This window comes from Erpetoichthys calabaricus, chromosome 1, assembly GCF_900747795.2.
Source record: "Erpetoichthys calabaricus chromosome 1, fErpCal1.3, whole genome shotgun sequence".
In the NCBI taxonomy this organism is placed as follows: domain Eukaryota; kingdom Metazoa; phylum Chordata; class Cladistia; order Polypteriformes; family Polypteridae; genus Erpetoichthys; species Erpetoichthys calabaricus.
The window spans coordinates 72504806-72624059 of record NC_041394.2 but is presented as its reverse complement, the minus strand read 5'-3'; the positions used below and the strand labels follow the sequence as shown (position 1 = coordinate 72624059).

The 119254-nt window shown below is 38.9% G+C and overlaps 2 protein-coding genes and 2 non-coding genes across 5 annotated transcripts; 2 read left to right on the top strand and 2 right to left on the bottom strand.

Annotated features, from left to right (window-relative positions):
• Positions 1 to 15839: 15839 nt before the first annotated feature.
• On the top strand, positions 15840 to 82608 carry LOC114645807 (alpha-N-acetylgalactosamine-specific lectin-like). Of its 2 annotated transcripts, XM_028793663.1 has the most exons (6): positions 60956 to 61020; positions 65847 to 65915; positions 67904 to 68028; positions 70686 to 70823; positions 75706 to 75817; positions 82432 to 82608. In XM_028793663.1, exons 2-6 carry the CDS (start codon positions 65867 to 65869, stop codon positions 82491 to 82493), a joined length of 486 nt encoding a protein of 161 aa, XP_028649496.1. In that variant the 5' UTR covers positions 60956 to 61020; positions 65847 to 65866; the 3' UTR covers positions 82494 to 82608. The 2 variants fall into 2 exon arrangements, with proteins under 2 accessions (XP_051785373.1, XP_028649496.1); XM_051929413.1 differs by lacking the exons at positions 60956 to 61020; positions 65847 to 65915 and adding an exon at positions 15840 to 15889.
• On the top strand, positions 35777 to 35859 carry trnal-uaa (transfer RNA leucine (anticodon UAA)). The gene has a single exon. It is a non-coding gene; the product is annotated as a tRNA-Leu (tRNA).
• trnal-uaa (transfer RNA leucine (anticodon UAA)) lies at positions 76903 to 76985 on the bottom strand. The gene has a single exon. It is a non-coding gene; the product is annotated as a tRNA-Leu (tRNA).
• A 9880-nt stretch (positions 82609 to 92488) lies between the features above and the next one.
• On the bottom strand, positions 92489 to 114340 carry LOC127526545 (immunoglobulin superfamily member 11-like). Its single transcript, XM_051922279.1, has 6 exons — positions 114326 to 114340; positions 112590 to 112788; positions 108160 to 108315; positions 103738 to 103860; positions 103279 to 103447; positions 92489 to 92789 (listed from the first exon to the last, which is right to left on the bottom strand). The coding sequence occupies exons 1-6, from the start codon at positions 114338 to 114340 to the stop codon at positions 92729 to 92731; spliced, it is 723 nt and encodes a 240-aa protein (XP_051778239.1). The 3' UTR covers positions 92489 to 92728.
• Positions 114341 to 119254: the final 4914 nt, after the last annotated feature.

The following is a 119254-nucleotide window of genomic DNA, read 5'->3' as shown; positions in this document are numbered from 1 at the left end:
GTTGTAGATAGTTGTAGATGAAAAAGGTTTAATTCAAACTTAAAACTGAAAAAAAGATCATGAGTGAAAGCCAAAAAAACAAAATCAACAATATTTCTTTTCACGTTGAGTGATATCCAAGCAAACAGGAATTTAAAACAAAATTAAAACCCTTTCTACTCATAAATTTTTAACTATAAGGGAAGGTACTTTGTCATACTGCAACGCCTGCCTGTAACATGCCTCGTGATATATAATTATTATTTTGCTGTAAATAATATTAATATATATGAAATCAAGCTAATGATTATGGTACAATCAAGAATGTTCTGTTTGTTTCTGTTTTATTCATTATGCTGTCATTTGTTTAATAGCTTCACAGGGTCATTATGGGTACAGAGTACAGTGAGTAGTTTCATGTGCTAATCGTGCAGCACAGTGCTATGATTATGGAGTAGAACAGCCTTACCTCGAACTTACAATTATAATTAGAGAAGACCCAACAAATCCAAAACCTGCTATACTTCCACTCATTACAAGGTTGCTTTTAAGAGAGTATTAAGAGAGATTACAATAAATACACTTTATAGTGGAGATGCTGAACTACTGTCTAGAGAAACTGGTCAAAGTAAATACTTAAATTACTTTTAATATTTCCGCATCATAACAGACTTGCTAAACGCTGAGGTTGATGCACTTACCGTATGTTTTCTTTTTTAGAAGTAGTTTATACTGAAAAAAGTATCAACAGACATGACATGTTTAAAGTAATAAATGGCCAAACCAAGCCTTGCAAAATTAGGCATTCCTCCATAATTGTATGGAAAAATTCTTATTTAGAATATGGATGCAAAATCCTTATACGTACAGTGATAAGTGAAATTAATATTTATACACTGTAAAGTTGTTTGTCTAAAAGGCAGATAGGCTACCAAATATGCTGGACAGCCTTTTTGTGTAGTCAGAAGAAGCCATGATCATCTACTGCTAATTCAGAAAGCAGTGACCTTTGGGGAACAGAATAGCAAATCACACAATAGAGGGTCCACTAAACTAGAGCAGCCTCATATAACAGACACACACCAGGGAGAGTGAACATCTGATAAAAAGAAAGTTTGACGAACTGTAATAGTAAACAACGAAAATCGGTTTGGTTAGACTAACACAAATTGTTAAAAATGTTTGAGCAAACATGAAACAGTCAAGGAAAAAATACACACCATAGTCTTGGTAAATGTATACAAAGCTGTTAAAACTAACAAGACTGAGTAGGGCAGAATAAAGACAGGCAGTCCATAAGTCTGCAGCAACAAATGCAGTCAATACACTTCAAAGAGAGGAAGCTGGGGTGGGAAGTAAAGGATTGGAGGCATGGCTGTTGTCAAATGAGAGAGTTTAGAGGCAGTGGAATTGCAAATCACTTATGTGTATTGTTGAGCTGAAAGTAAAATAAAAACAAAAAGAGAAAAATTAGTCAAGTTAATTCAACCATATTACTTATTTCAGTAGTTTTTGTCTTCCTTATTACAAGAACAAGTTTCAGAAGAGGCTGAGGGTACTGATTCCAAGTACCACTGCCTGCCTAATCAATAAGAGAACAAAAATGCATGAGAATAACTCATAGTTGTAGTTATTAGATCTTTCAGAAAGTTCAGAGAGCATTAGGTATAATAATGTTTGAACTTTTTAAAAGTGCCAGCAACCTAAAATGCTTAAGTCTAACCTACGTAATTGTCACTGCTACAAAATGTGAAAGAGATGCCACATGTCAAGGCTAGGACCATCGACAAACTAGCAGGCAAACCCATTTAAGTCTAACTGATGCTGTTTTTCAATAGCCTTCGTCCATAAATGTTCCAGGTAAGGGGCCAGGGTGCAAAGTGTGCAAAGCTCCTTTGGATACTGAGATTGCTTCTTCTTTTTTCACTGAGAAAACATGGGCCACAAAGACACTACACTTAACCTTCTACATTTCTTTCACAACTTCTTTATCTTTTTTTGGTCATGTTTCTCAAGTCCGTGAAGTATTGCTTTTTAAATATTTTCGTGATGCAAAGATCCCAGAGATAAGGCACTCCTTCAATTTACAATAGAACATCCCTAGGAATATTAATGGGGTCTGGACCTCACCTAAGATTAATGTTAACTTCCAAAAGAATTCTGATTCAATTTTAACTTCATACTGTCAAGCTGATTTTTGTCTTACTAGATAATTCTAAAGAGTTGCAACCTATATTAAAGAAAAAATATATCTATTTTTTTAAATTATTTTTGTAAAATAAAAACCAAATTGATACCTAGTGGCAAAATATGCAAGTTCACAATTCAAAGCCACTACACTAGTTCATTCTAAAACTGAGGCAGAAAGTTTGCAAAATGAAGTACTCCATCAGTTATTTAGATTTTTTCTCTGTTAAATTATTTTTCATTAGGTGCTTCACCTGTTTTTCAGTTGATGATGACTGACAGCTTTCCAACTGTTTCGGAAACTGTTCCCTGTGACACTCCTTTTTAGGAAAACAGCACAGGAGAAGGAACAGTAAGTCCTTATCTACATTATGTGCTATTGCACAAAAAGAACACTGGAAAAGTTCGTTTTTAATCAAAATTGTAACATTGCTAGCAAAAACAGCATGTTTTCAAACAGTTTGTAACAATAAAATTTCTTTAAATAAAATGTTAAATGATCTCTATATCAGTACTAGTTCTTAGAATGTCCCTTTCCTGATTCTTTTCAATTAAAATGCTGATGCTGACACCATTGACAATACAATTCTTATGTAAGATACAAAAATCTACATTGACCTTCCTGGATTAGTGTTGAATTGGATTTATTCTTATGCAATTACTAGTCTTTTTCGATATTTTACATTTGTATCACTTTGAAGCATCTTTTTACATTACAGAGTTGTGGAAAACAGGAGCCATATCTGGCATTAATAAGTGTAATGCCTTATTGATCTCACATTCACCCAGAATAATTTACACTCACAGCCTAGCAATTTGATGTAACCTGCAAACTCTGGATAGTGCGACCAGTGGTGCACTTATTCGGTGTGTTGTGCTTGGGACTGTGTACTGCCTGTGGGATACGGGGAAGACATGCACCCTCAGGCGAAGAAAAATAAAAGAGTTTATCTATTTTACGTGTGCCTCTGTGTCCAGTCTGTGTCGGGTCGGGTGCATATATAGCGCCTTTTCACACATACTTAAAGGCTTCCCCTGTAAACAGGTGCCCCTTTATAGTGGGAAAAGTCCTAATTGTTCCAGAAACAGGCCCAATATCCCATAAACCTATCCACCTCTATTTTACACCAAGGACTGTGCCAAATGTTGAGCCTTCTGATCTTCTCAGACTTACTTGGACTGACATGTGGCACAGGCAGAACTTCTGAGAAGACCACCTTGTCAGTTCTGCTTGATATTTTAGCACTGAACTCTTTATATTTAAACTGTAAAACTGAAAGATTGCCCTTATGTATGTCATTTGTCCTAAAATGGACAATAACATTTGAATCCACCCTACTTTGGCCAAAAGCCTATACCACCCTTCCAAGGGAGGTCTCCTACTTCTAGACCTGGAATTCAACACACCGCACAAGACTCTATTTTTCTGGAGCAAACTTGCACTTCAATCCCCCTAATCACTGAATCCCACCACTGTCACTGCCTCTCTCTTCAATAGATACATCCATCCATCCATTTTCCAACCCGCTGAATCCGAACACAGGGTCACGGGGATCTGCTGGAGCCAATCCCAGCCAACACAGGGCACAAGGCAGGAAACAATCCCAGGCAGGTTACCAGCCCACCACAGGACACACACAAACACACCCACACGCCAAGCACACATTAGGGCCAATTTAGAATCGCTAATCCACCTAACCTGCATGTCAATAAATACAAATATGTTTAAGACACCCACCAATTATCAGAAACTGGTTTTAGAGTCATTTGAAGCCTATGCTGGGAGAATCAGAGACAAGTCAAGCAGTGACCCTAAAAGGGGCACCTAAATATTTTTCTATGTAAATTAGGTGCTGCCATGCTGGTGATTCTGAGCCCATTCCCAATGTGTAGTTTACAGGTTCTTTCCTTTTGTATTCTCTTGTATATTCTTTCTTACCAAATAAAAAAGTGTGTCTCACCCAGGGCTAGTTCTCTGTCTGTGACTGATGCTAGGAAGATGATCTTCATGTAATGCCAAGGATGAGACTGGAGAACATTCAGCTAAAAGGAGACACTTCAATGTGCAAATACAGCACCATTTCATGATTTTGAATTAAACAAAGATAAATACACTTGGCGTGATCTCACATCTCCTGCAGTGTACACACCCATGACACAGTTGACCTTTATCTTTTTATGAGTATTTAAGATAGAGGCGATCCTTTAGTTTGTTTGAAGTCCATGGTACCATATGTTTGCTGAATGTTTACTTGTTAGGAGGTCCCAACTTTTCAAAAAGAAAGACGTTTTAATATCCAACACAGTATAAATATGATGAAATTCCTGCTTCTGAACTTCCAGCTCCCACTGGTAAGTAGGAACGTTTTATTTTAGTAACTAATTTCTCTTTAAAGATGTAATTACTGAAATATCAAATTCTACTAACTAGAAAGTGCAATGGTTTAGCTTGATTTAGAAAAGGGTTTAAACATCCAATTGAATTACAGAAATCTCCACTCTGCTATAGTTTTAACTTATTCATCAAAGATGCTGTAAATATTTGGTGGCTTTTTATTAATATAGTAGCTGTAAGTGATTTCGAACTTTGAATTTGCCAAATTAAAAGTGGATATGTGTAATAGATACACTAAAAAAATCAAATTACACACAAAACTTTGACAAAGTTTACTCAGTGTTGTTACAGTTTGAGAGTGTGCAATATTAACATTTCATTTTGGATTAACATGTAGCATGGTGGTCCAGAGGGTGCCACTGCTGCTTCAACTATCCTGGACTCTTTGTTTGATGCCATACTTGGCCAGTATCCATGTGGACTTTGCATTTTTTCCATATGCCTGTCGTTTCCAGTACCTCTGGCTTTCTTATGTATATTTTAGAATAATTGGTAGCTCAAAAGTAACTGAGTGTGTTTGAATTTGCACTGAAGCTTTGTCTTGCATTTAATATGGTCTGGGATAGGCTCCGGTCCCATAACCCTGATGGAATAAGCAGATTTGGCAAATAAATATTAGGTAGACATAATAAAGCTGAATTCAACAAACTTTCATTTTATAAAATGTGTATTTTCTGTATCTCAATTTGACATACTTTGTATTATCTAAAACAATCGGAGTACAGATTACAATTTTGAATCAATGACGCGTAAGACACGGTTATCTGGAATACTCCATTCTTTTAAATCTTGAAAATACTTGGTTTTGGTATGAGGGAAAAAATAAAATAGCAGCGGCCATAGAAAGCTGCAGATTTTGTACGATGGGATACATATCTAGCACCATCTGGTGGCCAAAAACTAAAATATTAGGTGCTAATGTACAGAACAGAATAACAGAGAGTTACTACTACTGACATCATTTACTCTTTTTCTTTAATCCGCCGTGGCCTAACAATGTATATTGTCAATTTATTGAATATTTAGTATTTGCTGTTAAAATGTGTCAAGCTCTGCGGTGGGTTGGCACCCTGCCCGGGACTGGTTCCCTGCCTTGTGCCCTGTGTTGGCTGGGATTGGCTCCAGCAGACCCCCGTGACCCTGTGTTCGGATTCAGCGGGTTGGAAAATGGATGGATGGATGGATGTGTCAAGCTCCCCCAACAGTGTTGCATTTTTGTTTGCTGTCTATTGTCCCCTCCTTTAACCGCCACCTTATCGTGGTGGAGGGGTTTGCGTGTCCCAATGATCCTAGGAGCTCTGTTGTCCGGGGCTTTATGCCCCTGGTAGGGCCACCCAAGGCAAACTGGTCCTAGGTGAGGGATGAGACAAAGAGCGGTTAAACAAACCTCCTATGATGAAAAACAATTTTGGACGGCGTTTTCCCTTGCCCAGAAGCGGGTCACCGGGGCCCCACTCTGGAGCCAGGCCTGGAGGTGGGGCTCGATGGCGAGCGCCTGGTGGCCGGGCCTGCACCCATGGGGCTCGGCCGGGCATAGCCCGAAGAGGCAACGTGGGTCCCCCTTCCCATGGGCTCACCACCTATGGGAGGGGCCAAGGAGGTCGGGTGCAGTGTGAGTTGGGTGGTGGCCGAAGGCGGGGACCTTGGCGGTCCAATCTTCGGCTACAGAAGCTGGCTCTTGGGACATGGAATGTCACCTCTCTGAAGGGGAAGGAGCCTGAGCTTGTGCGCGAAGTTGAGAGGTTCTGGCTAGATATAGTCGGACTCACCTCAACGCACAGCTTGGACTCTGGAACCAATCTCCTTGAGAGGGGCTGGACTCTGTACCACTCTGGAGTTGCCCCCGGTGAGAGGCGCCGAGCGGGTGTGGGTATACTTATTGCCCCCCAACTTGGAGCCTGTACATTGGGGCTTACCCCGGTGGACGAGAGGGTAGCCTCCCTTCGCCTTCGGGTGGGGGGATGGGTCCTAACTGTTGTTTGTGCGTATGCACCGAACAGCAGTTCGGAGTACCCACCCTTTTTGGAGTCCCTGGAGGGGGTGCTAGACGGCATACCTTCTGGGGACTCCCTCGTACTGCTGGGGGACTTCAATGCTCACGTGGGCAATGACAGTGAGACCTGGAAGGGCGTGATTGGGAGGAATGGCCCCCCCGATCAGAACCCGAGTGATGTTTTGTTATTGGACTTCTGTGCTCGTCACGGATTGTCCATAACGAACACCATGTTCAAGCATAGGGGTGTTCATATGTGCACTTGGCACCAGGACACCCTAGGCCTCAGTTTGATGATCGACTTTGTGGTCGTGTTGTCGGACTTGCGGCCACATGTCTTGGACACTCGGGTGAAGAGAGGGGCAGAGCTATCAACTGATCACCACCTGGTGGTGAATTGGCTTCGATGGTGGGGGAGGATGCCGGTCAGGCGTGGTAGGCCCAAACGTGTTGTGAGGGTCTGCTGGGAATGTCTGGCAGAGCCCCCTGTCAGAAGTAGCTTCAACTCCCACCTCCGGCAGAACTTCGACCACATTCCGAGGGAGGTGGGGGACATTGAGTCCGAATGGGCCATGTTCCGTGCCTCTATTGTTGAGGCAGCTGACCAGAGCTGTGGCCGTAAGGTGGTGGGTGCCTGTCGTGGCGGCAATCCCCGAACCCGTTGGTGGACACTGGTGGTGAAAGATGCCATCAAGCTGAAGAAGGAGTCCTACAGGACCCTTTTGTCCTGTGGGACCCTGGAGGCAGCTGATAGGTACCGGCAGGCCAAGCGGAGTGCGGCTTTGGTGGTTGCTGAGGCAAAAACTCGGGCGTGGGAGGAGTTTGGGGAGGCCATGGAGAACGACTTTCGGATGGCTTCGAGGAGATTCTGGTCCACCATCCGGCGTCTCAGGAAGGGGAAACAGTGCAGTGTCAACACCGTATATGGTGGGGATGGTGCGCTGCTGATCTCGACTCGGGACATTGTGGGTCGGTGGGGGGAGTACTTCGAAGACCTCCTCAATCCCATTAACATGCCTTCCAATGAGGAAGCAGAGCCTGGGGACTCAGAGGTGGGCTCCCCCATCTCTGGGACTGAGGTCATCGAGGTGGTCAAAAAACTCCTTGGTGGCAGGGCCCCGGGGGTGGATGAGATACGCCCGGAGTTCCTCAAGGCTCTGGATGTTGTAGGACTGTCTTGGTTGACACGCCTCTGCAACATCGCATGGACATCAGGGACAGTGCTTCTGGATTGGCAGACCGGGGTGGTGGTCCCCCTCTTTAAGAAGGGGGATCGGAGGGTGTGTTCCAACTACAGAGGGATTACACTCCTTAGCCTCCCTGGAAAAGTCTATTCAGGGGTCCTGGAGAGGAGGGTCCGTTGGATAGTCGAGCCTCGGATTCAGGAGGAACAGTGTGGTATTGTGTCCTGATCGCGGAACAGTGGACCAGCTCTACACCCTTGGCAGGGTCCTGGAGGGTGTGTGGGAGTTTGCCCAACCAGTCTACATGTGTTTTGTGGACTTGGAAAAGGCATTTGACCGTGTCCCTCAGGGAATCCTGTGGGGGGTACTCCGACAGTATGGGGTACCGGCCCCCCTGATAAGGGCTGTTCGGTCCCTGTACGATCGGTGCCAGAGCTTGGTCCGCATTGCCGGCAGTAAGTCGAACCCATTTCCAGTGAGAGTTGGACTCCGCCAGGGCTGCCCTTTGTCACCGATTCTGTTCATAACTTTTATGGACAGAATTTCTAGGCGCAGCCAGGGCGTTGAGGGGGTCCGGTTTGGTGGGCTCAGGATTGGGTCACTGCTTTTTGCAGATGATGTTGTCCTGTTTGCTTCATCAGGCTGTGATCTTCAGCTCTCTCTGGATCGGTTCGCAGCCGAGTGTGAAGCGGCTGGGATGAGAATCAGCACCTCCAAATCCGAGACCATGGCCCTCAGCCGGAAAAGGGTGGAGTGCCCTCTCAGGGTTGGTAGCAAGATCCTGCCCCAAGTGGAGGAGTTCAAGTATCTCGGGGTCTTGTTCACAAGTGAGGGAAGAATGGAGCGTGAGATCAACAGGCGGATCGGTGCGGCATCCGCAGTAATGCGGGCGCTGCATCGGTCTGTCGTGGTGAAAAAGGAGCTGAGCCGCAAGGCGAAGCTCTCAATTTACCAGTCGATCTGTGACCGAAAGAATGAGATCGCGAATACAAGTGGCTGAAATGAGTTTCCTCCGCAGGGTGTCTGGGCTTTCCCTTAAAGATAGGGTGAGAAGCTCAGTCATCCGGGAGGGGCTCAGAGTAGAGCCGCTGCTCCTCCGCATCGAGAGGAGTCAGATGAGGTGGCTCGGGCATCTGATCAGGATGCCTCCTGGACCCCTTCCTGGTGAGGAGGCCCCGGGGAAGACCCAGGACACGCTGGAGGGACTATGTCTCTCGACTGGCCTGGGAATGCCTTGGGATTCTCCCGGAAGAGCTAGAAGAAGTGGCCGGAGAGAGGGAAGTCTGGGCATCTCTGCTCAAGCTGCTGCCCCCGCGACCCGACCTCGGATAAGCGGAAGACAATGGATGGATGGATGGTTATCTATTGTTGCTGTGTTGATTTCAATGTAATAATTTATCAATCTACTGAATTTCACCCCAGATATTAATCTTCGTAGTGTTTCATGACTGTGAATGGTGTCAATGGCGCTATAAAATATAAACTGTGATCTTAATGTCAAGGTGATAAGATGGAAGTATTTTTCAGCATAACATTCTTCTGCCGTGGCCTTTCTCACATCTTTCCAGGACTCTTCTTAGCAGGGTTGATAGCTGAAGAGATGAACTAACGAAATGAAACATAAAATAAGATTGTGGGATTGATAAATATGGATGGCTGGCCCAAATAGCAGCACATGGTCTGTGAATAAGGTGGGTGGTGTAGCTTATACGTAAATCCTGCACTGGTGGTGTCTCTTTAAGAAGCTAATTTATCCACCTGTATAAATTGGCCTAGAAAAGGCTTCAAGGTAGATGTGTGTGAGACAACCAACTGCTAACTGGGTGTCGCAGTGAGGAAGTAAAAACTGTGCGCGCGCGCCTCAAATAGTCACGTTAACGTGAAACAATGGGGCTTGTCACAATACAGTATTGTTATATTGATTTGATCTGCGTTATTGTTGCTCCGTTTGTGTATAGATTTTTCGTTTTATTACCATTTCAGGAGTTATTGGGAGGTTTGTGGGGTATTATTTGCGAAGTTCATTTGTATTCCCCTTTTAATGGAAGCCTTGACGAGTTGTATTATATTTATTTGTATGACTCCATAAAGGCATGAACATACATTATATTGAATGCCGGACTTGTGCTACAATTGGTTTTAAAGTTAATTTAAAAAAAAAAAAGGTATTTGAGAAGCTTAATCTTCCGGCATGAGTCTCTCAGGAAGCCTAAGCCTAAAAAAAGTAGGGGATGGAATTCTCACTGAGAGTTCAAAGCTATTTGATACAAACATGTTATACTGGTGCATATGAAAGATTTTATTCAAAAGTTCACAAAAAGTCTCCATACGCTTTTCTGATAGAACAGTTGTGGGCTTGATCGCTAAACCTTGTTTTAGATATTCGTTGCCAAGTGAAAGTCTGAAAATAAAAACCGACTTGCTGTGTGTGTCTGGTCTGATAACAGAACAAACTGAATTCTTCTTCGCCTTCCTCCTATCATTATCCTCCTATCGTTGTAAAGTCCGCTGTCTGCTGCAGCGCTCCCTTCTCTACCCTGTACTGTCAACTCCGTGCCGCCGCGCTTGCGCGTTCCGCCTGTCCGGCCCATCCCACTTTCTGTTGAAGTTGACGGACGTCTTTTTATTGCATTAGCGGCGCGTTAACTTAGTGCTCACGTTCAACGTGAAGTGGATAGAGAGAACTATAGAAAAGGGCGGTTCTTTTTTGCAAGTTGTTCCCAAACTGTTGGAAAAAAGAAACTGAATTAAACAAAATTACAAGTCAGAAGATATAAGTTCAGGTCCACACGATGAAACTGCTGCGGCTTGTGCCGATGGCGCCTTCCCTCTGGAAGGACTCGTGAAAACAATTGGAAGTGTTTGTGTGTAAATCACGCACAATCTGTCGGTGGTGCGTTTCCCAAAAAAGAATAATGGTGACGATCGAATAACGAGCAACTTTGCAATGCACGCAGGTAACATGCAAGACTTTTCCGTCCACTTCCCTAAACTCTTAGTTGCCTCCCTATTGTTATCATTTTTCTCAAAAAGACATCCTCTTTACGAGCAAACGGAAAGTCCTACCCAGCTAAACCCCGATAATGAAGCCGCCTACAAAAACACCGATTGAAAAGTAGTCGATTGGCAAAACGTTAATTATTAAGGTGACGCTTTAATCCTCTTGTAGATAGAAAAAGGTTGTGAAAAGTAATATGATGTAAGCATAAAGTTTAATAACAATGCACTGAAAATCAACCTTTATTGTTTTGAAACAAACGTAGCTTTAAAAAAAAAAAGGCCGTTATATTTGAAAACAGCAGAGTATTGTGGTTTACTAAGACATGCAGTACCCTTTTCAATAGTGGGAAAGGAAAAAAACAGCGAGACGATACAAGGAGACGGGCTCAACCAGCCCAGAGACATGCTGGTTAGGTGAATTGAGGTTGGTAAATTGGCCCAAATGTGTACTTGTGAGGGTGAATGTGCAGCCTGTGGTAGACTGACACCCTGGCCATGTGTTGTCCTTGCCTTTCACTGGATGTTTGCTGGGATAGGCTCTGGTTTCCCATGATCTTGCTCAGGTTAAGAATCTGGATGGATGAATAGATGGAAATGATACAATTACCCTGCATATCACAACCTAATTTTCTCTCTTTTGGATGCATAGTAACCAATTGGACAGCCAAGTGTAACTTTGTATCATTATGTATTACACTATTTCACACTATTTCAGACAGAACCCTGGATGATTATTTTTCAAATATATGTAAGGCAACATGTGTATAATGCAATGCAAAACAAAAATACTATTTATGAAGACAGCAGCAGCACATTTTCCATACAGTAGTTACACCTTTACCTTGAGTTGCATTACTCTTCAAGTTTGCTGATGTGTTGTTTGGCATTTACTTGTTCTTCGGTCACTACCTGAGAGTTGTTAACATGGAGGAGATCCACCAATAACACCCAGCAGGAGTCCAACAACAAACTGTACATTACTTCATTGTTTCATACTGTTGAATTAGCTCAGTAAACATACCTTCTAGGGCACTTAAAACATGTAAAAAGTCCTACATGACAGCAAAATCAGCTGTATGTTCAATGCAGAGAACCTTTATGGCAGGTGGAATGAGGGTCCAAGAGGCTGGGTGTAGGATGGATGTCAGCTACAGTTTACAGGTTTAGTTTTAGTAATGTTTTGTTTAAGTGCAGGGTTTGTGAGGTGGTGGTCAAAGACACAGACATAGAATTCAATGGATGTTAATCTAGATGGGCTTTGTATATTTCAGTCTTAGTCTCTTTAAAAATATATCAAACCCAGAGTTCCTGTACTAACTTTTTCTTTCTTCCTGTTTCTCTACACATAAAACATCTCTTTGAAAGTAAAGTAAAAGTAGGGTGCAATCTTAGAACACAGTCTTCAAAACGTTTAAAGAACATAGAAATATCATCAACTTATAATTTTGTAACTATTAACATTAAAATTTATTTTTAAAAATGTTACAATTTATCTGTAAAATGAAACACAATAAATGCTTTAATGCATTTCATTATGAAAATGATATAACTACATCAGAAATTGTAATATTCTACATGTTCAGAGGGCTGCCATAATTTCAATTTCATCCATTGTGTTTGGCAATCGCTTCTTATGGCTACAGTCGGGGCAAAAGGAAGCCAGTTTAAGAAGCATGTAGCGATTAATGAGTGAGCCAGGGTTTACCTTCAAGAAACCCTCTTAAATTAATGGTCGATCATACAATGGAGTTTACAATATTCTTAGAATTAGGATGCTTTTGGGAAACACAACCCAGAAATGGATGGAGCACGTAGAATGTACAGTATCAAGGTTTGTGGATTGTTTACATTACACTTAAATAAAACATCTTGTCTTGTTCCAGTCTGCAACATTTCAGCCCCATGGAGTTTCAGTATATGGAAGATTATTTCTTTATGAAGTTTGCCTATAGCCACTAGACTGGCAGTGCACATAGTATGTAATTAGGTAACAAGAACTGAACAGGCATATATTCATCCATTCATCCATCTTTCCATCCCGGAGGTACAACACCCATGCAGGGTGCCAGTTCATCACAGAGTGAATACACACATACTCACACACACACACGGGCCACTTTAATAATGCCAATCCAACAAATCTGCATGTGTTTAGACTGTCGGAAAAAACTGAAACATCTGGGGAGAACATGCAAAATGATATGGTGTCAAGAAACCAGATCACCTTGGCCCACTAGCTAAAATTTGGCCTAAAAATCAAGAGAAGGACTGGAGAGACTCTGGTATCACAATGCTGAAATTCTCTTGTGATTACGTGGCTGTCAATAAGGGGGAACTTGAGAATTGAGCAATTATCTGAGCTTGACTGTTAAATTGTCACTTAAAGACTACACCCTGCGAAGTGCAGTGCAATGACCTGAATATTTGAATTGTTTTTTTTTTCTTTTTTTAATCATCTAAGCCAGTTTAAGAAGCACGTGACGATTAATGAGTGAGCCAGGGTGCACCTTCAAGAAACCCTCTTAAACTAACGGTCGATCATACAATGGAGTTTACAATATTCTTAGAATTAGGATGCTTTCGGGAAACACAACCCAGAAATGGATGGGGCACGTAGAATGTACAGTATCAAGGTGTGGATTGTTTACATTACACTTAAATAAAACATCTTTACTTGTTCCAGTCTGCAACATTTCAGCCCCATGGAGACTCCTGAACAGGATATACCTGGCCCCAAGGATATGAAAACACCTCAAAGGTTATTTTGTAGCTCCCGTTATTGGCATTATTGAATGCTGATGTACAGATGGGAATTGCTGTCTCTGTTCAGTTGACAATCTTGGCATGTAATGAAAAATGTCATTTATTTATTTCATGTTACCATTGCTTGTTTTCTTTCAGTATATGGAAGATTATTTCTTTATGAAGTTTGCCTATAGCCACTAGACTGGCAGTGCACATAGTATGTAATTAGGTAACAAGAACTGAACAGGCATATATTCATCCAGTCATCCATCTTTCCATCCCGCAGGAACAACACCCATGCAGGGTGCCAGTCCATCACAGAGCGGATACACACATACTCATACACACTGGCCACATTAATAATGCCAATCCACCAAATCTGCATGTGTTTAGACTGTGGGAGAAAACTGGAACATCTGGGGAGAACATGCAGTCTCCACAAACACATGAATGTCAATCTCCTTTACTGTGCCACCAAATTATACTATTGTTATTAATTCCTCTCTCAATATCTTCTATCCATTACTTTAATTCAAATAGAACAGTGCACCTCAAATGATATGGTGTCAAGAAACCAGACCATCTTGGCCCACTAGGTAAAACTTGGCCTAAAAAACAGATTGGACAAGAGATGGACTGGAGAGACTCTGATATCAAAATACTGAAATTCTCTTGTGATTATGTGGCTGTCAATAAGGGGGAGCTTGAGAATTGAGCAATTATCTGAGCTTGACCGTTAAATTGTCAGTTAAAGACTACACCCTGCGAAGTGCAGTGCAATGACCTGAATATTTGAATTGTTTTTTTTTCTTTTTTTAATCATCTAACAAATGCAGCATAGGAAGCTCAATAATTACTTACAATAATATGTTTAAATAGTATCAAATATTATTTGGTAGGAACACCTTGAGGAGATCCTGGACCTGACAGAATCCCCCTAAGTGAAGGAGCAGAACCAGAAGTTAATGTGGGATCAATGCCCGTTTCCCAGAGGGAGGTCACTAAAGTGGTTATGCAACTCTGTAGTGGCAAGGAGTGTGGATGAGATACGCCCAGAAATGCCCTAGGCTGTGGACACTGTTGGGCTGTTCTGGCTGACATGCCTTTTCGATGTTACATGGCTATTTGGCTGGTCCCTTTGGACTGGCATACCAGGCATACCATTTTTAAAAAATGGAGACTGGAGGGTGTTTTCTAACTACTGAGGGATCACACTCCTCAGCCTCCCTGTGAGAGTTTATGCCAGGATACAGTCGTGGAACCTCAGATCCAGGAGGAGCAATGGGGATTTTGTCTAGGCTGTGAAACAGTAGACTAGCTCTTTTCCCTCATAAGGATTTTGGAGGGGTCATGGGAGTACACCCAATCGGTCTACATGTGTTTCATGGACTTAGAAACAGTATATGGCCGTGTTCCTCAAGGGATTTTGTGGGAATTGCTGGGAGAGTATGGGGTTCTGGAGCCCCTAGTAAGAACTGTTTGGTTCTTGTATAATCATAATGAGAGCTGTGTTCTCATACTTGGAAAAACATCAGCACCATTCCCAGTGAGTGTGGGATTCTGTCAGGGCTGGGACAGGATATCAAGGTGTAGCTGAAAGGGGATGGTGTCCAGTTCATTGGACTTAGAATTGTGTCTCTGCTTTTGGAAGACAATGGGGTCTTGATGGCTTCATTGGGCTGTGAATTCCAGCATGCATTAGGAAGGTTTGTGACCGAGTGTGAAGCATCACCTCCAAATCTGAGGATGTGGTTCTCAGTAGGAAAAGGATGGATTGTCCTCTCCTAGTGGGGGTGGGTTGGGGGGCATTAGTGCCTCAGGTCAGGGTGTTTATATAACTTGGGAACTTGTTCATGATTGAGGAATAAAGAGATGTTGAGATCAACAGACAGATCGGGGCAGCAGTCACTATTACAATCCGTAGTGGTGAGGAAGGCACTGAGCCAGAAGATACTTTGTCCATATTAAGTTTTACCCCTTGAATTATAGGTCTTTGCTCTTAATCAAGCTCATATCATGCCTTCTAACTCAAAATGTCTGCAGAGGTTCATCTGGAGAGATGTCAATGCCTCCGATTTGCACCTTTGTTATCAGATCAAGCCCAATCAGATTCTGGTACAACCTGGAGTTCATTTGCTTAGTTTTTAATGCAAGCTAGAGTTTAGCATAGCTGGATGCGTGCATCCAAGGTTAAATCTGCTTTCTTAAGAGGCCTGGTGTTCCACAAAATCCTAGCAGAATGGGCAATACCCATTATGTCTTACACTGAATACTTTCGGAATCTGCTGTATATTATCATTGGAATGATTTTTAAAATTTTCTATGTTTTTTTTTCAGTAGGTACTTTAAGCTCAAAAATGAGGATTCCAGTCACCACCCTGCTGCTGATTATGATGGCCTTTCACGGTAAATTATGTTCAGGATCTAATGCTTCATGACATAAGCCAATATTTATAGACAGTACAGATTTTAAAATAAAGTGATACAAGTTCTAATATTGTACAAGTATGAAGAACCCAGATTTAGTGGGTTCAGAGAAACGATGCATAGATGGATTGAATCTCACATTTCTTGTTTCGTGCTTCTCTTTACAACTGCAAAAGGTAGAATGAAAAGTTGAAATCAACTCACTCATCACCATTACTGCCTCAGTAATAATAATAAAACTTGGACATTTTCAAGTATGTCTGCCTGGAAACCGTTCAGTGCAATGTTACTTGAACCATTAACATTTATAAATATGAGTAAAAATAAAAAGTGTTCCTATTGCAGTTTCCTTTAGTTGCTGACATGGGTGGCACAGTGGTGAATTTCTTACTGCTGCTGCCACACATCTTCAGAGTCACATTTGCATGTTTTTCCCAGGTTTATATATTTCTTTGCCTTGTTAGTCTTCCCAGTGATGTACATGTTGGGTCAACTAGCCATTCCAAATTGGAGGGGGCACAGATGTAGCCTGTTGGTGTTTGTTTACTGCCTTGCACTCCAACCTCTGCAACGTCTAACTGAATTAAGATGCTTGGTTAATGTGCTGGGTTGCTTTCCTTCTGTCATCTCAGAACATCTGAAGGCATGCCCTCAAGCTCCGCAGTCTCATTGTCTTCCCAGAAGCAACACGGTCTAACTGTCTTAAGGATGCTCCAAGAGATATCACTTTTAGCACTCGTGGATCATCTGGTCCCCTACTGAACTGTTCCACTTAGATATTCTCAACATGTTTATCTCGTTTTTCTTCCTAGTTGTATGTTTTGACCCCAAGAAGGTTTTGTTTTTGTATTTTTTGGCCAGTATGAGTGAATGTGTGTCTAGTGTTATTCTTACCTGTGCCTAATGCAACAATGCCAGGATGGAAACTAAAAACAGTTGTGAATTTATCATGAACATATTATTCAGCATTTTCTAAAAGCCATTCTTGCTAAAACTATTAATGTAGAATGTAAGACTAATTTAAAAATGCTGCATCTCCAGCTGTATTTTACACTGTCTGAAACGCCAGCCTTGGCTTTGTGAGTGCTGAGCCCAAATGGTGTTTTCACTTTTCTACTTCGAGCTGAGCTCAGCTGGGCTACATGGGTCTTTGGTGGGCATAACGGGTCACTGTTATTCCTTGTTTGTGTGGAGATTTGCTTTTCTAGAATTATAGCCAGCATGGAGGGGCAAATTTTGGATTGCTTTTTGTCTGGTAGTTCTCTTTAGATCAGTCTTTTAAGATTCACTCAAAGGATCACTAGGATGTATAAGTCACTTGCCCACTCAAGCCATTTAATGTGGTTTCAGCGTTAATGAGTGACACCTCTAAGGCACAGCCCACTGGGAGAAGGCAGTCCCAGGACGTACAGGAGAATTTCTATGTCTTACATCTGATGCTAAGCATTGAATGGCCTTGTCTCTCCAAATCTGTCCATTACCACCACAACCCTTACCAGAGCAATCGATTGTGAAAGTCATCAAAACCAAAGGCTGTCTGCATAAGTCACAGAAGGTAAAGTAAAAGGGCCCACACCTGGCCAGAATGAAGAAAGCTTTGACCACTAACCCCAGCACTCAGATGCCACTGCTACAAGTAACTGATGGGATTCCTCAAGGCAAATAGCTACCCTGGAAGAGAAATACACCATGACGGCCATCAGCAGTTTGTAAAAGATTCATTCATGCAGCAGAATGTTTGAGCCTTTCAAACAACAGCAAAGCTCGATATTGCAAAGTGGGTTGGCCTGGGAAGAACTGAGTGGGTAAGCCATAAGCCGTTCCGTGGGGTTCGGGGGAGTCCTTTGAGGTGAGTGAGGGGGCTAAAATGATTAATAAATAATGATTAACATAAATGAAACAGAAGCATTTGGGGGACCTGGCATTTAAATGGGGGGACCTGGCTTCGTCACGGCTTTCAAAGAGAGAACTCCCTGAGGAAGTGTTTCTTGTCCATGTAATTCTAGTAAATCTAATATTTACAAGTGTGTAACTGTACTTAGTAAGTGAGAAATGCAAACATTATTCTAAAATATGTATATTTTATTTATACTTTAGAATCTAGTAGTGGAATACCCATTAAGAAGCGTAATTGTGATGAAATTTGCCCAGAGAACTTTGTTGATTTTCTGGGTCTATGTTATCAATATTTTGGAACGGAGACAACTTGGAGTGAAGCAGAGGTTAGTAAACATTTTTTTAAGTTTAATACTACTCTTAAAGATGTGGTGCTCACTAAACTAGTATATTCAATTATTTAATGATTAAACCCTACTACTAAACTCATGAACAGTTTGATCCAAGTCCACATTTGCACATTCAGTGACAATTGTTACAAGATTTTCAGGTTCCTAATCTTGATCTACCTGCACAGTGTTCATATTAGTATCATTTACCATTATGTAATTTTAAGAAATATAACAAACTTTCCTTGTTGTGTAGAGTGTAAACTGTTCATCCATTTTATGAGCTCATATTTTACATATCAGGATTGTGAAGAGGCAGAGGCTATACCAGCATCAAGTTCTGGACAGCAGGGAGCCCTGGATGAGTCTCAGTCATGCATAGAACTGGCAATTAACTTCACATTCATTAAGTTGTGATGTGAGAGAAATTTGAAAAATCAAGTTACATCCAACACAAACATTTGCACTTCGCATAGATTGTAGTCAAGCTGGAAACCACAGTCATTGTCTCTGCATTACTGAGGCAGGCACTGTCTCACCTTGCTATGTGTTTACAATGCTTACTCTTTTTAATCAGAAAATTAAATATTACGCATTTCTTTTTTTGTATGCATTAAGTATACAACTCTGTATTTATGTCAAGTGAATACAGAGGTTAAATCTAAAAAGCTAGACAAGAAATTTACTTCCCGCAAACAAAGCCAAACTTTACCATCAAAAATCTTAAAGCTAGGTTGAAACATGATAGCTTGTGTACCTGGGTTGCCTGTCGACAACACTTCTGTTTTTATTTCCAGATCCTTGCCTACTACAAAATAGCCAAGTAATTAAAATAAATTAAATCCACTTGGGAAGAAATGGTGGTAATGGGCCTGAGCGTAACAGTAGAGCTCAAAGGCTTATACATAACTACTAAAACAAGCCTTGAATTGCAACTGAATACGATGAACAGAGCTGGAGACAGGTCCTAAACAAAACCAGACATAGTGAAGGCTAAAAAATAAAAAAGAGAACCGCCATGGACACATCACAGCAGTCCATGACAGCAATGACTGGCATTCTATCCTGCCTTGTTTTCTCTAGTGAAGAATAAGGTCAGAAAGTGAACAAATGGACGGATGAATTGAAGTATTTTGATTGTTACTTAGAGCTTACTTGTGTGGCTACCAGAATGAGCCTCTGATATGAACAAAATTGGTTAATCAATCACTCAGCTTTAAATACAAGGTTTTTTATAATGTTATTGTGTCCATCATGTCTTTATAAGCTGAATTAAAGCCTTAATGGCTGGTGTCATGGAAACACTGGATAAACGGACTCTTTCATAGTTAATTAAATTATAAATTTTTGATAGCTCCCTGAAATCTGCTTTATACATCTCAGCTGGCGTTATACCCCCATTTCTACCATCCATGAGCTGCCATGACACATTACTTTCAAACTAGGATGGGACTAAGACAGGTTGAATTCTAAGTAATTAATGCAGTGTTACCTTGGTGTTAACGTTTGCAGTGCACTGTCTATTTGTGTTTATATGGAATGTACTTTGCAATGCATGTAGTAATAAAATGCATTACATTTATCATTCCAACAGATAGCACATCACTAACATTTGTAGCATTGAAAGGCAGTACATCAAATGTTTGTTGTGTTGGAATGACAAATGCAATTATATGGCATTTGAAAAGGGTCTCATAAAAGCAGTGTTAATGTTTGAGATGCACCATCTGTTGAAATGACAGAGATACAGCAACCAGACAGTCACTTATCCTTTTATTTAGATAATTGCTCATCTTAGGTACAGACGTTCTTTTAAATATTTTGTAAAATAAGTAGAATTTATAAATGATAGTGTGCACAGCTATCTTCTACTGCTAGATTTTGATGTTGTCAGCCTCACATATAAAGAAAGCACCATAATCTAACACTCCATTGTTTCCATTGTTCAAGGTAATGTTCATGATGCTTTTCGTTTTTACAAATGTGTGACAGCGGAGATTCTCCGTCTAAAGTCATGGCTGATTCGTGCTCATGTTACACTTGGATCTCCATGGATCTCTGCTCTAAGAATCTGCCGGCCTTGTTATATTTCTCTCTTCTGCTGAAAACTGACCTTCTTACCTTTCATCTGGGATTTTTACTTGATCCCTGCTTAAATATATCTTTGTTCATTTGAATTTTACTGTGGCCCTGATTTGTTTTTTCATATTCAATTTGTTGTTGCCTTTTTTCATTTGCTTTTGTGTTTTCTCATTTGCTTTTGCGTATTCAGCAACTCTGATTTTTCTGATTTGTTTTGTGTTTCCAATTTGTTTTTGCACATTCAAATTGTTGTTGTAGTTTCTGATTTGCTTTTACGTTTTCTCATTTGTTTTTGCATTTCCAATTTGTCTTTGCACATTCTGACTGCTTTTTTGTATTCGGTTTGTTTTTGTGTTTTCTGATTTGTTTTTGCATGACTCAATAAATGCACATGTGAAGGCTAGCTTCATTGTTTGGTTTTATTTAATAATAATCCTATTTGCCTTGTAAAACACTTTGTACTAGTTGTTTCAGTAATCTGACAAATTTTTAAATAAGTGTTATAATTTTGCTTCATTATCAAAGTAAATAATTTGCTAATAACATTTTAGGAAAGCTGCAAACACTATGAAGGCCATCTTGCCTCAGTTCCCAGTGCTGAAGTCAACAATTTTATCATTTCGCTAATTAAAAAGAGCAATGGCAACACATTAGCATCAACATGGCTCGGAGGACATGACACAGTCAAGGTAAGCAAATAATTCTCTAATACATTTTCATTTAACTCATTTTTTCTGGTACATTAACTGCATTTTTTCTTCAAACAGTTTCCTTCCATTGCTTAAACCTGTTGTGTCCTGGTTAGCTGGAATGAGCACAGGGCATGGTTCCAGTTCACTGCAGGACAAACAAATACCCACACACACTCACAGAAGTGCAAGGACAGGGTGAGGAAAGTGGTGTCTGTTAAGGACACCACTGGAAACAAGAGGAGTTCCACACAGAAACGCCACTGTCTGGGAATCACTCGAAGGTCCGGTGCTAGTGTCTGTATCCCTGTGCTTAAGTTTTTCTTCAGATTGCTGGAAGTCCTCAGACTACACGCAGGGCCCCCCAACTGGTGACTCGTGGGCAACAATCAGCTTGTAAAAAAATGACCTGGTCCGTTAAAATGCATTTCTCATCACAGATAAACTTGTTTCTGAGCGTGAATGTACTGATTTCAAATTCCTCAAAAAGAAAACGACTTGCTGTCACGTTACATTTAGAGTTCTCGGAAGTGCACACTTAGAAGCTTTGCTAGGTGGCGAGATTGCACTACTCCTCTTTTTCAACTAGCAAATATCTGCAAACATGTCTTAATCAAACTTAAAAAAAGTGAAGAATTGACAATGAAAATCCATCCATCCATCCAGCTTCCAACCCGCTGAATCCGAACACAGGGTCATGGGGGTCTGCTGGAGCCAATCCCAGCCAATACAGGGCACATGGCAGGAACCAATCCTGGGCAGGGTGCCAACCCACCGCAGGACACACACAAACACACCCACACACCAAGCACACACTAGGGCCAATTTAGAATCGCTAATCCACCTAACCTGCATGTCTTTGGACTGTGGGAGGAAACCCACGCAGACACGGGGAGAACATGCAAACTCCACGCAGGGAGGACCCGGGAAGCGAACCCAGGTCCCCGGGTCTCCCAACTGCGAGGCAGCAGCGCTACCCACTGTGCCACCATGCCGCCCCGATAATGAAAATAGATAACTTAATAATAATTGGTGTAAGAAATATCTCTTTGTACCTGTTTTAACAAAACCCATGTGTCTGCTCTGTAACAAGTCTGTTGCTGTCACAAAAGAATACAACCTGAGAAGGCACTTTAATACAAAGCACACAAACTTTGAGACAAATTTTCCAGCAGGCTCAGATGTTTGTAGGTGTAAAGTGCAAAGCCTTCTAATGAGCTATGAAAGCAGACGAGATATTGTGGTTCAACCATGTTCTGAGCAGGAAAAGACTGCAGAAGCCTCCCTCTGTGTAGCATGGAATTTCAAAATAAAGAAAAGAAACGTTCACTGACCTCTTAGGCACAGCCATCAGCAGTGTGTCTCTCTGCGGAGAGAGCGTTGACCTTGTTGAGAGGTTTACTTACCTTATCAGTGACATTCATGTCTCTGGTGACTCTTCCTAAGAAGTCAGTAGACAGATTGGAAGAGCATAGCGGGTCATGAGGTCACTGGAAAGGGGGGTTTTGCACTCCCAATATCTATGCAAAAGGAAGAAGGTCCAAGTCTTTAGAGTCCTGGTGCTTCCTGTCTTGCTATATGGTTGCAAGACATGAATGCTATCCAGTGACATGAAACAAAGACTGAACTTCTTCTGTACTGTGTCTCTTCGGAGAATCCTTGGGTACCGTTGATTTGATTTTGTGCCAAATGAGCGGTTGCTCATGGAGTCCCAAATGAGACACATTACCTGCATTGTGAGGGAGCGACAGTTATGGCACTACGGCCATGTGACGCGATTCCCCAAGGGTGATCCAGCTCAGAGGATCCTCATTGTTGAGGACACGAGTGGCTGAACCAGGCCAAGGAGACACCCATGTAATACCTGGCTGCAGTAGATAGATGGTCATTTCTGGAGGGTGGGACTGGACTGCATGTCTGCCTGGGGGGTTGCCAACCAGGATCCTGAGCTGTTGTGTAGTGTGATGGGTGCAGCAACATGCTGTACCAGTGCATGCTCCCCATCCTGATCTGACCTGACCTGATCTCAAATTTTATAAAAGTACTTCATTAATCATTCTGATAAAAATTCAGTCAGAAGGACTTAATTTTAGACATTTTTAGATTTTATGGTCTATAACAGGGGTAGGCAACGTCGGTCCTGGAGTGCCACAGTATGTGCAGGTTTTTGTTCCAACCCAGTTCCTTAACGAGAACTCAATTATTGCTGATGAAGCACATATTGCTTAAGTGACATTTTAATGCTTCATTTTAGTGGTCTCGCTTGTTAAGGTTCTCCAACCTTAATTGCTTATTTCAATCTTAAACTGCTGCATTCAGTGTTTTAATTGCTCCTTATTAGCAATAAGATGTAAAACAGGGGTAGGCAATGTCGGTCCTGGTGAGCCGCAGTGGCTACAGGTTTTCATTCCAACCCAATTGCTTAATTAGAAACCAATCATTGCCAATTTCAGACCTTATTTAATTTTATGGCTTGTTAGTCTGTGCAATGTAAGGCTTTTATATCGTAGATTTTTTTCCTTTCCAAGGTATATCATCCAAATGATTTGAAGCCTAAAACAGATCATTTTCAGTCTGTCACATTTTTCTATTAAGTGTTTTATTAAATCAAGCCGTGCATGATGAACACACACAGATGTAATTGGAAAAAAGCTAGCTGGAGAACTGCTGGCTGCTTTGTCTTTTACATCTTATTGCTAATAAGGAGCAAGTAAAACACTGAATGCAGCAGTTTAAGATTGAAATAAGCAATTAAGGTTGGAGAACCTTAACAAGCGAGACCACTAAAATCAAGCATTAAAATGTCACTTAAGCAATATGTGCTTCATCAGCAATAATTGAGTTCTTGTTAAGGAACTGGGTTGGAACAAAAACCTGCACATACTGTGGCACTCCAGGACCGACGTTGCCTACCCCTGGTCTATAACATGATATATAGTATATTGTTACCATCCAAAATTTTGTAAATACTATGATTTATAATTTTGCTAATGTCAACCACCTCTAACAAACAGCAATATTTCTGCTGGAAAGCAATGGCTTCCTCTGAAGTGTTCTCCCATGAACACAAGTCTTGTTCAGTGTTTTTCATTATAGTGCACACATGGCCATAGACTTTGACAACTTCAAGATATTTCTGCAGGTCCTTTGTTGTTACATTAGGGTTCTTTCTCATCTTCCTCAGCACCGCACACTGCACCCTGATTGTGATCTTTGTAGGACACTCACTTCTAATTAACTTCCTCAGATTGCAGACAGTTTGTTTAACTGTTAACTGATGAACACCTTGGTCACTACAAATGCATTTCTACCCTTTTCTAGCTTTATGCATCTCTATAATTCTCCAAGGACCTCTGATATTTGTTGTTTTATACTATTGTCTTTTCATTTTGAACATTAAAACATTTGTTTTTCCCTTCAGTTTTTTGGAGTATCATAGTTGTGATTATTTCTAATTATATGTATAAAGCTGCTGGTTCTGCTTAGGACTTTCTTTTCTTTTTTCTCAATTTTTTGTCGTAATAAGCAGTGACTAATTCCTTTAGTGATGGTTATTCCATCTTTTATTGACCTCACTAGCCTAGATATTTATATACTTTTTCCAGCCTGGACTGTGAATGTTTAAATGATGTGTCCAGTGTAGACAAGGGGAAACCAAATGTTTGTGTATTAAATGTTTAAATTGATTGTTTGCCTATTATTGTAACTTAGTTGAAGATTTATCCACATTAGTATGAGTAATTAATGGAGAAATCCAGGTACTTCCAAAGGGTCCAGAAGTTTTTTCTTGCAGTGTTTAGCATATATCTAACGTTTTGTAGTTCTTCTGTTTGTTGTGATGTTTTGGTTGAATTGCCCAATATATTATTGCCTCATTTTATTCCTATTTGACTTCATAATTTTTAACATATCTGCTTCAACTAACTAAGCTTTTGGGGGTCAAGCAACACATTCAATGCACACCATGAAAGTCTTGTCTGAGCATCTTAAACACAACAATGAAAACTGAGGTTGATTCTTTTTGGATTATTCCTGAATGAAAACATTCCTCCAAAAGTACCTCAAATGACTAGTCAAAAAATAAAAATCCAAAAATCCATCCATCCATTTCTAAACTAGCCTGAGCTGTCAGCATTTGACATGTGGGAGAAACTGGACAGGGCATACTCGTGTACACCACTATGCTTATACCAAGCCACTTTAGCGTCTCATTTTACTTTAGCACAAGCATAGTTGATTAAATCGGAGTACCAGGCACAAGAAGAAAGTGCATATTCCACAAAGACAAACAAATGCAGAAAAATTACACTAAAACAGTAAGGATTTTACACAGTGTTAGGGAAACACCTTATGGGAAAACTGCATTTATGGTATATGTGCAACTCCTCCCATTACATAATAGCTGCATAACTGGCAAGGCCAGGCAGACCAATAGGATGGACAGTTGTAGAAGCAAGTGGCACATGGAAGACAGGACCATCAGCAGGATCCAGACTCATCCCTGACAGCAAAATATGGCATGTGCAATGATGCAATCCACAAAGAAAAATAAAAACCTTCAAGTCAAAATTTATTTGTTTTTCATTTTAGGAAGGTACCTTTATGTGGACAGACGGATCAAAATTTGGCTTCCAGCCTTGGAATGAAGAAGAACCTAACAATCATGGAGGAAATGAGAACTGTGTTCACATCATTGGTGGCAGTAAGGAGCCCATCTATTAAACTGCTATAAATATCTATAAAATAATATAAAGCATGTTGGTGCACTGTGATGTTCACTTAGCTTTGGATTATAAATATGATACATGAAGTCTGATGTGAATTATGAACTTAAATGAAGGGACTGATAATTAGTGGTTAAGGTGCTGGTCCTGAAACCGTAATACTGCCAACTTCTTATATTTGACCTCTGACACATGGTGTGACCCAATGCATGGCAAGAAAATTTGCATGGCTGGTGTTCAACCAGCTGAGGCAGGCATGTGTCACTCCTCTTGTCAGGTTGCTACACTGACTCCCTGGAGATAGCACATATTAAGTTCACATCCTTGGTGTTCGTCAATGGGAAAGTACCTATATATGGAGACACATGTGAGATCCTGTGCTCCTCCTCGAACACTCAGAAGTAGTATTAAGGCAGGGTGTTTCTGTCAAAATGTCAATCAAAGATGATGGCTCCCTACTCTAGCTACAGATTACAATGTTATCCGCAAATATCATAGTCTGTGGGGACTCCTGTGTAATCTCATATCTCAACCTGTGCATCACCGTTGCAAATAAGAAAGGGTTCAGACCCAATCCCTGATGTAATCCCACCTCCACCTTGCATGCATCCGCCACTCCAACTGCAGACCTCACCACTGTCACACTTCCCTTGTGCATATCTTTTACCACTCTTACATACTGCTGTGCCACTCCTGACTTTTATTATTATTTTATACTATTATTTTAATATTATCACGAGATTAAAATATCTATCTATCCTTTGCTTTATAATTTGTAAAAAAGGAAAGCCTTTTCAATCTAAACTGCTTTTAATTGCTCTCTGTAAGTCGCAGTTCGAGCGAAACAGCCTTCACCATCTCACAGAAAGGTAAGCTGACAGGCTTTGTGCGCTCATGGCTCAGTGTGTAGAGAGAGAGAGAGAGAGCAGGCATGTTCCTTTAGCTTGAATCTGGCAGGCCCTGAGCGTGCCTACCCCCCTGCAGTGGGCTCTTTCGCTGAGAAAGCAGACGCTCGTTTTGTGGTTTTTAACTTTTGAAGGTAAAGGATTTTAGGTATTGCATGTAAAGCACGAGATAACTAGTTTGATATAAGCCTTTTAAAAATCACACAGAGGTAAATAGTATACAGCAATACCATTTTAAATCACGTTTGATACGTATAAAAATCTATCTAAAACAAACCCTTTTCTATCAAATACACCACATTTTAAATAATCAAGTACATTTATGTATGTATTTTCAGATGAGCTAAGGATCCACATTGCGGAAGCATTTCGCTTAACTTTCTAAAGGTGAGAGCTGTACCCAGACACACAGAGTGAACGGGCACACTTGAATAACAAGCTTCCAGAAGTGGGGATTGAACCCACGCTAGCATTTGCCCATTGGATCTTAAGTCCAATGCCTTAACCACTCTGACATTCTGGTGGTGCTTAAAAGGTCGCTGGAAGCCGGGGATTTCTGTTGCAATTGAGCCATTTGTTGTTGAGGTACCATGTACATCCTGCTTGTGTATTCCATATTTATACTCTCAAACCTATTAAACTAGTAATGAAAGGAATGGCCACGCTTAATAGGGCTCTGAGAAACCCTCCTTTCTGATTTAAAAGGGTTTATTTCTTTTTAACGGTAATTTTTTTTATCGGCGAGTTTTTTAGCAACGATGCTTCTTCAGCAGAGGGTTCAGTGCGTGTGTTACTGTGGTATGTTTTAAGCTACTTCACCAGGCACAGATTATCTAATATATTAACACGGTACTAGTCAGGGTCTATTGAGTATCAGGATTTCACTTTCTTTTTTAAAATCTAGTACCTCCTTTTCCCATCTTGGGCATTGTTCAATAAACCTTATTTTTTGGTGGATCGGAACATTTTGCTTACACTCCACTTATTATTCTCTTTAGGTTTTTTACTGTTATCCCTACATTTGTAAGTTTCAGCAGTCCTTTGAAAATGTTTCTGTGACAGTAGTAAGTAGTAACTCTATCATATTGTGCAAAAATCCACACTACTCACTTTTAAAAGCTCTGCTCTGAATTTACCAATTCAACCAATATGTCAGCTTTGCTTCCATCTCACCACTGCAATTGGGCCTTCCTCTTTGTAGATTTATGTTGTAGGGGTTTATTTGTAAAGCACTTTGTGGCACTTCAAGTTAAATTAGATTTACTTGGTTATTCAGCTGTCCTTCAGTGTTTTTTTATTTTTGTTATAAATTGTATTTAATCTCTCTCTTTATTTACTAAACATTTCATATGTTGAATAGAAAACAGTTATCTTGTTCAGGCTTTAATTTAAAACAGCATTTTCATCAACATGCTATAACCACTTTGGTACTTAGAAATTCTGTTAATGCTTGGTAATAGCATTCCATTTTACATCAGTTATGATACCCTGAAAAATAAGAATGGTTATAGTAAGTTATATGAGGATATACACTACAGGTCTTATGATTAGGCTTATTTTGGACATGTTAGGCAAATCAGGAAGGAAACTGTTTTAGTGAACAGTTACATAATATCTATTATATGTGTTAGCACAGTGATTAAAAATTTACTAAAAACTGTGTGGGTTATTCTTTCTTTTAGGTAGTCCATGCTACATATGGCAACTATCATTGAAAACTGCTTTGCCCTTGTTTGTGAAAAGTCACCCTTTATTTTAGTAGCATTCAAGGTGAAGGGGGATGTAAGTTTGAGCTGTGATTCCAAGAATCAAGAAGTGTCTGCATTCTTCTTGAATACAAGTCAAAGGACCAGTGTTTGTGCAGTGATAATTGTCAAGGTCAGAGTTAAGCTAAACATTATTATTCCAAAATGAAAAATTTACTTGCCCATATCCATATCGAGCAAGTATCACAAATATAAGACAGTAAAAAACTAAATTTACAAACACTAAGTCACAGAGGAAATTAAAAACATTGTAAAGAGAAGACAGACACTCATAAAGATTTGGGGTTCTTGGCCCCGTATACTGAAATTCTCAAAACAAAAAATAATCAGTAGTTTTCAACAAAACTCAAAAGACCTTGAAGGGTAGGGAGACAGACAGTATATAGGGTTGGACCGGAAATCAGAACGTGGGATGCTGGGTAAACCGTGGTGGTGGATGGGAGTCTGGCCTCATCGATGGGGAAGCAGAGGGAAGAAAGGAACCCAGAAGTGTTGCAGCTGTTTGAGTTGTCCGGGCGGTCTTACAGCGGTGGTGTCTTGGTCTTTCTGAAGAAATAAAGATAGAGAGATTAGTATGCTGCTGTTGTCCCCTGGCATGACTTGTCACGGTACAAATCGGGTCCTTAAGCTGTTCCCCCAGCACTCGTGCGTGACAACATATCAAGACCAGATCAACAAAGGATCACCCCCAAGCTCACAGCACACTGCAACTGAACCTATGTGTTCTGCGGTATATTATTAGCTAAACCAGGGGTGCCCACACTTTTTTGGCTTGCGAGCTACTTTTAAAATGACCGGGTCGAAATGATCTACCTACATTAAAAATGATATATATATTGTGGAACTTGACCCGGACACAGACAGGCAGACATGTTTTAATCACCACCACACGTTTATTTACACAACTAATATTTACAATTATTGTGCCACAAACCCCAATCTTCCCTAAAGTCCAGGCCAACCACTCTGCCTCTTCGAACCGCCTCCTTCTCTCTTTCTTGCACCTTGTCCTGCTTCCACCCGACTCCAGCCTGGAATGAAGGGAGGTGGCCCCTTTTATCCGTACCCGGATGTGTTCCAGGTGTGTACTGGCAATCCCGCGGACACGCCCCAGTGTGGCGGAAGTGCCGGCTGTAGTCCCAGAAGCACTCCGGGTGTTCCCTCTCTTCTTCCCCCCAGCACTTCCTGGTGTGGCGGAAGTACTGGGGTCCAGGGTCCTTCAGACAGGGGGACGCCCCCTGGCGGTGACCACGGGCCCCTACAGGGTTGGGCTTCCAAGCCCTGTACCCGTGGCCCCCAGTACAACCAGGGCGGATGCCCCCCTCGCGGTCAGGAGGAGGAATGAGCCCTCCTCCTGTCTTCCTGAGCGTCCCGGCCGGGCCTGAGCCCCGTCCGGGTGCCACAATATATATATATATATGTATATATATATATATATATATATATATATATATATATATATATATATATATATATATATATATATTATGAGGGATTGCCGGCCATACAGTCCGGCCAATACCCCCATGACGCCAAATGTAGCCCTCCCTGCAACATCAAGGTGCCCCGAATTCCAGCAGGGCCTCATGGACCTTGGAGTTTTAATGCACAGCCCTGCTGAATACCATGGGGGCCGCCAGGAGTAGCTGCAGGGAGGCCCAGGGATTTATGCTTTCCGTATAGCCTGGAAGTATTTCCAAGTCACGGGAACGGAAGAAATGATATACTTCCAGGCTGAAGAAAAGGAGAAGTTTTTACCTGACCCGGAAGTGATAGAAAGTCACATGGACTGAGGGACAGAACCACTTCCGGGTCAAGGACTATAAAAGGATTGTGGGAAATCCCAGACGTTGAGCTGAGCCTGGTGGAAGGGTGGCAATGCGTCTGGGAGTGGAGGATTGTATTGATTGTTTATTTGATTATTGATTTATTGGAGTATAGTGGAGTGGAGGGTGCTTTGTGCACTTATTATTATAATAAATATTCATTTTGGCTTTTATCTGGTGTCTGACATCTGGTCTGAGGGTTCAAGGGGGCACAGGGACCCTTTAAACTGTCACTATATATATATATATATATATATATATATATATATATATATATATATATATATATATATATATATATATATATATATATATATATATATATATATATATATATAATGAGTAGGGTGGCACGGTGGCGCAGTGGGTAGCGCTGCTGCCTCGCAGTTGGGAGACCTGGGGACCTGGGTTTGCTTCCCGGGTCCTCCCTGCGTGGAGTTTGCATGTTCTCCCCGTGTCTGCGTGGGTTTCCTCCCACAGTCCAAAGACATGCAGGTTAGGTGGATTGGCGATTCTAAATTGACCCTGGTGTGTGCTTGGTGTGTGGGTGTGTTTGTGTGTGTCCTGCGGTGGGTTGGCACCCTGCCCAGGATTGGTTCCTGCCTTGTGCCCTGTGTTGGCTGGGATTGGCTCCGGCAGACCCCCGTGACCCTGTGTTCGGATTCAGCGGGTTGGAAAATGGATGGATGTAATGAGTATACTTTATACATAAAATATATATTTTCGTACCTTGCATAACTGAATAACCCTTATGCCGCAATATCAATTCAATACATTTATGGTCTCTACAGTATTTGGATTTAATAATCTTCATGTGGGAAAAGGCTGACTCGCATAAATAAGTACAGCCGAATAATGCAGTCAAGGAGGTAGCACATTTCCTCATGTTTGGGTACTTTTCCTCTGTGAGTAAGTTCCAAAACTGTCCATGAGTCCTGGACTTCAGCTGAATGTCATCCTGTAGTGTCAAAATCTCATCCTCCACTGTAGAGGAGTTTTAGGTGAAACAGTGTTGCAATTTTTGATGCGGGTGAATCACCCTCAACATCTTCCCTAAATGGATAGCACTTAAATGTAGCGATTGGCTCAAGTAAAGCCGAGTCTTGAAACCGTCTGTCAAAGTCTGACAGACAATTTTCGATCTGCTCTGTGTAGCGTATGCTGTCAAGTTGCGCACACGCCTTCCATTGTGTCTCCAGCTCTGACGCGAGGTTTTGGATGTTCCCCAAATCAAGGCGCTGCAGCTTTGAGGACAGATGTTGCATTTTTCGTTTGAAAGCATTAACTGAGCTAATCATATTGACCATGGTTTTGTCTTTTCCTTGCAGCTGTAAATTAAGCTCATTCAACATGTTGGTCAGATAGGAAAAAAAATACCAAATCTAGCAGCCATTTGATCGTCATTAAGTTGCTTGTATTCTGCATGTTTAATGACAAGGAGAAACTCCTTTTTCTCTGGCCAGGGGTCTCGAAATCTCAGCAGGAATTTCTCCCTAGCCATCTGCCTCAACAAAGGCCTCTTTTATCATCTCTCCATCTTGGAAGGACTTCTTATGCTTAATGATCAAGTGACTCACTCGGAAAGATGCTTCGGTGTGTCTGCCTTTGCTTTTGAATTCAGCCGAGTGAAAAATGAAGGCTGTTCGATTAACTGCGATTTTAGTTCCCTCTCCTTTCATTTCTCAGATCACTTTTCGGAAGGAAGTCAGTTTCGTAGTTTTTATGAACAGTTCGAAAGTGTCTTTCCACATTTTCCTTCTTTGGAATAACAATGATAGATTGACAGAGCAGAAAAACGCACTTTGATTGTGACTTTGTGAGAAAAAAAAATCCTCTTCCAATTCCATATCCAGCCCATAACCCCCCCAAAACAACACATTTTTTTTTAAATCCCTTCTTTAGTCGATATAAATTGGAAGGCTAACTAGATCACTAGCCGGAGTTTTGCAGTAGCTCGCGCGTTTGATCGTGCATGCGGGATGACCAGTGTGTTAGAAGAAAAGAGATCTCAGACTGGCCGCCCTGTATATCAATCAAGTGGCAAATACCATAGGGAGTAGATATGAAAGAGTAACATTTAAAAAAAAAGTTTTTTGAATGCAGCGCTATCTACCTGCACTACCTTTCCGATCTACCGGTCGATTCAATGTATTGGGCACCCCTGAGCTAAACTGTCCTCTGTTTAGCCAGTTTCATGGGGTTGCAAAGAGTTAGGGAAACCATTATTTAACATCTGCTAGTATTATGCTAATTAACATTAGCTTGCTATTGTTATGACCTTGTCTGGCACTAAAAGTTGGTTTTGTGTTCCTCCTGATTCAGGAAGAACATTAAATATTGGAGTTAGGAATATTAACTAGACCGGTAGTCTTGATTGTAATGGCATTTGACATTTGTGCCAAAATGAAAAAAATAAAGAAATAAAGGTAATTGGGAAATATACAACATATATTGAAAACGAACAGTGCCAACATGCTAACTAAAAAAAGACGACTCATCTGGATAAGATATTTTAGAATATGTACCTGTTCGCTACCCACATGAGTCTGACAAACTAAATGGTCTCCGCATAATTCTCTAACTTCCTACGGGGTACTATAGATATTGTAATGGAGAGTGAAAAAGATTATGTTATATTTATTCTTTAAAGGACAGTGTTAACCAGTCACAGTACATTATGTTCAAAATTCACCTATTGTTTTTCAGAAGAGATAGGACAAGTGCTGCATGTGTTCTGTTTTCTCTTTTCTGTATTAACTACTGTATTAACAATTACCATACTCCTGATACATTATGCTTTTGTTATGCAGAAGTACATTTCATAAACCCGAATAAATAAATTTTTCCACTTGACAGCTACAACCTTTGCCTTTTGGGCTGTTTTTGAAAACTTTTTTTTCATTCCAAGCTTGAAGCTCGACTGAACACCTGGTAGCTTCTGAATCTGAAAATTGTAGGGATCTCTTCTTGTTACAGACTTTCATTGAATTGATGTCTTTACATTTAGCTTGTATTTTTGCATCATAACTTACCACTTCAGTTCCCAGCTCTGTCACAGAATCAATTCAGAGTAAGTATTTTATAATTGGAAATCTTTCTGTTCAGTTTAGATTATACTGTAAATGTTTTAAAACAGTATAGAGTAACTGACAATATATTCATGCAGTATAAAAATATAAAAACTTAAGAATATAAAAAGAAGTGCAACATAATATGAAGGAGAAAATAATTTCAGAAAAGCATTAAATCATTGCTTTTGTCCTGTCTTGAGAATTCGTGATATTACATGCATGTTGATTTTCAAAGGCTCTACTCCACAGTTATGGTTATGTCACTTACTGTATGTTGGATTTATTTTTTACATCATAAATATTTAAAATGGGTCCTTTGACTTGTATTGAAGAATGCAGACACTTCTTGATTGTTGGAATCACAGCTCAAACTTACATCCCCCTTCACCCTGAATGCTACTAAAACAAAGGGTGACTTTTCACAAACAAGGGCAAAGCAGTTTTCAATGATAGTTGCCATATGTAGCATGGACTACCTAAAAGAAAGAATAATCCACACAGTTTTTAGTAAACTTTTAATCACTGTGCTAACACATATAATAGATATTATGTAACTGTTCACTAAAACATTTTCCTTCCTGATTTGCCTAACATGTCCAAAATAAGCCTAATCATAAGACCTGTAGTGTATATGCTCATATAACTTAGTATAACCATTCTTATTTTTCATGGTATCATAACTGATGTAAAATAGAATGCTATTACCAAGCATTAACAGAATTTCTAAGTACCAAAGTGGTTATAGCATGTTGATGAAAATGCTGTTTTAAATTAAAGCCTGAACAAGATGACTGTTTTCTATTCAACATATAAAATGTTTAGTAAATAAAGAGAGAGACTAAATACAATTTATAACAAAAATAAAAAACACTGAAGGACAGCTGAATAACCAAGTAAATCTAATTTAACTGGAAGTGCCATAAAGTGTTTTACAAATAAACCCCATACAACATAAATCTACAAAGAGGAAGGCCCAATTGCAGTGGTGAGATGGAAGCAAAGCTAACATATTGGATGAATTGGTAAATTCAGAGCAGAGCTTTTAAAAGTGAGTAGTCTGGATTTTTGCACAATATGATAGAGTTACTACTTACTACTGTCACAGAAACATCTTCAAAGGACTGCTGAAACTTACAAATGTAGAGATAACAGTTGAAAACCTAAAGAGAATAATAAGTGGAGTGTAAGCAAAATGTTCTGATCCACCAAAAAATAAGGTTTACTGAACAATGCACAAGATGGAAAAAAGGAGGTACCAGATTTTAAAAAAGAAAGTGAAATCCTGATACTCAATAGACCCTGACTAGTACCGTGTTAATATATTAAATACTCTGTGCCTGGTGAAGTAGCTTAAAACATACCACAGTAACACACGCATTGAACCCTCTGCTGAAGAAGCATCGTTGCGCTGTTAAAAAACTCGGCGATAAAAAAAATTACAGTTATAAAGAAATAAATCCTTTTAAATCAAAAAGGAGGGTTTCTCTGAGCTCTATTAAGCACGGCCATTCCTTTCATTACTAGTTTAATAGGTTCGAGAGTATAAATATGGAAGACACGCGCAAGATCTCCCTGGTACCTCAACAACAAATGGCTCAATTGCAACAGGAAGCCCCGGCTTCCAGCAACCTTTTAAGCACTACAGAAATTGAACTGGATAAACAAATGAAATTCATACTTGAAAGCAGTGACTTGAGCGCAGATGCAAAAGTAAAACTTTATACGACCATCTTGCAAAGATACCTTACCTTTGTGAAAAAAGCGGATAAAGAAGCCGGCACAACAGTGACAGGGAATTCGCTTTTCTTCTCAGAATACGGTCAGAAAAATGTATGGATAAAAACTTTTTAAAGTATAAAGACGTAAATAAAAACAGACAGCCTGGTCGAGACAAAAACTAATTGATTGGAATGTCTGTTTCGGTAACAGAAAAAACTAATATTGCTTGCTTCAGTAATATAAACATTGTATTTGTACATTAATCATCATACGCATAGATAGATAGATAGATAGATAGATAGATAGATAGATAGATAGATAAGAAAGAAAGAAAGAAAGAAAGAAAGAAAGAAAACATTTTTCTAATAAGATAGTGAAGACGCACCATTTTGTCTTTCGGCGATATTCGGAGTCATCTTTCAGTATTATCGGCAAGCTGTGTAATGGACCAGTCTGAACGCTCATTTATATATACCAAAAAGAGCGGTATTTTTTTATAGCAGACTTTATAATAAGGAGAGTGATTTCTTTTAGCAAATGTGTGCCCTTTGACCCGTTTTAAGACCGCTTTACATTTACAACAGGAAGATATGAACTTATGTTAAAGGCCTGTATGTGTGAACCTGTTTCTTGTGTCAGCTGCCCAATTACACATATCAGCAAAAGAAAAGCTAATCTTACATAGAGTATTTCACATAATGTTTGATTAGGGCACACAGCTGTGTGCTGTGAGAGTCGCCCCTTCTGGCCTCCCTCGTTTGGAATAGAAGATGAATCTCCACCTGTTTTGGAAGGAACTGAAAGAATGATCACAGTTTTCATGGAGTGGCGAGGATTTATTAAAATGACTTTTTCTACCATCAGAATGGCCGAGTGGTTAAGGTGTTGGACTTAAGCTCCAATGGGCAAATGCCAGCGTGGGTTCAATCCCCACTTCTGGAAGCTTTTTATTCAAGTGTGCCCGTTCACTCTGTGTGTCTGGGTACAGCTCTCACCTTTAGAAAGTTAAGCGAAATGCTTCCGCAATGTGGATCCTTAGCTCAGCTGAAAATACATACATAAATGTACTTGATTATTTAAAATGTGGTGTATTTGATAGAAAAGGGTTTGTTTTAGATAGATAGATTTTTATACGTATCAAACGTGATTTAAAAGGGAATTGCTGTATACTATTTACCTCAGTGTGATTTTTAAAAGGCTTATATCGAACTAGTTATCTCGTGCTTTACATGCAATACCTAAAATCCTTTACCTTCAAAAGTTAAAAACCACAAAATGAGAGTCTGCTTTCTCAGTGAAAAAGCCCACAGCAGGGGGGTAGGCATGCTCAGGTTCTGCCAGATTCAAGCTACAGGAACATGCCTGCTCTCTCTCTCTCTATATCCATCCATCCATCCATTTACCAACCCGCTGAATCCGAACACAGGGTCACGGGGGTCTGCTGGAGCCAATCCCAGCCAACACAGGGCACAAGGCAGGAACCAATCCTGGGCAGGGTGCCAACCCACCGCAGGACACTCTCTGTATATATATATACATATATATATACACTGAGCCATGAGCACACAGAGGCTGTCAGCTTACCTTTCTGTGAAATGGCTTTCTGTGAAATGGTGAAGGCTGTTTTGCTCGAAGTGCGACTTACAGAGAGCAATCAAAAGCAGTTTAGATTGAAAAGGCTTTCCTTTTTTACAAATTATAAAGCAAAGGTCATATAGATATTTTAATCTTGTGATAATATTAAAATAATAGTATAAAATAATAATAAAAGTCGGGAGTGGCACAGCAGTATGTAACAGTGGTAAAAGATATGCACAAGGGAAGTGTGACAGTAGTGAGGTCTGCAGTTGGAGTGGTGGATGCATGCAAGGTGGAGGTGGGATTACATCAGGGATTGGGTCTGAACCCTTTCTTATTTGCAATGGTGATGCACAGGTTGAGATATGAGATTACACAGGATTCCCCACAGACTTTGATATTTGTGATTAACATTGTGATCTGTAGCTAGAGTAGGGAGCAGGTTGAGGAGACCCTTGAGAGGTGGAGATATGCTCTAGAGAGGAGAGGAATGAAGGTCAGTAGGAACAAAATAGATGTTTGTGAATGTGAGGGAGGTGAGAGGAATGGTGAGGATACAGGTAGTAGAGTTGGTAAGGTGGAGGAGTTTAAATACTTGGGATCAACAGTACAGAATAGCGGGGAGTATGGAAGAGAGGTGAAGAAGAGAGGACAGATAAGGTGGAGTGGGTGGAGAAGAATGTCAGGAGTGATTTGTAACAGATGGGCACCAGCAAGAATGAAAGGGAAGGTTTACAAGATGGTAGTGAGACCAGCTATATAACAAGGGTTGGTCAGAGAGTAAGTCAGAGAGGAAAGATTGCGTTGGTTTGGACATGTACAGAGGAGAGATGCTGAGTATATTGGGGGAAAGATGTTAAAGATGAAGAGCCAGGCAAGAGGAAAAGAGGAAGGCCTAAGAGGAGGGTTATGGATGTGGTAAAAGAGGACATGCCGATGGTGAGTGTAACAAAGCAAGATGCAGAGGACAGGAAAATATGGAAAAAGATGAACCGCTGTGGTGATCCCTAACAGGAGCAGCCAAAAGAAGAAGAAGAAAAAGTGCAGCCTTATGACTGTGTGACAGTTATTTTTGCAGCACAAAAACTTTCAGTTCTAATGTGCAATGTTACTTGTCTATAGACAGCTTCATCTTGCCAATAAAATAGCATTGGAGTTTTTTACTTTTAACAAGAAAGAGGGAGATGGATATGTCATATTTTTCCAAAAGTGTATAAACACATGAAAATCATAAAGAAAACGAATGCACCTACATATTTTATAATTGTAGAGGTGGGAAGTTGAAAGATTCTGTGAGATTATATTATTCTAATATTTGGGTCTCTAATATTTGTATTATTAGGGACAAATTTATAAGGTCCCAATTTAGTACGGTGAAATTCTTACTTGCACATGCTTGTCAACAGCAACATATTCAATATATCATTTCAATTTTGCATGTTTTAAACATTATGCACTGCAGTTTACTCCAACAGTATATGGTAATTTATTATTTCTGTTATATGCAAATCCCTAAATGCCAAAATGTGTTAATATTTTATATCTATTAAGAAAAAAACTTGACACTTCATACTACTTAAATTATTTTTTTAATTGTGGAAATGGTTTTCAAGTGTTTAGAAGTCTCTAAGGTCCTAAAAGATATTTCCTTGATGAAATAAAGAGAAGACAATTACAGAGAACCCAGCTGCTCCTTTCAGGTTACCAGCAAATTCACATGACCACTGCTTGTGACACCACACAGGACATGCCCCCTAGTGACACCTGGAATCACAGCATCAATTGGAAGCCAACATGCTACTAAATAACGAAACACAAAGAAATTAACTTTGTGATGTACCAGTAGTAAGGGAAATCTGATCAGTGCCCATATTTATCAAGTATCTTAGAAATACTAATTGCAATAAAAGTCTGACTAGAATAAGAATTTATCCTACCTCAGAGTCGGGCATGAAAAGTCGGGGGTTGAGGGGTTGGAGTTCACATTTGAGAATGAAAGACAGCAGAATTTTACAGCACCCAAGCCACAAAATGGCACTCATGAAGGTGTTTTTTAATTTCCTTGGAAATCATGATGACAGTTTGTAGTTTTCTAATACTAACACTAAGGCTTCACCACAAAGATAAAAATAATAATAGTAATATTCAAAGTAGAAAGCTGAGCACTGGCTGATGGGTTTGAAAAATGGGTCTTCAGCCATATCTTCTGATGGTATCCTTTATATCCAAGAAGTTGACATCCATGAAGGGCATGATTATGTTCAAATTGAAGGTTTATGCCACTGTCATGGAGTACTCTATGTGTGAGTCATGTACTGAACAGTGTCACTTCACAACAACATCAAGATTAAAACATTTTCCATCAATGACCACTTGTGTTTTGATACTGTGATATCATTTGCAATTCACATATGCATGCCCATCCACGCTTAGGGCAATGATCTTTTTGTGTGTGCCATCAATTATACTAACAACTCCAGTAAAGCAGTGATTTGCATGAATTGCTTTAACATTACCTCACATGGAGATGTGGGGAAATATATACATTTGAATATTACCTCAAACTTTATAAGGGCATGCAAAATTAAAATAAAAATGGCTGGTTTTGACATACTCCAATCATTACTATTGCAAAGCTTCATTTTCCTTTTGGCCACAAAATGTAATGTTGCAAACACTTAAATTCCGGCTGGCAACTTTGCATAGATGGAGCAATCACATGGCTTACAAGATTTGTTATAAATATTATTCTGTCTCTGCCAGATCAACATCTTTCACAAATTCATTGTTATCTAGTGTTTCCAAAACATTCTGCCTTACCCAGGATGTGTGTGCCAATCTTTACCTGAAAGCCATCTTTTGGAAGCTCCTAGCAAATTAGGGTATCTCATGATCTGGTGAAATCAGGAGTAGTTTCCTAATCTGAAGAATTGATAAAATGCTATTACTTGTACTCTTAAGAGCAGGATCAAATGTGCATCACTCATATTTTTGTGCCAGTTAGAACTGTTTGCTTACTAAATACAGACACTCCATTTTTCAGCCCATACCTCAAGAATGAGGTTAGTTTAAACTCCATCAGCTGTACAACAAAATACAGCTTTCTCCGTCTCCACTGGTCTGTCTGTAGCCAGCTGCAATACAAGGCAAAAAATGTAGAGACTGGCGGACTGATGGACATGAGTATGTGAAAAAGCAGTTGATTTTACAGTCTTTAAACTTAGAAGTGATGATTGTCAAAGACACATAGCTTGTCCAACATTGCAAAATTTTTATTCAAGTCTTTTACAGAAAAGAAATAAATTTGTTGACGTGGCATAATGAAAGAGTTGCTGCCTCGCAGGAAAGACACCAGGATTCACGTCCCAGGTCCTCCCTGTGAGGAGTCTGCATGTTCTCCTCATGTCTGTGTGGGTTTCCTCCCACAGACCAAAGACATGCATGTTAGGTGGATTGGTGATGCTAAACTGGCCCAATGGTGTGTTCACCCTGTAATGGACTGTTCCTGCCTTGCACTCTGTGATTACTGGGTTGGACTTCAGCCCCCCACAACCCTGGTCAGGATAAAGCAGGTTAAAATAGGATTGATGGATGGGTGTAAATTTGTAACTTGTATCCATTTTCCTTTCAGGTGCTGGAGTTTGGAATGACTTATCATGCTCTACTGAATTGGCTTATGTTTGTGCCATTTGAGACTGCATCATCAACTGATATTTTTTTTAAAAAGTACTTTTGCTGACTATTTAACATCAAATTAATTCAAGTACTTTTTGTCTTTTATATATTAAAGAATCCTATAATTCATGGATACCTGAAAATGTTTGTTTTACAACATACAATAAAGAGAAAATGTGCAAAAGATTTTTGACTTTTTAAATTTTTCTCTTCACTAAGATCACTAAGTGAAATCACTAAGAAATCACAAAGATTTCTCCGCCGCCTACTTTGTTTAGCCTTTTAGTCCAGTTGAAGGTGTCTTTGGCAAGTACCTACTTGTTTCTCAAATTTAAAAAAGTGCCCAAACAGTTTAAATGTTTAAAAACAAAAACAAAAGTCTCTGCAATCCCACTAGGCCTGCCTAAATACGTAGTTTAAATAGACCCTTCTGTCAGTTTCTCACCTCCCCAGGACATGGTTATAGATGGGTAGTGCTGCCATCTCCTCTAACATGTCATCTGCCCACCCCAACGTAAAATCAGTCAAAATAAAGTTTTAGCTTATTGTTGTATTTAGTTGCCCTCCCTAAATATCGAAATGCCAACTCCAAGATGACATCCTAGTCACACCACTGGACCTTCCAACATCACCCATATTTCCATTTCCTCTTACCTTTGGCCTCCTGCCTATTTGCTCATTAGCTTTTTTCCCAGCTCAGCTGCTGACTTCAATGTTGGTGCATTGGCAAGGTTAAGCCCACCTCAGGCCAAACTTCAACCACCAGTGGAATCAAGGGCAATCCTTGATGCGGTTCACTCCCCAGTCATATCATCCTCTTGATCACTTAACACTGTATACGACATATTTGGAATTATTTGACATTTCTTTAAATGCACCTTGGGGCTGTCACAAAAAGTAATTTCATTATGTTACACAATGACAATAAAGTGCTTGAACTTGAACTTGAACTTGTGGTCTTTGAGGTCCCTCCAGCCATGGTCCACAACCTACTCAGACCTTCAAGGCATCATCCAGGTGGCAGGGTCCCACCAATCCCTAGTGTTGTCTCTCTGAAGAGCTGTCCTCCTTAGGGTCAAGCATGCCTGGGATTTTTAAAACTGTCTCATCTCTCCTCTGTAACATTGGGCCTACATTTAGCGATTTTTAGAAACCACAGTCAAATGACTACTCACACTGCATGACCGTTTCACCAGTCGTATGTGTTCTCAAACTGTTTGAGCATGCTCAGTTTGATTGACACGCCATGACATAGGTGCTCAGGCTATATGTATACATGGCCCTGGCAGACAGTTCTACCCATTCAAGAAAACATGATGGCCACAGGATTCTCAAAATTTCAACAAAGAACTACATTGCTGACAGTTGCTGTACTGTGCTCTGAAAGTACAAAGAAAAGAAAAAGACATGGACATGTGGATAGGTGAGAAGACAAACACAATATAGTGTATCTATTTAAAAGAGAGAATTGGAGGTACGTAATCTATGCAATTTAATGCTGCGTACGTTTATTTCATGTTCTTCCTGGTGATTACATCTTGCCTGAAGAAGGGGCCTGAGTTGCCTCGAAAGCTTGCATATTGTAATCTTTTTAGTTAGCCAATAAAAGGTGTCATTTTGATTGGCTTTTCTCTACATTCATAATGGCTAACACGGTACAACACCCTAGTACTACGTTCTTCCAGTAAACATTTCCTAAGATTCTTTTGTCATTGACCATTTAGTCTTATATGAGTTAGCTTTTTGAAATCAAAAATATAAAAATAAGCCTGACAATGGTAAAATCCATTTTCAGACTAACCATTTAATCGAAAACAATGGTATCCCTTTGATTTTTCTGGTTTGCTTCTTATACCCACTGAAGTTCTTCTTTTTTAACATAAGGTGCTGAGGTTACTTAGTAAACTCTGCATTTCTTCAAGAATCCACTAGATGGTGGTGTGTATCCCTGCACTGATGAATTCAGACATTATAAATTTTAAGGATTTGCCCTCTAAAAGTACATCATTGGCCTGATGTCTGTGAGAATAAATCTCAGGCTTAACTTAAAGACACAAAGAGTAAACTGTTAGAATAAAAAGCACAATGATAAAATGGGATAGTGGCCTGAAACTGATTAATCATGTCACCCAGAGCTTTATGGGTGTCCTCACACCTCACTACTATGGATGGCCTGCCCGACTCAACTGTCCATAAGCTGTAAAATTGACAGACGTTCTTATTTTAAAAGTGACTTGAAGATTTCGTGCTGCTGGGTGTCAACTGAAATGACCAGGGGTTTCTGTTTTTAAAGCATTTACGGACTTGCCTCATTCTAGCCTAGTAAACACCTGAGATCACCTGATTCCCACAGATTTATCTGGATGTTGGTTTGGGACATTCATATTCAAACCTCCTGTAAAACACACCATTTATCTCTCTCTTACATTTTAATTGTCTATTTTCTAATCAGTTCTTTTGTACCTGTTACCCTTCTTCTTCCATCACTTCACCTTTACTTTTGTAGACGCTTCAAACTATGTTACCTTGAAGTGTATCATGCACTACATGCCATCTTGATCTTTTGGATTATTTTCTTTGTAAATCACCTTGTGAAGGTGTGCTTCTCTGTGAGAACCAATAAGTAAAATAAATTCTAATTCAGTAAGATGTAATTCAGACAGTGTCAGTACATATTAAAGTTCTACCAGTCAGGCTGCCATAGTTAAAGACCAGATGAGACAGGCTGACACTGCCAGAGTGGTAAAGAATTCCTCAAAACTAATTAGTTCAGGGTTAAAGAGTTAGGTGAAGGGCTGCGAGGTGTGACAGATCGTGTAGGAAGAGATACAGCAACATGGGGACATGTTACAGTGTGCTTATTTCATGGACAGTGGTACCCAGACAATCTTTAAATAGAAGCAGGGGAGGATAAGATGACATCTAGAAGGGTGGCTTCAGGTGCTGAGAAGGACATCCCTGACCCCAGCCTTGTATTGTATATTTAAAATACAAAACACAGTTCCTTTTTTAAAAATACATCTCACTAATGAAAAATCCACTGATATAGTTAAATTCCAAACCTGCTTTTTTGACCCTATAGTCATGAGCAGTTGGAGCCTGCCCTGGTAAGATCACATATAGTATATAGCAGGAATCAACTGTGTTTGCAGCATTCTACAGCCACACTCAGTAATATCAACCACATGAGACTCAGATATCAATCGAGCATGTAAGACAAAGAGTGCTAAAATTGAGTGCTGTGTGGTGCTGCTGAGGATGTAAGCCATCGCCACACTACTGTTACATGAAACTAGCCAAGCCCATAAAGGGCTTTGTTTCTAAACTTTCTGAACTAAGAAATGCTGTTTCAAAGTCAGAATTGGAAATGCTTATTCATTCTTTCATTTCCTCACGACTTGATTACTGTAATGATCTCTTTACGGGTTTGAACAAGTCCTCTCTTTCACGTCTTCAGTTAGTCCAAAATGCAGCTGCCAGGCTCTTGACTCGCGCTAGCCGGAGTGATCATATCACTCCCATTCTGCACACACTGCACTGGCTCCCTGTGTTTTATAGAATTCATTTTAAAGCTTAGGTACTTACTTTCAGAGTTTTGCATGGACAAGCTCCTGAGTACCTAACCAGCCTGCCCCAATGCTATACAGCTTGCCGGACTGTTAGATCTGGGCAACAGGGCCTTCTAGTTGTCCCACACACTCGGCTAAAGACCTATGGGCCTATGGAATAGCCTGCCTTATAGTCTGCATGCAGCTGAGTCTATTGATTCTTTTAAGAAACAACTGAAAACATTTCTTTTAAACAGGCTTTTAATTAGTGCTGAATTGTTCTTGTTTGTTTATTTATTATTTTTATTGGTTTTGTTTTAACTGTTGTATTTGTACTGTATTTGCTGTTCAGTGCTCTGTGACCTTTTGTCTGTGAAGGGCGCTATATAAATAAACTACTAACTAACTAACTAACTAGAGTCATAAAGTGTAGAGCTAATTAAAAAGAATTACCCAGGACAGCGGGATGTGCACCTGAAAAAGTGGAGGTATTACTTTGGAAAATGGAAATGTTTCAATGCTTATGGGATTCTTTGTTGTGGTGTCATTACTACTGAATACTGACTGACTGTTGTGAGCTGCATTCATTGGCAGCAGCAGCCAAGTCAATTTAAGGCAAAAGAATTTTTTCACATTGGCATTCACTTCAGTACACACACATATAATGTATTCTCTTCTACAGAACACACTCTGCATGAATACATAAATTGAGTTATGATGCAAGAAGCAATATGAATAATGCACACCAAACAGCAGTAATCTAGCACAGAGAAGTATGCAGTACCTGACGATGCAGAGCGTTTAGATATGTATACTTAGCTAATCCAGTAAAACACTTGTGTAAAGGAATAGATTTGCTGTTTACTAATTTTTGTGTTGCAGGCAACTTTTGAGTTTGGCTCAGCAGCACCTTCTAGTGGCCACAACTGATGTGTGTAGTGTCCAATTGATACAGAGCTGCCAGACCTGGGGCCTCATGTATAAACGGTGCGTATGCACAGAAATGTTGCGTACGAATGTTTCCATGCTCAAATTGCGATGTATAAAACCTAAACTTGCCATAAAGCCACGCACATTTCCACTGTACCTCATAACCTGGCGTACGCAAGTTCTCTGCTCGGTTCTGCAGACTTAGATCCACATTCCTTATGCGGCTTTATAAATACACTGAAACTAACTGTATATTGTTTATTAGTGTAATGCATCTGATTGTAATTAACCTGTAGCAATATAATGGTCCAGGGAATAGCCATAGTATTCCAAATACCATAACTGCTTTAGCGTTGTTACTCTCATTGCACCTTCTTTTTCTTCTTTCAGCTGCTCCCATTAAGGGTTGCCACAGCGGATCATCTTTTTCCATATTACTCTCACTGCACCACTTGTAGTATTTATATTACTGTATCTGAGTTTGGAATCACAGCAGCAGCTGATCGGAAAGAGAATTATCTGTATACAGCATCAAGCACACTCTGCTTCAGCCCTGGCAAAATGCTTCAGAGCCTTTCCTGTACGGACCTCGCTGTTCAGAAACAGTTTCATCCCAAGAACTTCAAACGCACTCAATCAAGTGCTCCTTGTAGAACTGTTAGTACTTATAAGTACAATCACCTCACTGTAAACTTGCATTACAGTTATAATATTGCACAACCTGCGCCACTTTATTACATATGATAACGGTATCATTTTTAAGATGAAATGCAGCAAAATATATTGATTATATTATACAGATTATATTAAACAGATAAAACTTTAACTTCATTTAAATAATCTATATTGTTAATAATCAAACATGTGAGGACACGGTGCCGCAGCGCTGGCTAGTTCACGGATTATTCTATACCTTGTGCTTTATTCTTGCTGGTGCTGGCACGACAGTGGTAGGAGAGATAGATAGAATAATTAAACACGTACTACGAAGATATTTCAATGTTCCTTAAACATTTTGAAGAAACGTCGTTCCAAGCTTACAGATGGCTTAACATCTATTACAGAGCTGATTGTGTGGCGATTGGGTATTTGGAGAAAGAAAAGTAAGGACAAGAATCGGAGATTAGTATATTTGAAAGAGACAGTACTGCTGCGATAAATTATTTCATTGAAGGTTGTGCATGGCGCAGCAAGCATCTTGCGTGAGACATGAACAAGCACTGTGCCACCATGTTCCTATGTTTATTAACATGCTTTCATTCCTATCATCATGAAAAAGATATCCCGTATACATCTCATTATTTTAATTATTCAGAGAGCTGTAATATCACAAATGTAATGGATTCTGTGTCCTGTCGGAGAAAGAGAAAGCCCGTTTAAGAAGCAGGTAGTGATTCACACACACAGAGCACATAGAAGATCAAATACAGAACAAAGCATTTAACGTGCTACTTTAGTTACGATGGGATTTGAGAAATTAGTAAATTAAATGATTTTAAGATGAAGTTTATGATGTTCTACTTTAATGGCAAAATAAACTACGTGATTAAAGTGGAAATTTTGAGATTAAAGTTGACATTTCGTGCTTTTTTCCCTCTGTGTGCGTATTTTTTTTGTCTGTACCCTAATAAGCTTTCATATGACACTCTGATGGTGGGCTACAGCTTGCCTTTTCACGGCGAATTTGATGTGTGACTTCTTTTTTATTTCGGGCACTGTGCGACTTTGTGAACTTGAGCTTTCAAGTTTCTCCGACACTCTGTCACTCAATCAACTTCCTTTTGTTGTTTATACCACTGTTTAAACCAACAAATAGCACGTTTTTCTTTGCATCCACTTGGTATTCGCTGAAATTCATATATTTTCCCCCGTGCTTTTCCCATTGTCTTTTCACAGAAGGCTGAGCTTAAGGGCTATTTATATTGATTTGCATATTCAAAGAGGTGTAATTCTGGGAGGAGTTGGGGCGGGACAGCAGGCGCGTGCACGTGCGTTACTTTTCACGCTGATCGGGATTTATGTAGTGGAAGAACGTGGAAGTTTGCGTACACACAGATTCCTGCATCTGGATTTTTCTGTGCGTACGCACATTCCCGCTTTTGTGCTTACGTCATGTTATAGTGTGAGTTCTACGCACAGCGTTATACATGAGGCCCCTGGTTACTTACTGTACCTACCCAGTAAAACTGTCTCATAAAGGAATAGCCTGCATATCAGCTCAGTCTGTGTGGCAAAGTCTGAACACTCAGATGTTGTTTAGTGAGGTTGAAAGAAAAGTGTGGCATAACATGTCAGCTAAGAGAAAAACATTCATTTGAGAGCAGCAAAACAATACAAGCTTTTATTGTATTAAAACTATTTAAAAACAAAGGTTTTTAACTAGTGAATATCATTCTGTTAAACATCCAAATTAATTCTGTTTTGTGCCTTCTACATGGGTAAGAGCACAAAGTCTTTTTCTGTAATACTCAAGAGGGTTGGAGAACACATTTAGAGGAAGTGGGTTCTGTAAGCAGATTGTTTCCATATCCTTCAAGCCCCCCAGTCTAGATTACCAGACTGCCTTTTTCAACTCAGGTCATAGATTTTCAGTTGGTTTGAGGCCAAATGCTGAGATGGCCATTGTGAAACATAGCTTTTCCTTTCTGCCTATTATCTTTGTTAATTCTAAAGTGTGTTTAGGGTCATTTCCACAGTGTAACTTCATTATGTGACCAAAGTTGTGGGCTTGATACTTTGTTACTTGATACCTTGATACTTAGAGTCAATGATGACATTGATCTTACTAAGGACTCCAATGCCAGTAGCAAGAAATCAACTCCAAAAATTCAGTGATACATGTCCACATTTTATAGTTTGAATGAGATTATTTTCTTTGTATGTGTCCATCATCTGATTCGAGACCTACGGATGTTGTGTGGTATTTGGCACACTTCTGACATGTCTGTTGTTATCAATATGTTCTTTCTTATTCTATATATATTCTATACTAGCTGTGTAAGCCCGTGCTGTAAAAAGCCCAGGGTCCTAGAAACTATTGAAATCGTCAGAAAAAAACCCCTGAAATGTAGAGATGTCAGGTAATTGAAAGGAACTACTCAGGGCATCTCTCTCCTAGGAGGATTCATTTTGCCGACGTGCTCACATCGCTTGTGCATTAGCGGCAAGAGGAAAAGTAAAAGGGATACCATTTTGCCAATGTTAAAGGCTAAGTGACTCTGTCTTTCTTCTGAAGTTTCATTTTGCTGACATGCTGGCCTCGCTTGTGTTATTAGCGGCTAAGCAAGTTTTCTGTTTCCTCAGAGGCGGAGCCCTTACCCCTAGTCCACCTCTCACTTCTGGGCTGGAAAGACACACACACTTCCATGCATAGACGTTTATATATAAGATAGCCTTTTGATGTTGATGTGTCATTTCTTATACTCCATGATGTCATGACACTTTGATGCAACCAGACACTGCTGTTCTCCACCTCGCCTCCACCATCATTTTACTCACTGTGAGTGGGAAACAAAGACAGACCCCTAGCTGTCAGGGAAGGTAATTGGATACTTTTGAATTTCTTCATAATTATCTTAATAATATTAGGTAGTGTATAAAATACATTATTTTATTAGAGCTAATCTAGTGAAGGTCACTAGTTATTTGTATTTTGTGATTTTGCTGTATGACCATATTTTCTGAAGTGTTTTGCTTCTTTTTATATAGTTTTCTTTTTCTTAAGTACAACTCACGAGTTATTCACTGAAAACTAATTTTTTTTTCGTTGTTTATTGTTTTTTTTTTTTGTTCAGCTTTACTAAAGGTGCTCATAAATCTTTAATGCGTATTTTGTGCAGAAAATATATGGTTAAAATGTTTTAATTTATTTCCACATATTAAATCAATTGCATTGTACAGTATATTTAAAATATTTTGCAATTTTGAACTATGTAATTTTGTTGAGGTAAATTTGTGTGAAACATTGTTTTAATTTATTTGATGTACATTATTAAGCAGTAATTTTAGTCTTGCACATAATCATGCAAATGGTCTGATAAAATTAATGAATGTGTTCTCAGGTCTGAATAACGGTGAGCACACAAATGTCCCTCCAGCCTGCTTGTCCAGTTTGGTGTCACGAGGAGCCAGTCCTATCATAATAGCATTAGGCACAAGGTGAGAACAAATCCTTGACAGAGTGCCAGTTCATCACATGGCACACTCATGGACACACTCATGACCACTCATGGTGGGCTAAGTTAAAGCTGCCCGTCAACCTAACTTGCACTTATTTGGAATGTTAGATGAAAACCAGAAGAACCAGGGAATAATAAATGAGGACAAAGTGAGAACGTAAAAACTCCATCTTAGACGGTGACTGGGCCTGAATTCAAACCCAGGACTGTACCACTGGGCAACACATTATATTTGCTCTCAGTTTTTATAAACATCTATATTTCATGTAGGCTCCTGCTCCCTAAAATGCAAATTAGGAAACACTAAAATAAGAAAATGGACAAATGGATGGGAGATATGGACAAAATTAAACATCACTAGTGAAACACATGGACTTATGGTCCTAAAGTAAAATGAATAAAACAAACCAGATTAAAGTTAAGAAGCTGTTGATACTTCTTAAGTTTTCTAAACAGTTGTTTCTTTCCGTTTCTCTGGAAGTTACATGTTACTACTTGTGTTGGCTCATCTAGAACAAGCTTAACTTTTCTATTTTGGCAACACACACTTATTTTCAAGACAAAACAAATCCAGCTTGACATTGATCTCATCATTGATGTAACTTCGCTAATTAGTGGTTTTCAAATAAACATCAGTTTGAAGATTTAAAAGCAATGCTTTAATGTGGTGGAAAGTTTTGACTATTTAACAATCTTTTTGATTGCCGCCGTGTATTTCTGTCTCTGGGACGTTTTTGCATTCTGTATCCTGGACTTTGTCTTGCATGCCTGTGAACCATTGCGTTTGTCTGCAGCTCAGTTGATCTATATTTAGGATTACTTTTGCTTGTCTGTTTGGTTCACTGTCGTGTCATTTTATTCTTTGTCGTTCTTCATCACTTAATTAACTTAATTAAAGCTAAACAGATGTTGCTGCTCTTCTTTTTCTTTCTGCCATTATAGAGGTTTTAACTTGGCTTCTCTATCACTTTTCCATAAACACACGACCATAGGTCATGGCCACAAGGTTGCCAATACCTAATTTTTTTTTATTTTCCAGAATGTGCTCATAATCTTTTGATCAAGACAAAGATCAAGGTTCTAGCCCCAGTAGTTTGTGAGTATCCCCATGACAGATGGACAGACCTTAGTGTTTTATATACTGTATATTAAAAGGAAGTTGATACTTTGAAAGCTCAGCCAATGATAAACACAAATTCAAAGAATTAAGAGGGGTTCCCAAACTTTTTCATATGACTGTATATAGTTAATTACATATTTATATATTATTTATTTAATGTGTCTTTTATAAAATATTATACAGTATATAAATATAAATGAATTAACAATGATATCCTGCATACATTTACATAGAGACACACATCCTTTTTAATGCTAAAAGCAGGAAATCATCAGCAGAGACACAGAACGTGGTTTATAGCATACCATGTGACTCATGCCCAGTGGTGTACGTGGGACAAACGTCAAAAACACTCACAACACGTAAAAAGGAACAACGCAATGCTGTCAGAAGGAAGGACCCATGGTTTCTAATTTTCCTACATACAAATTCGACTGGACACACATTTAAATGGGACTCAGTACAAGTAAAATTCAAAACTAATACTAAAAGTGTCAGAGAACTGGCTGAAATGTGGCTATCCAGTTAAAAACACCATTAACAGACATCTGGACATGAACCAAGCATTTGCAGGCTTGAAAAGAAGAACATGTATATAATGAAAAAGACTTTATAATCAACACCCTCCAAACCCCATCTCATTAAACCCTCCCTCCCCACATCCACCTACCCTCCCCTCCTTGTTTGCTATATATTGCCTTGAACTCCTGTATGTGTAATTCATTTTTCTCTGATGATGATTCCTGATAGGAGTCAAAAGCTTAGGAATAAAAAACTAAATTTAAGATACATGATTCATTTCCTCCGTTTGTGGGTTTCCAGCTACATATATGCAAACCATATCACAGACCTTTAGTTCCATACACACATACATATATATTTATCAAAATAATGTATAAATTATTAAATTATATATTTGTGATACAATATGACCTCCAGACTTCACATACACACCAAACACTAAAGAAACCAAATTAATCAAAAGAATCGATTGACTTAAGCTGATTGTTTGAAAGAATCAAATCATTGAAGTGAGTCAAAAAGCCCACCACACTAATATCAGAACACTGAACAGATTAAGTACTTCTGGGTCAAGTGGAAGCCCCACAAAGTAGGGACAGCCATTCCCTGCAGCGGCACTCACTGATCCCAGCAATGCTGCCTAATGGGACTACATCTCCCAGTACGCCCCATGTGTGTGTTTGTGTGTGTATACTGACTCAGGAATGCTGTCACCCAGCGCACTGGGGAAGCATACAGTCTTGGAAGGCTGTTTCCCCATGTCCATCCACCACACTGGTCCCCCAGAAGGGCATGAGTTTTCTGTCCAAACCTGCTGGGATACCAGTCCATCAGTTCATTCTTCCATTTTACCATGACAGGCCAGCATCCAGGCAGAGACAGGGAATGCCTTGCCTCTGACTGCCCATTATGCTGGCCTCCCAGCCAAGAAAGGGTACAGGGGTCCATCCCAGGCAGGATACCAATTCATCCCAGCTGCCCGTCACATTAGACAGTGATTAGGTGGGGGATATGGCCCACTTCCCAGCACTACTGTGCATCCCATGAAAATGTTAATGCTATTTTTTAAGGTTTTTGTGATATTCCAGAAGAGAAAATGAAAATCTGCAATATGATGGACTGCTTTACCATAGCATATTCTGACTGAAGCCCAATGCTGCTTGGATTTGATTTTAGATATGTTTGGATTGAATGGAAATTCTCTTCATAATTTTAAATACATCAACCACATCACCTTTTAATCTCCATTTGCATAAATAAAAAGGCTCAACTCCTTCAGTCTCTCCTCATACTTTACACCTCTTTGTCCTGATATCAGCCTAGTCACTCTTCTCTGGACTTTCCTTAGCGTGGCCACATCTGAAGGCTCCACTACAATTCCTAGGTCTTCTAATCAAGTGTATATTCTAGTTTCATTGTGTATTTAAATCTGTATGATAATACATACTGTATAGTCTGCATTGGCGTCTGTAACAAACAACTTACTTAATGCTTTTAGATGAGATCTGTCTCATCTTCCACTGAAAGAAGACGTCCATTCAAATTCTTTTTACATGAATGGCCATTTCCCACCTGTTCTGTTTTGCCTGTCTTTCCTAAATAATGTGTAACTATCTACAATATGTTACACTCATCCCCATCTTTGTTATTTAGCTCTGTTTCTGTTATCTCTATGATATCATAATTAAGTGCAGCTACAAACAACTCCCATTCACATGATTTATTCTTGATATGCCTAGCATTAAGCAATTTAATTAATTTTACTTTATCTTTTAAATCTTATACATTTCTATGTATGCTACTGCCCATCCCTGCATGTGAGGTTATAAACTTAACTTGTGATAATCTTCCTGAAAACCACCCCATTCGCTAGTGTAAACAGACCTTGACTAACATATGTGGCGGGCAGCCAGGGTTCATGACCTGCCGGGACACCCCTTCGTTATATGCCCCTGGACGCTAGATGGCTGCCCCCCTGGGTTGGAGCGGTGCCTCAGTTTCCCACAGGGCTCCATGGGAATTGGAGTTGGGGGCAGCCCTGTTGGGTCCCGCAGGTGCTGCCAGGGGGGGCTGCAGCTGGAACTCCTGAGCCCTTCGGGTCAGTGTTTTCACCACACATGGAAGTGCAGCTGGAACTCAGCAATTAAGCACCTGGAGCACTTCCGGGTGAAGTATAAAAGGGGCCAGCAGCCACCACTCGAGGAGCCAGAATTGGGAGGAGGAGGACGAGGTTGCCTGGGAGGAGTGGTGGAGGAAGAAAAAGAGTGCTTGCTGTGTGTTTTATTTGGTGTGTTGTGCTTGGGACTGTGTACTGCATGTGGGATATGGGGAAGACATGCACCCTCAGGTGAAGAAAAATAAAAGAGTTTATCTATTTTACGTGTGCCTCCGTGTCCGGTCTGTGTCGGGTCGGGTGCATATATAGCGCCTTTTCACACATACTTAAAGGCTTCCCCTGTAAATGGGTGCCCTTTTATGGTGGGAAAGGTCCTAATTGTTCCAGAAACAGGCCCAATATCCCATAAACCTATCCACCTCTATTTTACACCAAGGACTGTGCCACACATTAAGCCTTCTGATCTTCTCAGACTTACTTGGACTGACATGTGGCACAGGCAGAACTTCTGAGAAGACCACCTTGTCAGTTCTGCTTGATATTTTAGCACTGAACTCTTTATATTTAAACTGTAAAACTGAAAGACTATCCTTATGTATGTGATTTTTCCCAAAATGGACAATAACATTTGAATCCACCCTACTTTGGCCAAAAGCCTATCCACCCTTCCAGGGAGGTCTCCTACTTCTAGACCTGGAATTCAACACACCACACAAGATTCTATTTTTCTGGAGCAAACTTGCACTTCAATCCCCCTAATCACTGAATCCCACCACTGTCACTGCCTCTCTCTTCAATAGATACAATAAATACGAATATGTTTAAGACACCCACCAATTATCAGAAACTGCTTTTAGAGTCATTTGAAGCCTATGCTGGGAGAATCAGACACAAGTCAAGCAGTGACCCCAAAAGGGGCAACTAAATATTTTTCTATGTAAATCAGCAGTCAGGGTGTCATGGCTGTACACTATTCTGAGGTGCTGCCATGCTGGTGATTCTAGCCCATTCCCAACGTGTAGTTTACAGGTTCTTTCCTCTTGTATTGTGCTTTCTTATCAAATAAAAAAAGTGTGTCTCACCCGGGGCTAGTTCTCTGTCTGTGACTGATGCTAGGAAGATGATCTTCATGTAATGCCAAGGATGAGATTGGAGAAAATTCAGCTAAAACGAAACACTTCAACATGCAAATACAGCACCATTTCATGATTTTGAATTAAACAAAGATAGATACACTTGGTGTGATCTCACATCTCCTGTGGTGTACACACCCATGACACAGTTGACCTTTATCTTTTTATGAGTATTTAAGATAGAGGTGATCCTTTAGTTTGTTTGAAGGCCATGGTACCATATGTTTGCTGAATGTTTACTTGTTAGGAGGTCCCAACTTTTCAAAAAGAAAGACGTTTTAATATTCAGCACAGTATAAATATGATGAAATTCCTGCTTCTGAACTTCCAGCTCCCATTGGTAAGTAGGAACGTATTGTTTTAGTAACTAATTTCTCTTTAAAGGTGTAATTACTGCAATATCAAATTCTACAAACTAGAAAGAGCAATGGTTTAGCTTGATTTGGAAAAAGGTTTAAACATCCAACTGAATTACAAAAAGCTCCACTCTGCTATATTTTTAACTTATTCATCAAAGATGCTGTAAATATTTGGTGGCTTTTTATTAATGTAGTAGCTGTAAGTGATTTTGAACTCTGAATCTGCCAAATTAAAATTGGATATGTGTAATAGATACACTAAAAAAATTCAAATTACACACAAAACTTTGACAAAGTTTACTCAGTGTTGTTACAGTACGAGAGTGTGCAAAATTAATAATTCATTTTGGATTAACGTGTAGCATGGTGGTCCAGAGGGTGCCACTGCTGCTTCAACTATCCTGGGCTCTTTTTCTATGTTAACTAATGTTGTCTTATTTTAATTTCTTATTTTGTCATTTATTTTTCTTTTCTTCATTATGTAAAGCACTTTGAGCTACTTTTTTGTATTAAAATGTGCTATATAAATAAATGTTGTTGTTGTACTTGGCCAGTGTCCATGTGGACTTTGCATTTTCTCCATATGACTGTTGTTTCCAGTACCTCTGGCTTTCTCAGTTATGTATATTTTAGAATAACTGGTAGCTCAAAAGTAACTGAGTGTGTTTGAATTTGCACTGAAGCTTTGTCTTGCATTTAATACGGTCTGGGATAGGCTTCGGTCCCATAACCCTGATGGAATAAGCAGATTTGGCAAATAAATATTAGGATGGGGTGGCACGGTGGCGCAGTGGTAGCGCTGCTGCCTCGCAGTTAGGAGACCTGGGTTCGCTTCCTGGGTACTCCCTGCGTGGAGTTTGCATGTTCTCCCCATGTCTCCATGGGTTTCCTCCGGGCGCTCCGGTTTCCTCTCACAGTCCAAAGACATGCAGGTTAGGTGGATTGCAGATTCTAAATTGTCCCTAGTGTGTGCTTGGTGTGTGGGTGTGTTTGTGTGTATCCTGCGGTGGGTTGGCACCCTGCCCGGGACTGGTTCCTGCCTTGTGCCCTGTGTTGGCTGGGATTGGCTCCAGTAGACCCCAGTGACCCTGTGTTCGGATTCAGCGGGTTGGAAAATGGATGGATGGATATTAGGATAGACATAATAAAGTTGAATTCAACAACCTTTCATTTTATAAAATGTGCATTTTCTGTATCTCAGTTTGACATACTGTGTATGATATAAAACAATCGGAGTACAGAGTACAATTTTGAATCAATGACGCGTAAAACACGGGTATCTGGAATACTCCATTCTTTTAAATCTTGAAAATACTTATAATGGTATGAGGGAAAAAATAAAATAGCAGCGGCCATAGAAAGCTGCAGATATTGTATGATGGGATACATATCTAACACCATCTGGTGGCCAAAAACTAAAATACCAGGTGCTTAAAAACTAAAACATGTACAGAACAGAATGATGGAGAGTTACTACTTCCGACATCTTTTACTCTTTTTGTTTTATTTTTTGAACATTTAGTATTTGCCTAATGAGAGCAGCCGAAAGAAGAAGTATTTGCTGTTAAAATGTGTTAAGCTCCCCCAACAGTGTTGCATTTTTGTTTGCTGTTATCTATTGTTGCTGCGTTGATTTCAATGTAATAATTTATCAATCTACTGGATTTCACCCCAGATATTAATCTTCGTAGTGTTTCATGACTGTGAATGGTGTCAATGGCGCTATAAAATATTAACTGCGATCTTAATGTCAAGGTGATAAGATGGAAGTATTTTTCAACATAACATTCTTCTGCCCTGGCCTTTCTCACATCTTTCCAGGACTCTTCTTAGCAGGGTTGTTGGCTGAAGAGATGAACTAACGAAATGAAACATAAAATAAGATTGTAGGATTGATAAATATGGGTGGCTGACCCATATAGCAGCACATGGTCTGTGAATAAGGTGGGTGGTGTCTCTTTAAGAAGCTAATTCACCCACCTGTATAAATTGGCCTAGAAAAGGCTTCAAGGTAGATGTGTGTGAGACGACCAACGGCTAAGTGGGTGTCGCAGTGAGGACGTAAAAACTGTGCGCGCCTCAAATAGTCACGTTAACGTGAAACAATGGGGCTTGTCACAATACAGTATTGTTATATTGATTTGCTCTGCGTTATTGTTGCTCCGTTTGAGTATTTTTTTTTTCGTTTTATTACCATTTCACTAGTTATTGGGAGGTTTGTGGGGTATTATTTGCGAAGTTCATTTGTACAGTATTCCCCTTTTAATGGAAGCCTTGACGAGTTGTATTATATTTATTTGTATGACTCCATAAAGGCATGAACATACATTATATTGAATGCCGGACTTGTGCTACAATTGGTTTTAAAGTTAATTAAAAAAAAAAAAAAAAGTACTTGAGAAGCTTGTGTATCTTCCGGCATGAGTCTCAAGCCCAAGCCTAAAAAAAGTAAGGGATGGAATTCTCACTGAGAGTTCAAAGCTATTTGATATAAACATGTTATACTGGTGCATATGAAAGATTTTATTCAAAAGTTCACAAAAAGTCTCCATACGCTTTTCTGATAGAACAGTTGTGGGCTTGATCGCTAAACCTTATTTTAGATATTCGTTGCCGAGTGAAAGTCTGAAAATAAAAATCGATTTGCTGTGTGTGTCTGGACTGACAACAGAACAAACTGAATTCTTCTTCGTCTTCCTCCTGTCATTATCCACCTACTATCGTTGTAAAGTCCTCTCTCTGCTGCAGCGCTCCCTTCTCTACCCTGCAATGTCAAAAGGGTCTCCGTGCCGCCGCGCTTGCGCGCTCTGCCTGTCCGGCCCATCCCACTTTCTGTTGAAGTTGACGGACGTCTCTTTATTGCATTAGCGGCGCGTTAACTTAGTGCTCACGTTCAACGTGAAGTGGATAGAGAGGAGTATAGAAAAGGGTGTTTCATTGTTGCAAGTTGTTCCCAAACTGTTGGAAACAACAAACTAAAATAAACAAAATTACAAGTCATAAGATACAAGTTCAGGTGCACACGATGAAACTGCTGCGGTTTGTGTCGATGGCGCCTTCCATCTGGAAGGACTCGTGAAAACAATTGGAAGTGTTTGTGAGTAAATCACGCACAATCTTTCGGTGGTGCGTCTCCTGAAAAAGAATAATGGTGACGAATAACGAGCAACTTTGCAATGCACGCACGTAACATGCAAGAGACTATTCCGTCCACTTCCCTAAACTCTTAAATTACTCCCTATCGTTATCATTTTTTCTCAAAAAACATCCTCTTCACGAGCAAACGGAAAGTCCATCCATTATCCATCCTGCTATATCCTAACTACACGGTCACGGGGGTCTGCTGGAGCCAATCCCAGCTAACACAGGGCGCAAGGCAGGAAACAAACCCCGGGCAGGGCGCCAGCCCACCGCAGCAAACGGAAAGTCCTACTCCGCTAAACCCCGATAATGAAGCCGCCTACAAAAAACACCGATTGACAAGTAGTCGATTGGCAAAACGTTAATTATTAAGGCGACGCTTTAATCCTCCTGTAGATAGCAAAAGTTTTGTGAAAAGTAATATGATGTAAGCATAAAGTTTAATAACTTTGTATATTGCAGTCATAGTCTTTTTAAAAATACATCAAACCCAGAATTCCTGTACTAACTTTTTCTTTCTTCCTGTTTTTCTACACATAAAACGCCTCTGTGAAAGTAAAGTAAAAGTAGGGTGCAATCTTAGAACACAGTCTTCAAAACTTTTAAAGAACATAGAAATATCATCAACTTATACTTTTGTAACTATTAACATTAAAAGTTACGTAAAACAATGTTACAATTTATCTATAAAATGAAATACAATAAATGCTTTGATGCATTTTATTATGAAAATGATATAACTACATCAGAAATTGTAATATTCTACATGTTCAGAAGGCTGCCATAATTTCAATTTCATCCATTCTGTTTGGCAATCGCTTCCTATGGCTACGGTCGGTGCAAGAGGAAGCCAGTTTAAGAAGCACGTAACGATTAATGAGTGAGCCAGGGTGCACCTTCAAGAAACCCTCTTAAACTAACGGTCGATCATACAATGGAGTTTACAATATTCTTAGAATTAGGATGCTTTCGGGAAACACAACCCAGAAATGGATGGGGCACATAGAATGTACAGTATCAAGGTGTGGATTGTTTACATTACACTTAAATAAAACATCTTTACTTGTTCCAGTCTGCAACATTTCAGCCCCATGGAGACTCCTGAACAGGATATGCCTGGCCCCAAGGATATGAAAACACCTCAAAGGTTATTTTGTAGCTCCCGTTATTGGCATTATTGAATGCTGATGTGCAGATGGGAATTGCTGTCTCTGTTCAGTTGACAATCTTGGCATGTAATGAAAAATGTCATTTATTTATTTCATGTTACCATTGCTTGTTTTCTTTCAGTATATGGAAGATTATTTCTTTATGAAGTTTGCCTATAGCCACTAGACTGGCAGTGCACATAGTATGTAATTAGGTAACAAGAACTGAACAGGCATATATCCATCCAGTCATCCATCTTTCCATCCCGCAGGAACAACACCCATGCAGGGTGCCAGTCCATCACAGAGCGGATACACACATACTCACACACACTGGCCACATTAATAATGCCAATCCACCAAATCTGCATGTGTTTAGACTGTGGGAGAAAACTGGAACATCTGGGGAGAACATGCAGTCTCCACAGACACATGAATGTCAATCTCCTTTACTGTGCCACCAAATTATACTATTGTTATTAATTCCTCTCTCAATATCTTCTATCCATTACTTTAATTCAAATAGAACAGTGCACCTCAAATGATATGGTGTCAAGAAACCAGACCATCTTGGCCCACTAGGTAAAACTTGGCCTAAAAAACAGATTGGACAAGAGATGGACTGGAGAGACTCTGATATCAAAATACTGAAATTCTCTTGTGATTATGTGGCTGTCAATAAGGGGGAGCTTGAGAATTGAGCAATTATCTGAGCTTGACCGTTAAATTGTCAGTTAAAGACTACACCCTGCGAAGTGCAGTGCAATGACCTGAATATTTGAATTGTTTTTTTTTCTTTTTTTAATCATCTAACAAATGCAGCATAGGAAGCTCAATAATTACTTACAATAATATGTTTAAATAGTATCAAATATTATTTGGTAGGAACACCTTGAGGAGCTCCTGGACCTGACAGACTCCCCCTCAGTGAAGGAGCAGAACCAGAAGTTAATGTGGGATCAATGCCCGTTTCCCAGAGGGAGGTCACTAAGGTGGTTATGCAACTCTGTAGTGGCAAGGAGTGTGGATGAGATACGCCCAGAAATGCCCTAGGCTGTGGACACTGTTGGGCTGTTCTGGCTGACATGCCTTTTCGATGTTACATGGCTATTTGGCTGGTCCCTTTGGACTGGCATACCAGGCATACCATTTTTAAAAAATGGAGACTGGAGGGTGTTTTCTAACTACTGAGGGATCACACTCCTCAGCCTCCCTGTGAGAGTTTATGCCAGGATACAGTCGTGGAACCTCAGATCCAGGAGGAGCAATGGGGATTTTGTCTAGGCTGTGAAACAGTAGACTAGCTCTTTTCCCTCATAAGGATTTTGGAGGGGTCATGGGAGTACACCCAATCGGTCTACATGTGTTTCATGGACTTAGAAACAGTATATGGCCGTGTTCCTCAAGGGATTTTGTGGGAATTGCTGGGAGAGTATGGGGTTCTGGAGCCCCTAGTAAGAACTGTTTGGTTCTTGTATAATCATAATGAGAGCTGTGTTCTCATACTTGGAAAAACATCAGCACCATTCCCAGTGAGTGTGGGATTCTGTCAGGGCTGGGACAGGATATCAAGGTGTAGCTGAAAGGGGATGGTGTCCAGTTCATTGGACTTAGAATTGTGTCTCTGCTTTTGGAAGACAATGGGGTATTGATGGCTTCATCAGGCTGTGAATTCCAGCATGCATTAGGAAGGTTTGCGACCGAATGTGAAGCAGCAGAGATGAGGATTGTCACCTCCAAATCTGAGGATGTGGTGCTCAGTAGGAAAAGGATGGATTTTCCTCTCCTAGTGGGGGTGGGGTGGGGGGCATTAGTGCCTCAAGTCAGGGAGTTTATATAACTTGGGAACTTGTTCATGATTGAGGAATAAAGAGATGGTGAGATCAACAGACGGATCGGGGCAGCAGTCACTATTACAATCTGTAGTGGTGAAGAAGGCACTGAGCCAGAAGGCAAAGCTCTCAGGTTACTAGTCAAACTATATGTCTACCCTCATATATGGTTATGAACTTTGGGTAATAGCCAAAAGAACGGGATCAGGGGTAGAAGCGGTTAAAATGAATTTTCTCTCCAGTGTGGCTGAGCTCTCTGTTAGGGACTGGGTGAGAAGTGCAGGCATCCAGAAGAGGATTGAAGTAAAGTCACTACCACTGTGCATCGAGAGGTGCCAACTGAGATGGTTCATGCAGCTGATACAAATATCTCCTGGAAGATCCAGATGGCCTGGGAATGCCTTGCGATTCCAGAGTATGAGTTGGCAAGTGGGGATGGGAAAAGGGATGTATGGGCCTTACTGCTAAAACTGTTGCCTCAGCCACCCTGTCTGAGAGTTGTGGAAAAATGAATGAATTAATAATATGAAATATGACACATAGAGAAAATATAAATAAGGAAACATTGCTTATGTAAAGAAATTATATTTTAATTATATTTTAAGGAAATAAGAGGAAATTGATCAATTTAAAGAAAAAACGGGAAGTACTACACCCACTCAGAAGGGAAGTGCAGTGTGGTACAAAATTTTAATCATTAAATGGGAGGGTCTGGGTATTAAGAATGAGTACTATATAAATAGAATGAGATTTGTAATAAAAGCAAGGTCATCTTGAAGACAGAGAAAAAGGTCTGAATCAGTGTCAATGCTGCTAAACTGCTGTAAGAATATTATTTCTCTATTACTTATATTTTGCATTTAATCCTTTTAACTTTGTATTTTGTATTTGTGCCTTAACAACATTTTAAACAATTTTAGTATTAATTTGGTTTAGATTGTTAAATTTTTATGGTCTCAGAAGTTTTGATGGGGTGGGTTTCAGCTTAGAGCAGGGGTCTTCATTCTAACCCTTTTCTTTATTAGTGCTGCTAATTAACTTGTTTTCCCTTTATTTTAATTGACTTGACTGAACTGCTTCATTTTTTTCCATAAATGCAGCCAAATAAAAATGAAATGTGAAGCAAGCCATCAGATGACCAGCTAGGTTGTATCCTCAAACTTCAACCAGTTGCTTAATTAGAAGCAAATTCCTGTTGATAATTAAAATCATTATTTTGTAATTAAACCTGTATATTAATTCAGGTGGTTGGTGGTCTCATTCTGCCACAGCAGACATTTCCAAAACTGTTGATTTACATTTTTCAAAGACCACTATTAAAATGTTTTGTGGACCTGAGCAGATCAACATTACTGAGATCCTCGCCTATTTATTTTCAGATATTGTATGGTGGGCACAGGTTGCTGGTCATGTGTTGGCTTGTTTTGTGTCTCATTATGTGTTTGGCTGCTAATTTTGGAAAAAAGGAAACAATTAAGGAGGCTGAGTCTAAATAGCAAGTCAATTAAAAATAAGGCAAAATCAGTTAATTAGCAGCAAAAGCTAGACCCTAATTGTGAAAATGGTTAGAATGAAAACCTGCAGCCACAGTAGCCAGGACTGTATTTGGAGACCCTGCCTTAATGGTTTCATTGAAGGGCTAGGTAGGATTAGGGATGTTAATCCCAGCTCTATGAGACATTGGCCTGCAACAGATAAGCAATTCTGTTAAAGTCTCAACATCAGTTGCTAGGATCAGTATTCTAGAACTGCAGATTGAACCCTAAGGGCTCTAAAGTGACCAATACTTCTATAACTTTCACCCCTTAGCCTGGGAAAGAGAACATTGATTATCTTGGTATCCCTCCAGACCTGGATCTAAATAATGGCCACTTGACTCAAGCAACGACCAGTTAATAACAAAGACAGCCCTGCACCTCAGCCCACAGTGAGGCACCAAAAAAATGATATTTTCATCAGCTGAAGGATGACATGCACAAAGTCAATGCTGCCACTTCAAGATTGTAACAAGTGGAAAGTGACGTGCCAAAAAGTGGATCCTTTGTCAATTCAGGGCAAACACTAGGAAGAAGATTAATCTATTCATATATTTTTCTCCACTCCAGGCACAATGATAAAAATAATCCATCTTCCTTTCCCTGCCTTTCAAACTAGTTATGTATCATCTGCAAACTTAACTAGCTTATTATTTATACTACAAGTGCTTCCCGTCTAAGATGGGTTGAAATCTAATATAGACTTCAGTGTTACTGTTTGCAGTGCACCATGCAATGCATGCATCTATTACAGTATATGCCATTTTACATGGGATTTGTAAAGAAGTGTTAGTTTTGTTATCTGTTAGAATGACGGAGATAGACACGCAGACACCCTTTTATTAAGGTGGATACTTGTTAGGATCATTTGCATGTATTAAAAAAGACCTACGGCTCCAGTTCTGATCTCTGAGAAACAATACTTTTAACATGACTCAATTGTGAAAAATTTCGCCACACCATAACTCTTTGTTGCCAGTGCTTAAGCTAGTTTTGCACCCACATACACACTGCATTTGGAATTCTCACTTCCTTTTGTTTGACTGCCAGACTTTCATGTGGTACTTAATCAAAAGGCTTCTGAATATCTCTCTATTATAAAAAAAATCCTGGGAGAGAAAGACTAGGGAGACGAGATGTGATCTTCACGTGAAGATCACGGAAGACACTTAAAAGACCCGCGAGACGAAAAAGATTGGCCACGGAGCGTCTCATGGGGACCTTAAACATGAGACTTTGTACCAAGATTTTGACCCAGGACCGTCTCGCGGGGACGTAGAACATGAGATTCTTGCAAGACACACCCTACTTACAACCAATATCAAATAAGACCACGGGCAGCAAAACACTCATTCGTGTCAAAGGCTTTGAGCACACACAGATCCAGGGCTCTCAGCACATATAAAGCGAAGAAGAAAGTGCAGTGCGGAGAAAAGAGACTTAAAAGCGTTGGAGAGAAAAAGTGCAAAAAAGAAAAAGAATAATCGAGGTGCAAATTCAGAAAATAAGGAAAGTAATAATCAGCCCGGAACAAGTGGAATTGAAAAAAAAGCACGTCCAATCGGGCTCAGAATTAAAAGACAAAGAGTAAAAGACAAAGTAGAACTTCATAAAGATGTTCAAAAACGTTGGCGCTATACACATACAGAGCAGGTTAGAGATTATGAAGGCAGTGGACTTTGAAAGGGTAAAAAAAAACGATGGCGCGATACACATGCAGAGAAAGGTAAAGAATATGAAAGAAATAAAATTCGAAAGTATTGTAGTGTCCCAGGCAGGCTGAACCCTTTTTTTTTTTTTGAGTGACTGTTAGGTTCGATTGAGGGAGGGCGGAGTACAGCACGGAAGACTGACAGCGGGGTGTTGATTGATGTGGTAAGGGGGGAGTGGGGGTTGGAGAGGGTGCTGGAAAGTTGTGTTTGGAGTTATGAAGTCAGTGTTCTTTTTCTTGATTGTTCAAGTATAACTTCTGTGAGACTTTACTACGTCTGTCTGTTTTTTTTTTTTTTTTACTTCTTCTCTTTTCAAGCCGGACGCGGAGGTCGCTACAGTATCAAAAAAAGATAGTAAAGATCGCATTAGCACAAACAAAAGGAAATTATTACTCGAAAAAAGGGAAAATAATCATCACAGACCAGGTGTAATTGAAAAAATAGCAGGACAAAGCGAGGTCAGAAATAAAAGACAAAGAGTATAAAACAAAGTAAAATGTCATAAAGAGGTTAAAAAACAAAGGGAGCCAAACACATGCAGAGCAGGTTATAGATAATGAAAACAGTGGATTTCAAAAGACTCAAAAAAAAACGTAAGCGCGAAACACATGCAGAGCAAGATGCAGAATATGGAAGCAGAAAAAAAACGAGTGTGTCAAAACAAAGACAGTAAACATCGCATTAGCGCAAACAAAGAGAAATTATTACTCGGAGAAATAACGAAAAGGCGAATAGAGATCAAATATATGGACATAGGTGATATGTCTGAAGTATGTAAATATTGTAAGGCTTTGAAGTTTAAGTCAGAGAATTTCAAAAACGGGGTTTACCTCACATGCATTTATTGGTTATTTTGCAAAAAAAATTATTAACTGCTGATGTTGTAGATTGTTTTGTCTGTGCTGAAATTCCAAACAGAGAAACCTATCCTGAATTATGGTACAAAGTCATTAAACACATGTCTCACTGACCTCATTTAAAAGATTCAGCATGTTGGGACTCTAAAGATTCCAAATATTGTTTTTAAAGAAGTTCTGAAATAAAAGTGAAACTAATGAAATAGCAAAAATTCAAAGAAAAAAAAAATCTTAAAAGTGTGTATCTGGAAAACCAAACACGGGGGTTGGCGAGCGAAGCAAGCAGAGGGTAAAGCCCCCTAGTCAATATAAATAATATCATACTCACCCCTCTGGTTATATGCATTTGGTGCTTAATGAAACCTGATGTCCCTAGTTAAATCTAATCTAACTAGTTGCTAATACATGTACAAGTTCCTTGTACTCTTTCTTAATAAATGCTTCCATTATCTAATCTCTGATGCGTTCAGGTTTGCTAACTATGACCTTTATATACTGGGGTAACATTTTCTATGTCCAAATCTGTAGGAAATTCCCCAGAGTGCAGTGATTTTTTAAGTACACGTCAAAGTTTTATTTATATATTCAATAACCTCCGTAAACAGCTGAGGATCAGTGTTATCTGTTCCTGGTGATTTGTTTGATTTCATCCTTTTTCATCAAAACAGCACTTCTCTCACTACAATTTCCAGATCACTCAGCACCTCATATGTGGTTACCATTGGAAAGTTATTGACTTCTTCACATGTGTAAACCTCAGACAAAAAATTGCCCTAATGAGTATAGATAATGTCTTACAACAGCTGAGGCCTGGGTTAGATAGATAGATAGATAGATAGATAGATAGATAGATAGATAGATAGATAGATAGATAGATAGATAGATAGATAGATAGATAGATACTTTATTTGGCCCCAGGGGGAAATTTAGTTTTTGGAAGAAACTCTTTAAATAAATAAACAGATAGATAAACATATACATTCATACACACTATGGCCTGATCACACACCAGGATGACTAAATAGATAGATAACTAGATAGAATTCAGAAAACATTCACTTACTTTCAACACACAGTACTGCGTTGTAGATTTAATTTTAAATGGATACATTTGCCATGTCACATCCAGTTACAAAATCAGTGTCTTTTAATAGGTGGGTTTGTTCTGTCCATATTAATTGTCACTCCTTGAATTATAGGACTTTGTTCTTACTCAAGCCCATATCATGCCTTCTGACTCAAAATGTCTGCAGAGGTGAGTCTGGAGAAATGTCAATGCCTCTGATTTGCACCTTTGTTATCAGATCAAGCCCAGTCAGATTCTGGTACAACCTGGAGTTCATTTGCTTAGTTTGGAATGCAAGCTGGGGTTTAGCATAGCTGGATGCCTGCATCCAAGGTTAAATCTGCTTTCTTAAGAAGCCTGGTGTTCCACAAAATCCTAGCAGAATGGGCAATACCCACTATGTCTTACCCTGAATACTTTCTGAATCCACGGTATGTTATCATTGGAATGATTTTTAAAATTTTCAATTTTTTTTTCAGTAGGTACTTAAAGCTCAAAAATGAAGATTCCAGTCACCACCCTGCTGCTGATTATGATGGCCTTTCACGGTAACTTATGTTCAGGATCTAATGCTTCATGACATAAGCCAATATTTATAGACAGTACAGATTTTTAAATAAAGTGATACAAGTTCTAATATTGTACAGGTATGAAGCCAGATTTCTGCAGACACACATGGCTGAGTGTCCATGAAGAAGTGGCCTCAAGAAACAAAGCTCTGTGTTTTCATTAGATTTAGTGGGTTCAGAGAAATGATGCATAGATGGATTGAATCTCACATTTCCTGTTTCGTGCTTCTCTTTACAACAGCAAAAGGTAGAATGAAAAGTTGAAATCAACTCACTCATCACCATTACTGCCTCAGTAATAATAATAAAACTTGGACATTTTCAAGTATGTCTGCCTGGAAACCATTCAGTGCAATGTTACTTGAACCTTAACATTTATAAATATGAGTAAAAATAAAAAGTGTTCCTATTGCAGTTTCCTTTAGTTGCTGATATGGGTGGCACAGTGGTGAAGTTCTTACTACTGCTGCCACACATCTTCAGAGTCACATTTGCATGTTTTTCCCAGGTTTATATATTTCTTTGCCTTGTTAGTCTTCCCAGAGATGTACATGTTGGGTCAACTAGCCATTCCAAATTGGAGGGGGCACAGATGTAGCCTGTTGGTGTTTGTTTACTGCCTTGCACTCCAACCTCTGCAACGTCTAACTGAATTAAGATGCTTGGTTAATGTGCTGGGTTGTATGTTTTGACCCCAAGAAGGTTTTGTTTTTGTATTTTTTGGCCAGTATGAGTGAATGTGTGTCTAGTGTTATTCTTACCTGTGCCTGATGCTACAATGACAGGATGGAAACTAAAAACAGTTGTGAATTTATTATGAACATGTTATTCAGCATTTTCTAAAAGCCATTCTTGCTAAAACTATTAATGTAGAATGTAAGACTAAGTTAAGAATGCTGCATCTCCAGCTGTATTTTACACTGTCTGAAACGCCAGCCTTGGCTTTGTGAGTGCTGAGCCCAAATGGTGTTTCCACTTTCCTATTTCAAGCTGAGCTCAGCTGGGCTACATGGGTCTTTGGTGGGCATAATGAGTCACTGTTATTCCTTGTTTGTGTGGAGATTTGCTTTTCTAGAATTATAGCCAGCATGGCGGGGCAAATTTTGGATTGCTTTTTGTCTGGTAGTTCTCTTTAGATCAGTCTTTTAAGATCCACTCAAAGGATCACTAGGATGTATAAGTCACTTGCCCACTCAAGCCATTTAATGTGGTTTCAGTGTTAATGAGTGACACCTCTAAGGCACAGCCCACTGGGAGAAGACTTGGGCAGTCCCAGGATGTACAGGAGAATTTCTATGTCTTACATCTGATGCTAAGCATTGAATGGCCTTGTCTCTCCAAATCTATCCATTGCCACCACAACCCTTACCAGAGCAATCGATTGTGAAAATCATCAAAACCAAAGGCTGTCTGCATAAGTCACAGAAGGTAAAGTAAAAGGGCCAACACCTGGCCAGAATGAAGAAAGCTTTGACCACTAACCCCAGCACTCAGATGCCACTGCTACAAGTAACTGATGGGATTTCTCAAGGCAAATAGCTACTCTGGAAGAGAAATACACCATGACAGCCATCAGCAGTTTGTAAAAGATTCATTCATGCATGTAGTTTAAGCCTTTCAAACAACGGCAAAGCTCGATATTGCAAAGTGGGTGGGCCTGGGAAGAACTGGGTGGGTAAGCCATAAGCCGTTCCGTGGGGTTCGGGGGAGTCCTTTGAGGTGAGTGAGGGGGCTAAAATGATTAATAAATAATGATTAACATAAATGAAACAGAAGCATTTGGGGGACCTGGCATCTAAATGGGGGGACCTGGCTTCGTCACGGCTTTCAAAGAGAGAACTCCCTGAGGAAGTGTTTCTTGTCCATGTAATTCTAGTAAATGTAATATTTAGAAGTGTGTAACTGTACTTAGTAAGTGAGAAATGCAAACATTATTCTAAAATATGTATATTTTATTTATACTTTAGAATCTAGTAGTGGAATACCCATTAAGAAGCGTAATTGTGATGAAATCTGCCCAGAGAACTTTGTTGATTTTCTGGGTCATTGTTATCAATATTTCGGAAAGGAGACAACTTGGAGTGAAGCAGAGGTTAGTAAACATTTTTTTTAAGTCTAATTCTGTTTTGCTTTGTTTTTTCAACTACTCTTAAAGATTTTATGCTCACTAAACTAGCATCTTCAATTATTTAATAATTAAACCCTACTACTAAACTCATGAACAGTTTGATCTAAGTCCACATTTGCACATTCAGTGACAATTGTTACAAGATTTTCAGGTTCCTAATCTTGATCTACCTGCACAGTGTTCATATTAGTATCATTTACCATTAAGTAATTTTAAGAAATATAACAAACTTTCCTTGTTGTGTAGAGTGTAAACTGTTCATCCATTTTATGAGCTCATATTTTACATATCAGGATTGTGAAGAGGCAGAGGCTATACCAGCATCAAGTTCTGGACAGCAGGGAGCCCTGGATGAGTCTCAGTCATGCATAGAACTGGCAATTAACTTGACATTCATTAAGTTGTGATGTGAGAGAAATTTGAAAAATCAAGTTACATCCAACACAAATATTTGCACTTTGCATAGATTGTAGTCAGGCTGGAAACCACAGTCATTGTCTCTGCATTACTGAGGCAGGCACTGTGTCACCTTGCTATGTGTTTACAATTTTTAATCAGAAAATTAAATATTACACATTTCTTTTTTTGTATGCATTAAGTATGCAACTCTGTATTTATGTCAAGCGAATACAGAGGTTAAATCTAAAAAGCTAGACAAGAAATTTACTGCCCGAAAACAAAGCCAAACTTTACCATCAAAAATCTTAAAGCTAGGTTGAAACATGGTAGCTTGTGTACCTGGGTTGCCTGTTCACAACACTTCTGTTTTTATTTCCAGATCCTTGCCTACTACAAAATAGCCAAGTAATTAAAATAAATTAAATCCACTTGGGAAGAAATGGTGGTAAGGGGCCTGAGCGTAACAGTAGAGCTCAAAGGCTTATACATAACTACTAAAAGAAGCCTTGAATTGCAAATGAATACAATGAACAGAGCTGGAGACAGGTCCTAAACAAAACCAGACATAGTGAAGGCTAAAAAATAAAAAGAGAACCGCCATGGACACATCACAGCAGTCCATGACAGCAATGACTGGCATTCTATCCTGCCTTGTTTTCTCTAGTGAAGAAGAAGGTCAGAAAGTGAACAAATGGACAGATGAACTGAAGCATTTTGATTGTTACTTAGAGCTTACTTGTGTGGCTACCAGAATGAGCCTCTGATATGAACAAAATTGGTTAATCAATCACTCGGCTTTAAATACAAGGTTTCTTATAATGTTGTCGTTCCCACCATGTCTTTGTAAGCTAAACTAAAGCCTTAATGGCTGGTATCATTGAAAGAAATGCCCAATAAAGTCATGGAAACACTGGATAAATTGACTCTTTGATAGTATATTAAATTATGATATTCAAAGATTTTTGATAGCTCTCTGAAATCTGCTTACACATCTCAGCTGGAGTTATACCCCCATTTCTACCATCCATGAGCTGCCACGACACATTACTTTCAAACTAGGATGGGACTAAGACAGGTTGAATTCTAAGTAATCAATGCAGTGTTAACTTGGCATTAACGTTTGCAGTGCACTGTCTATTTGTGTTTATATGGAATGTACTTTGCAATGCATGTAGTAATAAAATGCAATACATTTGTCATTCCAACAGATAGCACATCACTAACATTTGTAGCATTGAAAGGCATTACATCAAATGTTTGTTGTGTTGGAATGACAAATGCAATTATATGACATTTGAAAAGGGTCTCATAAAAGCAGTGTTAATGTTTGAGATGCACCATCTGTTGAAATGACAGAGATACAGCAACCAGACAGTCACTTATCCTTTTATTTAGATAATTGCTCATCTTAGGTACAGAAGTTCTTTTAAATATTTTGTAAAATAAGTTGAATTTATAAATGATAGTGTGCACAGCTATCTGCTACTGCTAGATTTTGATGTTGTCAGCCTCACATATAAAGCACCATAATCTAACACTCCATTGTTTCCATTGTTCAAGGTAATGTTCATGATGCTTCTCTTTTTTACAAATTTGTGACAGCAGAGATTCTCCGTCTAAAGTCATGGCTGATTTGTGCTCATGTTACACTTGGATCTCAATGGATCTCTGCTCTAAGAATTTGCTGGCCTTGTTATCTTTCTCTGTTCTGCTGAAAACTGACCTTCTTACCGTTCATCTGGGATTTTTATTTGATCCCGCTTAAATATATCTTTGTTCATCTGAATTTTACTGTGGCCCTGATTTGTTTTTGCATTTTCAATTTGTTGTTGCCTTTTCTCATTAGCTTTTGTTTTCTCATTTGCTTTTGCGTATTCAGCTACTCTGATCTTTCTGATTTGTTTTGTGTTTTCAATTTGTTTTTGTGTTTCCTCATTTGTTTTTGCACATTCAATTTGTTTTTGCATTTCCAATTTGTCTTTGCACATTCTGACTTGCTTTTGTGTATTCAATTTGTTTTTGTGTTTTCTGATTTGTTTTTGCATGATTCAATAAATGCACATGTGAAGGATAGCTTCATCATTTGTTTTTTTTTTAATAATGATCCTATTTGCCTTGTAAAACACTTTGTACTAGTTGTTTCAGTAATCTGACAAATTTTTAAATAAGTTTTATAATTTTGCTTCATTGTCAAAGTAAATAATTTGCTAATACGATTTTAGGAAAACTGCAAACACTATGAAGGCCATCTTGCCTCAGTTCCCAGTGCTGAAGTCAACAATTTTATCATTTCGCTAATTAAAAAGAGCAATGGCAACACATTAGCAGCAACATGGCTCGGAGGATATAACACAGTCAAGGTAAGCAAATAATTCTCTAACACATTTTCATTTAACTCATTTTTTCTGGTACATTAACTGCATTTTTTCTTCAAACAGTTTCCTTCCATTGCTTAAACCTGTTGTGTCCTGGTTAGCTGGAATGAGCACAGGGCATGATTCCAGTTCACTGCAGGGCACACACATACCCACACACACTCACAGAAGTGCAAGGACAGGGTGAGGAAAGTGGTGTCTGGTAAGGACACCACTGGAAACAAGAGGAGTTCCACACAGAAACGCCACTGGCTGGGAATCACTCGAAGGTCCAGTGCTAGTGTCTGTATCACTGTGCTGTGTGAGCTGTCTGGCCTCTTCTGAATATGACAGGATTACATAATATTCTTACTGGACACTACTACTGACATGCTGTATGGATGGAAACATCAATTGCAGCCATGAATATGGTGCCAACAAAGAATGGAAGGTAATGCAAAGTAGAAAGAATAAGTAAAGTCCACTGAAACCTCAGTTGAGAAGTGAGCTGATATAAAAGCTTTGTAGGGCACAAAACGTATGGCTCAGAAATAAAAACTAGTGTCCATACAAATCAGCACACAGGCAGGTCCATGAACAAGATTTACAAGGCACTCTTTCAGAGATCAAAATGTGCTATTTCAGCACTTTGGTGTGTTAAAAAATAAAGTCTGCAATGCCACTCTCTAGCTGTGCAGAAGAAAAAAATATTTCTCTTCTGAAAGAATATACATAGTATTATACATGACGGGCGGCACGGTGGCGCAGTGGTAGCGCTGCTGCCTCGCAGTTAGGAGACCCGGGTTCGCTTCCCAGGTCCTCCCTGCGTGGAGTTTTCCTGTTCTCCCCGTGTCTGCGTGGGTTTCCTCCGGGTGCTCCGGTGTCCTCCCACAGTCCAAAGACATGCAGGTTAGGTGGATTGGTAATTCTAAATTGGCCCTAGTGTGTGCTTGGTGTGTGGGTGTGTTTGTGTGTGTCCTGCGGTGGGTTGGCATCCTGCCCGGGATTGGTTCCTGCCTTGTGCCCTGTGTTGGCTGGGATTGGCTCCAGCAGACCCCCGTGACCCTGTGTTCAGATTCAACAGGTTGGAAAATGGATGGATGGATGGATTATACATGACTGGTTTGATTTTAATTACTAAATCATGTTACCACCTTGCCAATCTATATTTGACCATGCCAGAATAAATATTTCCAGGAAGAAAGAAAAACAGAAAAGCACCAAACCAAGCAATGGAAGAGAACCCTGGTATCTACATCTCTTGTGCATATGTTAAGCATAAGGCACATTCTCTTACCCTTTGCCCCTCGTCCCACCCAACTTGTGTCGCAGTCACATGATTGCTTGGGCAGGACCTTAAAGGGTGCTTGGGATTAACTTGGGATATCCTTTTAAAAAATATCTGACTCTCCTCCAAAAACCCTAATCACTATTATATTTTGTTTAAATGTGTGCGTTTATTATATCTTACAAAAGTGTTGTGTTATAGATCTGGCACCTGACCCCTGCTGACACTTCTGTTCTCACAAATGGCCAAGGTACTTTTCTTCACATGTTTTGAAAGTCCCCTGATCTTTTCCTTCTTGTTCTTTGTCTACCACTCTCATTCCTGGATCCACTCCATTAGTCTTCTCTCACCCAATTCTTTCTCATCTTACACCACTCTGCTCCGCCTCTAACTTCTCTACTACAGAGACTCTTCACTCCACCACCATGGGTGCTTTCACGGTCAGGCTGGCAGTGGCTACATACCCCTTAAGTTTTTCTTCAGATTGCTGGAAGTCCTCATTCTACATGCAGGGCCCTTCAACTGGCGGCCAGTGGGCAACAATCAGCTTGTAAAAAAAATTACCTGGCCCGTTAAAATGCATTTACAGTATAATCACAGATAAACTTGTTTTCTTGGCTCTCCCCTTGCTGTCATGTTACATTTAGAGTTCTCGGAAGTGCGCACTTAGAAGCTTCGCTAAGTGGCGAGATTGCACTTCTCCTCTTTTTCAACTAGCAAATATCTGCAAACATGTCTTAATCAAACTTAAAAAAAGTGAAGAATTGACGATGAAAATAAATAGCTTAATAATAATTGGTGTAAGAAATATCTGTTTGTACCTCTTTTAACAAAACCCATGGGTCTGATCTGTAACAAGTCTGCTGCTTTCACAAAAGAATACAACTTGAGAAGGCATTTTAATACAAAGCACACAAACTTTGACACAAATTTTCCAGCAGGCTCAGATGTTTGTAAGTGTAAAGTGCAAAGCCTACTAATGAGCTATGAAAGCAGACGAGATATTGTGGTTCAACCATGTTCTGAGCAGGAAAAGGCTGCAGAAGCCTCCCTCTGTGTAGCATGGAATTTCAAAATAAAGAAAAAAAATGTTCACTGACCTCTTAGGCACAGCCATCAGCAGTGTGTCTCTCTGGCGGAGAGAGTGTTGACCTTGTTGAGAGGTTTACTTACCTCAGCAGTGACATTCATGTCTCTGGTGACTCTTCCTATGAAGTCAGTAGATGGATTGTGAGAGCATAGGTGGTCATGAGGTCACTGGAAAGGGGGGTTTTGCGCTCCCAATATCTGTGCAAAAGGATGAAGGTCCAAATCTTTAGAGTCCTGGTGCTTCCTGTCTTGCTATATTGTTGCAAGACATGAATGCTATCCAGTGACATGAAACAAAGACTGAACGTCTTCAGTACTGTGTCTCTTCGGAGAATCCTTGGGTACCGTTGATTTGATTTTGTGCCAAATGAGTGGTTGCTCATGGAGTCCCAAATGAGACACATTACCTGCATTGTGAGGGAGCGACAGTTATGGCACTACGGCCATGTGACGCGATTCCCCAAGGGTGATCCAGCTCAGAGGATCCTCATTGTTGAGACCCGAGTGGCTGAACCAGGCTAAGGAGACACCCATGTAATACCTGGCTGCAGTAGATAGATGGTCATTTCCGGAGGGTGGGACTGGACCGTGTGTCTGCCTGGGGGGGTTGCCAACCAGGATCCTGAGCTGTTGTGTAGTGTGATGGGTGCAGCAACATGCTGTACCAGTGCATGCTCCCTATCCTGACCTGACCTGACCTGATCTCAAATTTTATAAAAGTACTTCATTAATCATTCTGATAAAAATTCAGTCAGAAGGACTTCATTTTAGACATTTTTAGATTTTATGGTTTATAACAAGATATATACTATTACCATCCAAAATTTTGTAAATACTATGATTTATAATTTTGCTAATATCAACCACCTCTAACAAACAGCAACATTTCTGCTGGAAAGCAATGGCTTCCTCTGTAGTGTTCTCCCATGAACGCAAGTCTTGTTCAGTGTGTTTCATTATAGTGCACACATGGTCGTAGACTTTGACAACTTCAAGATATTTCTGCAGGTCCTTTGTTGTTACATTAGGGTTCTTTCTCATCTCCCTCAGCACCGCACACTGCACCCTGATTGTGATCTTTGTAGGACACTCACTCCTAATTAACTTCCTCAGATTGCAGACAGTTTGTTTAACTGTTAACTGATGAACACCTTGGTCACTACAAATGCTTTTCTACCCTTTTCTAGCTTTATGCATCTCTACAATTTTCCAAGGACCTCTGATATTTGTTGTTTTATACTATTGTCTTTTCATTTTGAACATTAAAACATTTGTTTTTCCCTTCAGTTTTTTGGAGTATCATAGTTGTGATTATTTCTAATGACATGTATAAAGCTGCTGGTTCTGCTTAGGACTTTCTTTTCTTTTTTCTCAATTTTTTGTCGTAATAAGCAGTGACTAATTCCTTTAGTGATGGTTATTCCATCTTTTATTGACCTCGCTAGCCTAGATATTTATATACTTTTTCCAGCCTGGACTGTGAATGTTTAAATGATGTGTCCAGTATAGACAGGGGGAATCCAAATGTTTGTGTATTAAAAGTTTAAATAGATTATGTTTGCCTACTATTGTAACTTAGTTGAAGATTTATCCACATTAGTATGAGTAATTAATGGAGAAATCCAGGTACTTCCAAAGGGTCCAGAAGTTTTTTCTTGCAATGTTTAGCATATATCTAACGTTTTGTAGTTCTTCTGTTTGTTGTGATGTTTTGGTTGAATTGCCCAATATATTATTGCCTCATTTAATTCCTATTTCACTTCATAATTTTTAACATAGCTGTTTCAACTAACTAAGCTTTTGGGGGTCAAGCAACACATTCAATGCACACCGTGAAAGTCTTGTCTGAGCATCTTAGCACTTGAGTGCTAAACACAACAATGAAAACTGAGGTTGATTCTTTTTGGATTATTTCTGAATGAAAACATTCCTCCAAAAGTACCTCAAATGACTAGTCAAAAAATAAAAATCCAAAAATCCATCCATCCATTTCTAAACTAGCCTGAGCTGTCAGCATTTGACATGTGGGAGAAACTGGACAGGGCATACTCGTGTACACCACTATGCTTATACCAAGCCACTTTAGTGTCTCATTTTACTTTAGCACAAGCAGAGTTGATTAAATCAGAGTACCAGGCACAAGAAGAAAGTGCATATTCCACAAAGACAAACAAATGCAGAAAAATTACACTAAAACAGTAAGGATTTTACACAGTGTTAGGGAAACACCTTATGGGAAAACTGCATTTGTGGTATATGTGCAACTCCTCCCATTACATAATAGCTGCATAACTGGCAAGGCCAGGCAGACCAATAAGATGGACAGTTGTAGAATAGGATGGACAGTTGTAGAAGCAAGTGGCACATGGAAGACAGGACCATCAGCCGGATCCAGACTCATCCCTGACAGCAAAATATGGCATGTGCAATGATGCAATCCACAAAGAAAAATAAAAAAAGATGTCACTTTCATCAACCTTCAAGTCAAAAGTTATTTGTTTTTCATTTTAGGATGGTACCTTTATGTGGACAGATGGATCAAAATTTGGCTTCCAGCATTGGAATGAAAATCAACCTGACAATTATGGAGGATATGAGCACTGTGTTCACATCATTGGTGGCAGTAAGGAGCCCATCTATTAAACTGCTATAAATATCTATAAAATAATAGAAAGCATGTTGGTGCACTGTGATGTTCACTTAGCTTTGGATTATAAATATAGCACATGAAGTCAGATGTGAATTATGAACTTAAATGAAGGGACTGATAATAAGTGGTTAAGGTGCTGGGCCTGAAACCATAATGCTGCCAACTTCTCATATTTGACATCTGACACATGGTGTGACCCAATGCATGGCAAGATGGGGCTGGGCGGTCTCATGGTCTGGAACCCCTGCAGATTTTATTTTTTCTCTCCAGCCGTCTGGAGTTTTTTTTTGTTTTTTCTGTCCTCCCTTACCGTTGGACCTTACTCTTATTCTATGTTAATTAGTGTTGTCTTATTTTAATTCTTACTTTGTCTTTTATTTCTCTTTTCTTCATCATGTAAAGCATGTTGAGCTACATTATTTGTAAGAAAATGTGCTATATAAATAAATGTTGTTGTTGTTGTTCAACCAGCTGAGGCAGGCATATAATTTGTAAAAAAGGAAAGCCTTTTCAAACTAAACCGCTTTTAATTGCTCTCTGTAAGCCGCAGTTCCAGCGAAACAGCCTTCACCATCTCACAGAAAGGTAAGCTGACAGGCTGTGAGCGCTCAAGGCACAGTGTGTAGAGAGAGAGAGAGAGAGAGCAGGCATGTTCCTGTAGCTTGAATCTGGCAGGCCCTGAGCGTGCCTACCTCCCTGCTGTGAGAAAGCAGACACTCGTTTTGTGGTTTTCAACTTTTGAAGGTAAAGGATTTTAGGTATTGCATGTAAAGCACGAGATAACTATTTCGATATAAGCCTTTTAAAAATCACACGGAGGTAAATAGTATACAGCAATTCCCTTTTAAATCACGTTTGATATGTATAAAAATCTAGCCATTTGTCTAAAACAAACCCTTTTCTATCAAATACACCACATTTTAAATAATCAAGTACATTTATGTATGTATTTTCAGCTGAGCTAAGGATCCACATTGCGGAAGCATTTCGCTTAACTTTCTAAAGGTGAGAGCTGTACCCAGACACACAGAGTGAACGGGTACGTTTGAATAACAAGCTACCAGAAGTGGGGATTGAACCCACGCTGGCATTTACCCATTGGATCTTAAGTCCAACGCCTTAACCACTCGGCCATTCTGGTAGTAGAAAAAGCCATTTTAATCAATCCTCGCCACTCCATGAAAACTTTGATCATTCTTTCAGTTCCTTCCAAAACAGGTGGAGATTCATCTTCTATTCCAAAAGAGGGAGGCCAGAAGGGGCGACTCTCACAGCACACAGCTGTGTGCCCTAATCAAACATTATGTGAAATACTCTATGAAAGATTAGCTTTTCTTTTGCTGATATGTGTAATTGGGCAGCTGACACAAGAAACAGGTTCATACATACAGGCCTTTAACATAAGTTCATATCTTCATGTTGTAAATGTAAAGCGGTCTTAAAACGGGTCAAAGGGCACACATTTGCTAAAAGAAATCACTCTCCTTATTATAAAGTCTGCTTTAAAAAACACCACTCTTTTTGGTATATATAAATGAGCGTTCAGACTGGTTCATTACATAACTTGCCGTTAATACTGAAAGATGACTCCGAATATCACTGAAGACAAAACGGTGCATCTTCAATATCTTATTAGAAAAATGTTTTCTATCTATCTATCTATCTATCTATCTATCTATCTATCTATCTATCTATCTATCTATCTATCTATCTATCTATCTATCTATCTATCTATCTATCTATCTATCTATCTATCTATCTATCTATGTGTATGATGATTAATGTACAAATACAATGTTCATATTACTAAAGCAAGCAATATTAGTTTTTTCTGTTACTAAAACGGACATTCCAATCAATTAGTTTTTGTCTCGATCAGGCTGTCTGTTTTTACTTACGTCTTTAGATTTAAAAAAGTTTTTATCCATAAATTTTTCTGACTGTAATCGGAGAAGAAAAGCGAATTCCGTGTCACTGTTGTGCCGATTTCTTTATCCGCATTTTTCACAAAGGTAAGGTATATTTGCAAGATGGTCGTATAAAGTTTTACTTTTGCATCGGCACTCAAGTCACTGCATTCAAGTATGAATTTCATTTGGTTATCCAGTTCACTTTCTGTAGTGCTTAAAAGGTCACTGGAAGCCTTGGCTTTCTGTTACAATTGAGCCGTTTGTTCTTGATGTACCAGGGACATCTTGCGTGTGTATTCCATATTTATACTCTCAAACCTATTAAACTAGTAATGAAAGGAATGGCCATGCTTAATAGGGCTCCAAGAAACCCTCCTTTCTGATTTAAAAATTTACTTGCCCATATCCATATCAAGCAAGTATCACAGATATAACACAGTAAAACATTTACAAACACTAAGTCACAGAGGAAATTAAAAAACATATTAAGACCAGATCAACAAGGTATCAGTCCAAGCTCACAGCACACTGCAACTGAACCTACGTGTTCTGCAATATATTATTAGCTAAACTGTCATTTATTTAGCCAGTTCCATTGGGCTGCAAAGAGTTGGGGAAACCATTATTTAACATCTGCTAGTATTATGCTAATTAACATTAGCCTGTTATTGTTATGACCTTGTCTGGCAATAAAAGTTGGTTTTGTGTTCCTCCTGATTCAGGAAAAACATTAAATATTGGAGTTAGGAATATTAACTAGACTGGTAGTCTTAATTGTAATGGCATTTGACATTTGTGCCAAAATGAAAAAAATAAATAAAGGTAATTATGAAGTAAATAATCACATGAAAAAGTGGAGTTATAAAAGAGTTATTACAATTAGAAAAAAGGCAATGATGTATAAAAAAAGATTGACTGATTGATAGGTGACAAAACCAGCATGAAAAGAATGTAAAATGTAAAAAATAAATCCAACATACAGTAAGTGACATAACCATAACTGTGGAGTAGAGCCATTGAAATTCAACATGCATTTAATATCACTAATTCTCAAGAAAGGACAAAAGCAATGATTTAATGCTTTTCTGAAATTATTTTCTCCTTCATATAAGTTGCACTTCTTTTTAAATTCTTGTTTTTATATTTTTATACTTCATGAATATATTGTCAGCTACTCTATACTGTTTTAAAACATTTACAGTATAATCTAAACTGAGCAGAAAGATTTCCAATTTAAAAAATACTTGCCTCTGAATTTATTCTGTGACAGAGCGGGGAACTGAAGTGGTAAGTTATGATGCAAAAATGCAAGCTAAATGTAAAGACATCAGTTCAATGAAAGTTTGTAACAAGAAGAGATTCCTACAATTTTCAGATTCAGAAGCTACCAGGTGTTCAGTCGAGCTTCAAGCTTGGAATGAAAAACAAGTTTTCAAAAATAGACCAAACGCCAAAGGTTGTAGCTGTCACGTGGAAAATGTATCTTATTCATTTCTGTGAAATGTACTTCTGCATAAAAAAGCCTAATGTATCAGGAGTATGGTAATTGTTAATAGTTAATACAGAAAAGAGAAAACAGAACACACGCAGCACTTGTCCTATCTCTTCTGAAAAACAATAGGTGAATTTTGAACATAATGTACCGTGACTGGTTAACACTGTGGACACATGCACTATATCTCTGTCATATTGACCTTTAAAGAATAAATATTATAGAATCTTTTGCACTCTCCATTACAATATCCATAGTACCCCATAGGAAGCTTGATAATTAAGTGGAGACCATTTAGTTTGTCAGTTATGTGGAGACCATTTAGTTTGTCAGACTCATGCGGGTAGCGAACAGGTACATATTCTAAAACATCTTATCCAGATGAGTCATCTTTTTTTAGTTAGCATGTTGGAACTGGGCGGCACGGTGGCGCAGTGGGTAGCGCTGCTGCCTCGCAGTTGGGAGACCTGGGGACCCGGGTTCGCTTCCCGGGTCCTCCCTGCGTGGAGTTTGCATGTTCTCCCCGTGTCTGCGTGGGTTTCCTCCGGGCGCTCCGGTTTCCTCCCACAGTCCAAAGACTTGCAGGTTAGGTGGATTGGCGATTCTAAATTGGCCCTAGTGTGTGCTTGGTGTGTGGGTGTGTTTGTGTGTGTCCTGCGGTGGGTTGGCACCCTGCCCGGGATTGTTTCCCTGCCTTGTGCCCTGTGTTGGCTGGGATTGGCTCCAGCAGACCCCCGTGACCCTGTGTTCGGATTCAGCGGGTTGGAAAATGGATGGATGGATGGATGTTGGAACTGTTCATTTTCAATATATGTTGTATATTTCCCTGGCCCAAGGGTTTCTTGTCAAAAGGTTAAAATAAACAGAGGTACAAGATAGACCTATTGAAACAGCAACATTTCTTATTAAGTGTATAGGTTTGTCTTGTATTCTAATTCTTAAAGCTGTATCAAACTGTTGTTAATTTCAAAGGAAAATGAAGCCAATAATTTTGTTTATAACTAAATTAAATAAATAAACCTTATAAAATAGAACACAGTGCTTGATAATACTTAACATTTAATGATATCATTAAATGTTACTTCTGTGTTTTATTCAGTTTTAATATTTAATATTTTTAATTGGACTTTTGCAAGTTTTATGTAAAAATTAACTCTTTAAGACATATTTCCTATTCAGACTATTCCAGATTGCACGTGTCAAAAAAGCATATTATTTATTTCAAAAGGTTTCTTTTCACGCTGGTTTTGTCACCTATCAATCAGTCAATCTTTTTTTATACATCATTGCCGTTTTTCAAATTGTAATAATTCCTTTATAACTCCACTTTTTCATGTGATTATTTACTTCATAATTACCTTTATTTATTTATTTTTTCATTTTGGCACAAATGTCAAATGCCATTACAATCAAGACTACCAGTCTAGTTAATATTCCTAACTCCAATATTTAATGTTCTTCCTGAATCAGGAGGAACACAAAAACAACTTTTAGTGCCAGACAAGGTCCTAACAATAACAGGCTAATGTTTAAGTGCTTTGAGCATGGGAAAGGCGCTATATAAATAAAATGTATTATTATTATTATTATTATTATTATTAATAATTAGCATAATACTACCAGATGTTAAATAATCCATCCATCCATTTTCCAACCCGCTGAAGCCAAACACAGGGTCACGGGGGTCTGCTGGAGCCAATCCCAGCCAACACAGGGCACAAGGCAGGAAACAATCCTGGGCAGGGTGCCAACCCACCGCAGATGTTAAATAATGTTTTCCCCAACTCTTTGCAACCCAATGGAACTGGCTAAATAGATGACAGTTTAGCTAATAATATACTGCAGAACACGTAGGTTGAGTTGCAGTGTACTGTGACCTTGGGATGATCCCTTGTTGATCTGGTCTTAATATGTTTTTTAATTTCCTCTGTGACTTAGTGTTTGTAAATTTTGTTTTTTTTTTCTCTCTTATATTTGTGATACTTGCTTGATATGGATATGGGCAAGTACATTTTTCATTTTGGAATAATAATGTTTAGCTTAACTCTGACCTTGACAATCATCACCGCACAAACCCTGGTCCTTTGACTTGTATTCAAGAAGAATGCAGACACTTCTCGATTCTTGGAATCACAGTTCAAACTTACATCCCCTTCACTTTGAATGCTACTAAAACAAAGGGTGATTTTTCACAAACAAGGGCAAAGCAGTTTTCAATGACAGTTGCCGTATGTAGCATGGACTACCTAAAAGAAAGAATAACCCACACAGTTTTTAGTAAAATTTTAATCACTGTGCTAACACATATAATAGATATTATGTAACTATTCACTAAAACATTTTCCTTCCTGATTTGCCTAACATGTCCAAAATAAGCCTAATCATAAGACCTGTAGTGTATATCCTCATATAACTTACTATAACCATTCTTATTTTTTAGGGTATCATAACTGATGTGAAATGGAATGCTATTACCAAGCATTAACAGAATTTCTAAAACTTTGTATTATACAAAGCACCCTGAGTACCAAAGTGGTTATAGCATGTTGATGAAAATGCTGTTTTAAATTAAAGCCTGAACAAGATAACTGTTTTCTATTCAACATATAAAATGTTTAGTAAATAAAGAGAGAGACTAAATACAATTTATAACAAAAATGGAACACCGATGGACAGCTGAATCACCAAGGAAATCTTATTTAACATGAAGTACCACAAAGTGCTTTACAGATAAACCCCTACAACATAAATCTACAAAGAGGAAGGCCCAATTGCAGTGGTGAGATGGAGGCAAAGCTGACAGATGAATTGGTAAATTCAGAGCAGTGCTTTTTAAAAGTGTGTAGTCTGGATTTTTGCACAATATGGTACTTACTACTGTCAAAGAAACATTTTCAAAGGACTGCTGAAACTTACAAATGTAGGGATAACATTTAAAAACCTAAAGAGAATAATGAGTGGAGTGTAAGCAAAATGTTCTGATCCACCAAAAAATAAGGTTTACTGAACAATGCACAAGATGGAAAAAGGAGGTGTGTTCACCCTGTAATGGACTGTTCCTGCCTTGCACCCTGTGATTACTGGGTTGGACTTCAGCCCCCCACAACCCTGGTCAGGATAAAGCAGGTTAAAATAGGATTGATGGATGGGTGTAAATTTGTAATTTGTATCTATTTTCCTTTCAGATACTGGAGTTTGGAATGACTTGTCATGCTCTACTAAATTGGCTTATGTTTGTGCCATTTGAGACTGCGTCATCAGCTGATTTTTTTTTTAAAAAGTAGTTTTGCTGACTATTTAATATCAAATTAATTCAAGTACGTTTTGTCTTTTATATAATGAAGAACTCTGTAATTCATGGATACCTGAAAATGTTTGTTTTACAACATACAATAAAGAGAAAATGAGCAAAAGATATTTATGACTTTTTTCCTTTTTCTCTTCACTAAGATCACTAAGTGAAATCACTAAGAAATCACTAAGATTTCTCCGCCGCCTACTTTGTTTAGCCATTTAGTCCAGTTCAAGGTGTCTTTGGCAAGTACCTACTTGTTTCTCAAATTTAAAAAAGTGCCCAGGCAGTTTAAATGTTTTAAAAAAAAAAAAAAGTCTCTGCTATCCCACTAGGCCTGCCTAAATATGTAGTTTAAATAGACCCTTCTTTCAGTTTCTCACCTGCCCAGGGGCCTCATGTATAACGCCGTGCGTAGAACTCACACTATAACATGGCGTAAGCACAAAAGCGGGATTGTGCGTACGCACAGAAAAATCCAGATGCAGGAATCTGTGCGCACGCATACTTTCACGTTCTTCCACTACATAAATCCCGATTTGCGTGAAAAGTAACGCATGTGCACGCGCCTTCTGTCCCGCCCCAACTCCTCCCAGAATTACGCCTCTTTGAATATGCAAATCAATATAAATATCCTTCTGTGAAAAGACAATGGGAAAAGCACGGGAGAAAATATAAGAATTTCAGCGAATACCAAGTGGAGGCAAAGGAAAAACGTACTATTTGTTGGTTTAAACAGTGGTATAATCAACAAAAGGAAGCTGATCGAGTGACAGAGTGTCGGAGAAACTCGAAGGCTCAACTTAACAAAGTCGCACAGTGCCCGAAATAAAAAAGAAATCACATATCAAAGTCGCCGTGAAAAAGCGAGTCGTAGCCCACCGTCTGAGTGTCATATTAAAGCTTATTAGGGTACAGACAAAAAAAAGGCACACAGTGGGGAAAAAAGCACGAAATGTCAACTTTAATCTCGAAAATTCCACTTTAATCACGTAGTTTATTTTGCCATTAAAGTAGAACATCATAAACTTCATCTTAAAATCGTTTAATTTACTAGTTTCTCAAATCCCATTGTAACTAAAGTGGCATGTTAAATGCTTTGTTCTGTATTTGATCTTCTATGTGCTCTATGTGTATGAATCACTACCTGCTTTTTAAACGGGCTTTCTCTTTCTCCGACAGGACACATAATCCATTACATTCGTGATATTACAGCTCTCTGAATAATTAAAATACTGAGATGTATACGTGATATCTTTTTCATGATGATAGGAATGAAAGCATGTTATTAAACATGGGAACACGGTGGCGCAGTGCTTGTTCATGTCTCACGCAAGAGGCTTGCTGCGCCGTGTGCAACCTTCAATTAAATAATTTATCACAGCAGTACTGTCTCTTTCAAACGTACTAACCTCCAATTCCTGTTCTTACTTTTCTTTCTCCAAAAACTCAATCGCCACACAATAAGCTATGTAATAGACGTGAAGTCATCTGTAAGCTTAGAACTTCGATTCTTCAAAACTTTTAAGGAACATTGAAATATCTTAGTAGTACGTGTTTAATTATTATATCCGTCTATCTTTCCAGTGTCGCGTCAGCACCAGCGAGAATACAGCGCAAGGCAGGAACAATTACTGAACTAGCTAGCGCTGCGGCACTGTGTCCTCACATGTTTAATTATAAACAATACAGATTATTTAAATGAAGTTAAAGTTTTATCTGTATAATATAATCAACATGTTTTGCTGCATTTCGTCTTAGAAATGAATACCGTCATCACATGTAAATACGCGCTTTATAAAGTGACGCAGGTTGTGCAATATTATAACTGTAGTGCAAGTTTACAGTGAGGTAATTGTACTTATAAGTCCAAATATTTCTACAAGGAGCACTTGATGGACTGATTTAGTGTGTTTAGAGTTCTTGGGATGAAACTGTTTCTAAACCGCGAAGTCCCTACAGGGACTAAAGCGTTTGCTGTGGCTCAGGCAGCATCTGCTTCATGCTGTATACCGATAATTCTCTTTCCAATCAGCTGCTGCTGTGATTTCCCACTCAGATACAGTGATATAAATACTCCGAGTGGTGCAGTGAGAGTAATGTGGAAAAAGATGATCTGCTGTGGCAACCCTTAACGGGATCAGCTGAAAGAAGATGCAGTGAGAGTTACAACGCTAAAGCAGTTATGGTATTTGGAATACTATGGCTATTCCCTGGACCATTATATTGCTACAGGTTAATTACAATCAGATGCATTACACTAATAAACAATATGCAGTTAATTTCAGTGTATTTATAAAGCCGCGCCAGGAATGTGGATTTAAGAATGAAAGGGTGATCACACAGGAACAGTAGCACTGCTTTGACACTGGGTGCCGCCAGACTGTAAAACCGGGCGGATAAATTGCGTACGCCAAGGAATGAGTTACCGTGGAAATGTGCGTGGCTTTATGCCAAGTTTAGGTTTTATACATCGCGATTTGAGCGTGGAAAGGTTCGTACGCAACATTTCTGTGCGTACGCACCGTTTATACATGAGGCCCCAGGACATGGTTATAGATGGGCAGTGTTGCCATCTCCTCTAACAGGTCATTTGCCCACCCAATGTAAAATCAGTCAAAATAAAGTTTTAGCTTATTTTTGTATTTAGTTGCCCTCCCTAAATATCTAAATACCAACTTCAAGATGACATCCTAGTCACACCGCTGGACCTTCCAACATAACCCATATTCCATTTCCTCTTACCTTTGGCCTCATGTCTATTTGCTCATTAGCTTTTTCCCCAGCTCAGCTGCTGACTTCAATGTTGATGCATTGGCAAGGTTAAGCCCACCTCAGGCCAAACATCAACCACCAGTGAAGTCAAGGGCAGCTCTTGATAAGGTTCATGCCCCAGTCATATCATCCTCTTGTGATCTTTGAAGTCCCTCCAGCCATGGTCCACAACCTACTCAGACCTTCAAGGCATCATCTAGGTGGCAGGGTCCCACCAATCCCTAGTGTTGTCTCTCTGAAGAGCTGTCCTCCTTAGGGTCAAGCATGCCTGGGATTTTTTAGACTGTCTCGTCTCTCCTCCCTAACATTGGGCCTAAATTTAGTGATTTTTAGAAACCACAGTCAAGTGACTACTCACACTCCATGACTGTTTCACCAGTCGTATGTGTTCTCAAACCGTTTGAGCATGCTCAGTTTGATTGACATGCCATGACATAGGTGCTCAGGCTATATGTATACATGGCCCCGGCAGACAGTTCTACCCATTCAAGAAAACATGATGGCCACAGGCTTCTCAAAATTTCAACAAAGAGCTACATTGCTGACACTTGCTATACTGTGCTCTGAAATTACAAAGAAAAGAAAAAGACATGGACATGTGGATGGGTGAGAAGACAAACACAATATGGTGTGTCTATTTAAGAGAGAGAATTGGAGGTATGTAATGTATGTAATTTAATTCTGTGTACGTTTATTTCACGTTCTTACAGTAAACATTTCCTAAGATTCTTTTGTCATTGACCATTTAGTCTTATATGAGTTAGCTTTTTGAAATCAAAAATATGAAAATAAGCCTGACAATGGCAAAACCCATTTTCAGAGTAACCATTTAATCGAAAACAATGGTATCCCTTTGATTTTTCTGGTTTGCTTCCTATACCCACTGAAGTTCTTCTTTTTTAACATAAGGTGCTGAGGTTACTTAGTAAACTCTGCATTTCTTCAAGAATCCACTAGATGGTGGTGTGTATCCCTGCACTGATGAATTCAGACATTATAAATTTTAAAGATTTGCCCTCTAAAAGTACATCATTGGCCTGATATCTGTGAGAATAAATATCAGGTTTAACTTAAAGACACAAGGAGTAAACTGTTAGACTAAAAAGCACAATGATAAAATGGGACAGTAGCCTGAAACTGATTAGTCATGTCACCCAGAGCTTTATGGGTGTCCTGACACCTCACTACCATGGATGGCCTGCCCGACTCAGCTGTCCATAAGCTGTAAAATTGACAGACGTTCTTATTTTAAAAGTGACTTGAAGATCTCAGGCTGCTGGGTGTCAATTGAAATGACCAGGGATTTCTGTTTTTAAAGTATTTACGGACTTGCCTCATTCTAGCCTAGTAAACACCTGAGATCACCTGATTTCCACTGATTTATCTGGATGTTGGTTTGGGACATTCATATTCAAATCTCCTGTAAAAGACACCTTTTATCTCTCTCTTACATTTTAACTGTCTATTTTCTGATCAGTTCTTTTGTACCTGTTACCCTTCTTCTTCCATCACTTCACCTTTACTTTTGTAGATGCTTCAAACTTTGTTACCTTGAATGTATCATGCACTACATGCCATCTTGATCTTTTGGATTATTTTCTTTGTAAATCACCTTGTGAAGGTGTGCTGCTCTGTGAGAACCAATAAGTAAAATAAATTCTAATTCAGTAAGATGTAATTCAGACAGTGTCAGTACATATTAAAGTTCTACCAGTCAGGCTGCCATAGTTAAAGACCAGATGAGACAGGCTGACACTGCCAGAGTGGTAAAGAATTCCTCAAATCTAATTAGTTCAGGGTTAAAGAGTTAGGCGAAGGGCTGCGAGGTGTGACAGATCGTGTAGGAAGAGATACAGCAACATGGGAACATGTTACAGTGTGCTTATTTCATGGACAGTGGTACCCAGGCAATCTTTAAATAGAAGCAGGGGAGGATAAGATGACATCTAGAAGGGTGGCTTCAGGTGCTGAGAAGGACATCCCTGACCCCAGCCTTGTATTGTATATTTAAAATACCAACACATTCCCTGTGTATAAAAATACATCTCACTAATGAAAAATCCACTGATATATTTAAATTCCAAACCGTTGGAGCCTGCCCCGGTAAGATCACATATAGTATATAGCAGGAATCAACTGTGTTTGCAGCATTCTACAGCCACACTCAGTAATATCAACCACATGAAACTGAGATATCAATCGAGCATGTAAGACAAAGAGTGCTAAAATTGGGTGCTGTGCGACGCTGGTGAGGATGTAAGCCATCGCCACACTACTGTTACAGGAAAGTAGCCAAGCCCATAAAGGGCTTTGTTTCTAAACTTTCTTAACTAAGAAATGCTGTTTCAAAGTCAGAATTGGAAATGCTTATTCATTCTTTCGTTTCCTCACGACTTGATTACTGTAATGCTCTCTTTATGGGTTTGAGCAAGTCCTCTCTCTCACGTCTTCAGTTACTCCAAAATACAGCTGCCAGGTTCTTAACTCGCGCTAGCCGGAGTGATCATATCACTCCCATTCTGCACTCACTGCACTGGCTCCCTGTGTTTTATAGAATTCATTTTAAAGTTTTGGTACTTACTTTCAGAGTTTTGCATGGACAAGCTCCTGAGTAGCTAACCAGTCTGCTCCAATGCTATACAGCTTGGTGGACTGTTAGATCTGGGCAACAGGGCCTTCTAGTTGTCCCATGCACTCAGCTAAAGACCTATGGGGATTGTGCCTTTCAGTCTGTGGCACCAAGACTATGGAATAGCCTGCCTTATAGTCTGCATGCAGCCGAGTCTTGATTCTTTTAAAAACAACTGAAAACATTTCTTTTAAACAGGCTTTTAATCAGTGCTGAATTGTTATTGTTTGTTTATTTATTATTTTTATTGGTTTTGTTTATGTTTTGTTTTAACTGTTGTATTTGTACTGTGTTTGCTGTTCAGTGCTCTGTGACCTTTTGTCTGTGAAGGGCGCTATATAAATAAACTACTAACTGCTAACTAACTAACTAACTAAAGTCAGAAAGTGTAGAGCTAATTAAAAAGAATTACCCAGGACAGCGGGATGTGCGCCTGAAGAAGTGGAGGTGTTACTTTGGAAAATGGAAATGTTTCAATTCTTATGGGATTCTTTGTTGTGGTGTGATTACTACTGAATACTGACTGACTGTTGTGAGCTGCATTCATTGGCAGCAGCAGCCAAGTCAATTTAAGGCAAAATAATTTTTTCACATTGATGTTCACTTCAGTACACACACATATAATGTATTCTCTTCTACAGAACACACTCTGCATGAATACATACATTGAGTTATGATGCCAGAAGCAATATGAATAATGCACACCAAACAGCAGTAATCTAGTACAGAGAACGTATGCAGTACCTGACGATGCAGAGCGTTTAGATATGTATACTTAACTAATGCAGTAAAACACTTGTGTAAAGGAATAGATTTGCTGTTTACTAATTTTTGTGTTGCAGGCAACTTTTGAGTTTGGCTCAGTAGCACCTTCTTGTGACCACAACTGATGTGTGTAGTGTTCAATTGATACAGCGCTGCCAGGCCTGGTTACTTATTGTACCTACCCAGTAAAACTGTCTCATAAAGGAATAGCCTGCATAGCAGCTCAGTCTGTGTGGCAAAGTCTGAACACTCAGATGTTGTTGAAAGGTTGAAAGAAAAGTGTGGCATAACAAGTCAGCTAAGAGAAAAACATTCATTTTAGAGCAGCAAAACAATACAAGCCTTTATTGTATTAAAATTAACTAAAAACAAAGGTTTTTAACTAATTAATATAATTACTTAATTAATTAATTATATTAATTAACTAATTAATATAATTTTGTTCAACATCCAAATTAATTTTGTTTTGTGCCTTCTACAAGGGTAAGAGCACAAAGCCTTTTTCTGTAATACTCAAGAGGGTTGGAGAACACATTTAGAGGAAGTGGGTTCTGTAAGCAGATTGTTTCCATATCCTTCAAGCCCCCCAGTCTAGATTACCAGACTGCCTTTTTCCAACTCAGGTCATAGATTTTCAGTTGGTTTGAGGCCAAATGCTGAGATGGCCATTGTGAAACATAGCTATTCCTTTCTGCCTATTATCTTTGTTAATTCTAAAGTGTGTTTAGGGTCATTTCCACAGTGTAACTTCATTATGTGACCAAAGTTGTGGTCTTGATACTTTGATACTTAGAGTCGATGATGACATTGATCTTACTAAGGACTCCAATGCCAGTAGCAAGAAATCAACTCCAAAAATTCAGTGATACATGTCCACATTTTATAGTTTGAATGAGATTATTTTCTTTGTATGTGTCCATCATCTGATTCGAGACCTATGGATGTTGTGTGGTATTTGGCACACTTCTGACATGTCTGTTGTTATCAATATGTTCTTTCTTATTCTATATATATTCTATACTAGCTGTGTAAGCCCGTGCTGTAAAAAGCCCAGGGTCCTAGAAACTATTGAAATAGTCAGAAAAAAGAACCCTGAAATGTAGAGATGTCGGGTAATTGAAAGGAACTACTCAGGGCATCTCTCTCCTAGGAGGATTCATTTTGCTGACATGCTCACATCGCTTGTGCATTAGCGGCAAGAGGAAAAGTAAAAGGGATACCATTTTGCCAATGTTAAAGGCTAAGTGACTCTGTCCTTCTTCTGAAGTTTCATTTTGCTGACATGCTGGCCTCGCTTGTGTTATTAGCGGCTAAGCAAGTTTTCTGTTTCCTCAGAGGTGGAGTCGTTACCCCTAGTCCACCTCTCACTTCTGGGCTGGACAGACACACACACTTCCACGCGTAGACGTTTATATATAAGATAGCCTTTTGATGTTGATGTGTCATTTCTTATACTCCATGATGTCATGACACTTTGATGCAACCAGACACTGCTGTTCTCCACCTCGCCTCCACCATCATTTTACTCACTGTGAGTGGGAAACAAAGACAGACCCCTAGCTGTCAGGGAAGGTAATTGGATACTTTTGAATTTCTTCATAATTATCTTAATAATATTAGGTAGTGTATAAAATACATTATTTTATTAGTGAAGATCACTAGTTATTTGTATTTCGTGATTTTGCTGTATGACATAGTAATGGATGATCATATTTTCTTAAGTGTTTTGCTTCTTTTTATATAGTTTTCTTTTTCTTAAGTACAACTCATGAGTTATTCACTGAAAACTAATTTTTGTTTTGTTGTTTATTGTTTTTTTTTGTTTAGCTTTACTAAAGGTGCCCATAAATCTTTAATGTGTATTTTGTGCAGAAAATATATGGTTGAAATGTTTTAATTTATTTCCACATATTAAATCAATTGCATTGTACAGTATATTTAAAATATTTTGCAATTTTGAACTATGTAATTTTGTTGAGGTAAATTTGTCTGAAACATTGTTTTAATTTTATTTGATGTATATTATTAAGCAGTAATTTTAGTCTTGCACACAATCATGCAAATGGTCTGATAAAATTAATGAATGTGTTCTCAGGTCTGAATAACGGTGAGCACACAAATGTCCCTCCAGCCTGCTTGTCCAGTTTGGTGACACGAGGAGCCAGTCCTATCATAATAGCATTAGGCACAAGGTGAGAACAAATCCTTGACAGAGTGCCAGTTCATCACATGGCACACTCATGGACGCACTCATGACCACTCATGGTGGGCTAAGTTAAAGCTGCCCGTCAACCTAACTTGCACTTATTTAGAATGTTAGATGAAAACCAGAAGAACTGGGGAATAATAAATGTGGACAAAGTGAGAACGTAAAAACTCCATCTTAGACGGTGACTGGGCCTGAATTCAAACCCAGGACTGTACCACTGGGCAACACATTATATTTGTTCTCAGTTTTTATAAACATCTATATTTCATGTAGGCTCCAGCTCCCTAAAATGCAAATTAGGAAACACTAAAATAAGAAAATGGACAAATGGATGGGAGATATGGACAAAATTAAACATCACTAGTGAAACACATGGACTTATGGTCCTAAAGTAAAATGAAAAAACAAACCAGATTAAAGTTAAGAAGCTGTTGATACTTCTTATGTTTTCTAAACAGTTGTTTCTTTCCATTTCTCTGGAAGTTACATGTTACTACTTGTGTTGGCTCATCTAGAACAAGCTTAACTTTTCTATTTTGGCAACACACACTTGTTTTCAAGACAAAACAAATCCAGCTTGACATTGATCTCATCATTGATGTAACTTCGCTAATTAGTGGTTTTCAAATAAACATCAGTCTGAAGATTTAAAAGCAATACTTTAATGTGGTGGAAAGTTTTGACTATTTAACAATCTTTTTGATTGCCGCCGTGCATTTCTGTCTCTGGGACGTTTTTGCATTCTGTATCCTGGACTTTGTCTTGCATGCCAGTGAACCATTGCATTTGTCTGCAGCTCAGTTGATCTATATTTAGGATTACTTTTGCTTGTCTGTGTGGTTCACTGTCATGTTGTTTTATTCTTTGTCGTTCTTCATCACTTAATTAACTTAATTAAAGCTAAACAGATGTCGCTGCTCTTCTTTTTCTTTCTACCATTATAGAGGTTATAACTTGGATTCTCCATCTCTTTTTCATAAACACACGACCATAGGTCATGGCCACAAGGTTGCCACTACCTAATTTCGTTTTTAATTTCCAGAATGTGGTCATAATCTTTTGATCAAGACAAAGATCAAGGTTCTAGCCCCAGTAGTTTGTGAGTATCCCCATGACAGATGGACAGACCTTAATGTTTTATATATGTAGATTCCCAGAACTATTTTGTGGTTCAGTTGGACAATTCCAAAGTGCTTATCCTCCCGTGGGTTTAATATGGATAATGCTATGAGCATTCATGGACATACACTTTCTACTAACCTCTCATTCTGTATCTTCTTTGCCTAGAACAAACTGTTGAGGTTAAGTGTCAGAAGAAATGCATTGAGTTTATTTTGCTTTGCAGGGTGTTGCCCAAATGACTTCCTTAGACTAGCAATACTGTCAGGATAGGCGGCAACTCTCCTCAAGCCTAAAATGGGAACAAGTTAGAAATTGGATGGATGGATGGATGTCATAACAGACAAGTGTTTTAACTTTCTTAATCATCAACTGCAGTCCGTGGGGACTTTGAGAATCATTCTTGCCTACAAAACACATCCAGGTAAAAACTTGTATAACATAAAACAGAGATAGGTTAGCTAGGCTTTATTATCCCTCAGGGTAATTTGTTTTATATTTATGGTCAGCAAAAATATGTTCATTACATACTGCATTAATTCTTGGGATGGATACTTACTGTTCAAAAGGCAGAATTTATTAATGAAATGGGAACATCATTCTGCACAACAAAGAACAAGGTCATGCTCTAATGATTACGAACACCACAGGAAGGATCACAAGGGTAGAGAAATGCTGTTCTCTTTAGCCTGATTAGGAGCTTGAAAATGGAATTTTTGTTGAAGGGTGGCAAGCAGGAGATAAAGCGTCTGTTCTGTGAGGGAGAAAAGGTAAGGAAGGTAGGGGGTGAGAGGAATCAAGAAATGAAAAAGACAGCTATTATGTATTTATTTACTTAAAACCAATATATACATACTGGCTAAATCAACAATCAATAACAAGTTGATTTACCTTGTTAATTGAAGGGTAATTTGCAATTCATTAAAAAATATATATATGTTAAAATCTATGTAAGCAGCTGTACCCTCCCCACTCTGGAACAAATCTACACCTCCTGATGCTACAAAAAAGCAATAGACATTTCGCAGGATTCATCACATCCCATTTATTGCATCTTCCAGTTTTTGCTATCGGGCAAAAGATACAGAGCAATGAAAACCAGGACAAACCGCCTTAAAAACAGTTTTTATCCAAAAGCAATCATGGCCCTGAACTCAAATAAAAACTGCTCCATATCATACTCTAAATGTGCAATATAGACCTTAAGTCAACCAGTGCAATTTGTATATACTGTATGACAAGTGTAATCCTCTTTAATAAAACCCCTGTGTGCGTCCAGTGTCCGTGTGTGTGTGTCTTCTGGTGAAATGCGCATGCGCGGGGCACGGTGCGATGCTTCAAAGGCCGCCTGATGCGTCACACAAGACAGAGAGGGCGGGACCTATAAAATATCACGTGGCAGATCCAATCATATTTCGGTAAATGAGGTAAGACCTAAAACATAAAACATGAAAAATCCAATCGGGTACTGAGACGCGGAGACCAGCTTCCCCAAGTGTTCACTCTGAGGATGTCAGATTTGCGATTAAGAAGCTTGGCCCGGTAAAGTGTAAAGTGTCAGTCGTTGAAGGGGTTTTCCTAAATATACGAATTTTCATGATATTACAATACAATGATTTTTAAAAGTAGATTTATTTTCGCGCACATTACATCAGTTGCTGGGGAGAATCTGCTGATTGCCCACCATTGTGACAGAAAATTAAATGCATATTATGGACAGCAAAGCCAGTATTACTGTCAGAGAAAATTACAGGCATTTTACAGAAAAAATTTAATGAGGTAAAAGGTCCCTTGCCATTTAATATAGACTGTTCCTACTAATGTTTATGGACTACTGTTCTAGCGCCCATTATTGTAACGGGCTTAATGTCTAGTTTGTATATATTTGTAATGTACTTCTATTACTATTCCTTTTCTTGTTTTTAACTCTTATGCCTCACACTGAGTCAACAGCACCTTCAATTTCGTTGTTCCTTTGTAAAAGTGACAATGACAATAAAGATTTATCTATCTATGTAGACATCAGTGTACATAATTCTTCAGGAAAGAGTAACTTTTCAAAGTTTCAGCATTGAGAGCTTAAAAACAACACTGCACTTGTTCTTGGTCACAGTTGCATTGGGAGCTCATTAAAGGACAAGGGTTTACCTGCAGATTTCCAGAGCTCTGCAATTCAGAAGTCCTTGCAGAACAGTCAATCGGATTGCATATTGACGGTACATGATTTACACTCTTAAAACTCCAAGAAGGGCCTGCCTGTGATACACGCCACTACATGACACTCATGCTACATGACACACCTACTACAAGACATGCCTACTTAATAGTACATTACATTCTTTAGTATTATTGTCTAATCTTATTTGTTTCTCTTTTCATTTAACTTTCTCTTTGATATCTTATAAAGCACTTTGACCTACATTGTTTGAATGAAAATACAGTATAGTACATTTGTTGTTGTTGTTGTAGTCGTCATTACTCTTGAGTAAGATAAACCAATATAATCTTACCCATACTGTGAGAACAATGTGTAAGGTACACTTTGAGAAAGGAGTGCTGAAAATGACACAAATGGTCAAACGTGTCATGTAACAAGACTGACGTGTACTGCAAAGGCCACTAAATGTCACTGGATGTGTGTGATTTGTTTGGCTCGTGAACAGGGCAGAGCTGCGGAGGTCTGCAGTTGGATTCTATTGCAGAAAAGGACTACCACTGTACAGACTGCATGTTTGTGGCTTCAGTAATATTAATGGGCACCAGTAGGAAGCAGTCTTATTAGCTGCTATTGTGTGGTGAGCACATAATTCGGTCACTTGCCTCACCAATAATTAGCCAAAATTCTAGCAAGGTCTCTCATCTGGAGGTGAATATGAAAAGGTCAAACAAGAAGAGAAGGAACTGAAGTGCTGAAGTGAACTATGACCAGCAGTATAAAAGAGCTAGTAAGGCAATCTCCCACCATTAAATGTAAAATGAAATAAAATTGTGGCTATTTATACTTATTTTTAAACACTTTTTTAGTACTGTGAATGCCTTGTATAAATTCTCAGTATTGGCCTTGTGTCAGTGAGGTGTGCATGCTTGTGAGTCCTAAAATGATGTTGCATTCTGACACTATGTGCCTTTTATGTCCGTTGTTGATAATTGCCCATGGAAAATTTGTATGTAGGTGGACTACATTTTCTCGTCCTTTTGGGCTTTTTTATGAATTGGCACAAACTAGTCATTCATTACATTGTTGAAAGTCATTTTGTTGTTTAAGAACATCTGTGAAGGCAAAAAGAGACGTTGAAACAGAAAAAGACTCTCAGGACCTCCTCTTGACTGATGCTAAAAGGGAGTTAATGAACAACACTACCACCCTGACTGAATCTATCATTAATCACAATGCCAATACTGTATGCAGTACTGTGCTTACAGTGAGACATGAACACCCAGTAGGAAAAAAAAGAAAATCTGTCCTATGCTGGAATTTATTTATCTTCATTGGAAATAAAGACTGGAAGGGAGTAGTTCAGTGACACCTTGGACAGAGGCAGGGACTGCTCAGACATGCCAGATATACAGATATATAGCATGTCTTTCAAAACATGGGAGGACACATTATTTGTTAGACTGCAAATTCCCATGAAGTTGGCACAGTGATATATATTATTGATTTTATCTGCCATCGTAAGAGTCCTGATAATACATTAACTGTACATTATTATGGTTAAGCATCCAAAACATTGACATCTTGTAGCAGGCAATTGCTATGGCTTAAATAGTGGATCATTATAGAGATATATGCGTGAGCTAAATTTGATGCATTTTCCTATAAAGAACAGCTAAAACATCCATGTATAGAATATAATTTAATTTGTGTCACAGGGAATCAGAACCTAACCCAGAAGAGACAAGTGCAAGACCAACAAGTGCAGGAACAGGAACAAGTCCATAGGAAGGCTCACTCAAGTCAAGTCAAGTCAGATTTATTGTCATGTACACATTGTAAAATGAAATTCAAGACAGTGGACAAAAAGACAATGCAAAAAATATGTACAGTAAATAAAACAGAGAAAAAGTATGCTTAGCATAAAACACATATACACCATACAATCATACAGTATTTGTATGTATTATATATTTGTACAAACCATTTGTTATGTTACAATATTTAAATTCTTACAATTGACTGCTCAGCAGCCTTATGTCATATAGGTAGAAGATATCCCTGAACAACTGGTGCGAGTGCCAGTAGTCGTGTGCTTATATCCACACACACTGGCCACATCTGCACATATTTAGGAAACAGGTAGAAAATGTAATTATAAAGAGAAAACCCTACTCAGACAGGTAGAACATAAAAACTCCACACAGAACTTGACCTCCTGGAGCTGAGAGACAAACATGCTAACCATTGTCCTACTATGAAAGAAATATGAAAGAATTAAAAATACTAATAAAAATAATATTTCCAGAGGGCTGCATAGTAGCACAGTGGGTATAGTTGCTGCTTCATGGAGACAGCATACTAGTTTTGAAGCCACAGCCAGATGTTGGCTGTGTGGAGTCTGCACATTCTCCATGTTTTGGAGTGGGATCTCTTCTGGCATGTAAGTTAGATTTATTGGTGTTTCCTAACTGGACCTTGAGCGAGTGTGTGTATGTGAGTAAGCACTGTGGTGGGCTGGCAGACTGCACTATTGGACAGGTAGGGTTTAGTAGGATACTTTACACAAAAAGTATCCTAACAGATAGTTGCTACAGGTTTCAAGAAAGGGGATAGAGAGCATTGGATATTTGATATGTAAGGCCTCTGGTCAGAGTATACTACATTCCATCCCAGTGACAATGACACATTTGGACAACAAGAACATGTCCTGTTGCCATTAAACCTATTGAAATTACACACCATTGTTTGCAGGAGAAAAAAAATAGTCTTGGCTGTGCATTAACTGTCCTATTTACTTTACTTGTCTTGTCAGCATGGAATGTGTGTTTCCTAAAATTCTGCAACTCCTGAACTTGCAAATCTGTAATCTTAAGAACACCTTGAAGCAATTTAGAATGAGAAATACAAGAAATGTTTCAACTAGTGGAACAAGTTTGTGTGTGTGGCAGTGGAGTAGTTTAAAAGAGTTTTGTAGCAGCTTGTTGCTTAATCGTTTTTTGCTGGCAATCTCCTGGTGTGTTGACAATACCCTGCATGCTCCCCTTACTTGACACTGCCCTAAGGTTCTGTAGAATTGCCATGCCAACAATAAATAATATATATGTACAGTATATGAAATCTATCTTTGCCAAATAAATAGTCTTCATACTTTGCAGAACTAAAAAACTGTCTCACATAAATTCAGACAATAAGGAAAGGATAATAGGACCAAAAAACTCTGATTTTTAATGGCCTCTAAGTCCAATGTAATCAAAGAGTCATATAGTAGACATGCTGTGCTCTCCAGTGATGGTGCCAGCCTTGATCTGTTGAAAGCTGACTTAGGTACAGGTAGGGACCCTGCCGATATCTGAACCCAGGTTCCATCAACTACTTAATAAGGCATAAAGCAAAAGAGACCCTGCCACCGCTCTGCCGTTGTAACCAACAGTCAGACATAATTAATAAGGGATGACTTAAATGGCTTGTTTCCATCTTATCTGGAGCATATGACCACATTCATTTAAATAAAACAAATTGCATTTTGCTGAAAGTGGGAATTACAATATATTGAACTGTCCAATACAGTAATTATTTGGAAATTAAGGTAAATACTTAAAATAAGTCAATACAGCTTATATAGTTTTCTAAAACTTGAACTACAAAAATAAAGTTTAAGGTTTTGTGAGGTTCCGGCGTGGAGTTTGCATGTTCTCCCCGTGTCTGCATGGGTTTCCTCCGGGTACTCCGGTTTCCTCCCACAGTCCAAAGACATGCAGGTTAGGTGCATTGGCGATTCTAAATTGTCCCTAATGTGTGCTTGGTGTGTGGGTGTGTTTGTGTGTGTGTATGTGTGTGCGCCCTGCGGTGGGCTGGCGCCCTGCCCGGGGTTTGTTTCCTGCCTTGCGCTCTGTGTTGGCTGGGATTGGCTCCAGCAGACCCCTGTGACCCTGTAGTTAGGATATAGCGGATTGGATAATGGATGGATGGATGGTTTTGTGAGGATTGTTCAGAAAGATTTAGAACACTATTTTTATTGCTAGTAATGTATTATACAATTGTTTTAACATATTAATAGAATAACAATATATTTGCTGCACTCCTTATTTATCTGCAAAGTGTCCATGAACCTCCTAATTTTACTGTATATTTCTTTGAGTTGCTAGCTTGTTGACTGTTCTTGTTATATCTTGTTATATTAAGTGTGAGTTGATGCTCACAAAGAGTAAAGCCATCCGGCCCAGTACCTTAACAATACAGTCTGATTCGTCTCAAATGAGGGTTAGTTAACTGCTTCTTGAGCCTGGCCTGGAGCCTAAAACTCTTTTTTTTGTTGATTAATGAGAATCTGATTCTAGAAGTTAATGGAATCTTTCATTAAATTATTTGCCTCAATCATAGTTATTTGTCTGCTTTAAAATTATATATTACCAAAATGTGGCATGAGCAAATGAGGATTAGTGGACATCAGATCTCAATTTTTTTTCTCCTCTTGTTTTTTTAATATTACAGTTTAATATGAGCAGACACAGTTTCATAAAGAGCTCTGCCATTGTTTGCTACCTTTTTATTTGCACCTCATTTTTGGTTTGCAGTTAATTAAGAGTAACGAACCAATGACGGGATAAGAAACTTCACAGGTAGGTGCACTATAATGCATCCCTTCATCCGTTTTTGAACCCTCATTACAGGGATGCATGGAGCCGATGTTTATCCCAGCAGAATTGGAGAGCAAGGCCACAATGAGTGACATTCCAGTCATTCTCTTAGAGTGGGTCAGCTTAGAGTCACCAATTGTCCAAGCAGACATCTTGTTATGGGGGAAAGAGCTGGAGCACCCAGAAAAATAAAAGAGGTTGCAAACACACAGAGACAAGTGACCACTGTTAATTCAATAATTAAAAAAATGTGAGATAAGATGAGCATCACTTACAGTATATTGAGAAGCAAAACCTGCAGTATTAGTTATTTCTGAAATTACAGGAGAAGCCATTTAAATAACTGATTAAATCCATTAACATTTGTAAATGGCTTCTAAATTAAGACATGGCTTGGAGTTAAAACCACCAGTCATACTGGATTCTCAGAACTAGGAATATGAACTACTGGAAACTGTAATCCACTTATAAAAAAAGATGTCCTTTCACCTTTTATACAATAGGTTAAGGCTGTAATGGTACTTTGCATCTTTGCACACCAGTAGCTCATAATTCTCAGGTTCTCTTCAACAGCCCTACAGCTGCATATTCTAAAAATGATGGGCTCCATGTATCCCTGTCAGGCATTATGGGGGAATGATTCCCTCCTTCAGGTTCTCCATACCATCAGTCCTTAATGAGCAAACTGGTTCCGGGTTTCTTGGCTTCCAGCCAGGCTTCACTGAGCACACTCTGCCTTCAGCTCATGCATGCCTAGCTGCACTTGCTGTGTCGCCTGCTCCACCATTGTTCCAGGTTGTTATTCTCTCTCTCTCTCTCTCGTTCTGTCTCTTTCTCTCTGTCTCTTAATCTAATGTATCCCAGATTGGCAATTCCCTTCTGAGAAACACTCTTCAAGGACGGAGTCCTCCATCTCTAGCAGTCCCTGTCCTACCACACTGGCATGCACAGGTCCTGTGAAATAGCCAGTGTCCAACTTTATATTCAGTGCTTGTTCTGTGGAAAGCTTTTGCTTGCCCTTTGTTGCAATTACAGTGCAGGCAAGCATCGCATTTCATTCCTAACAAACTTCAGAAATTAAAAAATTAAAAAAATCTTTCATCACTAGTGTTACTTTAATTAAGCTGTTGCTTCAGTAGAAGTTTTAGTTTTTTTTTACTTTTTCAAAAGTAAACAGCGCAGACAATTACATAAAAAGAACCGATTTATTTAGAATTTGAAGACAACAAAAGCATGCTTATGAACAAAAAGTAAGAAATCACATAATGCATGGCTGATAATCTGTGCATAATATATATCTATATATTGCATTCTAAATCTTTTCAGAGACAATTCAATAAAAAAATATCATGAATGATCCATCTTCTGTCTTTGTAATTAACTACATGCCAGAGAGTAGAAATACAGAATTGAATGCAAATGTCAAACAATCCCATATTACTGTAACATGTTGCAGTGAAAGTGTATTTAATGTTAAAAAGAACCTCAGGATTCATGAAAATTGATCAAATTACTTTATATTCTTGGAAAATATTGCCCTGTACCAGTTTTCAAAGGTATAGCAAGCTGTTGACACTTATACTGAGATGTGTTTTCTATCATGGGGTGTAACTTGATGCTTACCTACCCAAATGAGCTGAACAAAGAGCCTGCGGGAAAAGCAACACCTCCCTCCACTGACCAGGTACTCTGTCTCTCCATAACTGATGTGAAGAGGACTCTATCCAGAGTCAATCCAGGACCTGACAACATACCTGGTCGTGTGCTCAAAGAATGTGCCAGTCAACTGACTGGTGTCCTCACAGACATCTTCAACACATCTCTGAGTCAGTCATCAGTCCCAACATGCTTCAAGTCGACCACCATCATACCACTGCCGAAGAAGTCATCAGTGACATTCTTGAATGACTACCGACCAGTTGCACTCAAGCTAATCATCATGAAGTGCTTCGAAAGGTTAGTCATGTCACACATAAAGACTAATCTCCCTGCCTCCCTTGACCCTCTTCAGTTTGCATACCGCTCAAACAGGTCAACTGCGGATGCCATATGCTCTGCCCTTCACCTCTCCTTGACACATCTGGATAAAAAAGACACATATGTCAGGATACTATTCACAGACTTTAGCTCTGCCTTCAACACAATCATCACTCAAAAGCTGGCTGTAAAACTGAGAAAGTTGGGCCTGAATACCACCCTCTGTAATTGGATCCTGGACTTCTTGACAGAGAGGCCCCAGTCAGTTTGGATGGTCTGCAACATTTCCAGCAGCATCACACTGAGCATTGGAGCGCCGCAGAGCTGCGTACTTAGTCCACTGCTCTTCACCCTGCTGACTCACGACTGCACAGCCACACACAACACCAACCACATCATCAAGTTTGCGGATGATACGACGGTGCTGGGACTGATAACCAGTGTGACGAATGGCTGGGTCCCATGCCTGGCCGGGATGCTCCTGCTGTGTATGTTCAGGGGGAGCAGCTATGGACAGCTCAATACCTCCCCCGGGGCGCTTGGTGGCAGCCTCCCTGGCCGACGCTGATTCCCCAACCTCCCACAGGGCTCCATGGGAGATGGAGTCCTCCACAGCTTGGTTGGGGCCCGGGGTGGCCGCTAGGGGGGGCTGTCTCCTTCCAACAGCCCGGCTGGACGAATCTACAGCCCCACCCGGAAGTGCAATTAGGACCAGGTGGTCAAGCACCTGGAATGCTTCCGGGTAGGTTATAAAAAGGGCCAGCCACCACCACTCGAGAGCCAGAGTCGGGAGGAGGAAGACTAAGCCTGAGGAGGAGTGGTGGTGCCAGAAGGATTATTGTGATTATTGTGAGTGTTTTGGGACTGTGTTGGGCCTGTGGGACACGGGGAAAGCGTGCCCCATGGCTGAAGAAAAATAAAAGTCTGTTTCTTTAAGTACATGCCTCTGCGTCAGTCTGTGCCGGGTCGGGCGCTATATAGCGCCTTTCACACCAGGTATGATGAAACAGCATACAGAGATGAGGTGGAACGGTTGTCTGCATGGTGTGAAGGCAACAATCTATCTCTCAATGTCAACAAGACAAAAGAGATAATCTTGGACTTCAGAAAATCACATCCTGCCCACATCCCACTCAGCATCAACAGTTTAGATGTGTAGACTGTTAAGAGTACCAAGTTCCTCGGTGTGCACATACCTGAGGAACTTACGTGGTCGCATAACACCTCATCACTAATCAAGAAAGCCCAGCAAAGACTACACTTCCTGAAGCGGCTGAAGCAAGCAAGTCTTCCCCCTTATATCCTCACCATGTTCTACAGAAGCACCATTGAGAGTGTTCTGACCAGCTGCATTACTGTCTGGTATGGCAACTGCAACATATCTGACCGCAAGCACCTGCAAAGGATAGTGAAGACAGCAGATAACATTATTGGGGTGCCTCTCCCTTCACTGCAGGACATATTTTACAAACGCAGTGTCCGCAAGGCCTGCAGCATTGTGCAGGACCCCTTACATCCTTCACATGGACTTTTCACACTTCTGCCATCCAAGAGAAGATACTGCATCATCAAAGCCAGATCTGCCAGGCTGCAGGATAGTTTTTACCCCCAAGCTGTCAGACTCCTTAACACCATGCTGCCACCTGGGATCTTCCACATGGCCTCAACCACCTCTAAATACAGAACCTTTATACATGAAAACCACTTTCCTGCAAAGACTAGTGTGCATGTAGAAAAAGAACTGAAAATCTCATACTGACCTTTAAGTATTTTGACATTCTTGATATCCTTCTGCTGTGAAACATTCTGACCTGTCATTGTTTACACATGTCTTAAACAACTATTATCATATACAGATAATTTCTGTATTATCTATATCTATTATTTATTATTTATTATATTACATATCTATTGACTATATTTATGTATCTAGATTGCAAATACCATACATTGCATCAATGTTCATATTGCTAACTACACGTCAATATTGCTGCTACTTCTTTGATTTGTCTTTTTCAATGTCTTGTCTTGTTTGTGTTTTAATTTTAAATTAAAATTAAAATTTTAATTCTATTTTTAATTTATTATTTGCATGTCATGTTGTTACACTGTGGACCCTGAGCTTTGCAATTTTGTCTATCTGTATACTTGTATATTGTTGAGATGACAACAAAGTTCACTTTGACTTTGACTTCGAACTTGTCATTAAAAGAACAAACATCTGGCAAAAAGTTGGTTATTCCTAAACGAGTTACCAAACATTATGGATAAGAATAAAAAAGCAAAAGTAATTTGAGGTTTTACTGGTTGAACAATAAAGAAAAAGAATGTTATAATGTTAGTGTTATTAACTTTTCCAAAATGTAGGAAGGACATTACCTCAGGCAACACTTAAATATTATAGTCCTTTAGAATTCAAAGAAGATCGTCCTTTCTAAACAAACGATCTTCGCAGTAGATTGGACCTGTACCTGATCTCATTATAGCATGGTTCCTCCTCTTCTCTCTGTCCACTCCTGTTTGTTCTGTCATAGCCTGATCGATGAAGCCACAATACCAAGGCTAGTAGTGTTAGAAGGATCAGAGCCATCGTGAGTGTTACAAAAATACTCTGGAGAATGCCAGAAGTACCATGTGGCGCTATTTGGAAAGAGACACAAACTACAATAAAAACAAAACCTACAGATGGATTTACACTGTTCTAGCTGTTTAATAGGCAGCATACTGTGTTTCATTTGTATAACTGATACCATTTGGCTTTGAATACAAATGAAGCTCTTCAGTATCCTTTTCCTGATTTGAACTAGCACTATTGAAAAGTACTTACTTTTTTATTCATGTCCTCTTAATTTGGTTCATTTTGTAATTGTCTGTCTAAACGGCATTTTAAAACCTACCAGTAAGCTAGTTATTAACATTCAGTTACTTACTACTATGGATGATGAGCTCCACTGAGCAGATCTCTGTACCCAGTCGATTAGAAACTGTACACTGATAGAGTCCAGATGTCTGGGAGGAGACATTGAAGATCTGCACTGTTCCCCTTAGAGAATCTGTTTTCCACAAAAACACAAGGTGGATAAAAGAAGTGCTGTTACCAAACATGTGAGAAATTAGTCAGAAGGCCAAAATAACTACTATGGATTTAATTGTGGATAACAGATCAAAAACAACAATATGAATGCGATGTTTCTTAGAGTTTAGGCATTTAAGCTACTACTTAAATGAATGCAAATGTATAATATATACATATTGAAAATACACAATATATAAATCTCTATACACACTCTATAAACGATTAATGTATGGTGGCACAGTGGAACAATGGAAAGCACTGCTGACTACTGCTGTCTAAGCGCTCCAGATGACTGGGTTACAATCAGTTTTTATGCAGAATGTGCACGTTATCCCTGTTGTAATTAGAAGCACACAAGATGACACAAAGGGGTGAAAAAGCTACAAAATAAACAAAAAACTGGCCAAGATTTCACTGGTCAGAATCAGAAACAGACCTCATCTGATCCTAAACTCAAAATGCAGGCTTCAAAGGCCTGCACAAGCCCAAATACTCCAAACACTCAAAAATACACAAAACTCCTCTTCAAGGAAGAGAAAACCATAGTAATCTCTAGCTTGAGAAGACAAGGAAAACTAAAAGTTTTGGTAAATAAACAATGTTGTTACTGTAACAAAAAGAAGCACAAAAACAGCCAAACAAGGAAAAATGCAAAAAACATCAAAATGTACTGTAATTGTGGAGGGCGGCAAACTGAAAAGTTGAAACATCAAAAGTGGGGACTCTGAAAACACATAAGCATTTGAAAGCAGCATATGTTTTAAAATCTTAAAGCAGATTTGCCCAACATTGATACTGATGAGAACTTATCCTTCAATTCTTACTATTTTCTGTTTTTAAAAATGTCATCCTTGGTTAGATTGCCATAAGATATTGCAGTTACAATCATTAGAGGAGACCATTCCTGTCACATCAATGTGTGTTGACTGAACATGCAAGTAAGAATTAGACTCTACTCTGTACACGTGACTATTACTACTACTACTAATAATAATAATAATAAAACATTTTTATATGTCTTCTACAATAACCCACGTATGAAAGAAATCAGCAAGCCATTTCAGCAGGCTTTTCACCGTGGATTTCCTATTTTTATGCTTTTCATTTTGAGAAAAAAATGTAGGAACTGAGAGAAACTCACAGTGGTATGGAGAAACTATGTCTGAAAAGCCCCCTTTTGACCTCTGTACTTTTGAAAAATCCTGTCACCTGCATTTGAAAAGCCTCCCTTTTGACCTCCGTACTTTTGAAAAATGCTGTCTCCTGCATTGTTGTGTCTTAAGGATGTAAGTGAAAATTGGTATGTTGTAATGTAAAGTAACTAGTGATATCATTAGAGAATGGATTCAGATTAATGATACCGAGATCCAGAGGTTAGTCAAATATGGCCAGAATGGTAATCCCTGCAACCCTTGTATGCAATAAATGAAAAAGAAAAACTACAAAGAGCAAGCAAGGCTACACTTGAAAATACAGACATTAAAGTCAGTATTCCAATGGAATTAAACAAAAGCAAAACATAAAGGATACAGCAAAGTTGAAAAACAATAATATTGTCACTAGAAAAGCAATTTAAATTAAAAACATGAGAAGTTACTGAAGCATACGTAAAGAATGAATTCTGTGTAAATGACCTCAGGTGACTAGCAGACCATTGCTGTTGCTATGCAACTATGCAATGTAGTGTAGTGTTAGATCACTGGTCCTCATCCACTAAGTTGCTTGTTCATTCTCTTCTCTGACTTAATCTGCCTAGGTCCGGATCTCGTAAATCAGATGAGATAAAGGTAACTGCTGATATGTAATAATATAAATAACATATGAAGCTACAGCGAAACTGAACTACACATGGAAAGTGTAACCAGACACATGCTGAAAGCCTGGGCACCATTGATCACCTAATATTCTTCATATGTATAGTTTAATTTACCTGACCTGATATGAGAAGGAATGGAATGTACATAAGTATGCCTTGTAATGGACAGAAGGTCTCTCCATGGTTTTTTGTTGCCTTGAACTCATTACTAATTGGTGTTGGGTTAGGCACAGAAAATGGTTGGACAATTAAATATGGCAAATGAAGTTTCAATACAACAAGGCTTAATGCTGTTTCCATGACATTATACTTAGATATAAACAGAATGTTATGCCTAAATTCCTATTCCATCTTCCTAAAAGTTTACTTGCATGTGCTGTCATCTGAACATACTGTTGGAATCACCAAGATTACAGTATTATATTTCTGAAGTCAATATTTCCTATGATTATTGTATCTGTTCATTTACAGTATGTGACAGTTGTACTGGACAGGTGAGTATCTATGTATGACACATTTGTATTAATCAGATACTTCGTATGTCAATTGTGGTCTCTAGATGGTGCTATTTCACCAAACTTAAATGTTGGTTGTGAGGAAAAAATAACTAAAAAGCAAATCTTTTCCTTTATGCAAGAGTTTTACTGAGTAGGTAAGTAAATGTGTCTGGTACCTCCATATCTGTCATACAGAGGAAATGTTATACAGGCCTTGGAAAAGGGAAACCAACAGGAAAGATTAAGAATGATGTACAGCAACTAACTCAGTTTCCATTTAAGACTTTCGACTGGAGGAGAAGCATCCGTAAGTTGCATGACATCACTTCTATTTCCCAGTCTGAGGCCAAGCTCCTTCCCCCTCACTAACTATATAATCAGCCACCATCCTGGAAGACAACATTCTTTTAGGAACCTGCTTTTAAGGAGAAAGGAGTTCCAACATCGAGAAGTATTTGCTCATTGGTGTTGTAACCCCAGCATTGCTGAGATTGCAGTTTCGGTTTTCTTATTTAAGATTCATCCTGCACATTAAACAGAGCGTCCCCTAGAGCCACAGAGTTTTTCAGTAAATTAGCTCATTTTCTATACTTTCTACATGCTAGCTTAGTACTGTCTGGTGTGCATTATTCATGTTGCATCTCATTCATGCTTCATAATACATATTCATGTAGAGCAAGCTGTGAATGAGCAAATATAATGAGAACATCAGTGTGGAAAAATTTATTTGCATTAAGTCAACTTAGCTGCTTCTAGCAATGAGCACAGCCAACAATATTCAGTCAATAGTTAGTAATAATCACTCCCAAATAATATATTTTGGAAGAAGCAATAGTTTTTCTAATATAACACTTCCACAAATTTTTAGCCTGACATAAGCATTTCATTGTGAATGACTGATTAATAATTTGCAATTCTGTTTCATTTTCTATTCATTTAGTTGATGTGACGCATGTGGTACATGCATTCAGTTGTTTGCTTTATACACCAGTAATTTTTTATTTCAATTTTATTATTTTTACAATTTAATTTACTATAGTTAGATGATAATATATAGTGTGATTATTTTTGTTGGTGGTTTTGCATTAAAGATGCAATTTTCATTTATTCATACACCATTGCAAAAGAACTGAGTAAAAAAAAAACTCAAAGGTTTTTACTCAGAACATAGTTAATTGGGAAGTAGTTAGCTAATCCCGAAACTAAAAGCCTGTGGCGGCTTAGATAAATATACCACTAGTACCTTCGAATGGAAAGCCTGTAGGGCAGCATGCAGAGTACATGCAAACATACAAAAAGTTAATTGTACTTCATTGTAAATGTTGCATGTAAAACAGTTTTTCAGTTAATTCCTGAAAGGATCTAAACTGATGATGCTGTGGTTTGCATTACCTATATAAAATAAAATCATAAACAATTTAGATGTCTGTTTGTTTGCTCAGCAATCACACAAAAACACAGAAATGACTTTCATGAAAATTTGCATGCGCCCTGCCATTGGTCTGACTTAAAATATAGGCTATACGTCATATCAGAGAGGGGTGTTATAAAGTGAAGGACGCATTCAAAAAACATTATGGGGACTACAATTCCCATCAGGCAGCAGGATTGCCAAAGCATGATTTCAAAGGCCACTGGCACATACAGCACTCTCTTTTCCGTTAATCTGGATAACAGTTTCATTGTCTTGCTGGATTACAGCTTTTATCTAAGAGTATGTCTTTTTGTCTTATAATTGGTTGTGTTTAGCTATGCTGTTTATCCAAAAGAAAGTTTTCCCCATTTAATTATTCCTGCAACGCTGTGTACTTCAGCTAATACATTATAAATGACGAATGGACTAATTTATTTTAGACTCCCTCTACTGTTTTTGAGCATTTCAATTTTACTAGAAAATCTGTCTTAAAAAGATGAATACACAGTACGTAAGGTATGACTGGAAATAAGGTGTGATCTCCCTTACCTTCCATGTTGACTGGAAGAGAGATCTTGTCAGGTTTGATTTTGCTCCAGTTTAAATCAGGTACTGGGACTCCATACTCTACAAAGCAGGTCAGAGAAATGCTTCCTCCTTCATCCATATTACCACTCACAAAACAGTGAGGAGAAGAGGGAGGTGCTGCGGTGTAATACAGAGGGTTATTGTCTTTAAAAAGTTAGACAAGAATAAGGACAAACAGCAAGAAACTATATTCTTGGAAGAATGAAAATAGTGAAACAGGTGCGCAGAATTTAAATATCTACCGTTGGTATTAGGAGTCACATATGATAAAAGAATTTTCATCCATCCTCCAACTTGTTCAGTCCATATCAAGGTCACTCAGGGTCCTGCCTATCATGACAGTCTCAGCTACATAGTATAACAGATGCAGGACACATGTATGTACTGTATACTAGTCAAGATAGAATCACAATTAATCTTTGTGTTGTGAGAGAAAAATGAGAAGAAAAATTCATATAGAGACATGTCCACCAACAGTCACCAGCATGAGATCTGAACCCAGATCTTGGAAGCTGTGAGGCAATCACACCACCATGCTGAGTCACACAGGTGTATAACTTGTTAAACAGCATACTACTCTAACAATGCAGCTACAAGCAAATAAAGGCAGAACATAAAAGCAAATGTTCTATTTGCAGCATAATCAAATAAACAAAATCTGATTTTTTTAAATATTTTTTCTGATGCAAAGAACTTCAACCTTAGGTATTCTTTCTATCAATCAATGAACAGCATGTGTCTGAAAATCTGAAAAGTGGAAAAACCTGTTTACATAATAATGGAGATGTCACAATATACTGTTGGAGAGCTTTTGCAAAGAGCTTTGATACGTCTGCCACGGATCAAGTCTAGGAACGTTTAGAGAAATGAATACACTCTCTCAATGGAATGTTCCTGCAAGTCCAGGCATAAGTCAAATCTATAAGCATAATCCAGTGCAGCCCTTTGAGCCGTAGTGCTTTTGTGGTCCCTAATTGAATTTTTGTAGAAATTTACAATGCTAAGTAAACATTTTTTCAGCTCAGAAGACTATGATGCTACCATTTAAATAGCAGATTACATTCCTATAGAAAACATCTGATGTTAACTAATGTATAGATGGAAAGTTAGCATAGCTTGTGATGTTAAGTAACTGTTTTATTAATGTATTAAAATGTATTTTTTAGGCAATCATCACTGAACAATTGTAGCACTGGGAGAGTAATATGATTGGTGTTTGAATGTACCGTAAGAAACCATTTTGTATGCCATTAACAGCATAATGTTTGAAGAACTCTCAGTGCAAAGTCTATCAGTACAGTATATAGAAATGTTGAGGTATGTTGAGTAGCTATGAAACATGCAATTGTTTAACACCCATCTAAGCTTCTAAGATGCTTCAAAATACACCAGGCTCCCTTGTGACATTATTTTAAAAGCCTTCAAAAAGTGGAATGAGTAAAAAATTGACGTCAGGCTCCTAGACTTGGGGACTTTAATTCACCTTGGGGCATAAAAATTATGAGCATCAGAGAAGATTCAAGAACTTCATATGTTACAATAGTCTTTTAATGTCTAAAGCTGAAATCGCCAACTTGCTTCTTCACATTTTATTTATCAAGTACACCTCACTCCTCAATGTGCCATGGGATGTAAACATGTTTCCGATCCTGCCTTTAATTCACTGCATGTTTTTGAGATGTTTCCTTCCAGGCCTCTCCTAAAGAGTTCTCCTCCTTCTCACTCATGCACTGGCATCTTCTTTCACTGTGAGTCTTCTACCTGTCCTTTGTCCTTTTTGATTGATTTTGTTAAAATAAAATCATTTAGGCTCAACAAGCTCCTCATTCTTCCAATTTCCAAGACCATATTTGCAACATGATTTTTTTTCTTTTGTTTTAATTTTAATAACGTTATGCACAACAGCTCAATACATTTTAAAGCTTCCCAGATAACTTTCAGTTTCCTGTGGCAGGCATCAACTCTATTGACCAAAATTGTTAAGTGAAGCCATAGACTGCAGAATCTTGGGGGGGTCGGGGTGGGGGGTTTGGGTGTAGTCAGGCTTGTGTCTGGGCTACTTTTAACCCAGAGTATTCTACGGTGTTATATTTTAAATAACATATGATTTGCTACATTGGAAAGTGGTGCATATTCTGTGTTGGTCAAACATGCAAATTAGAATTTAATTGTACTCTGTACATGTGACAGTGCATCTGAACTGTACTGATTATATTTATTGTCAAATCAAAACCTTACAGTTTCTGAAAACAGCTAATGCCATCAGCCACATGGCCACTAATTTTGCAATGCCAATCGACACTCAGCATTACACACTTTCTATGATGTGATCAAACAATAAGAAAATACAAAAGAAAAACAATTTATAGCAAAGCTGTGAGGAAATAAAACCAAGTTCCATGAACCAATTATTGATATATATATATATATATATATATATATATATAACATGTAGAGTCGCTGTTGTTGACAGTATGGTAGGGAGAAAGAGAACAACTGAGGACAGTATTTTGACTGAGTAACAGTAATTAGAAACTTTTACTCTTTTCTCCCTGTAAACATTTGTTCCAATCCATAACTGGATGAGACAATTGTGTTCTCAGACTTTGAAGCTAATAAAAAGTTGTGATTCATAGCAATTTTTATTCTAATTTAACTAATATTTAATTATCTACAGTATATTACATTCCTGATACCACTACTGGTGATGTCCTTGCAGTAGGGAGTCCCACAGTAATCATCAGACCGCCATAACCCTTTTCTTGAGCTCCATGAGTCACCCCACCATTGACGATGCTTTCAGTGGTCCATGAGTGAATACTGCATTCACCTTACCACTTTTATGCCTTCATGTGAACTTTCACTCTGACTTTTCAGCAAAATGCAAGGTCACTGTTGATCTGTTATTTGGTCACAAAAAAGTGATTTAAGATTGCCAGTATTTTTTCATGAAAATAAACAACAAACTAAATGTATTAAATGTCTGTTACCTTGTTCCAAATGCAATTACACTTCAAAATGGTGTTTTTGTCTGATTTTGTCAAGTAATATTTTTATTTTATACCACTGACTAATGTTAAAGATTAATATTACATCACCGCTCAGAGAATTTGGGTAGCTTTGTTTTATCTAAATTTTCTGACTTGTGGCTACAACTTTGTAGGGCATTCATGTGGAATTTCCAATTTGGAAACTCATACTTCTCATCTATCCAATAGTATCATATGCCTTATCTATATATTTGGGAAAAGGGATAACATTTCAACTTTACCCCCTCATTTTTCTTTTTCTTTGCTGTTTCTAATGTTCATACACTGACTTTGGAGTTTGAGAACACTAAATCAGTGGACCTTGAAAAGTGTGTTGGGTACCCTGTTGTGTGTAAATGGTTAGGAATTTTTATAAATTAAAAGTGATCACAAAAAAAAATATTTTGTAGAAGCTTACAAATTCAGTAGGTGCATCTAGGTATCCACTTTCAATAATGCTAACACAGGGTAATGTAGTGGCAGTTGCATCATGACATGTACAGAGTACAGTGAAATTCCTACTTGCATCATGTCACTCTCTGGCATGAAGATAAACAAAAATATACAATATGTGAAGATGAAAGACTATTCTGATAGTATGGCTCAACAAAGAAACAGTCCATTGTTTGAACATCAATGCATCACGTCATACGCCCATACCCATACTGCCAATCTTTCTGCCAGCAGACAAGACAAATCCCACTGGGTTCTTATAATATTTTTATAAAATATATTTGTTAAATTGCCTGGATTTTGACTCGGGCAGTAACATTTTTCAAAAGCACTATGGTGGAGGAAAATTCACAAAGATGAAAAAAGGACAATAATTGCAGTTTAAGAAACACATCACTAGAATGGCATCTGGCTGATGGTTATGTACACTCTTGAGACCTTTTTTCAAAGGGAAAGAAAAGCTACTAGAACATTCACTCATGCCACACAGTCATTAAGCACGTCTGTGCCCAACACATGCATGACAACAGAAATCACTGAGGTGACGTCACAACGGGGTAAACACTTCACAACCTTGTAAGGCAGGAAAATGCAAGGTGGAAAAAAACATAAACCAAAATGAAAACTGAAGTATAATGAATTTTTTAAACTGTGCAACACTCTCAACCAGGTGTTGAACCCTAATTAACCTAATCTGCACATCTTTGGGAAGTTGGATTAATGTGAAATACCAATTGAATCCAATGGAGACTTGGGGAGAACATTCAAAATCCACTTGAACAGTGACAGAGGTTGGAAATCGGAACTCAGAAACTAAACAGTAACAATAAGGACATGTAAATTAAGAAAACCAGCAAGAGGTGATTAAAAATAAAACATAAATCAGCACATATTTCTATTTTTTTTTACCAAGAACAGTAAGGCTCAGCTCTGCTATTCCAGGAGATCCTGATTCAGGGGGGTTGCTCACTACACATCGATATTTTCCAGCATCAGACAAGCGAGTCATGTTGAGAAGGATGTCAGCACTCAGTGGAGCAGAAACAAACCTGACTCGGCCAGTTAAAGTAGGACTTTCAATTGCCTGGCCTTGATCATACACAATAACCTGAAAAACAAAACCGTCACAAAGTATTACCAAAATTTTTATCTTATTTAATTCATTTTTAAAAAATAATGAAATGCTTTATGTCAGATTATAATTCAGTGTTATCACTGTTTTGCAAGTCATAGGTAATGTGTAGGAAGAAAAAGAGCAGAATGAAATCAAGCTGATCTGAGAAGTGACATATCATACAACAACATTTAACTGCTTCTAATCGAAAATTAATATTAACACATTTTAAAGTTATTTGACCCTTAAAAAAGAAAGATGATACACATGTGTTACAATTTAATGTGTGGAACAAACAGCAATGAAATCGAGGATTACCTTGAAGATGAGCTTCTACTTAGCTCTTGTTTTCTGACTGTAACTCTACTGTATCTAAAGATTTCACTGCCTCATTTCTTGTCTAACATATACTCTCAGAAATGAAATCAGAGGAATATCTTTTGATTTGGGACTCCCAGACAGACTATTTCTTGCTTTGCTTTAAATACCTGAGATTTTTGCTTCCACTTATGACCCTGCATGACAATAGCTTTGCTAGTAGCTTATATTCCTGCTTTAGATTCATTCTAGTTTATAAAGGGTGTATTGGTGAAAAGGCCCCTCACCAACACATACTCCTTGGGCACATGCCCAAAACTCCCTGATGGTAGATCCACTACTGCTCTGAGTCAGGAATAAGACAGGTAAAAAATGGTACATCTTATTTATTATAATCCAAAATCCAAAAAGGAGCATTAAATACAGAAAGTGGTCAAAATACACACACACACACAACCACATGAATATAAAAAGATAGACAAACGGTCAGAAACAGTAAACACATTAGTCTGTAATCACAAGAAAGGGTTCAGGTTAAGATACAAAGTATAGCCTTGTTGTGTAACAGCCAGGGTTTTTTCCCCTGGTTTGTATTTGTTTTCTGTTTCATGGTTGTTTTTGTTAATTTTGAATTACATTTTTATTATGTTATTTGTATTCTCTCTTTAAATGTGCTGCCATTTTTTGTGCTTTTTGGGTGGCGCCACGGGAAGTGTGGCTACTCTGACATCACTGCTGCTGGGTCCTCCTTCTGGCTTTAAATTCAGTCAGAAAGAGAAGACCCAGCAGTGGAGCACTGACTTTGTAGTAGAATATGTAAGTGTTGCTTTCTTTCTTTGTATGTACTGTTTTTTGTGATTTGTTTGTTTTTGTTCTTGAATTACTGCTTTCATATTGTGTATTGGACTTGGTTACCTCAGATTGCTTTTTTAGGCACATCCTTTTTTCTCTTTTGAACATTTTGGTCTATTTTTGTTCATAAATTCTGAAATTATATGTTTTGTCATTGCCCTTTTGTTAAATAGCCACAGCTTTAACAATTTCTCTCCATTGTTGGGCATTTCAAGACATTTGTAATATTTTGCTTTTAAAAAGCAAATTCCCTATTGTTAAGCCTATGTAGACTTCAGCCTGCAGTTTCAGTTTGGAGACTTGCAGACGGGGATAAGCCTCTTCTGAGCTGGCCTGCTTTGTGGTCTTCTGGAGGTCTTACACATTCTTTTGCCATGCCTGGAACTCCAACATATAATAACGCTAGAGTAACACACTTCAGGCAGACTCTACAAATTGTATTTGACCCTCCCATCTAATACCTTAAGCACAGTTCTCCATGTAAGGCAACAAACACCAAAGAAGGGGCCAAGGGCAAACTGCCTGAAAACATAATGGACAAAAGTTGACCTTAGACTGCATCTTGAGAGCATGTTCAAGTTCCATAGACTGAGACAACCTACTGAAAGGTGAAACTACTGGGTACAATATAATCATAATCAGAATGATATTAAAGTGGTGAAGAGTGCAGAATCTGATATGGGAGTGTGCAAGAAGATCAACAGTAACAAACCACCAACAGTGCCTTCATTTTCTAGATGAATGTTCACTAAGGTCAGCATGATAAGTTTTTTGCCTTTCCACATGAGGTACAGGAAGTTCAAACTAGTAAATCTGAGTCCCTTAGTGTTACAATAATGTTATACAGTAGAGTGCATTTCAGTTACATACCTGAGACGGAGAGCTTGGCTCTGATAAAGGTGTTGTGGTCCAGATAATGTTGAGACGTGATGGCACAGCTGTAGTTACAAAGGAGCAGGGCAGCAGAACAGCCTCTCCATGCTGAACCTCCACATTTGTCCGCTCAACTCTCACCTGTAGACACACCACTGAAACAGAGACAAAAAAATCAAACAGATAACATTTGGTTTTATTATGGTTTAAGACAGAAATATACTATACTACTATTAAGGGGACACATTTCACTTTTGAAAACTGCAATCATTATCATTGATTCCAAAAACAGCCATGGGTGAAATTAATTGATTATGAATAATGCATGAATGTGCACTCTGTTCATTTACTCCAAATTTTTATATTACACTATCAGTATAAAAAGTTTCAAAGACAGCATAAGCACCATAAACATTAATACCACTAATAAAACTATAAAGCTGAGGGTATATTGAAATTGTTGCAATACTGTAAATAAGTTCATAGTAACCAATATGACAACAAAATTAAATGTGAAATAAACAATGAGGAATGAGGTTAGGAGCACACGCTGATACAGCGCATTGCCGCATCCACCACATGACAAACCACCTCAGGATCCCATATTAGGACCCAAGTGCAGCCATGTAACGAGTGACACCTCAACACCACACTAGTTCAGATGGAGTGGAACAGTATGAGGTATTTTTATGGTGGCTGGGGAGCCAATTCTGCCACCAACCCCCAGGTTTTCCCTGCAGGTTGGGGGGCCTACATGCAGGGAAGGATGCAGATTAACGTCATACCCAGGATGAGTGGAGTGGAGACTATAAAAATTTGACAATACTGTATGTTTGTTGGTGTTACGCTGTCTTCTCTTATCATATTCACCACTAAGTTAGTCTAATAAGTATGAAATAGCAAGAATATATTTTTATTTACACTATATTACAAAGGACCTTAAAGTGATTTTAATGTGTTCAATTTGAGAATCAATACATGGAGAAAGTAATTAAAAGGAAGAGCAAAATGAAATTGCAATACTTTTCCATGCATTCACATGCATGACCAGTGATAACCGCCTCCTGGCCCAACAGACAAACAAACATGCAGCAGAAAATGCAGGCATCTTGTTTAATTTGAAATGATGATCTAAGACAGCAGTGTGTAAACAACTATGCAGTATGTATGCTGTACCTTGAAATCATGGTAGAGACTTCCCCAAGGGATAGATATTTGTCTGTGTTTCACGTGCAGCTCAGTAATTAAATAAAAAGAAAAGAAAATGAAAATGATCTTGAATCTGCAATACTGAGGCTAAGTCACGTTTCAAGAAATAGATGAAAATCTGGCCACACTGAGCCAGAAAAAATAAGGTTCTTTGCAGATCCCCAAACACACTGATTAGATTGGTGATTTTCATGTTGTCAGGAACATCACATTAAAATTTTAGAGCTTGGTATTGTCAGGTCCTACACCCATCCATGCCCTTTGCTATTCCTTCATTGATCGGATCAACACAGCGCACTCACCTGCGGCCCATTTGGCAGCATATTTAAACACTCTCCTGACCTTTTCAATGCTCATTCATAACACAGATTCTGTTTATTAGTCCCCTGAGCTATTCAAGTCTCTATTTTCTTTAACATTTTAACCTTTTTGCTTTACTGAAAGTAATGTTTGCCTGGCCTTCTTGCTTTGTTTCTCATGAAGCCCATGTTTCCACATTACTTTTTCCTCGACAATATTTTTTCCAACCAGCTGTCTGGCAAATATGGATCCACAAATGAGAGTATTAAACTTCTGTACCTTACTTTAAATTTGGCTCTTTATTGTCTATTAACTTTCAAATTTTCTAATCAGCGCTTCCAATATATTTTATTTAGTTTGTTTTTATAGGTTGTCTTGGTTAAATGTACCTGTGAAACAAATTAAAAAAATAACAATGGGAGGTTGGCAAGGGATTCAGCATTCTGTGCCCAGCTATTGTTTTCTCAGAGATTGCATGACCTTCTAGTATCTTCTTTAATGTAGTCTTGGCATCTGAAGTACCAGTGGGGATTTATGGAGGAAATGTAGACTCTACCAAATAAGGACAGGGCTGTGGATTCAAAACCAGGATGATAGAGCTAAGAAATGGGAGTGTTGACTGCTAGAACACCATGCCATGTTTTTCAGACTATAACCCACTGTAAAACTATAATCGACTACATTATTTTTTTTTCAATCTATAATGTTAAAATTAATAGACAAGATTTCATCCATATGTTTTCATTTTTCTACAACCTCTCTATTTTATCCATTTGCATTTTTGATCACTTCCCACCCTCAGGGCTCTCTTTACCCTTTTGTTTCTGTCAATTGTGCATTCATTACGTTTTTAATTAAACTCTCAGTCTGTCTCATTTAGCCCTGAGAGGCTTGTTGTGGGAATCCATCAAGTTGTCTTGTTATTAATTGAAAATGACAGATCTCCACAAACATGGACACATGCAATGAAAGTGAAAACAATGCAATCTATAAATAGGAAAAGCAGATAAAGAAAACATTGAAAAGGAAAGCCGTTTTGAGGTCACATTTCATTGTGTTAAGTATGTAAACATTATAGATTCCAAGCTTTTAGCTAAATTACTAGAGTACCACGTTTAGAAGGCATGTTACTAGAAAATGACTTTAGATGGAAGATTTTGAAATATGCAGGAAAGTATTCTTTTTAAGAAACACTTCTGTCTTACAATCAGACTAATGAAGGCTTGTTGAGCAAAATGTTAGACAATAATTTAAATTAAAAGGAGTTGGAATTGACCATGTTGAACTTTGGAAGAAAGGGCACTGCTTAATAATTACACACCCTTTGGTCGCAAGAGTAAGAGCTTATTGAGTGGAGCTGTAACTGAAAAAAACTGAACTGAAGTGACTTTAACAGAAAAAACTCAGACATTGGTGTTCTAAGAGCAGGTGACATTAATGGTCTGCAATGCTTGTTAAAACAAATTCAATGAACTGTTAATGTTGTTTCATGTGTAGGAAATGAATAGAAGTTTAATTGTATGCTTCAGTGGCATTTTCACTAAAACAATACAATACAACTATACATAAGAACATCAAAATTTTCACTTTACCCAAAGTCATGTCATTTTTTAGCAATAATCTTAATGTAAACTGTAATTGTGGAAATCATATACTGTACAACTAAACCCAGTTTTTTTTTTTCAAACAATAAAAAATAGCATTCAGGTTACATGAGAAAATTATTTTAGTACTCACCTTTATGGAGTGTGCAGTAATGTAGACAAGTGACCAAGCTTACCAGAGCTCGAAACACATCCATGGATGTTGATGCGACTCCCTTCCCAGGCAGCCCAAGCATAATAAAGGCTCTGAGTTACCCTGACACGTTACATATGTCTGTGCTCCCCCTCTTCACTGCCTCAAGCACAGGGTCTCTTTGATCTGAGTTTTCTCTTTGGCCAGGCTTAATCACACACAATTTAAGAATGAGCTGCTCTGCTGAAGAGGTCAGATGGATGTGGTCGAGCTCTCCCAAGGTACTCAAAGTCATAGTGCTCTGCACAGGAGCCCCAAGAAATGCTGGGGAAAAGTAAATGTGCTGAGCTCTCACACTCAGGTACTTCACTTTTTATAAATTAACTTTATTACTGCTTGCCTGTTGTTATCAATGAATTTTGTCATACACAGTAGATATTATAATATTAATGAAATACTCCTCTATTCCTTTTTGTTCTGGATTTTTTTAGTAAAAACTGCTCAAATGTCAAACAGCCTGTTTTCCTTTAGTTGACATTTTAAGTTTGACTTTCTTAATTCATGCTGCCTGTTGATATGATTAAACACTAAGTTTCCACTCCGAATAAGCTTGTTTTCACTAAAAATAAACCCCTACACAATTTTTGTTTGTGGTTCAGTTACTAGCACTACGCAACACAGGTCCAGCATCCGGAGTTTAAATATTGTGCCCAGTTGTTATCTGAGCAGAATTTGTAAATTTTCCCAGTGTTTGGGTGAGTTTTCCTCCAATGGCAATAAACGTGAATAATACATACAGTCAAGAGGATACTTAAAAGTATGTGCACTGTAAATAAAGGAAAAAGATAAAGGATTTGGGTCCCAAGAGGAAAAACCCAATATACTGTATCTAAAGGTTGTTGAACTTAAGGTGGATGTGCGATTATAGTATCAGGAGATACAAAGTGCTGTTGAAGTGCTTCCATCAGAAGATAACAAACAAGTGCGGAAGGTTGGGACTATTTAAAGATCTGAATCAGGTCGCGGTTATTGTGTAAGGCCGGGTGGTGAAGAGGACAGACAAAGCCTTCGTTACACTGGCAGTTAACACACCAAATTGGTCACTACACAACACATGAGATGCAATAAAACACATTTTATTAAATAAATAAAAAAAAACACATGGCTTTTT

Bases quoted from the DNA above. Each gene is read 5' to 3' on its own strand.
- LOC127526545 (XM_051922279.1), bottom strand. The intron at 103,861-108,159 runs GTAAGGGAGATC...TGTGGAAAACAG, and splicing joins TCTTCCAGTCAACATGGAAG to ATTCTCTAAGGGGAACAGTG. The intron at 103,448-103,737 runs GTAAGTAACTGA...CTTTCCAAATAG, and splicing joins GGAGCTCATCATCCATAGTA to CGCCACATGGTACTTCTGGC.
- LOC114645807 (XM_051929413.1), top strand. From the start codon at position 15,841: ATGAGGATTCCAGTCACCACCCTGCTGCTGATTATGATGGCCTTTCAC. The intron at 68,029-70,685 runs GTTAGTAAACAT...ATACGATTTTAG, and splicing joins CAACTTGGAGTGAAGCAGAG to GAAAACTGCAAACACTATGA. The intron at 75,818-82,431 runs GTAAGGAGCCCA...TTTTCCTTTCAG, and splicing joins TGTTCACATCATTGGTGGCA to ATACTGGAGTTTGGAATGAC.